This window comes from Trachurus japonicus, chromosome 9, assembly GCF_045865225.1.
Source record: "Trachurus japonicus isolate A0001 chromosome 9, Traja_1.0".
Classification (NCBI taxonomy): domain Eukaryota; kingdom Metazoa; phylum Chordata; class Actinopteri; order Carangiformes; family Carangidae; genus Trachurus; species Trachurus japonicus.
The window spans coordinates 391,642-535,820 of NC_140915.1; the positions used below are offsets into that span (position 1 = coordinate 391,642).

Sequence of the window (144,179 nt, forward strand, 5' to 3'; positions counted from 1 at the left end):
TGCAGTACAAGCAGGAAGTAGCTCAACAAGGAAATACTCAAGGAAAGTACAAATACCTCACAACTGTACTGCACTAAATGTACTCAGTTACTGTGAAGAACCTGTTGCTGAACATTGATCAACACTGGAAAATCAATAATCAGTAAAGTCTCAGGAAAACCCTGATAACAACATAAGGTGTTCAGTATTGATCTGTGATAGGCAGTATTGGTATTGATTAGTGATACGCAGTATTGATCGATGATCAATCAATCAATCAGGCTTTATTTGTATGGCACTTTTCATGGCCACGACAGCTCAAAGTGCTTTACATGATAAAAACAAGGAACACAGGGGACACATATTGGGAGACACAGCCTACTACATACGCATTCACACAAGAACTTTAAAACACTGGAAGTTATGGAGAAAACGCCATCTAACAGTCTGTAATTAGTGATAGGCAGTTACAGCCCATATTGATCAGCGATCAAACATTTTAACTTTTACCTTACCTTAACAGCTGAAAAAGAACTGCCACGAAAGACGCTGGCTCAAAAGTGAAAGTAAACTTTGAACAGGCAGTGGGGGGAGGGGAGGAGGTCACATGATCTGTGTAAAGGTCAGTGTATTACTGCCATCTAGTGGTCAGTTTTCTTGTCAAGGGAGCGGGGTATAAAAGGGAGGAGGCCTCTGTCACCTGTCAGCTCTTCCTGTGGGTGTGTGCGCTCACCTGTGTGCATCTCCACCATCCTCCCTTTGTTCTCCCCTGGCTGGCGCAGTGTTTGTGCTGCTGGCTTTGTTTGGACCATGTTCATGGCTTTTTGAGTGAGTTTTCTTTGTAGAATTATTTGTAATCTTTGTGTTGGTGCAGTTTTCCTTATAGTTTGGTCTTGTTTTGTTATTTGGAGACAGACGTTAGAGTTGGCACCTTCCATTCTATTAGCTCCCTTGGTTTGTGGAACAAGGTATGTGTATCAGAATTTTGGGCTATTTCTTTATTTTTGATGTCTTGTTTTATTTGTTGTTTTGGGGTGATGCCGTTCACATTATATTTTAATTCTTTAAATAAGGTTTTAGTAATATTGTAATGGGTTAATAAAATGTAGTTTTGTTTGTTTGCTTTTTTCTAGTGATAAGTTGGGTGCTTCTTGAATCTGTGTTGGGGAAATTCTATGTGAAGTGTAATGTGTTTAACTTTTTCTTCTTAATAATAATAATAAACAATAAACTCATGCACCCGTATGGAACTCTCCGCCTCCTTTCTCGGGGAACCAAGGGCCGCTACAATCTGAGTGGAGAGACTGGTGTTTTTACTGCTGTTTATTTCTCCCACTTTAAAATATTACACAGTAGAAGAACTGTGAAGTACAGACTCATTGTTCACTGCTGTTTTTTGTGCCCTGTTTTTGTCTGAAAGCATGTTGTGGGCAAAATCAAATCATTTTCATTGCATTAAAAAAAGTTCCTGTTAAACCATCCACGGGGAAAACACGGAAAAGAGTGGAGGGACTGCAGGTGTTCACATACGAGGCAACTTACCTGCGTGAAACACTTTGAATATGAATTTGAAAGTTTGTCTCTGTGTAGGTAGTAAATGGTTTTGGTTATTTATTCTTTTATTATTATTATTATTTATTTTTATTTCATGTAGCATGTAGCAAATACACATTTAAATGTAAGTAACGAGTTTTTGCTTAACGCCAGAAGTTCAAGGGGCCTTATAACATATTTGACTGTTAAAATACGTGAAGTTAATAATGCTAATACGTAGCCACCGGAATGTAGGACCAGCTACGTGTTGTAGCTTAAGGCTAACCTGTTGATATGAGGAGCTCAGTTAACGTTATTAAAAGTAGGCTAACGTTAAAGCCTAAAGCTCGGATGGTAACTTCTATCCCATTGTAACTGTGGAGGTGTTGTAGGTATACCTCACATCAGGTGAATTAGTTCTTGTTGTAAGTTGTGTAGGCTGCAGTTCACTCCTCTCCTGTGCTCAAAGCTGAATGCAGCTGATATATAGCGTTAACGCTGGGTTGTGAGTCCCGCTGTATTTCTAGGCTGTAAAACTGTAAACGTTTGCATTGAATACAGAGCTAACCTTAGGATCATTATTAATGTTAATATCATACAATCATTTCACCTGTTGACATGACAGGAAATGTGCTTTACGTGTCGTTTTGTTGTAGGGAGCAAGGAGCAGACAGAGGAATTTATAAAACTTATAAAACTCTTCACCGGGGCCAAAAACACGGCCACACTAGGATGGAGGTAACTGTTAAAGCATAAATAAATAGCCAGTTTGTGTCAGTCCTGATGTCACTGTTCTTTAAACAGAGATGGTTGCCTAGGACACAATCTATCTGCCACATACAATGCTGTCTTGGGAGCTCTCCCCAGGAAGTTTAAACCCCATACAGACCCCTAGCTGCTGTCAGTAAACATCTTGAGTCACTGTCTTTAGAAACTAAAGACCAAGTCCGAAACCTTGGCGTGCTGATAGACTCAGATCTGACCTTCAACAGCCATATCAAATCAGTCACCAAATCAGCCTTTTATCAACTGAAGAACATATCCAGAATGAAGGGTTTTATGTCCCAAACTGATCAGGAGAAGCTGGTTCATGCTTTTATCTCCAGTAGACTAGACTACTGTAACGGTCTTCTGACTGGTCAAACAGCTGCAGCTCATTCAGAACGCTGCAGCTCGAGTTTTAACCAGAACAAAGAGATCAGATCACATCACCCCGGTTCTTAAGACCTTACACTGGCTCCCAGTCAGCTACAGAATAGATTTTAAAGTTCTGCTACTGGTTTACAAATCACTGAATGGTTTAGGTCCAGAATACATGAATGACATGTTAGTAGAGTCTAAACCCAGTAGAGCTCTGAGATCTACTGCCTCAGGTCAGATAGTGGAGCTCAGAGTTCAGACCAGACATGGTGAAGCAGCATTTAGCTGTGATGCTGCTCACAAGTGGAACAAACTACCAGCAGAACTGAGATCAGCTCCAACTGTCAGCACTTTTAAATCCAGGTTAAAAACATTTCTCTTTTCACGTGCTTATAGCTGAGAACTTAAAACTTTATCTATTTTCCTTTATTTGCTCTTGCTTTTAACTCTGTTTTTAGTGTTTTGTTTGTTTTTATTCTGTCGTATGCTTCTTTTTTTAATGTTTTGTCTTAATGTAAAGCACATTGAGTTGCCTTGGTATGAAATGCGCTATAGAAATAAAGATGCCTTGCCTTGCTAACCGTAGCTCGTCTCAGACATTTACCGGACTGGGATCAAATTAATAAGGTTTAACATCTAATGACCACAGTTTCATGTTAGCAGAACTGGTTTGTGAACTGGGTGATGATGTGTTAAAGGGATAGTTCAACATTTGGCAAATTCTCCTATTGCCGTATTCCCTATAGTCATAGCAGCAGGTTCATCACCTTTAATTATCGGTGCATGTTGTTTTGAGATGGGCGGGGCAGAGACGTGAGCTGCCCAGTGAACACAATGGAGGTGGACGAGTTGTGACCTGCACATTCACCACGCTCTGAAATAATCATGTACAATGATGTAACATTACGACACATGAAGCAAATACTTGGAACTACTTGTGCTTTTGAAATCACTCCGCCCAGCAGCCAAAACGACTCGTACCTGCTGTCACCTGCTATAGTCAGACTTGCCAAATAAAAAACATGGTCTTCAACATGAGTTCATGTTTATTTTATATTTTATTGTGTCAGCTTGAAACCATACAACCATGTGTCGTCGAACAGGAATGTGCACGGCCAATCAAATCCCAAACAATCCATGAACCAATCAATGATCACTAATAAACGAAAATGAAGTCATGAGTGTTAAAGTCCCACTCCCGCGACCCTTTTCGGCCATTTTAAAACCAGCTCATTAGCCATGCACATTAGCAATGCACCTCTGGGGGGTGGGCGGAGACTGCGCTGCTCTGCACCCGCCCAGCCACCTCCTCACACCCCACCCCCCCGCTTGCTGACAGCTGGACATTGTACAATTACAGATTTAGCGCGTTTAACGTAAAACTCCACACTGGGATTCGATCCCAGACTGGTGCATAGTCCTTGCTCACAGTGCAAGCTGCTCTACCAGGTGAGCTATACCTATTATAACTTGACAGCTACACCGAGCTGTGAAGCCTTTCACCTCTGAGCCAGATGCAGAGCGGGGCGGGAGCTTGTAGCACTAGTGCCCTCCCCTGGAGCTGTGACACCCTCAACTCCAGTCTTCCTGAAACTGCCAGTTTGAGTCTGCCATTGGTTCACAGCAGTTTGAAGGCAGAAAAACTCTGAAATGCAATTTTGCACTTCCTTCTCTGCTGATAAGTGCTCTAACACAAGAAAAATGCCACAGGAACATGTGAAAAGCTCAAAAAACACGATTTTCACGGGAGTGGGTCTTTAATTGGCTCCAGTTTCCAAGAAACAGCAGTTAGGTAATAATTATAGAAATATATAATAAAAAACAATCAGTCTCAAAGTCAAGATAAATTTAAATCTACAAACTTCATGAACTCAGCGTCATGGTAACAGAAAAAATCATTGTCTGGTAGGATTAGTAGCTGATGGTTTTTGTGCTGCTCTACATCAGCAGGAAATGTCCATCACATATAAAACTGATTCACATTGTTTTATTTGATTCAGTGAAACCACAAAGAAAAATAAATCACATGTAATTCATTCTATTCAGTGTCTCTACAACATGATGTTTGTTTCCAGTTGTGTTTCTTGTTGTGTGTGTTTAGCTGTGAGCAGCTCACAAACAGCCTGTAAAGTTGAACATGAACAGTGAATGTGTTTAAAATGTGTTTTTCTCCTCAGTGACGCTGGCGGCTCAGAGACTTTTAGCTTGGTGATATTAGGCCTCGTCCTTCATCAGCAGCTGAGTAAAAGTCACCGTGGTTTTTGTCCTGTAATAATCGACGCTTCCATCTTTAAAGGAAGAGGAAGAAGTTTACAAGAATCACTGAGAAGAGTTTAAAACATCAACTGGTTTAATCCATGAATGTGAAAACGTGAGTGAGAGACAGAGACAGAGACAGACATGTAGAGACTGAACTGTCTGTTCAACAGTGAGAAGGTTTCTGTGACAGGAGGAGACTCTGATTCACTCAACACAGACTCACTGAGGAACCAGGACCGATCCAGAACCCAGGATAGAGAGGTTGAGTGAAGGTGGTGTTGAAGGTGTAGAGGTGGATCAGTGAGTCAGAGGAGACTCTGTAGAAGGACAGAGAGCCAGCAGGACAGTCCACATACACTGCTACTCTGTTAGAGACAGAGGAGGAGGAGGAGGAGGAGGAGGAGGAGGAGGAGGAGGAGGAGGAGGAGGAGGTGATAGATGTCACTCTGTTATTGTGCCAGACGTAGTAACCACCATCATAGCAGATCAGACTCCAGGACTGTGTTGGGACCTCACCCACATGTTCTCAAACAAAGGACCATAAAACCAGCAGGGGACAAGGAATGCGCGACAGCAGACAACGGCCGTTAAATCACATCTAGGTGTGATTCCAGCCAGACGTTCAAACTCTGGCCTCCCATTGGTCAGTACCTGGCGGAAGCCCCGGAAACCCCTGTGACGTCACCGAAGGCTTAAGTGCTGCGGCGACGCGCCGCTCCAGGCTTTTTCCCGTGTAACGAAGTACCGCAAGGAGCTCCAGCTTCGCGCAACTAGTTACTCTAAAGGGAGCACATCAAACGTTTGAACTCAAGACCTGGGCCGCCGTTAGCTTGCTGGACGAGCATACCGCCCCAAGTTCTTTTTTCTGAACCACCTGGATCCTGGGGAAGACCTCCGAGCAATCGCCGCTCCCTCTTCCCCACCTCTGCCGCAGTCGTGAGAGCCGCCTTTCTTCACAAGACGACGTCGGACTCCGCCGTCCAGAGTTAACTCCACCGGTCCTCCTCTCTGCCACCCTTCCAGAGGACGACTCGTTTGTTCCGCTGTAGGACGCTACAGCCGCGCCGCACGCCATCAGATCGACGGATCTATCGCGTCGGCAAGCACGCTTCTATCCAAAGTAAGAGAGCTTTTGTCTGGGCAGAGACTAGAACTAGCGTGAATTTGTGTTGCATATCTTTGAGGACCGCCGCGTCCGGTTATGTTGATTATGTTGATTTTGCTGTATGCTTATTTGTTATTGTAACTAGACAGTTAGTCACGTATGAACACAACTCTCCATATCAGCGCCAGAGAATCAGTGAGGACACCTGGGCGTTAGTTCTGTTGCCTTCACTGTAGTGCTGCATGTGGGATTGAGTTCATCTTAGACTAACGTGACCAATCGGTCTACTTTTGCCGTCGTTATCCTTTCTCTCTCTCTCTCTCCTTTCTCTCTCCCTACTAACTTACACACGCGCGCACGTACGCAGATACACCACACACATACGCACACACACACACCCACACACAGATACCCACCTACCTAACACAGCGGGCCTCCTTTAGGGACCCCGCCATAAACACGAGCGTTTCGACACGAGGGTTCGTATTAGAGTGATTTGTGTGGGCGGCGTGGCTGCAGCCATTGTGTATATACCTGAGAAACACGTGGGGACAGCCACACCGTGTCCATTGTCTCACTCAAACGAGCGCGCCACTCGCGACGCCATCCGACGTCACTCGACGCCTCCCCCTCTTCCTCTTAGGCCACACACACACACACACACACACACGCCCACATACATATACACACACACACACACCTAGACCGCACTCACACACACACACACCTAGCCTACACACACGCATAGCCTACACACACACATCCATACACCTACCATATGCGCCTCCTAAGCCATTGAAAGTGTATATCTGCTGGATTGTGTATTCCCCTGAATTCCTATAACTTGAGTGTGTCCCTCTTAGGCTATACCACACATACATACACACACACACACACACACACGCCCATAGCCTACACATACGCATAAGCCTATACATACGCATAGCCTACACACACACACACACACCCACACACACACACACACACACACACACATACACATACACGCACATACACCCACCATATGCTCATTCTAAGTTATTTAGAGTGTATGTCTGGACTGTTTATTGATCTGAATTCCTGTGACTTTGGTGTGTACTATCTATGATTTTCTTTTAATAAATACCCTTGAACTAAAGTAGTTGTTCTGTGGTTGTTTGTGTGCATTCTATTGTGACGCTAAAGCTGGTTATCAGGGTTTGTGCTCGACTTCACGCCTTCATATTTGATTGATTTTTCTACTCCATAAGAGAATTCTATAATCGAGACTAATTGTTTGGTCATTGATCCCTGATTTCAGGGTGGTGCCCCGCAGTTATATTGTTAATTAATTCACTTTGATTAATAACATAACTATTCTTCCTTCTAGTAATTATTAGCTAATACCGTTAATCCTAATGTTATTAGTTTCTCTATTGAATTTAATAATTAATACTTAGTTAACCTGCTTATTAGTTATTAATATTTAATAATTATTGTCAATTACCAAACCCTTATGTAAATCCCCTACATAAATGGTGCCCCGTGTGAGGCCCTGATAAACCAGCAAAGCTTCTTTTGTCACAAATTTTGTACACAAACAACACTGAACTGTACAGTTGAATCTGCTTTGAACAGCATTCTCCAGAGCCCACCTATTAGAGTGGAGGTGTTATAGTACTGCCAAGTAAAGCCAGAGGTAATTGGTAAACAGTTACAGTGTGTGATAAGTAGTAGCATGTTGTCTTTGTGACTACCGCTTGCTAACAGTAGAAGTTATCCAAGTGTGAGGGAAATTAACACGGTAACACGACTAGTGCTCACTGAGGTGCTCAACCCACCTCACTAACATTTAAGGGTTGTAATTGTGAGCGATTAGTAGAAACCCATAGGTTTGTAAGTCACAGGTTTACTCTCACCTGTGCATCAGCAGCAGCCCACAACATAATTCGCCAACACAGTCGACCCACAGGTGTAAATTCTCAGTGCGCAATGAGTAACCAGGGTCCCAGTGCACAAGGAGCAGAAGCTCCCCAAAGTCCATGCGACGCAGCCCTGCAGGATGCGGTCGCAGGACTCATCCGTCTCTCCTTAAATGACAGAGAGACACTGAGTGCCTACCGCCTCGACACGTGCGAGGCAAAGCTCGAGGAGCTGGTCAGCTATGTTAATGACCCCACTGGGAAGCCATCGCGCTCCATCCCAGACATTCTGGGGCAAATTGCCCTGCTCTATCAGCGCAAGGCTGAAATTCAGGCACGAAGAGCCCAAGATGAACTCACTCGGTTGCGAAGTGAGAAAGAGCGCCAGGCACAAGGAGCCCAAGATGAACTCACTCGGCTGCGAAGTGAGAAAGAGCGCCAGGCACAAGAAGCCCAAGATGAACTCACTCGGTTGCAGAGTGAGACAGCCCGCCAGGCAAAAGAAGCCCGAGAAGAACTCACTTACTGGCAAAGTGAGAAATCCCGCCTGGAACAGGAGCTCCAGGATAAGGAGGACGAGATTACACAGGTAAGTCGTGTGCCAGAACCAGCCCTGAGACCTCCAATAAGCTCACAAGCTTACGCCCCCGAGAGATCTGCTGCGGGGCTGGCAGAGTACTCACTTGGGTACGACTCAGATACTCCGGCTTATGGTCAAAGATCCAATTGGACCCGCACTCAGGAATATGACCTTGAACCATATAAGCCAGCCCGAGCAAGTAAGCAAAACGCGCCGGACACACGGCGGTTGGAGGATCCCCAGCCATATAGGCCAACCCGAGCAGGTAAGCAAACCGCGCTAGACACACGACGGTGGGAGGATTCCCAGCAATGGGAACCATTCACTCCAAACTACACCACTGCCGCAGATCGGAGGAAATTTGGGCCCACTGCGTTGCCTGAGCCGCACCCTGGGGACTACCAATACAGTAGCACCCAGGGATACGCAGCTCCGGTCAACGCAGGAGCTGTGGTGAGCAGCTACCAACAGCCACCAACACTTTTCTATGAGGACTCAGGAGTCCCCCAATACAGCGGTGCCCCCCCCTCTGCACGCATTCGTACTGCTCAGCGCTTTGACGACCCAGTCTCGTCATCACAATGGAGAGAATATTATACTCCGACCCATCGAAATACTCGTGCTTTTGATCCTCGCGATTCCAGCCGTCCTCAGGCCGTTTCTTTCCGACGGTATAGAGATGACCGAGACGTCACCTCAGAAGACTCAGACGACGGCGTCTCAAAAGAACGAGGCCTGAGGACCCGTCAACTTGAATCCCTTGCTAGAGATGTCGAGCGTTTTGACCCGGGAAACCCAGAGGCTAGTGTTGATGACTACCTCCGGGAGGTCGAACGCTGCTTGCTAGATCTCCCTCGCCCCTCCACGCGGGAGAAGCTTAAGCTCATCTGGAAAACCTCATCCAGGAGCGTCCATGTGTTCATGGAATCTCTTCCCCCTGACACCAGGGATACTTACTCGGCTCTTTGCCAAGCTCTGAGGGAAGAATACTCCCTCTACAATGATCCTACCGCCGCCGCCATGGGCGCCTACGCAGTCACCCAGAAGAAGACAGAACCACCGAGGGAATACTATCGGCGCCTGCAGGTAGCCTTCTTCCAGGGCCGCCACGCACCTGGGTTAGAGGAAGACCAAGCTTTCAAGTCCCTATTTGTCCGTAATCTCCACGAACTGGTAAGGTACGACGTCTCACTGATGTACCGGACCCACAATCCCCCTATGAAAGAAATCCGCAAACATGCGCAAATGGTGTGGGAGTTGCGCCAGGAGACAGGTAAGAAACCCGGGGGTGAAGCCAGAGTCCTGGGAATCCAGGCGTCAGAGGATACAGACTTAACCCTTGAGGGCAGTGAAACCCCTCGGGATAGAGCCACCAACCAAGCAGCATCAGATGGCCGCCAGCACCCGAACCAAGGGGGCGGCCGGCAGAACTATAGGAACGATAGGTCAGGTAAGCCAAACCCACGCAACTTCCCCCAGCAAAGGGGGGGGTTCAACAGAAACAACAAACGAGGAGGTAAGTATAACGGTAGGCACCAAGGTCACCAAGGTCACCAAGGTCACCAAGGTCACCAAGGTCACCAAGGTCACCAAGGTCACCAAGGTCACCAAGGTCACCAAGGTTACCAAGGTCACCAAGGTCACCAAGGTTACCAAGGTCACCACGGTCACCAAGGTTACCAACGTAATGAGCATCCAGGGTCGGAGATAGCCGAACTCATACAGGCCGTCACTGAAGTAGTGAAGAAGTTCCCCAGCCAAGTGGTAGCTGACCCTCCGCAGGGACCAGCCACAGAACCCTCATCAGCATGACTAAGCCGGGAAAACCCCCCCGCCGCTCAAGAAGTCTACTTCGTGAGCTGGGGGAGGGGACCGGGGGAATCACAGGGATTCCCCAAGATGACCTCCTCCCAACACGCTAACACACCATTCTTGACCTTCTTGGGTGATTTAGTGCGTAAGGGCAACGCCCGGCGCATCTACACCTCAGTTACAGTGGGAGGATGTGTCAAGGCCCTTGCCCTGCTTGACTCCGGGTCAGAGATCAGTCTGATGAACACCCGCATGTTTTCAGAGGTCACCGGAGCTATGCTTTCCCTTGGTAAGTCGCTTCAAATAGAGGCTTGCAACATCAGCATCACGAGCTACACACAGGACCAATCACCGATCACCCAACGTGCCTGGGTTAACATCACCTTTCAGGGGATGTCCCTCATACACCCTGTCTATGTCACCACCATAGATACAGAACCACTGCTTCTTGGTCAGGACCTGCTGGATAGGCTGGCCCCTCTCATCGACTGTCATCGCGGGCACATTTGGGCTCAGATAAGCAGCCCAAAGGCGCATAGCCAAGGAGATGGTCCGTCCACTCCTGGCCCCACGGTCTCTACCATTGAGTCCAAGGCTCCCTTGCCAGCTTTCACATCTCCTCCTGAGCCCGGATTAGGCTCCGACGGTCCCACGCTCCCCGGTGACCCACAGCTACCAACCACTGGGAATACGAACTTGTTTGAGGGACATGAGTCATTCCTCTGCTCGCTGGAAAACGCGAACCCCTCACTATACAGTCCACACGTCGTCGGAGACGTGTACCTCAATGAAACTCTAGTCCCACAGGCGTTGGTAGCCCTTTGGTCAGAAAAGACCGCAATCCACCAAGATTTGTTTAGAACCTTGTGCCAACAAGACCCAGCCCCAACTTTCATACAACGCAGCCATCGCTTGTTATCTGCGGAGTCCCCGCAGACCCTAATCAAAGCTACCGGTGTATGTGCTCTTTCAATACAGATTAGAAAGAAAAAGGTGGTACACTACTTGAGTGTGGTCCCCGAACTCCAAGTCCCCTGCATCATAGGGGCGGATCTTCTTGTCAGGCTGGGTGTCCAGCTGGATACCATCAACCAGGTCCTGTGGTCCAGGGCAAGTGTTGAGAGTCTCCCCCTCATACCAGATGCGGCACACATGGCATCTGGCCAAACCATTCCCCAAGCATGTCAAGTTGCCAGCGAAGTAAGCATAACCATACCAGAACGAACAACGGGCTTCCCCGTCCGTCTGGCACTCCTTAAAGGCCAAAAGATCTCGGCCCAACAAGCTTTCTTCCAACCCTTGTCTTACTTCCAGGAACTCAACTTGACAGTCTGCGGTAACCCCCTCCTTGAACTACAGAATCGGTCGGCATATCTCCTGGTCCAAAACTTGACCCAGGTCCCCATCTCCATCAAAGCAGGACAGCGCCTGGGTATCTTGATAGACAGCTCGTTTCACGACTTTGAGCTGACAGTGCCTGTCATAGGTAACCTCCCCCCATCTTTGATCAAGGACGGTGGATTGGACGACGTCCTGTTCTCCTTCCCACACAAAATGATCGCTACCGCTTGTCATGATATCCTTGGACAGAAATCCATCTGTGGTGCTACTCTGAACAACGAGGGAGACATGCTAGTACATGCTCTCACTGCCCAACCAGTCAACACAGACACGGCGGTTGACACGGCCGTACCCACACCAGGGGAACCCTATCCCGGCTTTGAAGCCGAGATTGATAAGCAGCTTGCAAAAGCAGATGCTCTCACAACCCAAGAGCAGCAAGACGCCCTTAGGGAACTCTTCCGCGAATTCCAATCAATCTTTTCAAGGGACTCACTTGATTGTGGGGTTACCAACCTCCACACGGTACGCATTCCCACTGACCCAAAGGCACCACCTACCTTTGTGCGTCAGTATCGAATCCCACTGGCTGCCTACGAGTCCATACAGGAAATCCTGGACCAACTGCTTGAGAAGAAAATTATCAGGGAGTGCAACTCAACCTACAACTCACCTATCTGGCCAGTCTTGAAACCAACAGGTAAGTGGCGTCTCACCATCGATTACCGACCGTTAAACAAGCAGGTCCCACTTTCACGCTGGCCCATGATCCACTTGGATCAGGAACTGGCTAAAGTGAAAGGAGCTCACTTCTTCTCCACAGTGGATGTGTCCAATGGGTTCTGGACCATGAAAGTAGATCCGGCCGACCAGTACAAGCTAGCCTTCTCCTTTTGTAACCGCCAATACACCTGGAACCGATGCCCATTCGGTTACTCGAACTCACCAGCAGAGTTCAATATCTTCCTCCACAAGGCCATGAGCGACGCGGCAGCTCGTGGAAACCTTATCTACGTGGACGACATCCTCATGAGGAGTCGCACTTTCGAAGAACACTTGGCCGAAGTTCGGCATGTGCTCCAGCAACTGTCGGCCGCAGGAGCCAAGCTGGCGCTCGCGAAAGGCCAGTGGTGTCGTACCAAAGTTGAGTACGTCGGACTCACGGTCGGCACTGATGGCATTGAGCCTCAAGCAGCACGTATCCGTGCTATTCAAGACATCACCGCACCGACTAATGTGTCGGAGCTTAGAAGCTTCCTAGGGGTCTGCAACTACTCACGACAGTTCATTGAAGACTATGCTGAGATGGCAAGACCCCTCACAGAGCTGCTCCGCAAGGAGGAGCCCTTTCGATGGGATTCCTGCCAAGAACAATCCTTTCGCCTCATGAAAGAGAAGCTTTGCACAGCACCTTGTCTGGCCTACCCAGACAAAGACAAAGAGTTCTACCTTGAGGCAAGCTTCTCCCCCCAGTCTCTCAGCGCCGCCCTAGCACAGAAATATGACGCAAACAGGCGAGTTGTCGCCTACGCCAGTCGTCCCCTAAGCAGCGTCGAGGTAAAGTTCTCTGACTGTGAAAAAGCTCTCCTTGCCACAGTGTGGGCAGTGGAGCATTTCCGTAGCTACATCGGAGGCCAGAAGGTAATAATCGAAACTTGTCACCAACCAGTCACTTTCCTTAATAGTCAACGACTTAGAGAAGGACGCGTGTCAAACAGCCGCATTGCCTCTTGGATGATGGCCCTACAGGGGTACGACGTAGAGGTAAAGTATGCGCAGAGTTTCAAAATGCCCCTGGGACGGGGTATCGCTGAATGTCAGCATTGTGACTGTGAAAGCCAGCCAAGTTTCCAGTCCCTCCTGACCACTACACAGACGCTCCCTTCCAACCATCACTACTACGATGAGAATGTCTGCCAAGGCATGATAGAAGTTTTCATTGATGGATGTTCCTTCCACCACGAAAGCCAGCTCAGAGCTGGGGTGGGCGTTGTCTGGCCCGAATCAACAGTTGACTCACCAAATCATCTCCAGCTCGGCGCCAAAACCAGCCAATATGCCGAGGTGGCAGCAGTACTCATTGTGCTCCAGCAAGCTGTCGAAGGCTCGATACTGCAACTTGTGATCTGCTCCGACTCAAATTACGCCCGCCATAGTTTCGTCTCCCACTTCCCTTTGTGGAAGGCAAAGGGGATGAAAAACGCTCGTAACAAAGACGTCAAACACTCAGAACTATTTTTGGCGACCGATCAACTGGTAACAGAGAAGGGAATGGTGGTGTATTGGAGAAAGGTCAAAGGTCACTCTCAAATAGCGGGCCCCGACAAAAATGGTAACGATGAAGCAGACCGCCTAGCGAAGCTAGGAGCAGAACAGGGTACACCTTGGGAGTTCCAGGACAACTGGCTACCCCCTTCAAAGCCTTATGTGGTGAACGCTATCACCCGTCAACAAGCAAAAACACAGCAGAAGGAACCTTGTCAGGAGAGCCAGACTGTGTTCCTGAGCCAAAAGCTAGAGGACTCAGACCTGGTCACCATGCAAGAACAGGATTCCACCTTGAAAGTCATCAGAAAACTTGTGGCCAGCCCTCCTCCAGATGGGGTGCCGAAAGCACCAAAGGGGGAGTCAAAGGAACTACAAGGTTTTTACCGAGAACTGCCAAACTTGAGGCTTGAAAAGGGTTTGTTGGTCTACACCAGTAAAGGTCAGGGACCCGTCCGTTGGGTAGTCCCGACGGACCACAGGGGGGTCATGCTGGCCCATGCCCATGACTGCCCTGTGGGCGGTCATCGTGGCTCAAAGGCCACTCTTCAAACCCTCCGAGAGGTGGTATATTGGCCTGCAATGGCCCAAGATACCACACTTTATGTCCAGAGCTGCCTGATCTGCTGTCAATTCCAACCTTCTCGGCCCATAAACCGAGCCCCCCTCCAAAAGAAAGGGGTCACTTTCCCATGGTCCCACCTTCAAGTGGATTGGATTGGGCCTGTCCCGAAATCCTCACGGGGTAATAAATACCTTCTCACCGTTACTTGTTCGTTCACCAAATGGGTTGAGTGCCTTCCCGCTCCCAACGACACAGCCGTCACGACCGCAGTTCTTCTGCTGAACCATGTGTTCAGCCGCTGGGGTCTCCCTCTTTCAGTCGATTCAGACAGAGGTACCCATTTCACGTCTAGTGTCATGACTGCCCTGTACGATATGCTGGGAGTTGAGGTAAAATTCCATGTGGCCTACCACCCCCAATCATCCGGACAGGTGGAAAGGGCCAACCGCACCATCACTCACATGCTCAGGAAGTATGTTGGTAGTGGTGGCAAGGACTGGGACATAAAACTCCCTCTAGTGCTCATGGCCATTAGGTCCACCCCTCATCGTTCCACAGGGGTCACCCCCTTTGAGATGATGACTGGGCGAGAGATGACCTTGCCACTTCACCTCCTATACCATCCTGAGGATGTCAGTGTCGCTACCGCCTACACAGCTCACCAGTATGTGACTGACTTGAAGGAACACCTTCAAACTACTTTCTCCTGGGCCCAAAAGAATTTGGAATCCAGTGCAAAGGGGGCCAAAGCCTATTACGACCGAACCGCGTCCCACCGAGAGTACGAGGTCGGTAATAAGGTATTCTATTTCAAGTTTGCACAGCCGACCGGCGTCTCCAAAAAGTTTCTTCCACACTGGTCGGGCCCGTACGAGATTGTGCACAAGCTATCCCCGGTGGCCTATCAGATCAAGGTCCCGAAGCCTAGGCAGCCCCCCACTTACAAGTGGGTCCACGCGAATCAGATCAAGCCATCTCGACCAGCCACTGACCTAAAACAAAAGACTCCTCCTGAACCTGACGAGGGGGAGGAGCCCTAGTTTCAGAAACGGGATTCCCGCTAGGGTAGAATAATTGCATGCAGCTCACCCCCACGCATGCACTAACCCTACCAACACGCCCCTCCCGTATAGTAACCATAACTCTAATCTGTTTTCAGGATGAACCTTCTTTGGGTCTTGAGTGGACTCGTCAGCATGCAAGTTCTGCTTGCAATTGAGATGGTTGACCCCGGGCCCCCAACCGGCATCGTACTGCAGGGGTCACCAGGACTCCTTCTCACCCACTGTAGTCTCATCACCCATCGTATCTATGTGCGCTTAGATCCTTGGGACGCGTACCGTAACCACATACGCCTCCCCCTGAAGATAACAGAGGGTAGACTCAGCAGGACTCAGATCCACAACACCATAGAACATGCAGAACAAGCAACGGCCCATATTCTGGAACAGTTGGACAAATTCTTGGTAACGGAAAAAGATCTGAGTGAAAAGAAGCGACCAAAACGATTTCTTGGAGCTCTGCTCTCTGCAGCGGCAGGAATCGGCTCTCTGTTTTCCATTGGTCTCTCAGCCGCCAACTCAGTCAGTCTGGGAACACTCCGAAGACATGTGAGTGAACTCGAGGAAGAAATGCCTGAGATTCAAGAGAAGCTCGGCCGCCAACAGGGACAACTGCAAGGTATGGGGAAAACCCTTCAGGGGACTATAGTGAAAGTCAACCTGCACTCAGCTCTACTTAACAACACTTGGCATGCGTTAGATGCACTAACAACCATCGTCCAGGATGATATAACCCATGTACGCATAGTCAGAGATTTTATGCAAGACCTCCTCAGAGAGATTAGCTCCTCCATAAATAGCCTTAGTGCAGGCAGAATCCCGCCCTACTTGGTCCCGCTGACCACGGTAGAGCAAATCCTTAAGGCTGCCAGTACCACAACCGTGCAGCCCTCCCAAGTACACCTGGCGTATAACCTTGGCAGTGCTATCCCAATCTCAGTCAACCCACAGAGCTTAGAGTTGGGGTTCATTTTAAACTTACCGGTCATTGAGCAGCAGAACATCTACAGATTAAAATCAGTTTTGAATGTTGGGTTCTGGGAAAGAGATACACATGTACACCTTAACACACCACCAATTATTGCCTATCACGATGACAATCCATCACTGTACCTTGTCCCCAATCTAAACATGTGCACAAAAATGAAGGACATCCACTGGGTTTGCCCTAGCAACCCTTTTATCAGAGATGTCACCAACTACCTGTGTGGGCTCAGACCCGACGCCCCGGAGCAAAAGTGTCAAGGCAGCATGTCTACCAGAGACAATGGTGCCGAAACTAGAGTAGAGAGAGCCGGTAATAAATGGCTCATCAGTACACCTGCCTCCCAGGTGGTAGTCTCTTATGACCGTCACAATACGGCCACTAAGTTAACGTTGCCAAACCAAACAGTATTCCTAACTGTCCCAGAGGGAGCCACAGTACACATTGACGATATAATTCTCCATCATCTCAGTCCAGACAGATACGACACTGAAATTGAAATCATGGATGCATTTGTCGGACACAATTTGACCATCGGTGACATCCTCCAACATGAGCTACTGACCGAAGGCACCAAACTGATAAAATTCAACTTAAAACCTGAAGGGCTCACGGCCATGTTGCCTAAGCATTTGCCTGGGCGATCTTACCAAGATCACCCAATCAGTATGGTGGCTTTGGTGCTTCTGCTTAGTGGGTGGATTATCACCGCGGTGATCGCACACATCATGTACAAATACATCCAGAAGCTACAGGCCAGATTAGACTCTATTCTAGTGGTGTCACCTCGCTTTGCCAACCACACCCTAAATACACCACTGGCCAACCCAACCCCAAGGGGTGAAGGAGAAGCCTACTAACCCTTTCATTAACAAACATTCTCTATTCTCCTCTTTTCAATTCTTAGATGTGTTTGTTTTGTGTTCTTTCATTTTCATTTTTTTTTTCTTACTGTTATTACATGATAGAAGTGATGATGTGTTGTAGCATGTGATAGCATAGTGTTATTAGTGAAGACGTCCTGCCCAGACGAGCCTCTGCATAAATGCCCAGACACTAGCCTCTTGACCGGTGCTATATGAACTGTTTGAACTGTTGGACTGTTGAGGACTTTCTCCACGCAGGAAACATGCGGATTATTCAGCCCTTCTGTTGTTCCAAAGACTGGACTCTAACCCACTCTTCGGACCAAAGGGGGGATGTTGGGACCTCACCCACATGTTCTCAAACAAAGGACCATAAAACCAGCAGGGGACAAGGAATGCGCGACAGCAGACAACGGCCGTTAAATCACATCTAGGTGTGATTCCAGCCAGACGTTCAAACTCTGGCCTCCCATTGGTCAGTACCTGGCGGAAGCCCCGGAAACCCCTGTGACGTCACCGAAGGCTTAAGTGCTGCGGCGACGCGCCGCTCCAGGCTTTTTCCCGTGTAACGAAGTACCGCAAGGAGCTCCAGCTTCGCGCAACTAGTTACTCTAAAGGGAGCACATCAAACGTTTGAACTCAAGACCTGGGCCGCCGTTAGCTTGCTGGACGAGCATACCGCCCCAAGTTCTTTTTTCTGAACCACCTGGATCCTGGGGAAGACCTCCGAGCAATCGCCGCTCCCTCTTCCCCACCTCTGCCGCAGTCGTGAGAGCCGCCTTTCTTCACAAGACGACGTCGGACTCCGCCGTCCAGAGTTAACTCCACCGGTCCTCCTCTCTGCCACCCTTCCAGAGGACGACTCGTTTGTTCCGCTGTAGGACGCTACAGCCGCGCCGCACGCCATCAGATCGACGGATCTATCGCGTCGGCAAGCACGCTTCTATCCAAAGTAAGAGAGCTTTTGTCTGGGCAGAGACTAGAACTAGCGTGAATTTGTGTTGCATATCTTTGAGGACCGCCGCGTCCGGTTATGTTGATTATGTTGATTTTGCTGTATGCTTATTTGTTATTGTAACTAGACAGTTAGTCACGTATGAACACAACTCTCCATATCAGCGCCAGAGAATCAGTGAGGACACCTGGGCGTTAGTTCTGTTGCCTTCACTGTAGTGCTGCATGTGGGATTGAGTTCATCTTAGACTAACGTGACCAATCGGTCTACTTTTGCCGTCGTTATCCTTTCTCTCTCTCTCTCTCCTTTCTCTCTCCCTACTAACTTACACACGCGCGCACGTACGCAGATACACCACACACATACGCACACACACACACCCACACACAGATACCCACCTACCTAACACAGCGGGCCTCCTTTAGGGACCCCGCCATAAACACGAGCGTTTCGACACGAGGGTTCGTATTAGAGTGATTTGTGTGGGCGGCGTGGCTGCAGCCATTGTGTATATACCTGAGAAACACGTGGGGACAGCCACACCGTGTCCATTGTCTCACTCAAACGAGCGCGCCACTCGCGACGCCATCCGACGTCACTCGACGCCTCCCCCTCTTCCTCTTAGGCCACACACACACACACACACACACACGCCCACATACATATACACACACACACACACCTAGACCGCACTCACACACACACACACCTAGCCTACACACACGCATAGCCTACACACACACATCCATACACCTACCATATGCGCCTCCTAAGCCATTGAAAGTGTATATCTGCTGGATTGTGTATTCCCCTGAATTCCTATAACTTGAGTGTGTCCCTCTTAGGCTATACCACACATACATACACACACACACACACACACACGCCCATAGCCTACACATACGCATAAGCCTATACATACGCATAGCCTACACACACACACACACACCCACACACACACACACACACACACACACATACACATACACGCACATACACCCACCATATGCTCATTCTAAGTTATTTAGAGTGTATGTCTGGACTGTTTATTGATCTGAATTCCTGTGACTTTGGTGTGTACTATCTATGATTTTCTTTTAATAAATACCCTTGAACTAAAGTAGTTGTTCTGTGGTTGTTTGTGTGCATTCTATTGTGACGCTAAAGCTGGTTATCAGGGTTTGTGCTCGACTTCACGCCTTCATATTTGATTGATTTTTCTACTCCATAAGAGAATTCTATAATCGAGACTAATTGTTTGGTCATTGATCCCTGATTTCAGGGTGGTGCCCCGCAGTTATATTGTTAATTAATTCACTTTGATTAATAACATAACTATTCTTCCTTCTAGTAATTATTAGCTAATACCGTTAATCCTAATGTTATTAGTTTCTCTATTGAATTTAATAATTAATACTTAGTTAACCTGCTTATTAGTTATTAATATTTAATAATTATTGTCAATTACCAAACCCTTATGTAAATCCCCTACAACTGATTGTTATGTCCAAACCAACAGTCATCACTGTCTCCTTTCCTTCTGATTCCTCTGTAACTCACTGATATATAAACGTTTCCTCTCCACTCGACCTCCCAGTAGCAGCGACCAGTCAGACCAGTTGAACACAGCAGCTGATGCAACAGGTCAAATCTGTCTGGATGATCAGGATATGACTGATCCTCCTCCACACGTGTTGCCTTCCTGTTGTTGTCAGACAGTTTGATGTTTGTGTTCACTGTGTTTGTGTCGATTGTGAGTGGACAGGAATCTGATGGAGAGAACAAGACACAGCTGCAGTTATTGATCATGTGATCAGTTATTGACAGTTTGATGAAGACTCATGAGGTCAGTGATGTGACAGTGTGAAGATGGTTGAATGTGCTGCTCAAAGTAAAAACAGACTTACATCTCCATGGACCTGGTGTCAAATATCGGACTCCAGCAGGCTGCACCCTGAAAGGAGGAGGGGGGTCAGAGCAGCACCTTCTCTGTCAGCATGCACACATGGACATTACATGGCTCTCACACACACACTGTTTTATCACTGTGTTCACATGGAGGCTGGTATGTCTGGATGAACACTGAGCACAGAGAAGAAGGAGCTGGAGTCTTTATCTAGTGATGATACAGAGCAGGAGGAGACCAGGAGGAAACACTTCATCATGTCTTTTCTCCATGTCATGTCACTGCAGTGTGAGACACACACTTTCACTCTCTGACTCTCAAGCTGCACAAACACACGTCACAGCAAAGAAGATGAAGACACAACAGGTGGAGCTGACCAGCCCAGATATCCCACAATGCACCAGGAAAGGCACAGGTGAAGACACGTTTGTTAGAGCTCAGTGAAACAGAGAGTTTAGTGAGAAACACTGAGTGTGAACACAACTTGTGTTTGTCTGAAGAAAACTCCCCAGGAAGCTGAAGAATGAGGCTGTGAGCAGGTTTCCACAGGAGCCACAGCCAAGGGCGTCACTTTACTTTGAAAAGTGGTGGGGACAATGACCATATGCAACCCCCCCCCCCTTGGAAGCCTGGACCGTGGACCCGATGGGGCTGGACTCACGGCCATTTTGTTTTGTTTTTTTTAATTCTCCGCCGGACGGTTATAGAGAGGAAAAACACAGAATATACAATATATGTCCAAAAGACTTTGTCCCGTCGTCACGACGTGAGTGAGGATCGGATGGTGGCTCAGGTTTAGTGATGAGGAAACTGTCACTGTCAGCAGCTGCTCCAAACAGACACGTTACTAACTTTATTGTGAAGGGACAAATTAGATGTTGATTTCATTAACAGTGACTTTGCACCCGAACAGGGGCGGGGTTATGGGATGGCTACTTGGGCTCAAGCCCCGGATGTTTTACAGTAGGGGCAAAAAAAATCTCAACACAGTTTATGTCAGTCTCCCTCTGCTGACCGCACCAGTCTGAAGTGCAGCCTCATGGACGTCGGGACTGTTTATTGAGGGGGGGGGGGGAACGCACACTTAGCAGTGATTATGTGATCTGAAGTTACTTTATAATAGCATACCGCATCATTACATCAAATAATGGCCCCGGTATTCAATCATTACACAAACAAAAAAAAGGCCGGCCCTAAATACAAGAAAGACAAACAAACAAACAAAAAAAACTCATGTGTGGACGTCTGTGAAGACTGACGGGAGTGAAGCTGCCTCGTCCTCTGCTTCAGAGAGGGACAGCTTTCCACTGTCGGACCTGGGTCTCTGCTCTGTGTCCGGAGCCCCAATGGATGTATTATAATTAGGGCCGGGACTTTAACACGTTAATTACGATTAATTAATTACACAAAAATTAATGCGTTAAAAAAATTAACGCATTTTAATCGAACTTATTAAAAATATATATATATATTTTTTTTTTTCAATTTTTTTTTTTCTCACGTGTGTCTACGTGCGGTGCGCCCGCACGTGAGAGAGGCGGCAGTTTGAGAGGCTGACTGACAGAGATGAGAGCTGGTGAAACGCTAGCATGGTTATTTAAAACACCATCTCTGATCTCTGCCTGCACATAGATACACAGACAAGGCGCACGCTAAATGCGCTATATAGCGCTAACTGCTCAGCTGCAGCGCTATATCTATGACCTGTCACTGTCACAGGTGCAGCTCATCTCATTATGACAGGACTTCACCCTCAGAGCTCTGTCTTCAGACTGTCCTGACCTGTCCCTGAACATCACACAGGGACAACATGGAGCTGCTGTGTGATTGGTTACTGAGTTTTATTAATGTTTACATCAGGCTGAGTTCAACAAATCAGTTTATGCTACTGTGATTTAAGTAGCCTAGTTAAATACTACAGTAATCATCATAGTGTATTGGAAGGAAAGACCATTTCATCTGTATCAAATATCCATTAATGAATTAATGGATAATTTGCATCCCTAGTCTGTTGGTCTTGGTTAAGTACCTTGAATGCTTAAGCTTATGTATTCAGTCATTCAATGGTACTAAAATCCATGTGAAAAAAAAATGCTTCTCACTGTTCTCAGGTCAAATATTTATATGCGATTAAAATGCGATTAATTGCGATTAATTACTTACAAAGCCTCTAATTAATTCGATTAATTTTTTTAATCGAGTCCCGGCCCTAATTATAATAGATTCATGGACTGAAGACGGACCGCAGCGCGCTGCACGCTGTAAAAATACGACTTGAATGGGATTGAAGCGATACAGCGTAACGGAGACAGAGACTCAGGTCTGACAGCGCAGCGAGGAGAAAAGCATGTGAAGAAGATGAAGATGAGCTAATGAACGATGAGCTTGGTCGCTATGTGTAAAAATAAAAGGAGGGATTTAGAAATAAAGGCTTCCCTCAGATAAAAGCCTGCCTCCCATAAAGGCCGTTGGTCATAGTCTACATCACACTGAGCTGTCAGATGAGGCCTGACTCCACTATGACAGGAGCCAGGCTGCTGCATGGAGCCGGGCCGCTGCACGGAGCCGGGCCGCTGCACGGAGCCGGGCCGCTGCACGGAGCCAGGCCGCTGCACGGAGCCAGGCCGCTGCATGGAGCCGGGCTGCTGCATATCACATAGATCTGTGCATTATATGAGATACAGTAGTACTCACAAAAAGTTAGGGATGTTTGGCTTTTGGGTTAAATTTCAGAATGCACCTAAAATGCACTATAACCTTTACAGGTGAACTTCATTTAACCTTCTCTAAACTTTTGAATGCACATGTCCAGTTGTTCAATGTTTCAGTCCTTATTGAATAACATGCTGTTCTCTAACAAGCTGATTAACTACAGTACAAAAATCACAAGCACCATCTGATTTAGTGGTTCAGTTGTAATGTTCTGCTTCAATGGCAATTTGTATCTTCTTCTCTCTCCCTCTCCTCTCCACCATGTTACCATGGTGACATCATGAGACCAAGAAAACACAAAGTTATTGAGACATTGAGATTTTTGTTGAGCTATCGCCACCACTGTTGTTAGCTTTTGTTTGAGATAAAGAAATGACCATTGCATCCTTCTACTTAAAAGGCCTCATGATAGAATATCACTGTAGCATGAACTTTTTATAGGGATATTCTTATCAAATATCCCTAACTTTTTGTGAGTTGTAAATGTAAGTCAGACTAATTGAGTTTAAATTCTTTTCTAAATTCTAAATTCTTTAGATTCTTTCCTTTTTTTTTTTTTAAAGCGTAATGCTGTGGGTAGGGAGGCTGATGTCAATCAGGATTACATGCACTCATTTTTATTTGAGTAGCTTATGATCATGTTTTATATTTTATTCTTTTTATGATGTAACACCAGTTTGTGGACCCTTCAGGACAATGCTTTTGTCTACCTAACGTTGATATGTTGAAATTTCCAGTCGGCCTATCACAGTCAAAGACAAAAAAAAAGGCAGATCTTTGTCTTTCCTTCCTCTGGGCTAGGCCTCGGATCTCCCATGAACCTAGATCCGCCCCTGCACCCAAACATATTAAGCATATATCGGATGTTGTCTCATCCTGTAGGCTACAATCCGCTGTCGCGCTTCAGTTCGGCGTCTGTTCTATTTTTCACGCGAGCCGCGAGCGCCGTTGTCAAGCTGGATAGAACAGCTCGTAACAGACAGGAAGTCGGACACAGAAAAGGCGAGAGAATCCGGTCAATTTTCAAAATAAAATGATGATTACCGGTAATGAAGTTGTTGCTTGTCCGTCTATAAATATTTGTCAGTTGCGTCTGCACACGAGACACACACACACATCCATACATACAGAGCTAGAGACAGACCTGTGTGTGTGTGTGGAAAACCGAGTACAGACGAGTGGAGTTGATGTTTTACCGGTGCAGAGAGAGCATGAAGCACGCTCCCTTTGCTACCTGCCTCCTTGTGGTGGGGACAAAATTGTTCTTGACAAAAAGTGGTGGGGACATGTCCCCAGCGTTCCCAGTGTAAATGACGCCTATGGCCACAGCAGCAGTGAGTGGATGAAGGAGCTCTAATAGAAACCATCTGATCACAGTGACAGGACGGATCAGGATCTCATGATCAATGACTCTGTTCTTCTCTGCTCTTCACACAGATCAGCTGCAACACACTGACTCACTGAGATCAGTCACATCATGTGGAACAAAGCAGCCGTCCTCAGGACCAGTCCTGGGGCCTCATTTATCAAAGAGGGTGTAAAACTGCTACTAAATATTTGCGTACGGCAAAAAGACGAAAATGGCGTACACCCTAAATATTTACACCTTTTTCAGATCTATGAAACTGTGCGTACGCACAACTCTCCGCAATAAATCACACCGGACCCAAGAATGGTGTACCGGGGGACAGCTCTCCATTCCGACACACCTCCACTTCGACACCCCGCTGTTCCGAAACACCCCCACTTCGAAACACCGCTACTCCGACACCCCCTCCTCCCCCCCGCAGCTGTCCAAGGTGCTGAACCACGTGACGTTGTTTACATTCTGCTTTGCGGCTTGTCTGTGAAACGTGCGCTGCTCAGAGACTGGGCAGATCTGTCCCACTCGTTGTTGGAGATCTCCACACAATAATAGAAATAGCCTACACTTTTTTTCTCCCCCCCTGCTCCGCTCGAGTGCGGCTGAACCCGGCTTGAGCTCACAGGGGCGCGAGGCTGCTGCAGCCGCCGCTCATGCTGACAGCTGACTGAGGGAGATGCTTTGGTTGGGTTTAGGCAATGAAGAAAGGAGTTGGTTAAGTTTAGTAAAAAGACCAGGTAGAGGCTAGACAGGCCAGAAGCATAATGAACATTATGTGTCATTAATATGAAGTATTTGCTTGTTTTGCAGTTAATTATGCACATGATCTGTTTGACCCCAAAAAGGAAAAAAGGATCAATGCGCACTGCGCGCTGGGGGTTTCCCCCAATAGCTTTTTCGGAATAGCGGGGTCTTTAGAAAAAATAGAAAACCCCGCTATTACGATGAATGGAAGTCTATTGTTGGAAAGGCGGGGCTTCGGAAAGGCGGGGTGTAACCATCACACCGGACCCAAGAATGGTGCACACGTGAACACACCTCTTACCCCGCCCCCGGAACGCCTATATACAACTATATATGGTCAGCACGTGCATATTTAATTAGCCATGTGCGCTCTGTGGCGCAGCAACAAGTGACAACGGAGACAACGGAGACAACGGAGACAACGGGCGGAGGACGGGGGAAAGAAGCGGAACTTCTCCGCTTCTCCGAAAGCAGATACATGGGCAATAAATCAGTCAGAAAAATGATCTTGCATTTTAATAAGCTACAATAAAAACAAAAACCTCCCAAATCTCAACAAAAGGGAGCAGAAAGAAGAAGAATCTTATGTAATCTGCCCGTTTATCCCAGAAAATCTTTAGGCTATTTATTTATTTATTTTTTACCTAGATGTTAAAACAATGTAAAGCAGGACGATAGCTACTTTGCACGCCTTTCCACTACACAGTTACAGCTCTACTGGACTCGGTTTGGGTCATTTTCCAAGCTGAGTCCTTCACAGTTCCTCCTCAGGGCCGCGTTGTCTCACTCTTTATTTTCTCGTCAGCTCCAAACACACGTGCACCTTGTTAACTCAGGTGACAGAATAATAACAGTCTAGGCTGCAGATCAGTTTGCGCTGCTGCCGGTGTGTTTTTAAACTTGGATGGTTTGATCCTTGTCGGACGTCACACAGCCTAATCAAAAAAGCAAAATCCTCAATCCGCTCTGTTTATCAATTAACATAGAGCCTAGTGTTATTATAGAGCGGGTTGGATTGCCAGCATCAACGGTCCACCACTACCACAATTCCTTCAAAGAAATCCTACTGTCTCTTCTAAATGTACTCCGCTCCTCTCTCCCTCTCACACTGCAGTTCTCTGACTCAGCAACGGTGTCGCCAATTCCTCCTGTTCCTCAAAAAAGGCGTAAATCACGGTACGCCAGGGTCAAAATGGGTGTAAATGTCCGCACTTTTCCCCGTCAGGTTTTGGCTTGATAGATCCCAAATTTGGCGGAGAAAAGTGCGTACGCACAAAACGAGGGGAAATGGTGTAAAAAAAAGGTGTATCCACAATGATAAATGAGGCCCCTGGGCTCCATCAAACCTGTCCACACATTTTGACTGGACTTGAAGTCAGAGTCCAGAGGAAGCAGAGAAACTGTAGAGCAGAGAGAAGCAGGCTCAGCTCAGAGCACATGGACTCAGACAGGAAGTGAAGCTCCAGCTGCTGGAGACTTTCATTAAGGAGCCACTTTGTGGCTTCATCTGATCTGGAGTCAGCACACACACAGTCTGAAAACAGCTGTTTGACCACACACACATTCAGCCATAAACACTGATTATTACACTGTTCACTACACTACACTTTCTTCTGATTGACAGCTCCAGGCCTCTGGACAGTGAGGACATCTGGATGTCACACTGTGATTGACTGTCTCCTCAACACAACAACACATCTCATCAGGACAAGACCAGGATCTCAGAGAGACTGAGCTGATTATTGATCATCAATATCTGACCAGACAGAGAGGGTTGGAGACTCTGGAAAAACGGTTCTATCTGGCCACATTTTGAAAATACAAAGTCAAAAGTCCCAGCCCCTTTCCTCAGATTTCTCTCTGAAGCCACGCCTTCACCTTTACGTGGACCTGGGTGAAGACTGTGATCACGCACGCGAGAGAGTGAGATGGCAGCTTGATTGGGCATAGGCAGAACCAGACATGAAGCCATCTGATCGGTTTTTCCTTCTCGGAGCGAAAAGCATGTATTGGTCAGAGTTTTGTCTATCCTGCAGCTGCCACAGAGGTCCGATTGTTTTTGTTCCTTTTTCTGAATAGATAATGTATTGACTACTCTCAGGATAGAAGGACCATTTCACCCAGTATAACAAAAAGTGTTTCTGAACATGATTACCAACCATAACTTTAAACCAGCAGCAGCTGAAATGTTTCCTCATCAACTCTGAAATAAAGTCTGATCAAAACATCTTGAGAGACTCAGAGCACAGCTGCCAACATCTGGTTTCATCATTGAGATCTCTTCTACTGAATATGAAACAGTGAGTTATGATGAGACACTGAAGTCATCAGGAGGAGAAACTCCTGATCCCAGTAGTTCATCACTGTGACTGATGAAAGCTGCACAGCTCATGTTTGAAACACTCTGAGATTTTGTCTTCAGTATAAACTGTGTTGGGACGAGTCAGACTGAGACAGAGGACGTCAGTGGAGTGGGCGGAGCTTCACTGTGGCCTACACCACCTCTGGATATGGTCTCAGTGATCAGATCTGATGTTATCAATGCATCAATCACCTGAGACAGATGTTAATACCAGGTGTGATAGAAAATGTTCCAGCTCCTCCTCCTCTATCAGACGTTAGGGACTTTAAGCAACGGCGGATTTTGCCACGGCTACGGCAGCCGGAAATAAATCTCTCCTGACTCTGGTGCTGTAGCAGTCAAATCCGTAGTAGTCATTAAGCAAGATGCTGCGGCTACAGTAGCTGTCAGTTCAAACAGCTGATCGCTCACGTGACAGGGTGAGGGTATAAACACAGCTGATGTGAGCGCAGACCTGTCAAAATCCCCTGTCCTGCGTCAGGTGTGCTGCACAGCGTCAGGTGTAGCATATGAACGCAGCTAAAAGCGACCGGTGCCTCTCACGGTGACCAAGCTCAGATAAATACTACATTGGATCAGCTGTAGTTTATCGCGTGTCCTCCCGCATCAAGCCGCAATATACCGGAGCTCCTAAAAAAAACCAAAAAAAAAACGCTATGTGCGGCAGAGCTGAAAACAGCTGAGTTCTCCTCTACTACAGCTGAACACCTGTCACAGTGTCACCTAAACTTCAACCTCAGACTGTCTGCTTCCCAGATGATCACACAGGGAGAGCATGAATGTGTGATGAGTTGTGTTACAGAGTCCTGTATCAATGTTTAGGCTTATTCGTCAGTGCTTTATGTTGTCATGATAATTAATAGGCCTATATGCTGAGAAAGAAGATTGTAAATCAAACAAATCCTACAGGGAAGACCAATTTATGTTTAACGAATCAAATATTGTTTTGGTCCGAGTAACTGATAATAAATGGGCTATGTTTAATTCTCTCTTTTTTGGGGGATTGGGGGGTGGCGCACAGCTGTTTATTTTTCATTAAGGGGGGCTCACTCTTTGAAAAACCCTGGGTTAGTGTGTCACTATCAACCGTAGAACACGTTTCATTTCAGAAATACAACGAAAACCATTTAATTGACTCGCCTGAGACACGCGTTGTAGCGACAACGTGAGAACGCTTGATTTGCCGTGGTAGATCAGCCGGCGACGGCAGGCAACGCCGGCACAACGGCTTCAGTCTCGATCAGCGGAGCAAAGATCTATTTCCGGCTGCCGTACCCGTGGCAAAATCCGCCGTTGCTTAAAGTCCCTAGTGTGTGTGGCTGCAGCAGCCTCTCCATACCTGAGAGAGTCCAGTCTCCAGTCTGGATCTTTCAGTCTGTCTGACAGCAGCTTCTCTCCTGAGGCCCCTGGATGGTTGTAGCTCAGGTCCAGCTCTCTCAGATGGGAGGAGTTGGAGCTCAGAGCTGAGGCCAGAGAAGCACAGCCTTCCTCTGTGACCAGACATCCTGACAGACTGAACACACACAACAACACACAGGAACCCTCTGTCAACACCTGCTGCTGTGTTCAAGTGGCATCAGATAAACAGCTGGATGGATCCTCACCTGAGAGTCTCCAGTCTACAGTGTGGACTCTCCAGTCCACCAGACAGCAGCTTCACTCCTGAGTCCTGCAGGTTGTTGTTACTCAGGTCCAGGTGTTTCAGACTAGAGGAGTGGGAGCTGAGGACTGAGGACAGAGCTTCACAGCTTCTCTCTGAGAGGTTACAGCCGCTCAGTCTGAAGAGATGATCATGAGGAATTAAAAAAGAAAGGGATTTATTTTCTGTCCTGTTGAAAAGTGTTTTTATACAATGATGAATAAATCCAACTATCTCTACACTTACAGAGCTTTGTTAGAGGCTTTGACCACTGGCAGCAGCCTCAGAAGAACCTCCTCTGAAGCAGAGTATTTCTTCAGGTCAAACTCGTCCAGATCTTCTCCTGATGACAGTAAGATGAAGCCCAGAGCCGACCATTGACCAGGAGACAGTTTATCTGTGGAGAGACGTCCTGATCTCAGGAACTGTTGGATCTCCTCCACTAGAGAACGATCATTCAGTTCATTCAGACAGTGGAACAGGTTGATGCTTTTCTCTGCAGAGGGAGTCTCTTCAATCTTCTTCTTGATGTACTGGACTGTTTTCTTATTGGACCCTGAGTGACTTCCTGTCTGTGTCATCAGACCTCGTAGGAGAGTCTGATTGGTCTTCAGTGAAAGACCCAAGAGGAAGCGGAGGAACAAGTCCAGGTGTCCATTTGGACTCTTTAAGGCCTCGTCCACAGCACTCTGGTAGAAATGTGTTGATTTGTCTCCCAACACTTGAGACCACCTGGATGTTGTTTGTTGTTGTGACATCAGGTTGCATCCAGACTTGATGAAGGTCAGATGGACATGAAGAGCAGCCAGAAGCTCCTGAACACTCAGATGGACGAAGCAGAACACCTTGTCCTGGTACAGGCCGCTCTCCTCTTTAAAGATCTGTGTGAACACTCCTGAGTACACTGAGGCTGCTGTGATATCGATGCCACACTCTGTCAGGTCTGAGTCATAGAAGATCAGGTTTCCTTTCTGCAGCTGCTCAAAAGCCAGTTTTCCCAGAGACTCAATCATCTTCCTGCTCTCTGGACTCCAGTGTGGATCTGTCTCAGCTCCTCCATCATACTTGACCTTCTTCAGTTTTAGATGAACCACCAGGAAGTGGATGTACATCTCAGTCAGGGTCTTGGGCAGCTCTCCTCTCCTTCTGGTCTTCAACACCTCCTCCAGAACTGTAGCAGTGATCCAGCAGAAGACTGGGATGTGGCACATGATGTGGAGGCTTCGTGAGGTCTTGATGTGGGAGATGATCTCTCTGACCTGCTCCTCATCTCTGAACCTCTTCCTGAAGTACTCCTCCTTCTGTGGGTCAGTGAACCCTCTGACCTCTGTCACCATGTGAACACACTGAGGAGGGATCTGATTGGCTGCTGCAGGTCTTGTGGTTATCCAGAGGCGAGCAGAGGGAAGCAGGTTCCCCCTGATGAGGTTGGTCAGCAGCACGTTGACGGAGGTGGACTCCGTCACATCAGTCAGGATCTCAGTGTTGTGGAAGTCCAGAGGAAGTCGACACTCGTCCAGACCGTCAAAGATGAAGACGACCTGGAACTGATCAAACCTGCAGATTCCTGCTTCTTTGGTTTCAGAGAAGAAGTGATGAACAAGTTCCACCAAGCTGAACCTTTTCTCTTTCAGCACATTCAGCTCTCTGAAGGTGAAGGGAAATGTGAAGTGTATGTCCTGGTTGTCTTTGTCTTCAGCCCAGTCCAGAGTGAACTTCTGTGTTAAGACTGTTTTCCCAATGCCAGCCACTCCCTTTGTCATCACTCTTCTGATTGGTCGGTCTCTTCCAGGTGGGGTTTTAAAGATGTCTTCTTGTCTGATGGTTGTTTCTGGTCTGTCTGGTTTCCTTGAAGCTGTTTCAATCTGTCTGACCTCATGTTCATCATTGACCCCTCCAGCCCCTCCCTCTGTGATGTAGAGCTCTGTGTAGATCTGGTTCAGAAGGGTCTGGTTTCCTGCTTTAGAGATCCCCTCAAACACACACTGGAACTTCTTCTTCAGGGCAGATTTGAGTTTACGTCGACAAACTGGAGCAAAATATCCTGAATGAAAACACAAGAAATCAGACCAATAAGAAAATATAACATGATAATTCCTCTAAATAACAACTTTATGAACACGTTTCCCTCCATGTGTTAATGTCAGTGAACGTCTCATTTGTCCATCATGTTGAATCTTTAGAGAAATCCTCTTACTGCTCTGCAGACGCTCAGCCAGCTCCTCCTGCTTCATCCTCCTCAGGAAGTTCACTGTGATCTTCACTAATGCCTCTCTGCTGCTCCTCCTCTGCTCTTCATCCTCACCATCCAACACCTCCTCACCCTCCCTCTGACTCCCTGAGCATTCTGGGTAATCTGGACTCAGAAGCTTGTGGATCTTCTTCAGCTCATTCTTAACAAAAGTGACCATGTTCTCCTCCAGCAGCTGGAACAGAAACTCTATGAGTGACAGCATCAAACTAAAACCTGACAGACTGACAATCCACTGGTGTCAAAGTGCAGCATGGAGATGATGGTGAACACAACAGATGTAACAGCAGCTGTTGGACATGTCCTCACCATAAATATGGAGTCCAGGTGTGTTTGATGCTGCTGGGCAGACTGACCACTGGGGACCTCTGAGCTCTCCTGGTCCACTCTGTGGAGGAATCAGTGTCAAGTCAACATCAGCACAGAGAGATAATACGAGATGGACTTTATATGTCCCCTGAGGACGTTCACAACAGACACAGACACTTTGGTTTCAGACCTGGTCCAACAACACATCATACAAACTGGTTCATTTCTACAATAACCTGAGTCTGACTGTCAGTTACAGCTTACATCTGATCAACAGATCCACGTCCTCCTTTAAAGTCAATGCCCCAGTCTCTTGACTGGTTGCTCTTTAAAGACAGACAGCTGGATCCAGGAGAGTCTGGTCTCTGCTGCTGGATCCTGAAACAACAACACAACTGATGTTAAATAGTTTAGATACTGTGAGGAGGACAAGGCGATTGGTTTGTTTTGATTAACACCCGCCCCAACAGTCCGTATCAACCACACAGACAGTGTGCGGAGGAAGGGGTGTGTCTGTGGTGTGTCTGGTACTTGCTGTAGCTGCGGTGTGTGTGTAGCGAGCGCCGAGCAGAGAGGGAGAGTCGAGGCTTCGACTATTAAACCATGGACCCCAACCCGGGTAAAAAAGAAAAAAGAAAAGGCGGTGCCGAGAGGGAGAGAGAGAGAAAAAGAAAGGCGCTGGAGGAGGATGCGGCCAAATGCCTTAAGTTGACAAATTTATTCACCCCCCCCCACCCCCAGCCAAGATACCTCTGCAAGTAATTTATCTAAAAAAAACAAGAAAACAACAACAACAACAAAAAAAAAACACTGGTTCTTGTCAGAAGGCTTTGAGGTCCAGGGACATGGGTCCTTGAGGCTGTAGCTACACTTTTACACAGTAGGCTATAGGCCCTGGCCATGAAATTAAACGAGCCACTTTTTTATTGTTATCATTCCATTATTATGTATATGAATACAAGGGCAAATTAAGTGAGACATAGGCTACACTATCTTACTGTATTAACTATAGTGTATGGAAAAACACTGTATGTTTGCTATTCAAAGGTGGTGATGGTGATGACATGAGTCCTGCTGGTACTTCAGGAGAAGCCAGTGCAGACCAGTTGGCAGAAGGTACAGAATCAATTCTAGAGCAACAACATGCAAGTTGCAGACATAACACCAACAGGCATTGCCATTTGACATAAATGGCTCTCATTTGTAATACGGTAATTGCTGCCATTCTATTAAGCACTAGTGGTGTTGAATTTTGCTGTCTGTTGCTGACTTGCTGTTATGTATCCCAGCCCTATTAGAATATGAGTCAATATTATGTGATTGCTTAGGAACTATACTCTCGGACTGTATTATACATTGCGTCTATCAGTGCGTGCATGTTCTGTGAACATGTATTCAAAGGGTTAGGGTTAGGGTTAGGGTTAACCCTCATAGCTGATTTATTGTTTGATTTGGACTTTGTTGTCTTTGTTTATTAGGTTATATTGTAGGCTATAAAAATATATGCCAAAGAGGCCGTTGACATTCCACGTGATATGACTTTTATGTAACCTTGGCACTGCGTTAAACCTTTATTCTCTTCTAGTAAGTGTGTTAGTGGATTTTGCTGAGGATTGTGGTGTTACTGTATTTACCAGCCCGGCCCCAAACACAAAAGTTACTGTATATTCCTAACTTAGTTTGTACATAGGTCCCATATTTGAACTTCTATTTGGAATGCGCTGTGTGTGTGTTCGTGCGTGCATGTGCGTGTACATGCGTGCCAATGCATGTAGGTGTGGGCGTGAACGTGCGCGTGTGGGCAAGGCCAGGGTGGCCTGGTTACATGACTGACTCCTGGCCTGAAAAAGTCTCCCAGTCCGGCCCTGAACATGTGGATGTTCAGGTAGGGACAATGTGTATCCGAGTTATAACTCTGATTTTATGGAGAATCATTGAAATTTGACTCCACAGGAAGAACGTTCAACAGAGACTCGAAAGCTTTGAAATCTAGTTTTGTCTTACATCTGATCAGCTGATCCACGTCCTCCTTTAAACTCAATGCCCTCATCCTTTGACATGTTGCTCTTTAAAGACAGACAGCTGGGTTCAGGAGAGTCTGGTCTCTGCTGCTGCATCCTGAAACAACAACACAACTGATAAATGTGCATGTTGGAGAAAAACTGATGAAAAATATCTTCAATTTTTTAAGAAACACAACAACTGACTTTTAGAGAGAAAAGTCTTTCTGACTGTTTTAAACTCTGACCTTTGACCTGTGGTCTGGCTCTTGGTTTTAGAGGGAGGGGCTCCCTCCTCTCTGTCCTCACACTGATCCATGCTGCTGAGCTCACATCCACATCAGCTCACACACACTTTGTAGCTTCACCTGCAGAGGAAACACACATCATTCATGTGCACAGCAGCTCACATGTCCATCATGTCTCCAGCTGCTCCTCCACTGATTGGCTCTTCTCCTCTGCTTCATATCAGTGTCAGCTGAATGCAGTCACACAGCAGTGAGGAAGAGGAAGCTGCCATCAGCTGCTGTACTTCTACTATCAGTCCACTAGATGGTGTCATGAAGCTGCAGATCTGAGTGGAGAGACTGGTGTTTTTGCTGCAGTTTATTTCTCCCACTGAACCCTAAATATTTAAAACATTACACAGTAGAAGAACTGTGACTCATGTTTCTACGTTGGACCAGACGGCTGCATTGTAGAGGGTAGGCACTAAGCAGCAGTAATGAGCTGCCTCATGTTTTTAGTATGATTATATTGCACAAGGTCACTGCTGTTTTGTTTTGTGCCCTGTTTTTGTCTAAAAGCATGTTGTGGCCAAAATAAAATACATTTCATTGCATTAAAAAAAAAAGAGTTCCTATTAAACCATCCACGGAGAAAACAGGAAAAAGAGTAAGGGGCTGTAGGTGTTCACACGTTAGGCACCTTAGCTACGTGAAGCACTTTGAATGCAAAGTTTGTCCCGGTGTAGGTAGTAAACTTATTTCACCTCACAGCTTCATTATCACAACATTCAGTCATTTCACTCACTGGAAATTCAGAGAGAGAACAAGACTCTTCACTTATTGTCTCTGTCAATCCATTCATCGTCTGCTCCATCAAATTTCAGGAAACAAAGTTCGTCTCAGTCTGAGGCCACGTCTTGTTTTGTCCACAGCAACAATCAAAGAGACAAAAACATTCAGTTTACAGTCAAAGAAAACAAGGAATTCTTCAGTGTTTGAGGCTAAAAACTGAACATTTCTGCTTGAAAAATGTAAAACTGTTGCAGCTCTAAAAAAAATTCTTCAGAACAATATTGATGATTTGTGTCCAATAATCAATAACCCAGAGTGTTTGCTGTGTGTAATCACAGACATGAATGGTGGGGACACAAAGACAGTGTTTTTAATCTACAACCTGCAGCTGGAAAGTGACCAGTAGCTTCACCTGTCAGGTACATGAGCTGCAGTACAAGCAGGAAGTAGCTCAACAAGGAAATACTCAAGGAAAGTACAAATACCTCACAACTGTACTGCACTAAGGTCGCTTTCACACCTGAAAGTCCGGACCACGGTCCGGACCAGATGGAAGAAATGATACATTGTTGCAATTAAGTTTTGGTCCGGTCTGTGTTCACACTGTCCTTTGTCAAAACGTACCTTTTTTTGTAAACAAATGACATGCGGTCTACAGGTCGTTCAGCTATTGGTCAGAAGATTTGCCAGGGAAAATCACTTTCGGTCAACAACAACAATGGAGCAGCAGCAGCGTATAGCATTGGCTTTGATAGCTATATTGATATGCTGCTGCAACCAGGATAGATGGAGATATGTGGGCCATGACATGATCCTGAGGACACGTTACCGAAGGAGGAGGCGGGCCCTTATGGGTGCCTATGATATGTTTTCTGCGTATTTATTACACAGAAGACGAGTGAGGTATGTTTTCAACATTAGCCTACGTCATTTCTAACCAGGAGTAGGCCTAGGGATGGGATATGAATCATTAAAGACTGTATTGATTTCCGACGTAACGAGTCCTTTTGCCGGTAGTTTCCGAGGTTTCCGACGCTTTGGTTAACGCGTCAGCTTCCTCCTCCTCTCTGTCGGGCTGCGAGCGCTCACAGACGCTCTGCCTCCTAGCTGGTAGCGGCACCTACCGGCAGTGAATCAAATCAGTAACAGCAGGGGAACAGAGGACAGACTGATGTCAGTGTTCCTCATTTTTTCTAAACTTCACCCAATATTTTGATGTCAGGATATTTTATTGACATTTTTAATGTTTCCAGTGAGGGATTGAGTTTATATAATGCCTTTGCTGTAATATTACTGTTGCTGCTCTATAAACATTTATTCCAAATTTAAAAAATCTCATCCTCTTGTTCTCTTGAAAAAACATTTTTAAAAGCAATTATATAGTAATGAAAAACAAATGATGAGAATATTGATTGACAAATAAACCAGCAAAGAGTGGGCTATATAGATAAGTAATATTGATAAAATCCTAATGATACCCATCCCTATGAGCCAGTTACTTACAGATGTCCACCATTAATCAATAAATAAATTAGAAACAAATTATATGAAAGCTCTGTGTCTCTACAGGAGCATGTGGATCATACCACGCCCCTGTAGCTGGTGGCGACACATCAGTGAGACCTGGACTGACACTGATTGGGTAGCCAATTTCCGCATGAAGAGAAGCACCTTTCTGCACCTGTGTGACATCCTGCGGCCCAGCCTGACATGCCAGACCACCCCATACAGACATCCTGTCCCTGTGGAGCTACGAGTTGCAATATGTCTGTGGAGGTTGGCAACCAACTTGGAATTTCGATCCATCTCACACTTGTTTGGTGTCGGCCTGTCCACTGCCTGCAGGATCACACAAGAAGTTGTGACAGCAATAAACACAATCATGAAACCTCAGTACATCAAGACCCCATCTACTGCAGAGTTTCGGAGGATAGTGCAGGGCTATCGTGATAGATGGGGGTTTCCGCAGGTGGCAGGGGCAATAGATGGGACACACATTGGAATCCTGGCTCCAGCTGATGACCCTGCTGACTATTATAACCGCAAGGGTTTCCATTCACTGATCCTGCAAGGTGTGGTGGACCATAAACTCAAATTCTGGGACATCAATGTAGGCTGGCCAGGAAAGGTGCACGATGCCCGAGTTTTGGCCAACTCATCTCTGTACACACGGGGCCAAAATGGCACATTGTTGCCAGAATGGACTGAGGTGTTTGAGGGAGTGGATGTGCCTCTGGTCATTCTTGGAGATGCTGCTTATCCCCTGTTGCCGTGGCTTATGAAGCCATTTCCCGAGGGCAGAGGAATAACACCTGAGCAAACAAGCTTCAACTATCGGCTCAGTCAAGCAAGAATGACGGTGGAGAGGGCCTTTGGGCGGCTAAAAGGCAGATGGAGATGTGTCCTAAAGAGATGTGATGCACACATTTCCCTTGTCCCATACATCATCTCAGCATGCTGTGTTTTACACAATTTTTGTGAAATCCACAGCGAAGAATTTATTGATGAGGGACAAGAAGAACCAGGAGATGATGAAGAGGATCAGGAGGATGGAGAAGCTGAGCCAGAGAATCCCAACCAAGCTAACCAGGGTCGCCACATTAGAAATGCACTGTGTGCATATTTTGAAATGTAGATTTTCAAGGCCACCATTTATGCAGCAACAACTACTGTCACATCCCCACAAATGGAGAGAGAGAGAGAGAGAGAGAGAGAGGGGAGACAGACAGGTGAGACAGAGACAGAGACAGACAGGTGAGAGAGAGAGAGAGAGAGAGAGAGAGAGAGAGAGGGGAGACAGACAGGTGAGACAGAGACAGAGACAGACAGGTGAGAGAGAGAGAGAGAGAGAGAGAGAGAGAGGGGAGACAGACAGGTGAGACAGAGACAGAGACAGACAGGTGAGAGAGAGAGAGAGAGAGAGAGAGAGAGAGGGGAGACAGACAGGTGAGACAGAGACAGAGACAGACAGGTGAGAGAGAGAGAGAGAGAGAGAGAGAGAGAGGGGAGACAGACAGGTGAGACAGAGACAGACAGGTGAGAGAGAGAGAGAGAGAGGGGAGACAGACAGGTGAGACAGAGACAGAGACAGACAGGTGAGAGAGAGAGAGAGAGAGAGAGAGAGAGAGAGAGGGGAGACAGACAGGTGAGACAGAGACAGAGACAGACAGGTGAGAGAGAGAGAGAGAGAGAGAGGGGAGACAGACAGGTGAGACAGAGACAGAGACAGACAGGTGAGAGAGAGAGAGAGAGAGAGAGGGGAGACAGACAGGTGAGACAGAGACAGAGACAGACAGGTGAGAGAGAGAGAGAGAGAGAGAGGGGAGACAGACAGGTGAGACAGAGACAGAGACAGACAGGTGAGAGAGAGAGAGAGAGAGAGAGAGGGGAGACAGACAGGTGAGACAGAGACAGAGACAGACAGGTGAGAGAGAGAGAGAGAGAGAGAGAGAGAGAGAGAGAGAGGGGAGACAGACAGGTGAGACAGAGACAGACAGGTGAGAGAGAGAGAGAGAGAGAGAGAGAGAGAGGGGAGACAGACAGGTGAGACAGAGACAGACAGGTGAGAGAGAGAGAGAGAGAGGGGAGACAGACAGGTGAGACAGAGACAGAGACAGACAGGTGAGAGAGAGAGAGAGAGAGAGAGAGAGAGAGAGAGGGGAGACAGACAGGTGAGACAGAGACAGACAGGTGAGACAGAGACAGAGACAGACAGGTGAGAGAGAGAGAGAGAGAGAGAGAGAGAGAGGGGAGACAGACAGGTGAGACAGAGACAGACAGGTGAGAGAGAGAGAGAGAGAGGGGAGACAGACAGGTGAGACAGAGACAGAGACAGACAGGTGAGAGAGAGAGAGAGAGAGAGAGAGAGAGAGAGAGAGAGGGGAGACAGACAGGTGAGACAGAGACAGACAGGTGAGACAGAGACAGAGACAGACAGGTGAGAGAGAGAGAGAGAGAGAGAGAGAGAGAGGGGAGACAGACAGGTGAGAGAGAGAGAGAGAGAGGGGAGACAGACAGGTGAGAGAGAGAGAGAGAGAGGGGAGACAGACAGGTGAGAGAGAGAGAGAGAGGGGGGGGGGGGGGCAGGTTGATATTACATCATATTGAGAGATGTTATTACATCGTTAGTTTTTGGATAACATAATACTGTGTATGGTTTTAAAGGTTGTATGCGTTGTAGTGTTGTAATTGTTTTGTTTGAACTTACCATACTGTTCTACCTGTGTTGATCCACTAGTCATTATATCCACATTACTGATGACTGTTAATCAAAATTTGTACTGTATTCATTCGTACTGTGTAAATATTTTTCAGAAAGCAACCAGAGTCATCCCACAATATTGTCAGAATATTTATATTGAGTTATTTGGTTGAAAATGGTATGTGATATTTGATTTTGTCTAAGGACATCCTAACTGGACACTGGGAACTCTGAAGTAAAAATTTGTCATCCATAAGATTAGGCCAAGGGAGAACAATTCCATAGAAAACGTTTATTGTTACAATGTTATATCAAACAATGTAGTATGCATTACAAATATATGCTTATTATGAGGTAACAAAGTTCAAACTGTTAAGCAAGGGATCAATCACCTCTCATGAGGGGTGTAAAATAAAGTCTGAAATGTTCAGAAACTCCTGTCATCTTTTATAAAACACTTATGACAATAATAATATATAAAACTGAAATGTTCAGAAACTCCTGTCATCTTTTATAAAACACTTATGACAATAATAATATATAAAACTGAAATGTTCAGAATCTCCTGTCATCTTTTAGCAAACACAACAGTAATAATATATCTTTGAACAACTTTAAATTCTGGATTAATCAAACAGCTTTACAGACAAGTGTCAGATAAAGAAAGCAAAATATAAATAAAAAGCCTGGTTCACAGGAACACTTGTTTTTGCATAACAGGAACACTAGTGACAGATCCAGTGCAAGTGCAATAAGCTTACAAGTCATGATAGTGTTGGCTCTGGTTAACATCATGGAGAACTGAAGAGGTACTGGGCATACTGTTGCCGTGTGAGCCAGTTGAAGCTTCACCCTCAGTGAACATGGGATGACCCATTGGCTGCTGGGTCATGGATCGCGGTGGGACGAATGAGCTGGCCATGGGTGGGTGGGTGATGGATGGTGGTGCGTTGGGTGGCTGGGTCATGGGCCAGGTACTCGGGGGCATCATTGGACCTGGAGGAATCCAATTGGGGGTAGGAGGCCGTGGTTGTTGCGCAGGAAACAATGCACTCATAAAAGTCCCCATCAGTTGCATTACCATTTGAGTGTTGGCCTGCTGCTGTTCTTGCATTGCCTTGAACCGACGGTCTTCAGCTTCCTGTTGCATTTTGACGAGATTTTCCATGTTAGCACTCTCCTGCTGATACATCTCTTCCCGCTGCCTCTGTAGTTCAGCCATATATCGTTGTATCCCACCATCACCCTGATCTGACTTTGCTTTTCTTTTTCGCGATTGGGCACCCGGAACAGCCCACTTTGAACTCCTCATTCCACGTCTTGCGCTCTGCTCAACCTCAGCAGACCTGCTGGAATTGGTGTCACTGGATGTAGAGCAGTTTGCAGTATCCCCTGTTAATGAAGACAAAATGTTTCAGTACACTATAACATGTGAGTACTAGAGTAATCAACTAATGTAATGCTATACAGTAACCTATTCATCTCTGTCCATACCACATAGTCTACAGCCTAAATAGACACACTCCCCTCCCTTATCACTGGACTGAATAGAAGGGCAATTACAATGTTTGAAATGCATTTAAAATGTTTTTTTTTTTTCTAATCACCTTATACATTGTGAGACTCTACAACTACAACACTGGGCACTTTATTGTAGGCCTATATTTTTTAATAGCCTACTGTGCCTTCTAGTTTTATCTTTTCTTATGATTCTAGACATTGTCTATTAATCGTTTGCACTGTTTTATGAATGCAAATAGAGGAAACACGCACACACTCTCTCGCGCACGCGCACACACACACACACACACACACACACACACACACACGCGCACACGCACACGCACACACACACACACACACACACACACACACACACACACAGGAGCGGGAAGAAAAAAATAATACCTTTATCTGACTCCATAACATGCTCGGTAGTATCACTAGAGCCGGCGTCTTCCTCCTCTGCCGGCTCGTAGGACTCCACCACATTGCTGGGGCTGCTAGTGGGTTTTGTTCCCAAAAAAGAGTCCATGAAGTCATACCACGGGAATTTTTCTTTCTCATCACTGGTGCCACCGCTCTTCCTGAGTGCATCGCGCACTTTAATGTAATTTTGCCGTAATTTCTTTACTTTCAGCCGACACTGCTCCACTGTGCGCTCAATCCCCCTTTCTCTCATCTTATCGCTGAACAGCTTGAAGACCTCGCTGTTTCTGTGCGTCTCCATAAGCATCCGTGAAACCGTGTCGTCAGCCCATATCTCGAGAAGCGCCCTCACCTCCTCGTTCCCCCACGTTTGGCCTCGACTCATGGTGTTTTTTTAACTACGTTGTCAACACACATGCGTCTTCATCCCATGATGCACTGCTGTTTTGGTTTGCTTCCTGTATTTGGTCCTATTGAAAGTCCGATTACGTTCTCACCTGAAGCGAACCGGACCATGGTTCACTTCGAACCGGACCGAGTCCTGACTTTTTTGGGGGACCATGGTCCGCTTGTTTGGTCCGACAAAAGTCCGGACCATGGTCCGGGGGAGTGTTCACACCTGAAATTTTGGTTCGGACCAAACTGAAAAGTCCTAAAGTCCGGACCAAACGAGGCTAGTGTGAAAGCGACCTAAATGTACTCAGTTACTGTGAAGAACCTGTTGCTGAACATTGATCAACACTGGAAAATCAATAATCAGTAAAGTCTCAGGAAAACCCTGATAACAACATAAGGTGTTCAGTATTGATCTGTGATAGGCAGTATTGGTATTGATTAGTGATACGCAGTATTGATCGATGATCCATCAATCAATCAGGCTTTATTTGTATGGCACTTTTCATGCCCACGACAGCTCAAAGTGCTTTACATGATAAAAACAAGGAACACAGGGGACACATATTGGGAGACACAGCCTACTACATACGCATTCACACAAGAACTTTAAAACACTGGAAGTTATGGAGAAAACGCCATCTAACAGTCTGTAATTAGTGATAGGCAGTTACAGCCCATATTGATCAGCGATCAAACATTTTAACTTTTACCTTACCTTAACAGGTGAAAAAGAACTGCCACGAAAGACGCTGGCTCAAACGTGAAAGTAAACTTTGAACAGGCAGTGGGGGGAGGGGAGGAGGTCACATGATCTGTGTAAAGGTCAGTGTATTACTGCCATCTAGTGGTCAGTTTTCTTGTCAAGGGAGCGGGGTATAAAAGGGAGGAGGCCTCTGTCACCTGTCAGCTCTTCCTGTGGGTGTGTGCGCTCACCTGTGTGCATCTCCACCATCCTCCCTTTGTTCTCCCCTGGCTGGCTCAGTGTTTGTGCTGCTGGCTTTGTTTGGACCATGTTCGTGGCTTTTTGAGTGAGTTTTCTTTGTAGAATTATTTGTAATCTTTGTGTTGGTGCAGTTTTCCTTATAGTTTGGTCTTGTTTTGTTATTTGGAGACAGACGTTAGAGTCGGCACCTTCCATTCTATTAGCTCCCTTGGTTTGTGGAACAAGGTGTGTATCAGAATTTTGGGCTATTACTTTATTTTTGATGTCTTGTTTTATTTTTTGTTTTGGGGTGATGCCGTTCACATTATATTTTAATTCTTTAAATAAGGTTTTAGTAATATTGTAATGGGTTAATAAAATGTAGTTTTGTTTGTTTACTTTTTTTATAGTGATAAGTTGGGTGCTTCTTGAATCTGTGTTGGGGAAATTCTATGTGAAGTGTAATGTGTTTAACTTTTTCTTCTTAATAATAATAATAAACAATAAACTTATGCACCCGTATGGAACTCTCCGCCTCCTTTCTCGGGGAACCAAGGGCCGCTACAATCTGAGTGGAGAGACTGGTGTTTTTACTGCTGTTTATTTCTCCCACTTTAAAATATTACACAGTAGAAGAACTGTGAAGTACAGACTCATTGTTCACTGCTGTTTTTTGTGCCCTGCTTTTGTCTGAAAGCATGTTGTGGGCAAAATCAAATCATTTTCATTGCATTAAAAAAAGTTCCTATTAAACCATCCACGGGGAAAACACGGAAAAGAGTGGAGGGACTGCAGGTGTTCACATACGAGGCAACTTAGCTGCGTGAAACACTTTGAATATGAATTTGAAAGTTTGTCTCGGTGTAGGTAGTAAATGGTTTTGGTTATTTATTCTTTTATTATTATTATTATTTATTTTTATTTCATGTAGCATGTAGCAAATACACATTTAAATGTAAGTAACGAGTTTTTGCTTAACGCCAGAAGTTCAAGGGGCCTTATAACATATTTGACTGTTAAATACGTGAAGTTAATAATGCTAATACATAGCCACCGGAATGTAGGACCAGCTACGTGTTGTAGCTTAAGGCTAACCTGTTGATATGAGGAGCTCAGTTAACGTTATTAAAAGTAGGCTAACGTTAAAGCCTAAAGCTCGGATGGTAACTTCTATCCCATTGTAACTGTGGAGGTGTTGTAGGTATACCTCACATCAGGTTAATTAGTTCTTGTTGTAAGTTGTGTAGGCTGCAGTTCACTCCTCTCCTGTGCTCAAAGCTGAATGCAGCTGATATATAACGTTAACGATGGGTTGTGAGTCCCGCTGTATTTCTAGGCTGTAAAACTGTAAACGTTTGCATTGAATACAGAGCTAACCTTAGGATCATTATTAATGTTAATATCATACAATCATTTCACCTGTTGACATAACAGGAAATGTGCTTTACATGTCGTTTTGTTGTAGGGAGCAAGGAGCAGACAGAGGAATTTATAAAACTCCGTGGTCTGAACGACAACCTCTTCACCGGGGCCAAAAACACGGCCACACTAGGATGGAGGTAACTGTTAAAGCAGAAATAAATAGCCACAACTCGGAACTGGAAATCTTTCCCAACCTCCTACTTGAAAACCATAGCGATGCCGCATTCCTAGGCAACTCTATTGAGTGGAATACGTTAACGCGGCCGCCATCTTGGTCAGGGGGAAGCCGTGTCTACTTCCTGCACTAGAGGTCTATCAACCATTAACATCACCACAACTCACTGAATATTCAACCCATTCTCAACTGTTTGGTTTATTATAAATGTCAGACACATATTTATGATACAACAACAACAACAAAAATTTTATTTTTTTTAAATAATTTTTGTTTTTATGTATTAAACATACTCAGACACCCACATAAATACACTGAAATGTGTTCTACAGGGTCTGACTGGTCTGACTGCTGGTCAGACGTTTATGTGTCTATGGTCATGTGACAGTTGAGGTTCCTGTCACTATGCCTCCAGTTGATCATGCGCCCTGGCTACTTGGCCAAAGGGATGTCCCTTTGGGTGACTGGCAAGCGCGCGTGACTCTTACCCGGGAGGTGTGGGTTCAATCCCCGCTCGGGCCCTCTTCACCTTGCCACAGTCAGAAACCCCTGACCAAGATGGCCGCCGTGTTGACGTGTTAGCAGAAGGCGGCATCTCGTCAGTATCTATGCTTGAAAACGTGAAATTGAATGCCACGCCACCTCATGTCGGAGCTTCATCCAACCACTCGGGAAAAGTCGGAGGGAAAAAAAATCTGGTCCGTTTTCTCCGAGAATCAGTTGTCTTCTTTACAAATATAAACAGTTGGAGATATTTTGGACATTAGAGAATCATCACAACAAGAAAAAAAGTGTTTGTTTCTGTGGCGGGGAGAGCTAGGCGCTCTGCGATCGGATTGTAACGTCTTTCCAGGATGTTCCACAGTTAGACTATCTGAGGTGAGTGACTACATGCAAAAACACAAAGTTTCTACTGTTTATAACCTATTGTACACACTGAATATGAGTTCAGTGTCTTTTAAGGATTCCAGTCATTTGCCATAGAGATTTGATTGTTTTTTGAGTGTTTGTTGTGGTTGAAAGAATTGCCCCCATGGGTTAGCATTGTTGCTAACGTTATCCCTAGCGCCAGGTAGCCATGGTAACTCCAGTTTGCCTGCATCAATTGTAGTCGCGTTTTTTGCTCCCCCAACACTGGGTGACCATCAGGAAAACGATTTAGGGGTCAAAAAATGACTTTCTGTCAACATTCTGTTTCCATTCGTACCTGCACGTAGCCGACATGTGGCTCAGTTCTCCGCTGTTTTCCTGCCTCCTCTCAGTCGTATGCGTCTGTTTCCAACTAAGCCTTTTTAATAATCAATGGGTGGATCAATGGATTATCATATACATGTTAGGATGGGTGTATTCGTGTAGTCTTATCTGTCATAAACACGTTACTTGAGGAGAGCAGTGACAGCAGAGGCTCTGAGGCTCTGAGGCTCTGAGCAGCAGCAGAGAGCCTCCACTCTCCCTGTAACAAGCTACAAGTCATTTATTCTGCTGTTAATGACGGTAAAAATGAAACATAAGGTAAATATCCTGCATAGTGATCAGAGCAGAGTCCCTAGCAACGGCCCGTTTTACCTAGCAACGGTCTGGAAATCGACTGCTGGAATTCTTTTTCTGTTGTTGTTCTGGTAATTCTACATAGTCAACCTAGTCAGTTTTCATTTCACCGCATCTATGACTCGTCCAACGGTGCTAACAGACCAGAGGGAGCTGATATCACCATTCGGTAATTTTTTTTTTTTTTCCTGAATGAGTCTAAATCTTATTGAACTTCTTGTATATTCCACAAGAGCACTGGTGACTCCCCTGTGTGCCCTCCTGTGTGTTTTGACCGAAGAACATGAGACCGTCAACGACCAAGTTAGTATTAGAGTTCATGTGAAAAAACGATTCTCTTTGCTGAAGCGGCTAGCTGCCCGTTAGCTCCGTGTTAGCCATGCTAACGTAGCTCGTCTCAGACATTTACCGGACTGGGATCAAATTAATACGGTTTAACATCTAATGACCACAGTTTCATGTTAGCAGAACTGGTTTGTGAACTGGCTGATGATGTGTTAAAGGGATAGTTCAACATTTTGGCAAATTCTCCTATTGCCGTATTCCCTATAGTCATAGCAGCAGGTTCATCACCTTTAATTATCGGTGCATGTTGTTTTGAGATCGGCGGGGCAGAGACGTGAGCTGCCCAGTGAACACAATGGAGGTGGACAAGTTGTGACCTGCACATTCACCACGCTCTGAAATAATCATGTACAATGATGTAACATTACGACACATGAAGCAAATACTTGGAACTACTTGTGCTTTTGAAATCACTCGGCCCAGCAGCCAAAACGACTCGTAGCTGCTGTCACCTGCTATAGTCAGACTTGCCAAATAAAAAACATGGTCTTCAACATGAGTTCATGTTTATTTTATATTTTATTGTGTCAGCTTGAAACCATACAACCATGTGTCGTCGAACAGGAATGTGCACGGCCAATCAAATCCCAAACAATCCATGAACCAATCAATGATCACTAATAAACGAAAATGAAGTCATGAGTGTTAATTGGCTCCAGTTTCCAAGAAACAGCAGTTAGGTAATAATTATAGAAATATATAATAAAAAACAATCAGTCTCAAAGTAAAGATACATTTGAATCTACAAACTTCATGAACTCAGCGTCATGGTAACAGATAAAATCATTGTCTGGTAGGATCAGTAGCTGATGGTTTTTGTGCTGCTCTACATCAGCAGGAAATGTCCATCACATATAAAACTGATTCACATTGTTTTATTTGATTCAGTAAAACCACAAAGAAAAATAAATCACATGTAATTCATTCTATTCAGTGTCTCTACAACATGATGTTTGTTTCCAGTTGTGTTTCTTGTTGTGTGTGTTTAGCTGTGAGCAGCTCACAAACAGCCTGTAAAGTTGAACATGAACAGTGAATGTGTTTAAAATGTGTTTTTCTCCTCAGTGACGCTGGCGGCTCAGAGACTTTTAGCTTGGTGATATTAGGCCTCGTCCTTCATCAGCAGCTGAGTAAAAGTCACCGTGGTTTTTGTCCTGTAATAATCGACGCTTCCATCTTTAAAGGAAGAGGAAGAAGTTTACAAGAATCACTGAGAAGAGTTTAAAACATCAACTGATTTAATCCATGAATGTGAAAACGTGAGTGAGAGACAGAGACAGAGACAGAGACAGAGACAGACATGTAGAGACTGAACTGTCTGTTCAACAGTGAGAAGGTTTCTGTGACAGGAGGAGACTCTGATGCACTCAACACAGACTCAACCAGGAACCAGAATAGAGCCAGAACCCAGGATAGAGAGGTTGAGTGAAGGTGGTGTTGAAGGTGTAGAGGTGGATCAGTGAGTCAGAGGAGACTCTGTAGAAGGACAGAGAGCCAGCAGGACAGTCCACATACACTGCTACTCTGTTAGGGACAGAGGAGGAGGAGGAGGAGGAGGAGGAGGAGGAGGAGGAGGAGGAGGTGATAGGTGTCCGTTTGTCATTGTGCCTGACGTAGTAACCACCATCATCATAGCAGAGCAGACTCCAGGACTGATCGTTCCTTCCAAACACACAGTCTCTACTGTCTCCTTTCCTTCTGATTCCTCTGTAACTCACTGATATATAAACGGTTCCGCTCCACTCGACCTCCCAGTAGCAGCGACCAGTCAGACCAGTTGAACACAGCAGCTGATGATACCAGTCAAATCTGTCTGGATGATCAGGATATGACTGATCCTCCTTCACACGTGTTGCCTTCCTGTTGTTGTCAGACAGTTTGATGGTTGTGTTCACTGTGTTTGTGTCGATTGTGAGTGGACAGGAATCTGATGGAGAGAACAAGACACAGCTGCAGTTATTGATCATGTGATCAGTTATTGACAGTTTGATGAAGACTCATGAGGTCAGTGATGTGACAGTGTGAAGATGGTTGAATGTGCTGCTCAAAGTAAAAACACACTTACACTTCCTCAGACCTGGTGTCAACCATGGGACTCCAGCAGGCTGCACCCTGAAAGGAGGAGGGGGGTCAGAGCAGCACCTTCTCTGTCAGCATGCACACATGGACATTACATGGCTCTCACACACACACTGTTTTATCACTGTGTTCACATGGAGGCTGGTATGTCTGGATGAACACTGAGCACAGAGAAGAAGGAGCTGGAGTCTTTATCTAGTGATGATACAGAGCAGGAGGAGACCAGGAGGAAACACTTCATCATGTCTTTTCTCCATGTCATGTCACTGCAGTGTGAGACACACACTTTCACTCTCTGACTCTCAAGCTGCACAAACACACGTCACAGCAAAGAAGATGAAGACACAACAGGTGGAGCTCACCAGCCCAGATATCCCACAATGCACCAGGAAAGGCACAGGTGAAGACACGTTTGTTAGAGCTCAGTGAAACAGAGAGTTTAGTGAGAAACACTGAGTGTGAACACAACTTGTGTTTGTCTGAAGAAAACTCCTCAGGAAGCTGAAGAATGAGGCTGTGAGCAGGTTTCCACAGGAGCCACAGCCAAGGGCGTCACTTTACTTTGAAAAGTGGTGGGGACAATGACCATATGCAACCCCCCCCCCTTGGAAGCCTGGACCGTGGACCCGACGTGAGTGAGGATCGGATGGTGGCTCAGGTTTAGTGATGAGGAAACTGTCACTGTCAGCAGCTGCTCCAAACAGACACGTTACAAACTTTATTGTGAAGGGACAGATTAGATGTTGATTTCGTTAACAGTGACTTTGCACCCGAACAGGGGCGGGGTTATGGGATGGCTACTTGGGCTCAAGCCCCGGATGTTTTACAGTAGGGGCAAAAAACATCTCAACGCAGTTTATGTCAGTCTCCCTCCGCTGACCGCACCAGTCTGAAGTGCAGCCTCACGGACGTCGGAACTGTTTATTGAGGGGAGGGGGACGCACACTTATCAGTGATTATGTGATCTGAAGTTACTTTATAATAGCATACCGCATCATTACATCAAATAATGGCCGGTATTCAATCATTACACAAACAAAAAAAAGGCCGGCCCTAAATACAAGAAAAACAAACAAACAAACAAAAAAAACTCATGTGTGGACTGTCTGTGAAGACTGACGGGAGTGAAGCTGCCTCGTCCTCTGCTTCAGAGAGGTACAGCTTTCCACTGTCGGGCCTGGGTCTCTGCTCTGTGTCCGGAGCATGGATATATTATAGATTCATGGACTGAAGACGGACCGCAGCGCGCCACACGCTGTAAAAATACGACTTGAATGGGATTGAAGTGATACAGCGTAACGGAGACAGAGACTCAGGTCTGACAGCGCAGCGAGGAGAAAAGCACGTGAAGAAGATGAAGATGAGCTAATGAACGATGAGCTTGGTCGCTATGTGTAAAAATAAAAGGAGGGATTTAGAAATAAAGGCTTCCCTCAGATAAAAGCCTGCCTCCCATAAAGGCCGTTGGTCATAGCCTACATCACACTGAGCTGTCAGATGCAGCCTGACTCCACTATGACAGATGCCAGGCTGCTGCATGGAGCCAGGCTGCTGCATGGAGCCAGGCCGCTGCATGGAGCCAGGCCGCTGCATGGAGCCAGGCCGCTGCATATCACATAGATCTGTGCATTATATGAGATACAGTAGTACTCACAAAAAGTTAGGGATGTTTGGCTTTTGGGTTAAATTTCAGAATGCACCTAAAATGCACTATAACCTTTACAGGTGAACTTAATTTAACCTTCTCTAAACTTTTGAATGCACATGTCCAATTGTTCAATGTTTCAGTCCTTATTGAATAACATGCTGTTCTCTAACAAGCTGATTAACTACAGTACAAAAATCACAAGCGCCATCTGATTTAGTGGTTCGGTTGACGGTCCTCTTCTCTCTCCCTCTCCTCTCCACCATGTTACCATGGTGACATCATGAGACCAAGACAACACAAAGTTATTGAGACATTGAGATTTTTGTTGGGCTTTAACCACCACTGTTGTTAGCTTTTGTTTGAGATAAAGAAATGACCATTGCATCCTTCTACTTAAAAGGCCTCATGATAGAATATCACTGTAGCAGAACTTTTTTATAGGGACATTCTTATCAAATATCCCTAACTTTTGGTGAGTTGTAAATGTAAGTCAGACAAATAGAGTTTAAATTCAGATTCTTTCCTTTTTTTTTTAAAGCATAATGCTGTGGGTAGGGAGGCTGATGTCAATCAGGATTACATGCACTCATTTTTATTTGAGTAGCTTATGATCATGTTTTATATTTTATTCTTTTTATGATGTAACACCTGTTTGTGGACCCTTCAGGACAACGCTTTTGTCTACCTAACGTTGATATGTTGAAATTTCCAGTAGGCCTATCACAGTCAAAGACAAAAAAAAAGGCAGATCTTTGTCTTTCCTTCCTCTGGGCTGGGCCTCGGATCTCCCATGAACCTAGATCCGCCCCTGCACCCAAACATATTAAGCATATATCGGATGCTGTCTCATCCGGTAGGCTACAATCCGCTGTCGCGCTTCAGTTCGGCGTCTGTTATATTTTTCACGCGAGCCGCGAGCGCCGTTGTCAAGCTGGATAGACGGATCGTACCAGACAGGAAGTCGGGCACAGAAAAGGCGAGAGAATCTGGTCAATTTTCAAAATAAAATGATGATTACCGGTAATGAAGTTGTTGCTTGTCCGTCTATAAATATTTGTCAGTTGCGTCTGCACACGAGACACACACACACATCCATACATACAGAGCTAGAGACAGACCTGTGTGTGTGTGTGGAAAACCGAGTACAGACGAGTGGAGTTGATGTTTTACCGGCGCGGAGAGAGCATGAAGCACGCTCCCTTTGCTACCTGCCTCCTTGTGGTGGGGACAAAATTGTTCTTGACAAAAAGTGGTGGGGACATGTCCCCAGCGTTCCCAGCGTAAATGGCGCCTATGGCCACAGCAGCAGTGAGTGGATGAAGGAGCTCTAATAGAAACCATCTGATCACAGTGACGGATCAGGATCATGATCAATGACTCTGTTCTTCTCTGCTCTTCACACAGATCAGCTGCAACACACTGACTCACTGGGATCAGTCACATCATGTGGAATAAAGCAGCCGTCCTCAGGACCAGTCCTGAGCTCCATCAAACCTGTCCACACATTTTGACTGGACTTGAAGTCAGAGTCCAGAGGAAGCAGAGGAACTGTAGAGCAGAGAGAAGCAGGCTCAGCTCAGAGCACATGGACTCAGAAAAGGAAGTGAAGCTCCAGCTGCTGGAGACTTTCATTAAGGAGCCACTTTGTGGCTTCATCTGATCTGGAGTCAGCACACACACAGTCTGAAAACAGCTGTTTGACCACACACACATTCAGCCACAAACACTGATTATTACACTGTTCACTACACTCACTGTCTTCTGATTGACAGCTCCAGGCCTCTGGACAGTGAGGACATCTGGATGTCACACTGTGATTGACTGTCTCCTCAACACAACAACACATCTCATCAGGACAAGACCAGGATCTCAGAGAGACTGAGCTGATTATTGATCATCAATATCTGACCAGACAGAGAGGGTTGGAGACTCTGGAAAAACGGTTCTATCTGGCCACATTTTGAAAATACAAAGTCAAAAGTCCCAGCCCCTTTCCTCAGACTTCTCTCTGAAGCCACGCCTTCACCTTTACGTGGACCTGGGTGAAGACTGTGATCACGCACGCGAGAGAGTGAGATGGCAGCTTGATTGGGCATAGGCAGAACCAGACATGAAGGCATCTGATCGGTTTTTCCTTTTCGGAGCAAAAAGCATGTATTGGTCAGAGTTTTGTCTATCCTGCAGCTGCCACAGAGGTCCGATTGTTTTTGTTCCTTTTTCTGAATAGATAATGTATTGACTACTCTCAGGATGGAAGGACCATTTCACCCAGTATAACAAAAAGTGTTTCTGAACATGATTACCAACCATAACTTTAAACCAGCAGCAGCTGAAATGTTTCCTCATCAACTCTGAAATAAAGTCTGATCCAAACATCTGGAGAGACTCAGAGCACAGCTGCCAACATCTGGTTTCATCATTGAGATCTCTTCTACTGAATATGAAACAGTGAGTTATGATGAGACACTGAAGTCATCAGGAGGAGAAACTCCTGATCCCAGTAGTTCATCACTGTGACTGATGAAAGCTGCACAGCTCATGTTTGAAACACTCAGAGATTTGGGCTTCAGTATAAACTGTGTTGGGACGAGTCAGACTGAGACAGAGGACGTCAGTGGAGTGGGCGGAGCTTCACTGTGGCCTACACCACCTCTGGATATGGTCTGAGTGATCAGATCTGATGTTATCAATGCATCAATCACCTGAGACTGATGTTAATACCAGGTGTGACCAGGTGTAAACGGGGCCATAGAAAATGTTCCAGCTCCCCCTCCTCTATCAGACAGTGTGTGTGTGGCTGCAGCAACCTCTCCATACCTGAGAGAGTCCAGTCTCCAGCCTGGATCCTCCAGTCCAGCAGACAGTAGCTTCACTCCTGAGGCTCCTGGATGGTTGTAGCTCAGGTCCAGCTCTCTCAGATGGGAGGGGTTGGAGCTCAGAGCTGAGGCTAGAGAAGCACAGCCTTCCTCTGTGACCAGACATCCTGACAGACTGAACACACACAACAACCCTCTGTCAACACCTGCTGCTGTGTTCAAGTGTCATCAGATAAACAGCTGGATGGATCCTCACCTGAGAGTCTCCAGTCTACAGTGTGGACTCTCCAGTCCACCAGACAACAGCTTCACTCCTGAGTCCTGCAGGTTGTTGCTACTCAGGTCCAGGTGTCTCAGACTAGAGGACTGGGAGCTGAGGACTGAGGACAGAGCTTCACAGCTTCTCTCTGAGAGGTTACAGCCGCTCAGTCTGAAGAGATGATCATGAGGAATTAAAGAAGAAAGGGATTTATTTTCTGTCCTGTTGAAAAGACAGAAGTGTTTTTATACAATGATGAATAAATCCAACTATCTCTACACTTACAGGGCTTTGTTGGAGGCTTTGACCACTGGCAGCAGCCTCAGAAGAGCCTCCTCTGAAGCAGAGTATTTCTTCAGGTCAAACTCGTCCAGATCTTCTTCTGATGACAGTAAGATGAAGACCAGAGCCGACCATTGACCAGGAGACAGTTTATCTGTGGAGAGACGTCCTGATCTCAGGGACTGTTGGATCTCCTCCACTAGAGAACGATCATTCAGTTCATTCAGACAGTGGAACAGGTTGATGCTTTTCTCTGCAGAGGGAGTCTCTTCAATCTTCTTCTTGATGTACTGAACTGTTTTCTGATTGGACCGTGAGTCACTTCTTGTCTTTGTCATCAGACCTCGTAGGAGATTCTGATTGGTCTCCAGTGAAAGACCCAGGAGGAAGCGGAGGAACAAGTCCAGGTGTCCATTTGGACTCTGTAAGGCCTCATCTACAGCACTCTGGTAGAAATGTGTTGATTTGTCTCCAAACACTTGAGACCACCTGGATGTTGTTTGTTGTTGTGACATCAGGTTGAGTCCAGAGTTGATGAAGGTCAGATGGACATGAAGAGCAGCCAGAAACTCCTGAACACTCAGATGGACGAAGCAGAACACCTTGTCCTGGTACAGGCCGCTCTCCTCTTTAAAGATCTGTGTGAACACTCCTGAGTACACTGAGGCTGCTGTGATATCGATGCCACACTCTGTCAGGTCTGATTCATAGAAGATCAGGTTTCCTTTCTGCAGCTGCTCAAAAGCCAGTTTTCCCAGAGTCTCAATCATCTTCCTGCTCTCTGGACTCCAGTGTGGATCTGTCTCAGCTCCTCCATCATACTTGACCTTCTTCAGTTTCAAATGAACCACCAGGAAGTGGATGTACATCTCAGTCAGGGTCTTGGGCAGCTCTCCTCCCTCTCTGGTCTTCAACAGCTTCTCCAGAACTGTAGCAGTGATCCAGCAGAAGACTGGGATGTGGCACATGATGTGGAGGCTTCGTGAGGTCTTGATGTGGGAGATGATCTTTCTGGCCTGCTTCTTATCTCTGAACCTCTTCTTGAAGTACTCCTCCTTCTGTGGGTCAGTGAACCCTCTGACCTCTGTCACCATGTCAACACACTGAGGAGGGATCTGATTGGCCGCTGCAGGTCGTGTGGTTATCCAGAGGCGAGCAGAGGGAAGCAGCTTCCCCCTGATGAGGTTGGTCAGCAGCACGTTGACTGAGGTGGACTCTGTCACATCAGTCAGGATCTCAGTGTTGATGAAGTCCAGAGGAAGTCGACACTCGTCCAGACCGTCAAAGATGAAGACCACCTGGAACTGATCAAACCTGCAGATTCCTGCTTCTTTGGTTTCAGAGAAGAAGTGATGAACAAGTTCCACCAAGCTGAACTTTTTCTCTTTCAGCACATTCAGCTCTCTGAAGGTGAAGGGAAATATGAACTGTATGTCTCGGTTGTCTTTGTCTTCAACCCAGTCCAGAGTGAACTTCTGTGTTAAGACTGTTTTCCCAATGCCAGCCACTCCCTTTGTCATCACTCTTCTGATTGGTCGGTCTCTTCCAGGTAGGGCTTTAAAGATGTCTTCTTGTCTGATGGTTGTTTCTGGTCTGTCTGGTTTCCTGGACGCTGTTTCAATCTGTCTGACCTCATGTTCATCATTGACCCCTCCAGCCCCTCCCTCTGTGATGTAGAGCTCTGTGTACATCTGGTTCAGAAGGGTTGGGTTTCCTGCTTTAGAGATCCCCTCAAACACACACTGGAACTTCTTCTTCAGGGCAGATTTGAGTTTACAACGACAAACTGCAGCAAAATGTTCTGAATGAAAACACAAGAAATCAGACCAATAAGAAAATATAACATGATAATTCCTCTAAATAACGACTTTATGAACACGTTTCCCTCCATGTGCTGATGTAAGTGAACGTCTCATTTGTCCATCATGTTGAATCTTTAGAGAAATCCTCTTACTGCTCTGCAGACGCTCAGCCAGCTCCTCCTGCTTCATCCTCCTCAGGAAGTTCACTGTGATCTTCACTAATGCCTCTCTGCTGCTCCACCTCTGCTCTTCATCCTCACCATCCAAAACCTCCTCATCCTCCCTCTGACTCCCTGAGCATTCTGGGTAATCTGGACTCAGCAGCTTGTGGATCTTCTTCAGCTCGTTCTTCACAAAAGTGACCATGTTCTCCTCCAGCAGCTGGAACAGAAACTCTATGAGTGACAGCATCAAACTAAAACCTGACAGACTGACAATCCACTGGTGTCAAAGTGCAGCATGGAGATGATGGTGAACACAACAGATGTAACAGCAGCTGTTGGACATGTCCTCACCATAAATATGGAGTCCAGGTGTGTTTGATGCTGCTGGGCAGACTGACCACTGGGAACCTCTGAGCTCTCCTGGTCCACTCTGTGGAGGAATCAGTGTCAAGTCAACATCAGCACAGAGAGATAATACAAGATGGACTTTATATGTCCCCTGAGGACGTTCACAACAGACACAGACACTTTGGTTTCAGACCTGGTCCAACAACACATCATACAAACTGGTTCATTTCTACAATAACCTGAGTCTGATCGGATCAGCTGATCCACGTCCTCCTTTAAAGTCAATGCCCCAGTCTCTTGACTGGTTGCTCTTCAAAGACAGACAGCTGGGTTCAGGAGAGTCTGGTCTCTGCTGCTGGATCCTGAAACAACAACACAACTGATGTTAAATAGTTTAGATACATGGAACATGAATACAGAAAAGTTTTGCAGTTTTATGCAACCTGGCTGAATATTTGTCAGCTTTCTGCAGACCCTGGATGACGATAACAGATAATGTGTTATTTGCATTTCAGTGCCCCAATCACTCCCACTATATGGCTATATTCATAAACTCTTGAATGGACCTAAATATTGTCCAAAGTTACACCAAAGTTACATGGGTGAGTAAATGACCTTATTTTATGCCAGAAATAAGGTCCAGGTTGTAAAAGACGTCACTTGTCCTTTAACATGTGGATGTTCAGGTAGGGACAATGGCCCTCATTTATCAAACTTGCGCAGGATCTGGTGTAGATTCTGGTGTAAATATCAGTGTACGCCAAGTGTCACGTGTGATTTACTAAAAGTGTGTACGCTGCTGATTTCGGCGTAGAACCGGCGTGGTGGTGATAAATCAGGCGGCTGAAAACGAGCGTCATTTAAATGTCACGCCCCGATATATTCCTGCTTTAGAGGCGTCGCCCTGCCCCTTTTACGACATGGAGACACGGAAGACGGCCAAGAAGAGGGACTTTACTGGCGTTACCGCGTTGAACAGGGAGAGGGCGGCAACATTAAATATCTGGACATTGATAGACTGATAGTTTTTGTGATTGATAAGTGTCATCCCGGTGGATGGAGGCTGCAGACGCACGTGTCACCGACCACGTCAGGAAACCCAGCGACCTCATGAAATGCTGCTGCAGTTTACTAAACACAAGTGACTGAGGAGAAATCATTTGGCATATTACTGCTGCGAACATGACTTTATGACCATCAGCACCACTGGCATGGTTCGGCTGATGGAGGGATGTGAAACACCGGCCCGATGTCCCGCTGACAGGTCCCGGTGGCGGGGAAGAAAAAAAAAAACACTCCGCCGTGGAGATCAGCTGCACCTGGGCAGGTAGCGGAGCCCCCCACCCCCTGGTGCCCGGCAGAGAGAGAGACTGAGGGCTACTTTTTATCTTTTTATTAGGGCTGTCAGAGTTAACGCGTTAATCGCGATGAGATTAATTAAAAAAATTAACGCGATTATTTTTTTTAATCGCGGTTAATCGCGGCCCATTTTGTCCTCTGTCTGCTGGACTGGAGGACTGGAGTGTGGGACCTCCAGTCCAGTAGGTGGCGGTAAGGCACCTTCAAGTTGGTTGCTACACAAATATACACAGTCTAACATATATCCACAGCTCCATCCATTGATTTTTTGACGGCTTTGTTGTCAACAAATGCACATGGCCATGTATTGATTTTTTGACGGCTTCGTTGTCAACAAATGCACGTGGCGATGTATTGATTTTTTGACGGCTTCTGTTGTCAACAAATGCACATGGCCAGGCAGAGGCGTAGCAAAGTAAAGGGCAATTTCCACTGGATGCAATTCGTTTCAATTCTGTGTGAGTTTCATGCATCATGTGTTATGATTAGGTACTAGGCCTACTAGGTCTGGTCTAAAAGTTATTTGTCTAGAGATTATAACACTTGGAGTGTTGAAAGTCCAAAGCCCATATATAATATTTTTAATAGAGATTAATCGCGAGTTAACTATGGAAAAAATGTGATTAATCGCGATTAGAAAAATTAATCGTTTGACAGCCCTACTTTTTATCAATATAAACAACAACAACATGTGATCCACATCACTGCGTTATTAGACTATGGTTTAATAATCATTTTGACACAGCAGCACTCCTTCCTGCATGTTCTACGCTGGTTCCAAATGTGCGTACACCTGGTCAGAGCTGGCGTGAGATTTGTGCGTACCGTACACTCACGCTCAGATTAATAAATGCCGATCCTTGCGGTGAATTTGGTGTACACCCATTTTTTTGGTGTACGCAAGTTTCATAAATGAGGGCCAATGTGTATCCGAGTTATAACTCTGATTTTATGGAGAATCATTGAAATTTGACTCCACAGGAAGAACGTTCAACAGAGACTCGAAAGCTTTGAAATCTAGTTTTGTCTTACATCTGATCAGCTGAACCTAGTCCTCCTTTAAAGTCAATGAACCTTCCCTTTGACCGGTCGCTCTTTAAAGACAGACAGCTGGGTTCAGGAGAGTCTGGTTTCTGCTGCTGCATCCTGAAACAACAACACAACTGATAAATCTGCATGTTGGAGAAAAACTGATGGAAAATATCTTCAATTTTTTAATAAACACAACAACTGACTTTTAGAGAGAAAAGTCTGACTGTTTTAAACTCTGACCTTTGACCTCTGGTCCTGCATTTCTTAGAGGGAGGGGCTCCCTCCTCTCTGTCCTCACACTGATCCATGCTGCTGAGCTCACATCCACATCAGCTCACACACACTTTGTAGCTTCACCTGCAGAGGAAACACACATCATTCATGTGCACAGCAGCTCACATGTCCATCATGTCTCCAGCTGCTCCTCCACTGATTGGCTCTTCTCCTCTGCTTCATATCAGTGTCAGCTACTATCAGTTACTCAGCTACTATCAGTCCACTAGATGGCGTCATGAAGCTGCAGATCTGAGTGGAGAGACTGGTGTTTTTGCTGCAGTTTATTTCTCCCACTGAACCCTAAATATTTAAAACATTACACAGTAGAAGAACTGTGACTCATGTTTCTACGTTGGACCAGACGGCTGCATTGTAGAGGGTAGGCACTAAGCAGCAGTAATGAGCTGCCTCATGGTTTTAGTATGATTATATTGCACAAGGTCACTGCTGTTTTGTTTTGTGCCCTGTTTTTGTCTAAAAGCATGTTGTGGCCAAAATAAAATACATTTCATTGCATTTTAAAAAAAGAGTTCCTATTAAACCATCCACGGAGAAAACAGGAAAAAGAGTAAGGGGCTGTAGGTGTTCACACGTTAGGCACCTTAGCTACGTGAAGCACTTTGAATGCAAAGTTTGTCCCGGTGTAGGTAGTAAACTTATTTCACCTCACAGCTTCATTATCACAACATTCAGTCATTTCACTCACTGGAAATTCAGAGAGAGAACAAGACTCTTCACTTATTGTCTCTGTCAATCCATTCATCGTCTGCTCCATCAAATTTCAGGAAACAAAGTTCGTCTCAGTCTGAGGCCACGTCTTGTTTTGTCCACAGCAACAATCAAAGAGACAAAAACATTCAGTTTACAGTCAAAGAAAACAAGGAATTCTTCAGTGTTTGAGGCTAAAAACTGAACATTTCTGCTTGAAAAATGTAAAACTGTTGCAGCTCTAAAAAAATTCTTCAGAACAATATTGATGATTTGTGTCCAATAATCAATAACCCAGAGTGTTTGCTGTGTGTAATCACAGACATGAATGGTGGGGACACAAAGACAGTGTTTTTAATCTACAACCTGCAGCTGGAAAGTGGCCAGTAGCTTCACCTGTCAGGTACATGAGCTGCAGTACAAGCAGGAAGTAGCTCAACAAGGAAATACTCAAGGAAAGTACAAATACCTCACAACTGTACTGCACTAAATGTACTCAGTTACTGTGAAGAACCTGTTGCTGAACATTGATCAACACTGGAAAATCAATCATCAGTAAAGTCTCAGGAAAACCCTGATAACAACATAAGGTGTTCAGTATTGATCTGTGATAGGCAGTATTGGTATTGATTAGTGATACGCAGTATTGATCGATGATCAATCAATCAATCAGGCTTTATTTGTATGGCACTTTTCATGGCCACGACAGCTCAAAGTGCTTTACATGATAAAAACAAGGAACACAGGGGACACATATTGGGAGACACAGCCTACTACATACGCATTCACACAAGAACTTTAAAACACTGGAAGTTATGGAGAAAACGCCATCTAACAGTCTGTAATTAGTGATAGGCAGTTACAGCCCATATTGATCAGCGATCAAACATTTTAACTTTTACCTTACCTTAACAGCTGAAAAAGAACTGCCACGAAAGACGCTGGCTCAAAAGTGAAAGTAAACTTTGAACAGGCAGTGGGGGGAGGGGAGGAAGTCACATGATCTGTGGAGGAATGTAGTATCCTGACTTTGCTTAGTCTTGACCTAGAGGGAGCTCTAGGCTTTGCCAGCTTTACCCTGCATCCAGGAAGTCTATATGAGGAAGAGCTTTTGTCTTGTACCCCTCCCCCTGTGTGTGTCTATGTCTGATGGCCCGAGGCCTAGTAAAAGAAAGCCTAAAGAACTTTGGTTGTCCTGCATCATCTTTTGCTTTTCCACAATGTTATAATCTGAGTGGAGAGACTGGTGTTTTTACTGCTGTTTATTTCTCCCACTTTAAAATATTACACAGTAGAAGAACTGTGAAGTACAGACTCATTGTTCACTGCCCTGGTGAAAAATTAATGTACTAAGTGTACTAAAATTTAGCATACTTTTGTGTACTTCAAGCCGCACTAATCATCATTATATTTCAAGTGTGTTTAAGATTAGTTAACTTGAAGAGTGCTAAATTGGAACAACTAATTTTGTGTTAAGTATATTTAAATTGTAATTAAGTTGTAGAAAAGCTCAACTTAAAGTGTATTTAGTGTACTTTTGTGTACTAAAGTGGAACAACTTAAAGTATATTTAGTGCACTTTAAGTACATGACATTTCATGTACTAATACATGCCTAATTAGTTAAATTAAAGTGTACTTTGTTTGTATTATAAGTACATTAAAATTAGATGTTAGTGTATTAAAATATATACTTAATTATACTTTTGGTATACTACTTTCTACCTTCATGCAAATGTGTTACAAGTATACTAAAGGCTGAAAGACTTGTGGGACTACTTCCAGGTAAAAAAACATACTTTAATGTATTTAAACCACATCCAAATTATAATAATACATTGCAAATAATACAGAAACTTGTACTATCTCTAAATGTATAAACATTTACATATGGCTTTTAAACATTTTCAAAGGAAAACTTTAATAACACATTTTCAAATATTGCTTCTTTTGTACATAGGAAATAGAAAATAGAAATAGGTTTATTTCGGGCAGCAGACCTAAACATTACAAATAAACCTTTAAGGACAATTCCAGGTGAATTCAACTTGGGGGTGTATGTTCCTATCATTTTGGGTCTAAAAGAAGGAATGTGAAGATTTTCAGTTTAATCGCTCCTGTTTTGCGGTAGCTTGGTCTGTCCCCGCATCGCTACGGCAGCAATGAATGGGAGTGGATGCAAGTTCCGCTGGTTAGCCTGTTTACAGCCCTCAAAGCCGCATTTTTTTCAGATTTTTTTCCACAGACAGCGTCAGATGGAGACTCAAACATGCACCGAGAAGTTTATTTACTTCAAGCAAGCCGACATGTTTGTAAAACTAGATCTAATTCAAAGTCTTGTGCGAGACCCTGCTGCCGTGCTCGGTGCATTCAGGTGCAGTAGGAGCTACCTTTTGTGTCATAAACACAGGAATATCGACTCTTTACTTGCTTCAAGTGTACATTTTTTTCAACAGACAGCGTCAGGTGGCGACTCAAACATGCGCCGATACGTATTTTTTACTTGAAGCAAGTCAAGAGTCGATATTCCTGTGTTTATGACACAAACGGTAGCTTTCTGACTACCCCTGAATGCACCGAGCACGGCAACAGGGTCTCGCGTGAGACTTTGAATTTAGATCTAGTTTTACAAGCATGTCGGCTTGCTTGAAGTAAAGAAACTTCTCGGTGCATGTTTGAGTAGCCATCTGACGCTGTCTGTGGAAAAAAATTGTGGCTTTGAGGGCTGTAAACAGCCTAACCAGCGGAACTTGCATCCACTCCCATTCATTGCTGCCGTAGCGATGCGGGGACAGACGCAGCTACCGCAAAACAGGAGCGATTCAACTGAAAATCTTCACATTCCTTCTTTTAGACTTAAAATGATAAGAACATACACCCTCAAGTTGAATTTGCCTGGAATTGTCCTTTAAAGAAGGATAAGCAAAACACATGTACATACACAGTGTAACACAATTCTTACCCAGGTAAGTAGGAACATAAAAAAAAAAAAAATTGCAGCTATGTTTTAAAGTTTAAGTCACCTCTTTTTTCAGTCACTCCCAGTATGAAATGTTCAGTCCACTGAGGAAGTGAAGAGGATCTATCCTACCGCATGGTTGAATGTGTTGGATATGTGTATGTGTGTGTGTGTGTAATGAAGTGATGAAAGGATCCAGGTTCTTGATTCTTTGCGGGCACCATATCTCTAGTTGTCCTCCAGGCTGTGGTTCGCCATCAAACGTCTCGATCCAGGCTCCAACATCCGGGTAGGTCCAAGGTTCAAAGGATCCAACAGGAAAACCTGACCTATGATGAGTAATGTCAGAACATTCTCTTAATTCTCTCAACTCTCAATCATGAAATACAATATATAAATCATGTTAAATCCACTCAATTCACAGAGAATATTTCTAACTGAATAAACATTGTAATATGACACCACACCCAATAATATCATAGCAACATTCTCAAAATATCAGAGATTGAGTTATTAAAATAACTTCTCCACATCAATAATATAAAAATAACGTCTTCACATAGTAATAAGCATGCAAATATAACATTAATACCAGTAAGAAGACGTACAGTGTGCACCTTCTGCCATGTCTTAGCATAAAATAGTGACTCGGCGTGCTAAAAACGCAGATACTGTGCTAATCATCAGATTTTACAGTTCAGTGTGCAACAAATTCTCAAAACGTCTCATATTGCACCTTCAAAATGAAGCTAGTGCTAGCTTTAACGCTAGTGATTCACACGAGTGGGTAAGGTCTCTGGTATTAGCACTGATTAGCACTGGCGGTTAGCATTTAGCATGGAAAAAACGATTTCTCACCGATGCGTTTTCTTCTTGGTGGAGATGTCGGGTCCCTCTAGCTTCACTCTCACAGGTCCAGGGCGTCACCGGAGTTATCCCGTAGTTTTTAATCACTTCTATCAACTTTTACTAGTGTCTCCTCTTCACAAGCTAAGTGTCGTGCTCGATGCGGGGCTGCTCGCTCTCCTGACAACGGCTCCGGAGGAAGTGAACCTTGTTCTGAGCAGGTCAAGGGGCGGGAGCTTCTTCCCGATTGGCTGACAGCTCATCTCCAGCCAATCTCTTTCAAAATAAACGTATAAAAAAATATTTTATCACCGTTCAATTTCTTTTTATAGGTAAGTATCTGTTTTTAATTATTAACATAACTTAGTATTTATTAATTAACTTTTTAAATATGAATTCAGCTGTTTTAATATGCAATCAACTAATTTTTAATACAGACTTTTAACCTTGGTTACAACAGACATTATAACATTAAAACAATGTGCTTAAAGGGATATTTCAACATTTTGGCAGATTTGCCCGTTAATCCCTAGTCTTAGGGATAGGGTTCGTTACTTTTACTGTAATTGACGGTAACCTACAAGCTGTTTTTAGATCGGCGGGGCAGAGACATGAGCTGCTCAGCTACCGCTACGGAGACTATCAAACACACAATCCAACAACTCTACAACGCTCTTGTGGATGATTGTTAAGTGTCAATTAAGTGTATTGTTTCATGTGATTTCATGCGTGTAAGGTTGTAGCCTATCTTTTTTTTTTTTTTGCCAAACACACAGCACAAAATTTAATAAACGGGTTTAGGTGCATAGGCTAATACCACTTTCCAAAATGTCCTGAAGTAGGCTACAAGCATAAATAACTTCACTTTATAATTAAACTCAAATGTAACTTAAAATACACTCAAACTTAATATTACAGTGTTGATATTAAAATGTATACTTTCAAAATATGTTATCATTGTATTTTACAATGACAATTTTAGCATACATTTTAAAATATATCAAAAGTATGTGTGAAAACAAATTTCAAATAAGTACACTTTAGAAATTACACATAAATTTCACTTTAAGTATATTTTAGTTTAATATATTTCTATAAAGTGTAATATAGTATAATTATTTTCAAGTGTGTTAAAAGTGTTAGCGTGAAAGTGTGATGTTAGTGTAATTTTTATATATTTATATAAAGTACAATTTGTATAATTACATTTTCAATATACTATTCAAAATACGAATATACTTGAAATACAATAAAGTACACTTTTTTTTCACCAGGGTGCTGTTTTTTGTGCCCTGTTTTTGTCTGAAAGCATGTTGTGGGCAAAATCAAATCATTTTCATTGCATTATAAAAAGTTCCTATTAAACCATCCACGGGGGAAACACGGAAAAGAGTGGAGGGACTGCAGGTGTTCACATACGAGGCAACTTAGCTGCGTGAAACACTTTGAATATGAATTTGAAAGTTTGTCTCGGTGTAGGTAGTAAATGGTTTTGGTTATCTATTCTTTTATTATTATTATTTATTTTTATTTCATGTAGCCTACTTTAACGTCTTTTTTTTTGTTATTCTGGCGTGGTGCGTCTCTTTGAACGCTTTGAAGTCGGATATCGGAGTTTTGGGACTTTCTGAATTCCGAGTCATCTCGAACGCAGCATGAGAACGCGACGTCATTGCGTCACATCCTCGTTCGGGGCTACGTGCCGTGCGTCGCTGTCTCCGCCCCCCGCTGGTGATTATTGTAGCTGTTAGGGATGAGCGAGTACAGCATTATCTGCATCTGTACTCGGAGTGGGCGGGGCCTAAACCGGAAGTGGGCGGGGTTTAACCCAGAAGTGGGTCAGGTTGTCTTGAAATGGGCGGGGCTTTAACCAGTATGTTATTTTAAGCATGCAATTGATATGGGTTGATCAGAAATTGTTATAGTTATTGCTGATTAGAAAACTGTTTCCAGGACAGCATCAGCATTGAGCTTCAGATCAACGGTTTTGATCACGATAGCAAACAAACTATTTACACAACAAGTTTTGCAACAATGAATACAACACATGTGGTTGCAATTATGAAGTAAAATGTAATGAACAAGAGTTTTCATACTCAACATAACTTTCTTTTTTTTTAACTTAAATTTTTTTTAATGATCAGTGTGATTTTTTATTTTTTATTTTATTTCCACACCGTGTGTGTGTGTGTGTGTGTGTGTGTGTGAGTGAGTAAGAGAGAGACAGAGACAGCTGAGTGTCAGCTACTCTCTGTGTATCACTCATTATTCTGTATCACTGATCATGAGAGAGAGAGAGAGAGAGAGTGTGTGTGTAGCTTAATTTGTTATTTATACCACTACTATTTTTTATGAAATACAGCAAAAAAGTATCAAACACAAAAAAAAAAAACTGGTTAGAGCCAGCTGACGGTTAAACTCCGACCAACGGCGGAGAGAGAGAGAGAGAGAGAGAGGGAGAGAGAGAGAGAGAGAGTGTGAAAAAAAAAAAAAATCTCCGACAGGCAGAGACGCAACGCGAGTCGGCACCACGTCTGAATGAACCCAGTTACTTACTTATTAACTCTGGTTAATAAGTAACTGAAGTGATAACAAAGCTGAAGCTGAAGAAAGCTAAACGTTAAAGGAAAAGACCGGCCAACCTGAGAGACTGAGGGAGAGACAGACAGATGTCAGCTGTTCTGACACAGCAACACACCTGCATGTGTGTAGGGGAGGGGCTGTAGCCTATCACAGAACGCTGACACGGTCAACTATCCAATGAGGATTTTCATTCAATCTTCTTCTTTTTTTTTTTTTACGAGCACAGATATTGACTCGTATTACTCGTATATTATCCGTACTCGGCAAAAGTGCTCTATCCGTACCGGATACTCGTTTTAGCCGAGTATCCGGCTCAACTCTAGTAGCTGTGTCCCAATTCAGGGGCTGCATCCTTGGAAGGCTGCATTTGAAGGCCGATTACGTCACAGCGCTGCGCGAAGGCTGTCTTGTCCCAATTCGTCTAAATTCGAAGGCTCCTCCAGATGCAGCCTGCAGCGTCCTCCTTTCCCCTGCATTCGGAGGATGCACCGCTAGTATCCTTCGTGGCCTCCCGTATCCCAAGATGCTTTGCGGCCCACTGTTCACAACAACAATGGCGGCGACTAACGGCAGCAGCTCAGGTAGCGGCGGCAGCGGCAGCAGTGCCGAATACACATTTAAATGTAAGTAACGAGTTTTTGCTTAACGCCAGAAGTTCAAGGGGCCTTATAACATATTTGACTGTTAAAATACGTGAAGTTAATAATGCTAATACGTAGCCACCGGAATGTAGGACCAGCTACGTGTTGTAGCTTAAGGCTAACCTGTTGATATGAGGAGCTCAGTTAACGTTATTAAAAGTAGGCTAACGTTAAAGCCTAAAGCTCGGATGGTAACTTCTATCCCATTGTAACTGTGGAGGTGTTGTAGGTATACCTCACATCAGGTGAATTAGTTCTTGTTGTAAGTTGTGTAGGCTGCAGTTCACTCCTCTCCTGTGCTCAAAGCTGAATGCAGCTGATATATAACGTTAACGATGGGTTGTGAGTCCCGCTGTATTTCTAGGCTGTAAAACTGTAAACGTTTGCATTGAATACAGAGCTAACCTTAGGATCATTATTAATGTTAATATCATACAATCATTTCACCTGTTGACATAACAGGAAATGTGCTGCTTTACATGTCGTTTTGTTGTAGGGAGCAAGGAGCAGACAGAGGAGTTTATAAAACTTATAAAACTCTTCAGCGGGGCCAAAAACACGGCCACACTAGGATGGAGGTAACTGTTAAAGCATAAATAAATAGCCAGTTTGTGTCAGTCCTGATGTCACTGTTCTTTAAACAGAGATGGTTGCCTAGGACACAATCTATCTGCCACATACAATGCTGTCTTGGGAGCTCTCCCCAGGAAGTTTAAACCCCATACAGACCCCTAGTCACATGACCACCCCCCCAGTTTCGGGGGTGTGGTCATGTGACTCTGGTTTCACTAGAAACCAATCACAGGACCACCCACTCTGGGTTTAAATCCCTGGGTTTCTGGCATTAGTCTCAGAACTGAAGAAGCCTCTTGGATGAGGGGTGAAACATCTTCAAGCAAGAGAAGAAGTCCAGTTGCTTTTTAGTAAAACTCCACAAGAAGTCACTGATGAATCTTTACATATTTTTTATATGATCTTGTGTGTTTACCTTTTGTCAATACTTCTCTCTTGTTTAGAACAATCCTGGAAAAAATGGGCCTGGAGGGGAAGGTGGAGCACCAGCAAGCAAAAAAGAAATGGGACAACTTGAAAAAAAATATATAAAGTAGCCTATGTGCAGGTTTGGATAATGATATGAAAACTACATTTGTTTTACCAAAGTTAATAAATACTTTGATAAAGGAATGTAGGCACCTCATGGCATGGTCATATAAACTTAAAAACACAGTCCTTCAATGCGTTTTGGTATCAAGCCTTCATCAGGAAGTTAAACATTCGTTTTCCTTGTTTCTTTATCACTACATAAATCCCATTCCAAAGAGCACCGCAAACAGGTTTTTTTTTTGAGTCCGTGAAGCACTCCTTTTTCAAGACTTTTTAAATAAACACTTTGCTGTTATTCATGTGATTGATTTCCTCTGTCTTAGGATTGCAAAGACCCAGGGACAGGGCAGGGAGTCGGCGGGAGGCCCACTGCTGCCACCTGGCCCTGGTTTGTCCTCATGGACGAGGTGTTAGGACAGCGGCCGTCCATTGAGCCGCCTGTCCTAATCGCCTCCATCCCTGAGGACACACCAGGGCCAGGTGCTGCAGTGGGTGAGCAGCAGGAGGAGGATGAGGAGGAGGAGGAGGAGGAGGAGGAGGAGGAGGAGGAGGAGGAGAGGCAGCCAGGGCAGAAAGAAGGAAGAAGAAAGAGGAAAAGGGAGAGAGATGAGCTGATGGATTTGATCAAGGAGGATATGCAGTTTCAGAGGGAGAGAGAGGAAAGGAGAGAAAGAGAGAGCAGAGAGAGGATGGACAGACTTTTTAATTTATTTGAAAGAATGATTGAGAGGCGTTGATTTTTTTGGGGGGTGAATGTTTTTTTTTCTGTTCTATTAAGTTTTGTGTTCATTGAGATTTAAATTGTTGTTGTTATTGTTAAAAATATTATATTGTTACTTTTTCTGTTGTGTATATAGTTAAATAAAAACCTTAGAACCTTGTAACATTATCTGTTCCATTTCTTATTTACAACTAGAGTAAACTTTTGAACTGCTTTTCATTGTGACAATAACATTTTCTTTTAACGTAATTTACAGTACTATAATATAATAACAATATTTACTTAATTAACTATTAACTATTTACAAAAAATGTACAACTATTTACAAAAAATCAGCATAAACTATATAGAGAGAACATTGATTGGCTGAGCAGGAGTCCCTGGTGGTGCTGCTGGACCGGATGGGATGCCACAATAAAGACCCTGGACTCTTCTGGCTGAGAGTGGGACATCATCTGGGAGGTGAGGGGTGTGGGATGCCTGTCTCCACTGTCCACCGCATCCTCCATCATCGGGGTTTGCAGGGCTGGTGCAATCCACAGCTGCCATGTCACTAAAAATGTTTAAAACAGAGGCAAGAACAATACTAATACTAATAAATACTACTGCACAACCTTTGAAACATCCCACCACAAACTACTTACAGTTTTTCTCAATCGCTTTGGTGCTTTTCTCACATCACTCTTAACATTGCACAACAGTTAGTGCATTTCTCAAAACAATTATTACAAACTGCAAAACCTAGTGGATGACCTGCAAAAGCGCGTCACTTGCTCAAAATGGATAGTCCATCCCTCAAAAGCAAGTACTCATGTCAATGAAACTGTCAGTGGAAAAAAAAAAAGTCTGCACTCTGTATTACGCTCCTCTATTGTTTATTGTGGAAAGATCAAGGTTTCGATCCCCGTGGATCTTCGTCAGGAGCGTAATACAGAGTGCGGACTCCACTTCCTTTTTTTTCCCTCTGAGTTTACTTTGTTGGTCCTGCACCTGTAGTATTTTGGATGTGCGTGCTCCACTCCACTTTTAATGAAACTGTCAGTGTCGTCAAAATGAGAAATCTTGACACCATCGTTTATGAACAAGAACAAGTCAAATGGCTTTGTCATGTTTTCATTAGGACACTTTATTCTCTAGGTGTTTTCCAATGCAAAAAAGTCATGACACTACCTGAAAATGCTCCAGACAGCACTATACACTACTTGTACGGCCATGTGATAAATACACTAAAGTTACACATTACTGTATTTAGTGAAGTAACTGATACTGAATATGTATGTTTCACATTTTTTACTGCATATGCTCTTTGCAATTCTGATTTGTTCACAGTGTTGTGCAAAATAAAAATACACTACAGCCATCCAAGCTGTAAATGTAAAAAGTTCTTGTCCCACTGTATCTTACAGTAATGCCTGACACAATGACAGCAGTGCAGATTGTTTAGTGCTGAATTACTGTCCAATACCATACATACCTGTTCTCCCTGAAATGTTTGAATCATTGAATTCACAGCTTCTCCCAACATTTAAAATTTGTTTTAACAGATTTTGACAACTAGTTCAACAATTTTGTATGTAATGACTCAAGCAATGAAATGAGGACTATTAGTTTTATAGGGAAAGACTATTCAGCATTGATAAGTATAGTTTATTTTGACTGACATGACATAAACAAATGATAATGTTATAAAACAGCAGAGAAAGTAATTGATACATGTCCAAAAGCATTTGCACTTTGTTCAGAGGAAGGAGAAACTGCTACTATGATGTGGACAAATGACTACATGTTGTGGAGGTTGAACTAAAAGTTATGAGAACTTTCATTCTGATCTGAGAACAGCACCAAAGCGATTGAGAAAAACTGTAAACAAACAAAACTGTTTCATGTTAGCAGAACTGGTTTGTGAACTGGCTGATGATGTGTTAAAGGGATAGTTCAACATTTTGGCAAATTCTCCTATTGCCGTATTCCCTATAGTCATAGCAGCAGGTTCATCACCTTTAATTATTGGTGCATGTTGTTTTGAGATGGGCGGGGCAGAGACGTGAGCTGCCCAGTGAACACAATGGAGGTGGACGAGTTGTGACCTGCACATTCACCACGCTCTGAAATAATCATGTACAATGATGTAACATTACGACACATGAAGCAAATACTTGGAACTACTTGTGCTTTTGAAATCACTCGGCCCAGCAGCCAAAACGACTCGTACCTGCTGTCACCTGCTATAGTCAGACTTGCCAAATAAAAAACATGGTCTTCAACATGAGTTCATGTTTATTTTATATTTTATTGTGTCAGCTTGAAACCATACAACCATGTGTCGTCGAACAGGAATGTGCACGGCCAATCAAATCCCAAACAATCCATGAACCAATCAATGATCACTAATAAACGAAAATGAAGTCATGAGTGTTAATTGGCTCCAGTTTCCAAGAAACAGCAGTTAGGTAATAATTATAGAAATATATAATAAAAAACAATCAGTCTCAAAGTCAAGATAAATTTAAATCTACAAACTTCATGAACTCAGCGTCATGTTAACAGATAAAATCATTGTCTGGTAGGATTAGTAGCTGATGGTTTTTGTGCTGCTCTACATCAGCAGGAAATGTCCATCACATATAAAACTGATTCACATTGTTTTATTTGATTCAGTAAAACCACAAAGAAAAATAAATCACATGTAATTCATTCTATTCAGTGTCTCTACAACATGATGTTTGTTTCCAGTTGTGTTTCTTGTTGTGTGTGTTTAGCTGTGAGCAGCTCACAAACAGCCTGTAAAGTTGAACATGAACAGTGAATGTGTTTTTCTCCTCAGTGACGCTGGCGGCTCAGAGACTTTTAGCTTGGTGATATTAGGCCTCGTCCTTCATCAGCAGCTGAGTAAAAGTCACCGTGGTTTTTGTCCTGTAATAATCGACGCTTCCATCTTTAAAGGAAGAGGAAGAAGTTTACAAGAATCACTGAGAAGAGTTTAAAACATCAACTGGTTTAATCCATGAATGTGAAAACGTGAGTGAGAGACAGAGACAGAGACAGACATGTAGAGACTGAACTGTCTGTTCAACAGTGAGAAGGTTTCTGTGACAGGAGGAGACTCTGATGCACTCAACACAGAGACACTGAGGAAACAGACCTGGACCAGAGTCCAAACCCAGGATAGAGAGGTTGAGTGAAGGTGGTGTTGAAGGTGTAGAGGTGGATCAGTGAGTCAGAGGAGACTCTGTAGAAGGACAGAGAGCCAGCAGGACAGTCCACATACACTGCTACTCTGTTAGAGACAGAGGAGGAGGAGGAGGAGGAGGAGGAGGAGGTGGGGATGTCTGTCCGTTTGTTATTGTGCCTGACGTAGTAACGATCATCATAGCACTCCAGACTCCAGGACTGATCGTTTGCTCCAAACCTACAGTCTTCACTGTTTCCTTTCCTTCTGATTCCTCTGTAACTCACTGATATAACAACGTCTCCTCTCCTCTCGACCTCCCAGTAGCAGCGACCAGTCAGACCAGTTGAACACAGCAGCTGAGGACAGAAGTCAAATCTGTCTGGATGATCAGGATATGACTGACGCTCCTCCACACGTGTTGCCTTCCTGTTGTTGTCAGACAGTTTGATGTTTGTGTGCACTGTGTTTGTGTCGATTGTGAGTGGACAGGAATCTGATGGAGAGAACAAGACACAGCTGCAGTTATTGATCATTGATCAGTTATTGACAGTTTGATGAAGACTCATGAGGTCAGTGATGTGACAGTGTGAAGATGGTTGAATGTGCTGCTCAAAGTAAAAACAGACTTACATCTCCATGGACCTGGTGTCAAATATGGGACTCCAGCAGGCTGCACCCTGAAAGGAGGAGGGGGGTCAGAGCAGCACCTTCTCTGTCAGCATGCACACATGGACATTACATGGCTCTCACACACACACTGTTTTATCACTGTGTTCACATGGAGGCTGGTATGTCTGGATGAACACTGAGCACAGAGAAGAAGGAGCTGGAGTCTTTATCTAGTGATGATACAGAGCAGGAGGAGACCAGGAGGAAACACTTCATCATGTCTTTTCTCCATGTCATGTCACTGCAGTGTGAGACACACACTTTCACTCTCTGACTCTCAAGCTGCACAAACACACGTCACAGCAAAGAAGATGAAGACACAACAGGTGGAGCTGACCAGCCCAGATATCCCACAATGCACCAGGAAAGGCACAGGTGAAGACACGTTTGTTAGAGCTCAGTGAAACAGAGAGTTTAGTGAGAAACACTGAGTGTGAACACAACTTGTGTTTGTCTGAAGAAAACTCCCCAGGAAGCTGAAGAATGAGGCTGTGAGCAGGTTTCCACAGGAGCCACAGCCAAGGGCGTCAGTTTACTTTGAAAAGTGGTGGGGACAATGACCATATGCAACCCCCCCCCCCCTTGGAAGCCTGGACCGTGGACCCGATGGGGCTGGACTCACGGCCATTTTGTTTTGTTTTTTTAAATTCTCCGCCGGACGGTTATAGAGAGGAAAAACACAGAATATACAATATATGTCCAAAAGACTTTGTCCCGTCGTCACGACGTGAGTGAGGATCGGATGGTGGCTCAGGTTTAGTGATGAGGAAACTGTCACTGTCAGCAGCTGCTCCAAACAGACACGTTACTAACTTTATTGTGAAGGGACAAATTAGATGTTGATTTCGTTAACAGTGACTTTGCACCCGAACAGGGGCGGGGTTATGGGATGGCTACTTGGGCTCAAGCCCCGGATGTTTTACAGTAGGGGCAAAAAAAATCTCAACGCGGTTTATGTCAGTCTCCCTCCGCTGACCGCACCAGTCTGAAGTGCAGCCTCATGGACGTCAGAACTGTTTATTGAGAGGGGGGGTGGGGGGGGGGGGACGCACACTTATCAGTGATTATGTGATTTGAAGTTACTTTATAGTAATAAATAGCATACCGCATTTAATCAAATATGGCCTGTCAATCATTACACAAACAAAAAAAGGCCGGCCCTAAATACAAGCTGGGTCAAAAAAAAAAAACTCATGTGTGGACTGTCTGTGAAGACTGAGGGGAGTGAAGCTGCCTTGTCCTCTGCTTCAGAGAGGGACAGCTTTCCACTGTCGGACCTGGGTCTCTGCTCTGTGTCCGGAGCATGGATATATTATAGATTCATGGACGAAGACGGACCGCAGCGCACCACACGCTGTAAAAATGCGACTTGAATGGGATTGAAGCGATACAGCGTAACGGAGACAGAGTGTTAGGATATGTAGGCTCTCCCTCTGTTCCCCCCTCCCCTCTGTGTCTGTGTTTGTCTGTGTGGGCTTGGCATGGGTGTGTCTCCTCCAGCGACTACACCTGCACTGCATCAGGCTCATCACCCCTCCTCCCCTGTCTGCAGGATATGAGCCGGTTCCTTCATGGTGTTCCTCGCCAGTTCGTCGTTGACCGTGCATGTGTACCTGTACCTCTGCCCTGCTTCCCTGCTGCCGTGCCCAGCCCTGCCTGCCCTCGGACCACACCGCTCCAGGCCACACGGAGCCTGGCCTCCCTCACTAACCCCCCCACATTTGTGTTACTAATAAACATCCCTCGACGGGTCTGTCTAAATCACGAGTCCAACTTTCCTTTTTGGAGCGCAAGCTTAACACAGAGACTCAGGTCTGACAGCGCAGCGAGGAGAAAAGCACGTGAAGAAGATGAAGATGAGCTAATGAACGATGAGCTTGGTCGCTATGTGTAAAAATAAAAGGAGGGATTTAGAAATAAAGGCTTCCCTCAGATAAAAGCCTGCCTCCCATAAAGGCCGTTGGTCATAGCCTACGTCACACTGAGCTGTCAGATGCAGCCTGACTCCACTATGACAGGAGCCAGGCTGCTGCATGGAGCCGGGCTGCTGCACGGAGCCGGGCTGCTGCACGGAGCCGGGCTGCTGCACGGAGCCGGGCTGCTGCACGGAGCCGGGCTGCTGCACGGAGCCGGGCTGCTGCACGGAGCCGGGCTGCTGCACGGAGCCGGGCTGCTGCACGGAGCCGGGCTGCTGCATATCACATAGATCTATGCATTATATGAGATACAGTAGTACTCACAAAAAGTTAGGGATGTTTGGCTTTTGGGTTAAATTTCAGAATGCACCTAAAATGCACTATAACCTTTACAGGTGAACTTAATTTAACCTTCTCTAAACTTTTGAATGCACATGTCCAATTGTTCAATGTTTCAGTCCTTATTGAATAACATGCTGTTCTCTAACAAGCTGATTAACTACAGTACAAAAATCACAAGCACCATCTGATTTAGTGGTTCAGTTGTAATGTTGTGGTTCAATGACAATTTGTATCTTCTTCTCTCTCCCTCTCCTCTCCACCATGTTACCATGGTGACATCATGAGACCAAGACAACACAAAGTTATTGAGACATTTAGATTTTTGTTGTGCTATAGCCACCACTGTTGTTAGCTTTTGTTTGAGATAAAGAAATGACCATTGCATCCTTCTACTTAAAAGGCCTCATGATAGAATATCACTGTAGCAGAACTTTTTTATAGGGATATTCTTATCAAATATCCCTAACTTTTTGTGAGTTGTAAATGTAAGTCAGACAAATTAAGTTTAAATTCAGATTATTTCCTTTTTTTTAAAAAGCGTAATGCTGTGGGTAGGGAGGCTGATGTCAATCAGGATTACATGCACTCATTTTTATTTGAGTAGCTTATGATCATGTTTTATATTTTATTCTTTTTATGATGTAACACCTGTTTGTGGACCCTTCAGGACAACGCTTTTGTCTACCTAACGTTGATATGTTGAGATTTCCAGTAGGCCTATCACAGTCAAAGACAAAAAAAAGGCAGATCTTTGTCTTTCCTTCCTCTGGGCTAGGCCTCGGATCTCCCATGAACCTAGATCCGCCCCTGCACCCAAACATATTAAGCATATATCGGATGCTGTCTCATCCGGTAGGCTACAATCCGCTGTCGCGCTTCAGTTCGGCGTCTGTTCTATTTTTCACGCGAGCCGTGAGCGCCGTTGTCAAGCTGGATAGAACAGCTCATAACAGACAGGAAGTCGGACACAGAAAAGGCGAGAGAATCCGGTCAATTTTCAAAACAAAATGATGATTACCGGTAATGAAGTTGTTGCTTGTCCGTCTATAAATATTTGTCAGTTGCGTCTGCACACGAGACACACACACACATCCATACAGAGCTAGAGACAGACCTGTGTGTGTGTGGAAAACCGAGTACAGACGAGTGGTGTTTTCTTGTCTGTAACAACATCTATTGCACGTCTGTCCGTCCTGGGTGAGGGATCCCTCCTCTGTTGCTCACCCTGAGGTTTCTCCGATTTTTCCCTGTTAAAAGGGTTTTCCATGGAGTTTTTCCTCAGTGGATGTGAGGGTCTAAGGACAGAGGATGTTGTTACGATGCCATGTAAAGCCCTTTGAGACAAACTGTTTGTAAAAACGGGCTATACAAATAAAATTGCCTTGCCTTGCCTTGCCTGGAGTTGATGTTTTACCGGCGCGGAGAGAGCATGAAGCACGCTCCCTTTGCTACCTCCCTCCTTGTGGTGGGGACAAAATTGTTCCTGACAAAAAGTGGTGGGGACATGTCCCCAGCGTTCCCAGTGTAAATGACGCCTATGGCCACAGCAGCAGTGAGTGGATGAAGGAGCTCTAATAGAAACCATCTGATCACAGTGACAGGACGGATCAGGATCATGATCAATGACTCTGTTCTTCTCTGCTCTTCACACAGATCAGCTGCAACACACTGACTCACTGAGATCAGTCACATCATGTGGAACAAAGCAGCCGTCCTCAGGACCAGTCCTGAGCTCCATCAAACCTGTCCACACATTTTGACTGGACTTGAAGTCAGAGTCCAGAGGAAGCAGAGAAACTGTAGAGCAGAGAGAAGCAGGCTCAGCTCAGAGCACATGGACTCAGACAGGAAGTGAAGCTCCAGCTGCTGGAGACTTTCATTAAGGAGCCACTTTGTGGCTTCATCTGATCTGGAGTCAGCACACACACAGTCTGGAAACAGCTGTTTGACCACACACACATTCAGCCACAAACACTGATTATTACACTGTTCACTACACTCACTGTCTTCTGATTGACAGCTCCAGGCCTCTGGACAGTGAGGACATCTGGATGTCACACTGTGATTGACTGTCTCCTCAACACAACAACACATCTCATCAGGACAAGACCAGGATCTCAGAGAGACTGAGCTGATTATTGATCATCAATATCTGACCAGACAGAGAGGGTTGGAGACTCTGGAAAAACGCTTCTATCTGGCCACATTTTGAAAATACAAAGTCAAAAGTCCCAGCCCCTTTCCTCAGACTTCTCTCTGAAGCCACGCCTTCACCTTTACGTGGACCTGGGTGAAGACTGTGATCACGCACGCGAGAGAGTGAGATGGCAGCTTGATTGGGCAGAGGCAGAACCAGACATGAAGGCATCTGATCGGTTTTTCCTTTTCGGAGCGAAAAGCATGTATTGGTCAGAGTTTTGTCTATCCTGCAGCTGCCACAGAGGTCCGATTGTTTTTGTTCCTTTTTCTGAATAGATAATGTATTGACTACTCTCAGGATGGAAGGACCATTTCACCCAGTATAACAAAAAGTGTTTCTGAACATACCAACCATAACTTTAAACCAGCAGCAGCTGAAATGTTTTCCTCTTAATAAAGTTTTATTCTATTCTATTCTATTCTATTCTATTCTATTCTATTCTATTCATCAACTCTGAAAAAAAGTCTGATCCAAACATCTGGAGAGACTCAGAGCACAGCTGCCAACATCTGGTTTCATCATTGAGATCTCTTCTACTGAATATGAAACAGTAAGTTATGATGAGACACTGAAGTCATCAGGGGCCGGTTGCACCACCTCTCACTAAGTGTTTACTAACCTTAGTAAATGTGTAAGTGTTTACTAAATCAAGATTTAGTCATTACTAAATTAAAATGGGTTGCACCAGTTTTACTAGGAATCACGTAGAGCTAGTAATTACCAAGTGTTTACTAAATATTTACACCTACCCTAGGGGTGGTGTAACTGTTTACTAGTTACAGTTTGTCGACACAGGATCAAAACCAACTGAAAAAAACAACAACAACGACTAGCTTATAACGGCTCGTTTAGAGAGGTTTGCTTTACAAAACAGAGAACCTGCCGTTAGGAAAAGGGTTTTGAGAGACAGATATAGATGTATCCACACCACTTTCCGGAGAACGACGCTGGGTGTCGCCATGACACTCCATTCATTACATTTTAGATTAACGTTAGCTGGGCTAGCTGTTAGCTGTTAGCCGTTAACAGTGTCTTAAATAACTCAATAAACAGCCCAGAAAAAAAAAAATTCCCAGCGGATATCCTAGTTCCAACATGACTGAGCTAACTGGAGTAGTTTCATGTCGTGTCCCACAACGGGAGGGTTTTGACAGCTGACGTCCGGCTGTTAGTTTGCTGCTGCTTTTAGCTGTCAGCAGCAGCGAAGCTAACGGCTACGATAGCCATGACTAGTTGCAGAGGTGTGCACACAGAAGTGGTGATGTTTGTTCGGTAATTCGTTTTGTAGACTTGACAAACATCAGATTAGTCAGGGCGGTTTTGGCAGCCCGGAGCCCCCACATTTGGTGCCTACACCGGTGGCTAGCGCTACCAGTTAGCCGCTAACGCTACCAGTTAGCCGCTCGCTAGAACCGGTGGCTAACGCTACCAGTTAGCCGCTCACTAGAACCGGTGGCTAACGCTACCAGTTAGCCGCTCGCTAGAATGCTACTACGGGGTGAAACGGAAGTTGAAAACCGACTTCCGTTGTGGTGTGACAAAAATAAAGTGGTGGATATGATGACTTTGATATTTACTGTCGGTACCGTACGCGACCACATAATGCGGATCACGGACATGCTAACGTTAGCTGCGGCAATTTAGCATGGGTCCGAACGGGGCTCTACCTCCGTTATACGCTGCGATACTTCACTACGGGGTCGATGCAGAATGTGGTTAGGGACACAATTCAAGTCTACAACGGTACTGTGTGTCGGGTGGCGCCGGCCACCAGTGTGAGCAGCTCAACGAGTACATGCAGCTGCCCGTGCAGGCAGAAATACCACAACATTGCCGGCTTCCCGGATGTGGTGGCATGTGTCGCACACTTCAAAATAAAAGCACAGCTGTTCCTGTGTACATTTTGATGCGCACGCTGATTGGGTAGCCAAGTTGTTGTCGTCACTTAATGCGACTAGTAACCTGCTAGTAACCACTTACGCATACGGGATTGCATACACTGGTCTGGTGCAACCGAAATTAGTAAACAACTAGTTGCAAACTAGCTAGTAATTACTAAGGATTTAGTAGTGGTTTAGTAATTACTAAATCCTGAATTTAGTAAAGAGATACGCCAAACTGGTGCAACCCCACCCAGGAGGAGAAACTCCTGATCCCAGTAGTTCATCACTGTGGCTGATGAAAGCTGCACAGCTCATGTTTGAAACACTCTGAGATTTTGTCTTCAGTATAAACTGTGTTGGGACGAGTCAGACTGAGACAGAGGACGTCAGTGGAGTGGGCGGAGCTTCACTGTGGCCTACACCACCTCTGTATATGGTCTGAGTGATGGGATCTAATGTCATTAATGCATCAATCACCTGAGACTGATGTTAATACCAGGTGTGACCAGGTGTGAACGGGGCCATAGAAAATGTTCCAGCTCCTCCTCCTCTATCAGACAGTGTGTGTGGCTGCAGCAGCCTCTCCATACCTGAGAGAGTCCAGTCTCCAGTCTGGATCCTCCAGTCCAGCAGACAGCAGCTTCACTCCTGAGGCTCCTGGATGGTTGTAGCTCAGGTCCAGCTCTCTCAGATGGGAGGGGTTGGAGCTCAGAGCTGAGGCCAGAGAAGCACAGCCTTCCTCTGTGACCAGACATCCTGACAGACTGAACACACACAACAACACACAGGAACCCTCTGTCAACACCTGCTGCTGTGTTCAAGTGGCATCAGATAAACAGCTGGATGGATCCTCACCTGAGAGTCTCCAGTCTACAGTGTGGACTCTCCAGTCCACCGGAGAGCAGCTTCACTCCTGAGTCCTTCAGGTCGTTGTTACTCAGGTCCAGAGTCTCCAGTCTACAGTGTGGACTCTCCAGTCCAGCAGACAGCAGCTTCACTCCTGAGTCCTGCAGGTTGTTGTTACTCAGGTCCAGGTGTCTCAGACCAGAGGACTGGGCGCTGAGGACTGAGGACAGAGCTTCACAGCTTCTCTCTGAGAGGTTACAGCCACTCAGTCTGAAGAGATGATCATGAGGAATTAAAGAAGAAATTTAGATTTATTTTCTGTCCTGTTGAAAAGACAGAAGTGTTTTTATACAATGATGAATAAATCCAACTATCTCTACACTTACAGAGCTTTGTTGGAGGCATTCACCACTGGCAGCAGCCTCAGAAGAGCCTCCTCTGAGGTAGAGTATTTCTTCAGGTCAAACACGTCCAGATCTTCTCCTGATGACAGTAAGATGAAGACCAGAGCCGACCACTGAGCAGGAGATAGTTTATCTGTGGAGAGACGTCCTGATCTCAGGGACTGTTGGATCTCCTCCACTAGAGAACGATCATTCAGTTCATTCAGACAGTGGAACAGGTTGATGCTTTTCTCTGCAGACACATTCTTACTGATCTTCTTCTTGATGTACTGGACTGTTTTCTGATTGGTCTGTGAGTCACTTCTTGTCTGAGTCATCAGATCTCGTAGGAGATTCTGATTGGTCTCCAATGAAAGACCCAGGAGGAAGCGGAGGAACAAGTCCAGGTGTCCATTTGGACTCTTTAAGGCCTCGTCCACAGCGCTCTGGTAGAAAGGTGTTGATTTGTCTCTGAACAGTTTAAAAAATTTAAAGGTTAATTTCTTTCCCGACATCAAGTTGCGTCCAGAGTTGATGAAGGTCAGATGGACATGAAGAGCAGCCAGAAACTCCTGAACACTCAGATGGACGAAGCAGAACACCTTGGCCGCCTGGTACAGGCGTTTCTCCAATCTAAAGATCTGTGTGAACACTCCTGAGTACACTGAGGCTGCTCTGATATCGATGCCACACTCTGTCAGGTCTGATTCATAGAAGATCAGGTTTCCTTTCTGCAGCTGCTCAAAAGCCAGTTTTCCCAGAGACTCAATCATCTTCCTGCTGTCTGGACTCCAGTGTGAATCTGTCTCAGCTCCTCCATCATACTTGACCTTCTTCAGTTTTAGATAAACCACCAGGAAGTGGATGTACATCTCGGTCAGGGTCTTGGGCAGCTCTCCTCCCTCTCTGGTCTTCAACAGCTCCTCCAGAACTCCAGCAGTGATCCAGCAGAAGACTGGGATGTGGCACATGATGTGGAGGCTTCGTGAGGTCTTGATGTGGGAGATGATCTCTGTGGCCTGCTGCTCATCTCTGAACCTCTTCCTGAAGTACTCCTCCTTCTGTGGGTCAGTGAACCCTCTGACCTCTGTCACCATGCCAACACACTCAGGAGGGATCTGATTGGCTGCTGCAGGTCGTGTGGTTATCCAGAGGTGAGCAGAGGGAAGCAGGTTCCCCCTGATGAGGTTGGTCAGCAGCACGTTGACTGAGGTGGACTCTGTCACATCAGTCAGGATCTCAGTTTTGTGGAAGTCCAGAGGAAGTCGACACTCGTCCAGACCGTCAAAGATGAAGACCACTTGGAACTGATCAAAGCTGCAGATTCCTGCTGCTTTGGTTTCAGAGAAGAAGTGATGAAGAAGTTCCACCAAGCTGAACTTTTCCTCTTTCAGCACATTCAGCTCTCTGAAGGTGAAGGGGAATGTTAAGTCTATGTCCTGGTTGGTTTTGCCTTCAGCCCAGTCCAGAGTGAACTTCTGTGTTAAGACTGTTTTCCCAATGCCAGCCACTCCCTTTGTCATCACTCTTCTGATTGGTCGGTCTCTTCCAGGTTGGGCTTTGAAGATGTCTTCTTGTCTGATGGTTGTTTTTGGTCTGTCTGGTTTCCTGGACGCTGTTTCAATCTGTCTGACCTCGTGTTCATCATTGACCTCTCCAGTCCCTCCCTGTGTGATGTAGAGCTCTGTGTAGATCTGGTTCAGAAGGGTTTGGTGTCCTGCTATAGCGATGCCCTCAAACACATGCTGGAACTTCTCCTTCAGGTTGTCTTTGAGTTTAGGCTGGCATTTGTGAAGAGCTTCTGAATGAATAAACAACAGATAATAGGACAGTAAGGTAAAGGTCCTCGTAACAACAGGTCACAGTAAATGAATCTAAACACAGACATATTTTGATCTAAATTCATGTAGTCATGGTGATGACTACAACAGTGAAATGTGACATCCCCTCACAGAAGGTGTTTAACTTCACCTGCTGCTGCTTCTGCTGACGGGTATTGTCCTGTTGGAGGAAAGGGAATCATTAATCATGAGGAGTAGCAGGACCAACCTAGTTGACTTTGTCCTCTGTGTGGAAATATTTACAAAACCAAGATATTTAACAAAGGTAAAACACTGGCTGCACTTCCCATGACTGACCTTCATTAATTCCCATCTTCTTCAGAATTAACCTCGCCACCTGCAGAACTTTCTCAGTAGTGTGCATGCCGACCATCAAGTCCACCATGTCCACTCTGGTTGCATCCTCCAGCTCACACTTTTTGATGGCAGTGAAACCACCCAGTACGTCAGCATCCTGCAGGTACCACTGGAAGCGTTCCAGCTCTTCTTTCCCCAAATTCTTCAAAATCTGCAGCAGCTGCTCCTTCACAGATGTCGCCATCTTTGTTGTCTGACAGAACCAGATCAGTGACACTGTTTCACCAAGACTGATACCACAATTTATCATGTTAAGGGATGTGACTCTATTTAGTGCCATCACATCCCTGGTTTGTTAATGAATATACAGTATTTAACACTGGTAGGATAAATCTGAAATGTCCTCCATCTGTACACAGGACAAACATCAGTGTGACTCACAGCAGTGATGGCCAACAAAAGACAGAAGGTATTTCAGTGTTCAGTCTGCTCCTCAGACACAGTCTCATAATTTTTGACCCTGGTAGTTTTTGGTTTTTGTGAAATCTGTTTTTGTGTGCAAAGTAAATTAAATCAAGCATCCAAAATAAAACTATGGTATAAAAATTATTTGCTCTGTTTAAAAAGGACAGTCAATCACACAATCAGTATAAAACACATTTAGAACTTCAAGACAATATAGTTTCGATCAGCCTTTCTCAAAGAGGGTGCCGTGGCACACTGGGGTGCCGTCTGACTGCGTCAGGGGTGCCGTTAAAAAAAAATACCTCTTCTGACATAAAGGGGCCGTGTCCACCGGACGCCCTTTTAGCGCTCTGGGCGTCTACTTTTCATTCAGATCCTATAGAGCTCGGCGTGCACACCACTCAGCGCCCTCGCCGGGAAAAAAAAGAAGCTCTCGGCGTTTCCTTTTTTTGTTGTGGCGAAATATGTTCAACTTTTGGAACAGCGCCGCGCTTGTCAAGCGGCTCGTTTTGTAACCTGGTAACGGCAGCGTTCTGAGGGAGAGTGAGGGAGAGAGAGAGAGAGAGAGAGAGCGACAACTCCAAAAGTGTGTTTGGTGGACACGGCCGTTGGTCACGGGCGCTCAGAGCAGTAGGGGCCCTGTCCACCGGACACCAGACGCTAGGAAAAAAATGCGTGGTACCAGGCACACGTCTCCCACTGATGGTGAGTCACACCCCCTCCTCTCTCCAGTGGAGGGCTTTATAAGTGAGTAGCAGCACCTTGAAATAAATTCTGAACGGGACCGGTAACCAGTGCAGAGTGGCAAGAATGGGTGTGATGTGGTAGGGTTTTTTGACTTTGTCAGTAGTCTGTTTTCTTTTTTTTACCTTGTCAGTAGTCTGGCAGTAGCTTCGTAAACCAGCCGCTCCCGGAAATGCAATTCATTTCATTTCTGAAGAGAGTCTGGCCTCATCCCCGTTGTAGCGTTTGGCCTGAAACCCTCAGAAGGCCTAAGAGCCAATCAGCGTCGCCGCTGTGATTGACACAACACGTTGGCCAATCAGGGACCGACTGGTGCAAAGCCCCGTCACTACACCAACTTGCTGATTGGCTGAATGGGGTTGTCTGTCAACGCTACTACTCCCGCCCAGCTCCCGGCAGCTGCATTTTGGACAAGTTGAAGGCGGTCGATGGATGACTGATTAAGGCATGTGAAGAGTGAGTTACAGTAGTCCAGTCTGGATGATATGAAAGCATGTATTGACATTTCTAGTTCTGAGTGGGAAACTATGGAACGGAGCTTGGTAATGTTTCTCAGGTGGAAGAACCAGTTTCGGGAGAGGGTTTTCACATGTTTTTCTAGATGCATAGATTTGTCAAAATGCACTCCAAGGTTCTTGATGTTTGTGTGGATGTGGTTCTTGAGTGATCCGGGATGGTCTTGTACCCTGGCTGTGACACAGTTGGAGGCTATGACTAGAACCACAGTCTTTGCAGTATTTAGCTGCAGGAGGTTGGCTGCCATCCAGCCTTCAATAGCTGCCAGGCAATCCAGGAGGGTGCTGAGGCTCTGTATTTTATCAGGTGTAAATGAAAAATGGAGCTGAATGTCATCTGCATAACAGTGATGGGAGATGCCAGGAAACTTACTGATGATGTGACTGAGTGGGAGCAGTACAGGGCGAACAGGAGAGGGGCCAGAACAGAGCCTTGAGGTACCCCACAATGCAAGGGGGTGGAGTCTGACCTGTAGGGACCGACGGCCACCGAGAAACATCTGTCGCTGAGGTATGATGCAAACCAAGCTAGGAGCCCGTCACGCCCACCCAGGCCCTGAGCCTGCCGAGGAGTAAGCTGTGATCTACAGGATCAAATGCTGCACTTAAATCTAATAGGACCAACAGGGCGCACCATTTCACGTGGCTACGAGCAAAACCTGGAACGAGGTGGTGAGAAATAAAGAGAGAAAAACACAAAGAATAGACATGTAGCCTGTTCAGGAGACGTTGTCCTGTCCTCGTGTCCCACGTGAGGGAGGGAGGACCGGAGGGAGGCTCACATGTTTAGTGATGAGGAAACGTCACGTCAGCTGCATCTGTCAGCAGCTCCGCTCCACGCAGACAAGTCACAAACTTTATTTTGGGAGAACAAACAGTGACATGTGATATAAACGCTAAGCACCCTCATTTATAATGATGATTGGTTTTAACGCAACGTAACGTCATTAATCTCTCATTCAGTCCGGTAGAATAACGGGTCTTTGTGGGCACTGTGTAACCTAGCGACCGGCTCCAGGTAGAACAACAACTGTAAAACACCTGGAGCTGATAAACTAAAGCCAGGAACACACCGGCAGGACCGCCGGGCGTCGGGTCGCGGCGAGGAGAGGCTCGCAAAAATAACAATCCAGTAAACTGGTGGAAAAAGTGTGCCAACTCGCTGCGGCGGCAGGTGTAACCATCACCGAGAATGATATCTCCACGGCGCACCGCGTGGGGGGCGCGAGGAGACAAGGCAAGAATAGACCAACAATTGTACGATTCGTGAGCAGGAGGAAAAAAGCGGAGCTGATGAGGAACAAAGTAAAGCTGAGGGGAAAGGAAGAGCACAAGGATATCTTCATCAGCGACGATCTTACACGCCTGAGGTACAAGCTCTTCTGGTATGCTAAGGAGAAATGTCAACACACTTTCATCAGGGAAGGCAGAATCATCTGTAAGATTGATGGCCGATACATAGCAGTCAACACCCCTGGCGACCTGTTCATGATTGGATATGATGATGTTGACTACAAGGACTTTGGCATTGATGTATAGGACAGATATGGAGTGCAGACAGAGAAGAGGGCGCCTAGACCTGGTGTGAGGAGGATGGACCACACCGGGTTGCGTGTTCTTATGCTGAATGTCTGCGGGATATGAAGTAAGCTACAAATACCTGACTTTGTTGAAAGATGTAAAAACTATGATGTACTGTGTTTCAGTGAAACCAAAACTGATGATACTGACACAGCGGAGCTGCTGGACAAGTTTAAAGCAATGGGTTTCCAAATGTTTGTTAATAACAGACATAAGTTCACAAACTGGCGCTCTGGTGGGGTGATAATTGCTGTGAGTAAAAGAATAACTGACAAGTATCGGCAAAAAATGATTAGCAGTGACCTATGTGTGTGCATAACACTGAATAAACATTTATTTAAATATGATAAAGATCTTGTAATCGTACCTGTATATATTCCCCCATATAAAACCAGATATTCAAATGTAGGTTTGTTTGACGAACTGGCACAAATAATCTTTGATATTGGGGTCGAAAGCAATCATTTTCTGATTTGTGGTGATATGAATGCCCATACACAAGAGAGAGATGATTTAGCTATAGTTGATGGGGATGAACAATCATAAAATCGAGATGGAGTTTTCAATGAAAAGAATTTCTGTGTGGGGACATTAGAAATGTTTAACATCAATCAACTGACGCACACAGTGATGTTGATAACTATGGTAGCGTGCTGCTTGAGATGTGCAGACATTTTATGTTTTGTACGTATATTAAACGGTAGATGGGGTGATGATATACACATTGGGAAAGCAGCCACAGTGGAAGAAAGTGTCATTGATTATATGATAGGCTCACCATTTATTTTGAGTAAGGTTAGATGTTTCCGTGTGCATGAGTTTGATCCTTTATTTTCAGATAAACATTGTATGGTAGAAGCATCATTGGATGTGAATTTTGTCAACAACGATATATGTGCACAGAACCCAACAGATCAGTTAAACCTAATAATTGCAAACAGTGAAAAACAAGTGTTAATTGGTAAATGGGATAAAAACAAAGTTGATGAATTTATAAGAAATATTCAACTTGTTAAACTGAATGAACTGTTATATGATTGTGGTGACTTAGCAGTGGATGAAATTACTAAGGAGCTATGTAATATTATGACTAACAGTGCACTGAATGCACTCGTGGTAGTAATGATTTAAATTCTAGGATCATAGAACAAGAAATAAAAAAGGTTATTTTAAGTTTAAAACCTGGAAAGGCAGCAAGGGATTGACCAAATTTTAAATGAGTATATCAAAAGTACAGCAGGTATTTTTATGCCATTATATGTTTCCCTATTTAAAGCCGCTATCGATAACCTGTACACGAAAGCGTCTTGTGCCATGTATGCCCTCGTTTGTAAATGTAGAAAATTTAATTTGCCCATAGATGTCACACTAGATCTTTTTGATAAATTGGTTTCGCCAGTTATGTTGTATGCATGCGAAGTTTGGGGGTATGGAAAAATCGACTTATTAGAAAAACTGCACCTTAAATTTAAATAAAGTAAAGTAAAGTAAAGTAAACAGTGACATCAACTCTTGACGTGAGAGCAGCCCACGTGTCCACACAACACAGTGTCGGCCGCCCCCCCCCTCCCACCCTTTCCCCTGCTGCGAGACCGGCCTCCCCTCCCTTCCCATGGACCAGTCTTCCACCCAGTCCTCCCATCGAGCTGACCGGCTCTCCCTGCCCCCCCCCCCCCCTCACCAGAGACTGCCTTCATCAACTCCTGCTAACATTTCCATATTTCGCACATTCTGTGACAAACTGTAAACTGTTTTCTTGTCTGTAACAACATCTATTGCACGTCTGTCCGTCCTGGGTGAGGGATCCCTCCTCTGTTGCTCACCCTGAGGTTTCTCCAATTTTTCCCTGTTAAAAGGGTTTTCCATGGAGTTTTTCCTCAGTCGATGTGAGGGTCTAAGGACAGAGGATGTTGCTATGATGCTATGTGAAGCCCTTTGAGACAAACTGGTTGTAAAAACGGGCTATACAAATAAAATTGCCTTGCCTTGCCTTGCCTTGCCTTTAAATCAAACATAATGCACATGTTTTATAAAGTGTAGAATGTGCCACAGTGCGACCGACACAGACAGTTGCTCATCCGTAGCAAAGCTTCCCGTTACAACAAACACCGGTGAAGTGTGCTAGATGAGCTTGGGTTTCTACGCTGTGAAGGACCAGGAGAGACTGGGGCTGCACCTGGTGCAACCCCGCCGAGGCGTCACCTCAGGCGGCTTACTATCCCTGGCTTCCTATGGAAAATTCAGGTTTTGCTGCACAACTGAGCTAAGCATAGTGTCTGTTAACTCTTTCGCGACCATTGACGAGTAAACTCGTCACAGCCTGCCGAACGTTCACGACCATTGACAAGTTAACTCGTCAAAAGCGTTTTTTTACAGATTACAATAATAGACACTCTGAGGTCCCTGTGAGTGAATATGGTTCCTCTGATATGTAAAACTGTTTTAAACTAAAATCAAAACATAATGTTTTTTATAAACTGTGTGATCTTGGTTTTGATTGAGTAATCGTTCTCCTTGAAAGCTGCTCTGGGGACAGCGTGCAGCGCTGTGCGGCTGTCGGCTACAGTGTTGAGACTTTCTCGCTGAATCTGGCGACTTTCCAAACCCTCTTTTGACAAAAGCGACTGACGACAAATGTGGCGACTTTTTCCGGTGCTGTTACAAAAGTTTCTGGTTTGGAGACTCGGATCTGAAAGTCCGTTATCACTGCTGTTTTCACGGTGCAGCGGAGCGGCGATGTGCAGCGGGGGACACACAGCAGTGTCCCGGAGCTGCTGCGCTGCAGCCAGAGACCCACACCGCTGCACCGCTGCTCTCCACGCTGCCACACCCCCCAGATTTACCTACAAATATATTTATTTAGCCGTAGAAATGATTTGGGAGATGCCACACTGCAGAGTAGCGGTAAAATGAGCCGATTGCCACTTGACACAAAAGTTTTTCTCTGAAACTAGAGCGTGAGCTCCATTTTTGGAGAAACCCAGCTCTCTTCTCCTCCTTCGTACTCACGAACGAAACGGCGGAAAAACTCGCCGTTTTTTCGAGGAGCACGTTGTAAAGTCACTCTTCAACCACGTGAAGACCGTTTGTTTCTAGGTGATTTACAGAGTTCGGTTCAACGTGAGAAAAAGGTAAACAAATAGCCAAAAACATGTGGTCCTGAGCGGATGTGCTGAGGAATTAGTGTGGTCGCGAAATAGTTAATAGGCCGCCGTGCCAATCTTTGAATAATAGGAAGATTTGTGTGATTTATTATAAGCTCTTTTTTTGTTTGTTTGTTTGTTTTTACAAGTTTGACCTGAAAATTCTTTAAATTCTGTAAAGACTGTAAAGCACCGCCTGTGGTGATGTGGGCATTTGCCTGTGCTGTGCAGAGTAGGCTATAGCCTAAAATAATTTTAAGTTATCGTCATAACAAGCCTATTATTTGAAATTCAGGCTTGTGTCCCACAGCATGGCATGTCCGCTGTCATGCCCCCCCCCCCCCCCCCCCCCCCCCCCGGCGTGCACCGCATACGTTCCGGGACCACACAACACAATCGTTTACATGACGACTAACAGGACCGGATCGGGAGTGATTTATTCGGGATTTGAATGGGACAGGATTATTTTTTGACTTTGTCATGGGACCGAGATGGGACGGGAATTTTTTTGCAGGAGCGGGACGGGATTGAAAAAACACTCCCGTGTCAGCCTCTAGTTTACACACCTGTCCACCACAGTGTCATTCTGCTTTCAACCAGCAGGTGGTGCTGAAGGAAGGAAAGTTCAAATCCTTCTCACATCAAACTGTTCTTTCAAATCTTGCATAGTTCCCCTTCAATAGCTAAATGTTTAAAACACAACATTCACCACCTTCCTTCATGTACAACAGAACCTTTATCCACTGGAGAACAACAGAACAAAGGAGAGTTCCCCTCTGGACTGAGAACATGAATCAGCTGAGTGGTAGAACAAAGACGACACTCACCAGGTGAATTCAGACCCACATCGCTCTTCCTTCACCTGTAGAGGAAACACAGAGAGAAGCATCAGCATCAGTCTATAATCACTTCACAGTCAAAGAGTAGAGACATTAACATGACGACAGTGAACACAACAGGAAAGACAGGAAGTAGAAAACAGGGAACTGCAAACAGGAAATGAGAGAAAGTGAGAAAGAGAGAAAAGCAACAGAACTTACAGACTTTCCATCAGGACTTTAACATGTGAGGGTCTTCATCAGTTTGTCCATCAGTCAGTGACAGTCGACTGGTCTCTGAGCTGCTGTCACAGCAAAGGGAAGTGGAACAACAAGGAAGACCTTTCTGAGAAATCATGTGACACAACAGAGTGGACTTTGTGGTTGACACGTTGATTGTTCAAGGTTCAAGGTTCAAGGAAAACTTTATTATCCCTGAGGGGCAATTCGTTTTATAGCCAGCAGTGTCACACACAACCATCAAGACATACAATATCACAATATCACAGGCAATGAGTACAACAACATGATCACCTTTTAAAATTAAAGAAGAAAGTATCTGCAGCCAGATGGAAGCTACTTAAAGGGATAATTCAGTTTTTTGTAAGTGGGGTTGTATGTGTTACAAATGGCCCCTGAGTGTAATCTACAGTAGATAATTCTGTTCTCCTCCAGTAAGCCAAAGGGCATAGTGCTAGACAGAGAAACAGGAGATAAACAGACCTGAACTAACAGCGTCTTTTCACTGCAGATAAAAAGATTTTTTGTCTGTAATAAGATGAGGTGCCAACCCTCCTCACCACTTACAAGTGCACTCAAAGCACCTTATTTCATGCAACCTGCCATGTTGTGTCTGTTTTCTTATATTTTTTAATCTACCTGGTTCCTTGTTTTTATGTTGAGTGTTTTTCTGTTTACTGCTTTTACAATGTGTAATGATGAATGATGAATGTCACCATTGTGGTGGGCAGCTGCAATTTCACAGTTTTACTGCAGTGACAATAACGGCTTCAGGATAATAGGGAAGAGTGCCACTTTGGAGGTGGTGATTCATTACCTTTCCCAGTGATTCATGTAGTTGAAACTTTGGCTACCCCCCCATTTTGGGGTACGCTGATTCTAAAAATAGCAATGAATCACCCTTTCCGGGTCACTTTCGGGTAACTTTTGACCGGAATGTCCTAGAGACTTGGGAGTGGTCTTAAATTGTATAGTGGGGGTAGACACCAATTAGAAGTTTGTGGGAGGTACAGTCCAAAAGTCCCCATAGGAATACAGCCTTTAAAGCAAATAAACCAGGGGTACTCAAATACATTTGTCGAAGGGCCAAATTTTTCTTAACAAACACCTTGGGGGCCGAACATTCAAATAGGCCTAGATTGAAATTAAATTCACCTTTTTCGTCTAATAATTTAAATATTTTTATTTTACTTGTAAGCACATAATTTTTATTTATACACTTCACTGTGTTTTATGAATGTCTTGACATTATCATATCATAATTTACATATCATGAGCTTTACACGGCTGACTTGTATCCTCAGACATGCCCTGTGATTTTCAGTTTAAATATGAAAGGAGGCTGACCATCACAGGACGTCTGACTCTGTTCTGAGGATACAAGTCATTGGTCCTGAAATGTGTGTTTCTCTTCTATAATACACATTCTACATCTCGGAGGCGACGTCTTTCCACACACGGGCTTCCTTCACCTTTCAAACGAGGCAGAGCTCAGTGGGAAACAGTAGGAGAGACACAGGCCGAGGGCACCGGGGCACAACAGCGGGGGAGAAGCAGGTCGTGCAGCTGTGCGCCGCGGACGTGCACGAAAAAACAATCGCGTTTCATCAAATGCGCGCGGCTACGGCTTTTGAGTTGTGAGCGTGCATGACGCGCGGCTACATTGAATGGGTTTGAGCTCGCGCAAAAGACGCTTCATCTGAACGGCCCCATGCATGATGCACACACAGTTGAACCAAGACGGCGGTGAAAATCACCCACGGTCTCTGCAGACAGGCAGGGAAAACTCTGCAGTCCAGCCCACTCCCCACTCGCGCATGGTGATCTGGGTTCGTCGGCGTTTCTGTATCCCAGTGCAGCGCCTCACAGGCACACAAACGCTCCGCACGTGTTTCCATGTCCCAGCGCATTGACTTACAGGCGCACGGAGCCCGAGAAATACAGTATACAGTAACATGTAAACTAGTAGAACTCAGTCGCGGGTCTGATTGGAAAGTCCGGCGGGCCGGATGCGGCCCGCGGGCCGCCTATTGAGTACCGCTGAAATAAACCATGTCAGTGCCCCAAATACACCGCACGACCTCTGACATGGTATTAAGTCAAAAAGTCTTGTAAAAAACCATGCCAATGCTGCAGCTAAATAAAGTGAATATTTCGTAGGGTTATCTAAACAAGGGGTTACCCAATTAGGCATGCTCCCCCTAGTGGTTAGGTTTAGAATGAGGAGCAATGCTGCAGCTAATTAGGGTTAGGGTTAGGGGATGGCTACTTGGGCTCAAGCCCCGGATGTTTTTGCCAAAGTCCCGAATGTTTTACAGTAGGGGCAAAAAAAATCTCAACGCGGTTTATGTCAGTCTCCCTCCGCTGACCGCATCAGTCTGAAGTGTAGCCTCACGGACGTCGGAACTGTTTATTGAGAGGGGGGGGGTTTATTGGGAGGGTCGGGGGAGAGACGCACACTTAGCAGTGATTATGTGATTTGAAGTTACTTTATAATAGCATACCGCATCATTACATCAAATAATGGCCGGTATTCAATCATTACACGAACAAAAATAGGCTGGCCCTAAATACAAGCCGGATCAAAAAAACAACAACTCATGTGTGGACGTCTGTGAAGACTGACGGGAGTGAAGCTGCCTCGTCCTCTGCTTCAGAGAGGGACAGCTTTCCACTGTCGGGCCTGGGTCTCTGCTCTGTATCCGGAGCCCCAATGGAACCCCAATGGATGTATTATAATAGATTCATGGACGAAGACGGACCGCAGCGCACGCTGTAAAAATGCGACACAAGCACATATATAACGTTAACGATGGGTTGTGAGTCCCGCTGTATTTCTAGGCTGTAAAACTGTAAACGTTTGCATTGAATACAGAGCTAACCTTAGGATCATTATTAATGTTACAGTTTTTCTCTGTTGGTTTGGCTCATTTCTTGAAACAGAAATTACATTCTTAAAACTATAAGACCATTTGGCCAAACAGTCTTACAGTTCTGCACAACATTACAGCTCACTAGCAAAAGTGCATATCTCTCCCAAAACTGTTCACTCAAAACTAGATTCCTTTACTATGTAAAGTGTCAGTACCATCAAAATGGCAAAGATCTTTCTCAATTGCTTTTGGCTCATTTGCATTCACTTAGTGCTTTTACCAAAAATAAACTGGATGGTTCAGCATAACACCATGGATGAGCTGCAGAACCTCATATCTCTCCCAAAGGCTTGATTACTGTAACAGCCTGCTCATCGGTATACCCAACAAACACCTTCAGAAACTTCAATTCATTCAGAACTGTGCTGCCCGAACTCTGATGAAAACCTGCAAATACGACCACATCACCCCCATTCTTCAGAACCTACACTGGCTTCCCATAACCTCAAGAATCCAATACAAAATCGCCCTCATCACCCACCTTTGCATCTACAGCAACGCCCCGCAATACCTCAAAGACCTCCTCACCCCTCACTCATCCACCCGTAACCTCCGGTCCCAAAGCACCAACCTCCTCCATCAGCCCCGCACATGACTCCGCACCATGGGAGACCGGGCCTTCTGCTCCACTGCCCCCCACATCTGAGACTCCCTCCCTGAACACCTACGACAACCCCAGTCTGTCGTTACCTTTAAAAAAGGGCTTAAAACTTTTCTATTCAGACAGGCTTTCCTAGGTCGTTCCTAGATGTTTTTATTCTCTTTCTGCACTTTCATCTTCTCCTTTTGCTGTTCTTTCTACTGCTGATTTTAATCGTGTCTGATTTTTCTCTTAGTCTTTTGTTTATTTTTGTTTTTGGTTTCTGTAGCACTTTGAGATTACTTTATGAAAAGTGCTTTACAAATAAAATTTATTATTATTATTATTATTATTATTATTAAAACAGTTTACTTATGTGTCAAAACCAAAATTCTTTCTCATGTAAGTAGTCAGTGCCCCCAAAATGCATCATCCCTGTGGCATTCTGTGAGCACTGCAAGTCAAAATGCTTAGATGTTTTGTCACTATGGCAGAGACGTATAAAACCTAAGAAAAGGACTTTACAGTAAGAGCAGCCTCCAAAGTTTGACATCACACACTGCACTCATATTGCCAAGAAAATTGTAACCATTTTTATTCACATATAGCCTACATAAAGTAACTCAAGATTATGTACTGTAAAAACAAAATGTATAGGCCTACAGTTCTCTGTACATGTATGTATGTGTATGTATGTTTATACTGCAAAAGGTACAGGCCCTAGCCAAGCTCTATATATGCGCGTTTGGCAGCATTCACAATCATAGACAGCACCAGTCAGGTAGCTAAACAGCTGATTGATTGGTCATCTGAGATGTTGGAACTCCTCCTTCGTTAGTCAAGTTCTAATTTCACCTGACTGTCAATTACTGTCATGAATTTATGAAATGCTGCAAGAAATTCATATGGTTTTCATGGTATTAGCCTACAGTATGTTGACTAATTTTGACAGTTGAACAGACTATTGTGCATATGATGATTTACACAGTGAAATCATGCTGACATGTTTTGGAGAGAGCAACCATTAGACTGAGAATCAACTAATCAGCTTAGATCAGCAAGATCTATTCATTTGGAAAATGTGCTAAATGTATGCTCATTGTGCTAACTCTAGGGTACTTGTACATAACCATTTGCAAAGATGCACTAAGACACTTGAGACATGTACTAAGACATTTGCAATTTGATGAAATCAATGAGAAATGCCATTCTGTTGTGAACATTTGCAAGGTGGTTTGGAGATTTGTCCATGCTATTTTGAGAATGTAATTTCTGTTTCAAGAATTGAGCCAAACCAATAGAGAAAAACTGTAACATCATACAATCATTTCACCTGTTGACGTAACAGGAAATGTGCTTTACATGTCGTTTTGTTGTAGGGAGCAAGGAGCAGACAGAGGAATTTATAAAACTCTGTGGTCTGAATGACAACCTCTTCACCGGGGCCAAAAACACGGCCACACTAGGATGGAGGTAACTGTTAAAGCATAAATAAATAGCCAGTTTGTGTCAGTCCTGATGTCACTGTTCTTTAAACAGAGACGGTTGCCTAGGACACAATCTATCTGCCACATACAATGATGTCTTGGGAGCTCTCCCCAGGAAGTTTAAACCCCATACAGACCCCTAGTCACATGACCACCCCCCCAGTTTGGGGGGTGTGGTCATGTGACTCTGGTTTCACTAGAAACCAATCACAGGACCACCCACTCTGGGTTTAAATCCCTGGGTTTCTGGCATTAGTCTCAGGACTGAAGAAGCCTCTTGGATGAGGGGTGAAACATCTTCAAGCAAGAGAAGAAGTCCAGTTGCTTTTTTACTAAAACTCCACAAGAAGTCACTGATGAATCTTTACATATTTTTTATATGATCTTGTGTGTTTACCTTTTGTCAATACTTCTCTCTTGTTTAGAACAATCCTGGAAAAAATGGGCCTGGAGGGGAAGGTGGAGCCCCAGCAGGCAAAAAAGAAGTGGGACAACTTGAAAAAAATATATAAAGTAGCCTATGTGCAGGTTTGGATAATGATATGAAAACTACATTTGTTTTACCCAAGTTAATAAATACTTTGATAAAGGAATGTAGGCACCTCATGGCATGGTCATATAAACTTAAAAACACAGTCCTTCAATGCGTTTTGGTATCAAGCCTTCATCAGGAAGTTAAACATTCGTTTTCCTTGTTTCTTTATCACTACATAAATCCCATTCCAAAGAGCACCGCAAACTGGTTTTTTTTATTGAGTCCGTGAAGCACTCCTTTTTCAAGACTTTTTAAATAAACACTTTACAGATAATTGCTGTTATTCATGTGATTGATTTCCTCTGTCTTAGGATTGCAAAGACCCAGGGACAGGGCAGGGAGTCGGCGGGAGGCCCACTGCTGCCACCTGGCCCTGGTTTGTCCTCATGGACGAGGTGTTAGGACAGCGGCCGTCCATTGCGCCGCCTGTCCTAATCGCCTCCATCCCTGAGGACACACCAGGGCCAGGTGCTGCAGTGGGTGAGCAGCAGGAGGAGGAGGATGAGGAGCAGGAGGAGGAGGATGAGGAGGAGGAGGAGGAGGATGAGGAGCAGGAGGAGGAGGATGAGGAGGATGAGGAGCAGGAGGAGGAGGATGAGGAGGAGGAGGAGGATGAGGAGGAGGAGGAGGAGGAGGAGGAGGAGGAGGAGGAGGAGGATGAGGAGGAGGAGGAGGAGGATGATGAGGAGGAGGAGGAGACCGCGTAGGCTGGGTCCTCCGGAGGCTGCAGCCCCTGAATTGGGACACAGCTCGGAACTGGAAATCTTTCCCGACCTCCTACTTGAAAACCATAGCGATGCCGCGTTCCTAGGCAACTCTACTGAGTGGAATACGTCAACGCGGCCGCCATCTTGGTCAGGGGGAAGCCGTGTCTACTTCCTGCACTAGAGGTCTATCAACCATTAACATCACCACAACTCACTGGATATTCAACCCATTCTCAAGCTGTTTGGTTTATTATAAATGTCAGACACATATTTATGATACAACAACAACAACAACAAAATTTTTTTTTTTTTTAAATAATTTTTGTTTTTATGTATTAAACATACTCAGACACACACATAAATACAGTGAAATTTATTCTACAGGGTCTGACTGGTCTGACTGCTGGTCAGACGTTTATATGTCTATGGTCAGAAACCCCTCACCAAGATGGCCGCCGTGTTGACGTACGCTGAGAAGCAGAAGGCGCCATCTAGTCAGTATCTATGCTTGAAAACGTGAAATTGAACGCCACGCCACCTCATGTCGGAGCTTCATCCAACCACTCGGGAAAAGTCGGAGGGAAAACAAAGGCTTTATTGCGTCACTTCACAGAAACACATTATGGTGACATGCGCACCAGAAACACAGATAAAAACAGCCCAGCAAAACATACGATGATGCGCCAAAACAGCCCAGCAACACATGGTGACGGCGCACCATACACATGGTAAAAACACACAAAACACGCTCTATAGGCTGATAATGTTCCTACCTATTTGATATAAATTCTACGCCTCCCTGTCACGTAGAACTCCCGCAGAATGGCCTCAGAATCGATAGGAATATCATGGTGAATGTTCATCAGGGCGAGTCCACTCAGTCTCTTGTCTGTCATGGTGTTCCGGAGGTATGTTTTCAAGCGACGTAAACAGCTGAATGAACGCTCAGCACTGGCCGTGGACACAGGCATTGTTAGGACCTTTATGACAGTATGCACATTAGGATAGAAGTCTGCAGTTAGTCTCAGAACTTGGAGAATGTCACACTCACTGGTGACAGTGTGTCATCCTTCGCCCTGTTATGTTGCCTCCATAGATTCAGCTCCACGTCTGCAGTGTCAACACTGGGCATCAACGCACCATACTCCTCCTTTATCTCCATCCATAAACTGTCTGTCAACAGTGGCAGTTTGTCGGGGAGAAGGTACTGGGCTTTAAGACGTGGCAGTGCAAGGCATACTCTGTCTCTCACTTCTGTGGTCAGGTGGTCAATGAACGGCAAGAAAATTGTCCTTCTCCAGTATTCTTGTGGGTTGGCTGCAGGTGTGTTAGACCTGTGAGCTTGTTTTTTGGCGATGCGAGGCAGTGATGGGATGACTTCAACAAGCTCAGCCAGCGAGCATGCTTTTCCCCATATATTGTCGTATGTGGAGTCATCTCTTTTTTTCTCCAACACTGTCACGAGATCTGTGGCCATTCGCGCAGCCATTGGGAGCTCACATTTTGGGTTTTGTAGCCCATTGCTGAGTGGTGTGAGGCAGTGGAGGAGTTCCTGTGTAACGGTGATGGTTTTTGTGCTGCTCTACATCAGCAGGAAATGTCCATCACATATAAAACTGATTCACATTGTTTTATTTGATTCAGTAAAACCACAAAGAAAAATAAATCACATGTAATTCATTCTATTCAGTGTCTCTACAACATGATGTGTGTTTCCAGTTGTGTTTCTTGTTGTGTGTGTTTAGCTGTGAGCAGCTCACAAACAGCCTGTAAAGTTGAACATGAACAGTGAATGTGTTTAAAATGTGTTTTTCTCCTCAGTGACGCTGGCGGCTCAGAGACTTTTAGCTTGGTGATATTAGGCCTCGTCCTTCATCAGCAGCTGAGTAAAAGTCACCGTGGTTTTTGTCCTGTAATAATCGACGCTTCCATCTTTAAAGGAAGAGGAAGAAGTTTTTTTTTTTTTTTTTTTTTTTTTTGGAGTTTTATGATTTTTTTTTTTTTTAAACTTTTTTTTTTATTGATTTTTTCCAACGAAAAGGAAAAACAGAACAAACATATAAATATACACACAAAACAGGTACATTAGACAGGGTCATCCATAGCAAAACACAATGACAGGTTATTGTTCTAAACAACGGGCTAACAGAAATCAGGCTGATGAATCATGTCTAGGGGCTAAGGCACCCACAGTTCTCCAGTCTCTCTGGGTCCACAATGGCTCATGACCCAGGGGAAAAATACAATAATAATTAAAAAAACAAAACAAACAAAAAAAAAACACACAGATTGTCCCACACAGAATATGCGATCATCTATGTAGTCCCTCCATTTCTTCCAGTATTGGTCACCTTTTTCAGTATTGTATCTCAGGGAAAATGTTAACCTTTCCATGTTATAGATTTCTTCAACTATTCCTGTCCACTCTGAAATTGTTGGACACTCCTTGTTCAGCCATTTCCTGGTTATTGCCTTTTTACTACTAGCCAATAGTATTTGTAATAGGTATCTGTCTTGCTTATTTATCTCAGTTGGTATGTTTCCTAAATATATAACATTGAAACTGAGATCAGGTTGCAAATTGATTATTGAATTGATTGCTGCTATAATGTCTTCCCAATAAGATGAAATTGTGGGACATTCCCAGAATATATGAAAATGGCCAGCTGACACATTACCACACCCTCTCCAACACCGTCCTTGAGCTGGGTTATTAGTCTGTAAACTTTTGATTCTGGGAGTTATAAAGAATCTTAGGGTGTTTTTCCAAGTGAATTCCCTCCACAGATCTGAGCTAGAAGTAGTGGACATTGTCTTACAAATATTTAGCCAATCATCTTCAGATATCTGTACGTTAGCTTCTTTTTCCCACCTTGATTTGATATACATTGTGGAGAAACCCCTGTCCTTCTGTAAAGCCGAATAAATCGTGGAGATCAGTTTTCTGCTCAAGTTTCCTTTATAGGCTTTAACAAATATCTCTATCAGGTTCATTCCTTCTTCTCCAGTTGTTTTGATGTTTTTATTAAAATAATTTCTCAATTGAAAATATCTGAAGAGATCCTGTTTCTCTAAGTTGTGTTTTCTCCTGAGATAGTCAAAAGAAACCAAGACAGTATTAGTGGAAACTGTACAGTAAGAGGTAATACCTAGGTTTGTCCAATATGTAAACCTGCTGTCCAGTTTGGCTGGCGTGAATTCCGTATCGAATGCTACCCAGCGTAATAGTCGTGCATTTCTTTCAATTTTAAGGTCTTTGAGAATTTTGTACCATATGTTTAAAGGGTTTATGATCAAATTAGTTAGTTTATCTGTCAATAAGTACTTTTTCAAGAGAGTTTTGTCTCCCAACACAGATGGGAGAGGTTCACATATAAAGTTTTGTTCTAACTCTTTCCATTTTGCATCACATTCCGGATCACACCAACCAACCAGGAAGCGCAACTGTGCCGCTCTGTAATAATCCTCCAAACAGGGTAGAGCCCTACCGCCTTTATCCTTTGGCAACTGTAGTGTCTGAAATCTAATCCGCGGTCTTTGTTTTGCCCAAATAAAAGTAGATATCATCCTATTCCATTCATTAAATTGCTTTGGTGGTATCTCAATTGGCAACGACTGGAAGAGATACAGGAGGCGGGGCAGCACGTTCATCTTAACAATTTCTATCCGGTTGTACATATTTGTCGGTAATAAGGACCAGCGACTTAAATCTGTCTTGATGTCAGCTGTTATAGAGGTATAGTTGTGGTCATAAATAGTAGTTAAGTCCTTTGGTATTTGTACTCCAAGGTATTTCATAATACTATTTGTCAGTTTAAATTTACATGTTGTATAAATGTTTTCGTGTGGGCTCAGGTTATAAGTTAGAGTTTGGGTTTTTTGTAAATTTAGTTTATAGCCAGAGTATGAGCCAAATTCTTCAAGTAGATGTAACAGTTTGGGGAGACTTACTTTTGGGTTGCTAAGGGTCATGAGAATATCATCCGCATATAAACAAATTCTATATTGTGTGTTTCCAATCAGTATACCAGTTATGTCCTTATCCTCTCTTATCGCCTGAGCCAGTGGCTCAATAAAAAGAGCAAAAAGTGTAGGGCTAAGGGGGCACCCCTGACGACAACCCCTCTCAAGAAGTATTGTATTAGACAAAGACCCGTTAATTTTTATTCTGGCTGTGGGGGAGCAGTATAAGGAATTCAAACATCCAATTACCTGATCATTGAAACCAAAACGTTTAAGAACCAAATACAAATATTTCCAACGAACAGAATCAAAAGCCTTTTCAGCATCGAGGCTAATGGCTATAGATTCCCTATCGCTACTTCTCATCCGATTAATGAGGTGGAGAGCTCGTCGCACGTTGTCTTGGGTTTGCCTGTGCTTCACAAAGCCAGTCAGATCTGGGTCTATCAGATCTGGGACAATGTCCTCCATCCTTTTTGCTAGTATTGATGCATATAATCTGTAATCCATGTTTAGCACTGATATGGGTCTGTACGAGCTACATTGTGTCTTGTCTTTACCTGGTTTGGGGATCACTGAAATTATAGCTTGTCTCCAGGAAAGCGGTGTCTCCCCGCCCCTAAGGACATAATTAAAGCATTTTTTGAGTACCGGTACAAGGATTTTTCGAAAGGTTTTATACCATGCAGCTGGATAGCCATCAGCTCCTGGCATTTTACCTGTTTTCAATCTCGATATGGCTTTATTAATCTCTTCATCCGTAATATCTTGGGTCATTATTTTATTCTGCTCCGTTCCCACCGATGGTAAATCTAAAGATGATAAAAAATCTGATACAACTACCGATTCAGCTGCCTGGGGTTGTGAGTATAAGTTCTTATAATAAGTTTCAAATGTGTATTGAATATCCTCCAGTTCGTGACACATTCTATCAGTCTCTGGGTCTTTAATTTTGTGAATAAATCTCTCTGCCAATTGTTTGCGTATCCTCCACGCGAGCAGTTTTTTAGATTTAGGGCCATTTTCATAGAATGTTTGTTTAATAAATTTTAGTCTTTTTTCCATTTGATTTTCGTATATGTTATTCAGGGTTTGTTTTGTGTCTCTGATTTGATTTAGGACATCATTATCGTTATACTTCATATGTCTGATTTCCAGGGATTTTAATTTTGCAGTCAGATCATTAATTTGTTTCTCTTTTTCTTTCTTCTTACGTGCTGACCACATTATTAGTTTACCTCTGACAACAGACTTAGCCGCATCCCATAGTGTACTGGGAGACACCATCTCATTATCATTAAACAACATATACTCTTCAAATTCTTTCTCTATATATTTTTGGCACTGGGAGTCATTTAAGAGGCTGGTGTTTAGTCTCCACAGGGTCTCTTTAGGTCTGTTATCTAAATGCAGTGTCAAATATACCCCCGCATGGTCGGAAATATCTCTTACCCCTATGTCACACTTTATAATCCTATGCCTGTCAGTTTTAAACATAAAAAAATAATCAATTCTTGAATACATACAATGCGAATGGGAGAAGAAAGTAAAACATTTATCAGTCGGATGTAATTCACGCCATACATCCAACATGCTTATTTCTTTAAGCATTTTTTTGGTGTATAATGCTTCAGGTTTAATATTTTTTGTTCTACTTGTGGAGTCTAGGGTGGGATGTAAATTAATATTCCAGTCGCCGGCGCATATCAGCACACCTGATGCTTCTGTAGTTATCATGTTAAACACCTTTTTAATTAGTCCTTTATTAGTTCCTGGTGGTCTATAAAAGTTAAATAATGTTACTTCTTTATTATCAATAAAACCTTTAACCAATAAGTAACGCCCTTCTTTATCTGTAATTTGTGAAGAAAACTGGAAATTTACTCTGTTTGAAATTAATACTGCTACACCCCTTGCATTTCCTTTCTCAAATGAGGAGTAGAATGAATTCCTAAACCCCATTTTACACAGTTTCCCATGTTCAATATTTGTAAGGTGAGTCTCTTGCCAGAAGATTATATCTTGCTTCTCCCTTTTCATTTTAGCAATGGCCTTACTCCTCTTGATGGGATTATTTAGCCCATTAACATTAAGAGTGATCACTCTGTACTCTTGATGATGCATTGTTGGAAAAAAAATAAGTTTATCTTAATAGTCAAACATTCATAGATGACCAGAACAGCAAAACATCTGCCTGTGTACCCAAGTAAAACGCAACATGTGAACCTAACAGACATAATGAACATTCGTAACTTCCATCCAAGAAGTGTAGTTTCAACTTCTAATTTGGGAGGGGAATCCCTTAACCTAGAAGGTGCCCCTCCCCGTGTCACCCATTCTCTCTGACAGGAAAACATCAGAGCAGTGCACGTAGAAAAGTTAACATTGGCTCCCAGACAAGCAGTCAGTCTACCTGGAAAAGGTTTATAGTAGAAAAATAAACCTGATCATGCTATACAGTCTGGTGTGGTATTGGCTGTAATAGTCTTACCAGTCTCTCTGTAGATTGCTCAGTTATTCACAATACCAAAACCTCTCATTAAGCCTCCTCATTGCGACGAAACCCCTTCAGTTTGTCCTGAATATTTTTGAGGCGGACCTCCTGCTGCCGACGTGGTTTTGGGCCAGCTGTTTCCCACGGAGTTTGTTTTGATCTCGTCGAGGGTGCGCTCTGCGCGGGGGGGTCTGCTCCGTGTCCGTCCGGGATAAGTCCCCTCTTCCTCAGGTCATCAGTCGTCTCCTCCACGCTGTTATAGATAACTGGCCCCGCGTCGAAAAACACTCTGAATTTCGCTGGGTAAAGCATCTGGAAACGAACGCCCTTCTCCTTGAGAGCTTTTCTGATGAAGGTGTATGCCTTTCTTTTCAGGTGTATTTCTGTGGGGTAGTCTTGCTCAAAAAACACTCGTTTTCCGTTGTGGTGGATCTCCTTCTTTCTCCAAGCGGAGCGGAGCACCTGCTCTTTAGTTGTATACTCCAGGAAATAAACAAGCACGGACCTGGGGTTGGCATCTTGCGGCGGTCTGGGTCCCAGTGATCGGTGGCAGCGCTGAATACCGAGGGGGGTCTCGGTGAGAGACAGTTCACGTTTGAAAAACTGCTCCAGAAAGGTTTTCATGTTATCCCCCTCGGCCCCCTCTGCAATACCGTGGATACGGATGTTATTCCTCCGGGAACGCGCCTCTAGGTCCGTTAATTGGGCTTGAATGGATTTTTGGAGTTCAAGTGTGTACGTTAACATCTCCGCGTGCTCGGCGTGACTTTCCTCCACGTCGGCCACTCTCTGCTCCGTCGCCTCAACTCTATCCGTTATTTCTTTTAACTCAGATGAAATGCCATTTAGCTTCGTACACATTTCTCCTCGGAAGTCCACCAGCTCGCTCTTGAGTGTCCCTATTGCCTCGTTCAGGTCGTCTTTCACATCCACAAGAACCGCCTGTATCTCGGCAATTATCTTTGTTTGAATAGCCTCCATATTAGCCTCTTGCTCAGCTAGTATGCTAACGTTAGCTGTATCCTCACTTTCCGTCGGCGAGTTTTCGTCTTTTCCTGGGTTTAGTTGTGAGTTCTGTCTGGTGTGTCTTTTCTTTCCCCCTGTCATGCTACATTGATGTCTTTTCTGCGTGATTATCTAGTGTTTTTTTGGGGGAAATAAGGCCGTCTGGGAGCCGCTGTTTTTTGCTGCCGTTTGCTCCTACGCCATACCGGAAGAAGAGCGAAGAGGAAGAAGTTTACAAGAATCACTGAGAAGAGTTTAAAACATCAACTGATTTAATCCATGAATGTGAAAACGTGAGTGAGAGACAGAGACAGAGACAGACATGTAGAGACTGAACTGTCTGTTCAACAGTGAGAAGGTTTCTGTGACAGGAGGAGACTCTGATGCACTCAACACAGACTCACTGAGGAATCAGAACCGATCCAGAACCCAGGATAGAGAGGTTGAGTGAAGGTGGTGTTGAAGGTGTAGAGGTGGATCAGTGAGTCAGAGGAGACTCTGTAGAAGGACAGAGAGCCAGCAGGACAGTCCACATACACTGCTACTCTGTTAGAGACAGAGGAGGAGGAGGAGGTGGTGGTGATAGGTGTCTGACTGTTATTGTGCCTGACGTAGTAACGACCATCACCATAGCAGCTCAGACTCCAGGACTGATCGTTCCCTCCAAACCAACAGTCATCACTGTTTCCTTTCCTTCTGATTCCTCTGTAACTCACTGATATAAAAACGTCTCCGCTCCTCTCGACCTCCCAGTAGCAGCGACCAGTCAGACCAGTTGAACACAGCAGCTGTTCCCAACAGTCAAATCTGTCTGGATGATCAGGATATGACTGATCCTCCTTCACACGTGTCGCCTTCCTGTTGTTGTCAGACAGTTTGATCCCTCTGTTCACTGTGTTTGTGTCGATTGTGAGTGGACAGGAATCTGATGGAGAGAACAAGACACAGCTGCAGTTATTGATCATGTGATCAGTTATTGACAGTTTGATGAAGACTCATGAGGTCAGTGATGTGACAGTGTGAAGATGGTTGAATGTGCTGCTCAAAGTAAAAACAGACTTACACTTCCCCGGACCGAATTGGGCTCCAGCAGGCTGCACCCTGAAAGGAGGAGGGGGGTCAGAGCAGCACCTTCTCTGTCAGCATGCACACATGGACATTACATGGCTCTCACACACACACTGTTTTATCACTGTGTTCACATGGAGGCTGGTATGTCTGGATGAACACTGAGCACAGAGAAGAAGGAGCTGGAGTCTTTATCTAGTGATGATACAGAGCAGGAGGAGACCAGGAGGAAACACTTCATCATGTCTTTTCTCCATGTCATGTCACTGCAGTGTGAGACACACACTTTCACTCTCTGACTCTCAAGCTGCACAAACACACGTCACAGCAAAGAAGATGAAGACACAACAGGTGGAGCTGACCAGCCCAGATATCCCACAATGCACCAGGAAAGGCACAGGTGAAGACACGTTTGTTAGAGCTCAGTGAAACAGAGAGTTTAGTGAGAAACACTGAGTGTGAACACAACTTGTGTTTGTTTGAAGAAAACTCCCCAGGAAGCTGAAGAATGAGGCTGTGAGCAGGTTTCCACAGGAGCCACAGCCAAGGGCGTCACTTTACTTTGAAAAGTGGTGGGGACAATGACCATATGCCCCCCCCCCCCCCCCTTGGAAGCCTGGACCGTGGACCTGATGGGGCTGGACTCACGGGCATTTTGTTTTGTTTTTTTAATTCTCCGCCGGACGGTTATAGAGAGGAAAAACACAGAATATACAATATATGTCCAAAAGACTTTGTCCCGTCGTCACGACGTGAGTGAGGATCGGATGGAGGCTCAGGTTTAGTGATGAGGAAACTGTCACTGTCAGCAGCTGCTCCAAACAGACACGTTACAAACTTTATTGTGAAGGGACAAATTAGATGTTGATTTCGTTAACAGTGACTTTGCACCCGAACAGGGGCGGGGTTATGGGATGGCTACTTGGGCTCAAGCCCCGGATGTTTTACAGTAGGGGCAAAAAAAATCTCAACGCAGTTTATGTCAGTCTCCCTCCGCTGACCGCACCAGTCTGAAGTGCAGCCTCATGGACGTCAGAACTGTTTATTGAGAGGGGGGGGGGGCACACTTAGCAGTGATTATGTGATCTGAAGTTACTTTATAATAGCATACCGCATCATTACATCAAATAATGGCCGGTATTCAATCATTACACAAACAAAAAAAAGGCCGGCCCTAAATACAAGAAAGACAAACAAACAAACAAAAAAACTCATGTGTGGACGTCTGTGAAGACTGACGGGAGTGAAGCTGCCTCGTCCTCTGCTTCAGAGAGGGACAGCTTTCCACTGTCGGACCTGGGTCTCTGCTCTGTGTCCGGAGCCCCAATGGAACCCCAATGGATGTATTATAATTAGGGCCGGGACTTTAACACGTTAATTACGATTAATTAATTACACAAAAATTAATGCGTTAAAAAAATTAACGCATTTTAATCGAACTTATTAAAAATATATATATATTATTTTTTTACAATTTTTTTTTTTCTCACGTGTGTCTACGTGCGGTGCGCCCGCACGCGAGAGAGGCGGCAGTTTGAGAGGCTGACTGGCGGAGATGAGAGCTGGTGAAACGCTAGCATGGTTATTTAAAACACCATCTCTGATCTCTGCCTGCACATAGACACACAGACACGGTGCACGCTAAATGCGCTATATAGCGCTAACTGCTCAGCTGCAGCGCTATATCTATGACCTGTCACTGTCACAGGTGCAGCTCATCTCATTATGACAGGACTTCACCCTCAGAGCTCTGTCTTCAGACTGTCCTGACCTGTCCCTGAACATCACACAGGGACAACATGGAGCTGCTGTGTGATTGGTTACTGAGTTTTATTAATGTTTACATCAGGCTGAGTTCAACAAATCAGTTTATGCTTCTGTGATTTAAGTAGCCTAGTTAAATACTACAGTAATCATCATAGTGTATTGGAAGGAAAGACCATTTAATCTATCAAATATCCATTAATGAATTAATGGATAATTTGCATCCCTAGTCTGTTGGTCTTGGTTAAGTACCACCTTGAATGCTTAAGCTTATGTATTCAGTCATTCAATGGTACTAAAATCCATGTTCTCACTGTTCTCAGGTCAAATATTTATATGCGATTGGGGCGGTGCGTGGCGCAGTGGTTAAAGCGGCCGCCCCATGTGGAGGCTACAGTCCTCAACGCAGGCGTCCCCGGTTCGAGTCCCGCGTCGGGCAGACATATCCTGCATGTCATTCCCCCTCTCTCTGCCTCCCCCTTTCCTGTCTATCTCTGACTGTCTATCAAATAAAGGCAAAAAAAGCCAAAAAATATATACTTAAAAAAAAAAAAAAAATTTATATGCAATTAAAATGCGATTAATTAATTACAAAGCCTCTAATTAATTCGATAAATTTTTTTAATCGAGTCCCGGCCCTAATTATAATAGATTCATGGACCGAAGACGGACCGCAGCGCACGCTGTAAAAATACGACTTGAATGGGATTGAAGCGATACAGCGTAACAGAGACAGAGACTCAGGTCTGACAGCGCAGCGAGGAGAAAAGCATGTGAAGAAGATGAAGATGAGCTAATGAACGATGAGCTTGGTCGCTATGTGTAAAAATAAAAGGAGGGATTTAGAAATAAAGGCTTCCGAGTCACGTGGGACCGTCGGGGAAGATGGCGGCACACTAAGAGAGCTCCTGACAACCATCAGCTAATTACTCGATTTAAGAAACATACACCCCGTTTTTTAACGTAATATTAGTGGCCTCTACTTCAACAAGTCCATTGCTTGCTGTGAACCGACGGTGTGCAACTATACGGCAAGATGGCAAACAACAACAGAGCAAACCTTTTCCAAGGTGCGTCGACTAGAAGCAAGCAAGCTGCGAAAAGCAACCCGCTACCACCTTGGAACACCTCGCCGGCGACGGCCACTGTTGCACCGGCTGCGCCAGATAACAGAAGCCCGCCGAAAAAAACAAACGACCAGAGCGCTGGAAAAAACATAGATGAAGACATGTTTGAAGAAATACGAAAAATGAGCGCTACTTTGCAAAGAGTGGCGGGGGATGTGGTCGCAATTAAGGAGACAACAAAAGAACTAAAAGACTCGGTGGACAACATTCAGGAACGGCTGGGAGAAGCTGAACAACGTATTTCGGACATGGAGGACATACAAGCAGGGATGGAGAAAAACATTGAGAAATGTGATGGAAGACTGGAAACACTGTGGGCACGTGTGGAAGACCTCGAAAATCGAAGCCGGAGGAACAATGTCAGGATGGTGGGACTGGCAGAAGGTAAAGAGGAGACGGGCAAAGTGGCGGAATATGTGGAAAAGATTCTGTCTGAGGGGCTCGGTCTCGCGGGCCCTGGCTTCGAGATAGAACGCGCGCATCGGTCACTCGCCCCCATGCCTGACCCAGACCGACCACCACGGACCATCATGATGCGCTTCCTACGTTCATCGGCGCGAGACAAAGTGCTACAGGTGGCAAGGGAGAAACGTGGAATCGAATGGGAAAACTGCAAGCTGTCTTTCTTTGAAGACCTGACGAAGGAGCTCGCGGATAAAAGAAAAGCCTTCAGCACGGTGAAGAAACGCCTGCACGAGCTTAATGTGAGACACCGGCTGGTGTACCCTGCAACACTCATCTTTACATGGAAGGGAGAGAAGAAGACGTTCCGAGACAGCAGGGAAGCAGAGAGGTTTATGCGGAATCCAAACTAGAGGACCACGACACTTTAATGAGCATGACGAGGGGTGTGTGTGAATTCATGGAAATAAGGTAACTTTTTTGATGGGTTTGTCGGGGCTGACGGTCGGGTTGCCTAGGAAACCGCGCCCCACGGACCAAGTCAGGTTTTTCTTTTTTTTTGTTTTTGTTTTTTTTGTTTTCCCCCCTTGAGTCCAGTCCATGTTCAATCAGGACGGGAGGGGGCTGCTTAGCAACCGTGAGTTCCGAGTTGCTTTGCGTGAGGGTTTGTTGTTGTTTGTGTTTGTTAAGACAGTGTATTGCCCTAGTAATGCTCAGATCAGTTTAAAGATGTGTTTTGTGAAAACTACAACCAAGATAGATAAATGGCAGTCACAGTCCTACTATTACAAACCTAAAAATGACTACTAACAGGTATATTAATGTCATATCATGGAATATAAATGGCTGTGGGAGTTACATTAAAAGAAAAAAGGTTCTGACATATTTAAAATCCAAAAATACAGATATAGCATTTATTCAAGAGTCGCATATAATGAAGGAGGAAGAAGCAGTGAAATTTAAAAGAGACTGGGTGGGGAAGATTTATCACAGCTCCTACTCAACCAAAAGGAATGGTGTGATGATTCTCATTAATAAAAACCTGAGCTTTGTCATGTTAAAGCAACACAATGACATGGAAGGGCGACTTATCTGTATTGAAGCTTTGATTAATGGGATTAAGACAATATTATGTAATATTTACGCTCCAAACAAGGAGGAACCCGATTTTTTCCATGAAGTCAATACAGTGATAGGACAAATGGAGGGTCAGGTTATAATGGCAGGTGATTTCAATCAGGTAATGGATGGTATGATTGACAGGAGCAGACCAAGTGGTAAATCTACACCAAAAGACAGAGCTGCAATTAAGATGTTGGCAGAAGATCTTAATTTGGTAGATATATGGAGGTTAGTGAACCCACGTGAGAGAGAATACACCTTTTACTCTCATTGCCACAAATCACATTCGAGGATTGATTTTTTTCTGGTATCAAACACGTTAGTAGACTCAATTGTGAATTGTGAGATAGGTGCTATTGCCCTCAGTGATCATAGCGCAGTGGAGTTGCATGTTGACCTAAATACAGATAATATAAGAAGAGGTCGTTGGAGACTCAATACCACGTTATTGAAAGACAAATCTTTCAGTGACACATTAGCAGAGGACCTCAAATTTTTCTTCGAAACAAATATTGGGTCCACGGGAAAAATATCCTCTGTTTGGGAAGCATCTAAAGCATTCATAAGAGGGAAATTAATTGCCCACTCTTCAAAATTGAAAAAAGAAAATAGAAGGAAAGAAGAAAAATTAGACCAAGAGATACGTAATTTGGAGAAGGACCTGGCAAGACATTATTCTGATCAATTATACCAAAACATATGTAATTTGAAATATCAGTTACATGACATATACAATAAAAAAGCTGAATACGCCTTATTCAGACTTAAATCCAATTTTTATGAAGGGGGCGAAAAGAATGGTAAACTGTTAGCACGGCAATTGAAACAACAGGACAACTCTAACAACATCCCGATGATTAAAAAGGGCAATGGGATAGTGACTTCATCCAAAGACATTAATGAGACCTTTGAAAAGTTTTATAAAGATCTCTATACATCCAGCTGCACACCTGATGCAGAAGAAATGGAGGCATTCTTCACAGGCCTCACCATGCCCACCATCTCAAATGAACAAAAAGAACAATTGGATGCTCCCATAACAGAGGAAGAGATTAGAGCTACTATCCGGTCCATGAAAACTGGGAAGTCACCAGGAATGGATGGCTTCCCAGTTGAATACTATAAGAAGTATATTGATATTTTAGCCCCTATTTTACTTGAAGTGTATCGGGAAGCGTTTGAGACAGGCAGTCTACCTAATTCATTTAATGATGCATTAATTACTCTAATACCTAAAAAGGACAGAGATACATCAGAACCATCTAATTTCAGACCCGTAAGCCTTCTAGGTGTAGATTTTAAAATTCTGACAAAGACACTGGCATCACGTGTAGAGAAGATACTACCAGACATTATAAATGGTGATCAAGTGGGATTTATTAAAAATAGGTCCTCCGCTGATAATATGCGAAGACTCATACATCTCATGCATATGAACCGCTCTAGCTCGATACCGGTCGCAGCCCTCTCACTTGACGCCGAGAAGGCGTTCGACCGCGTGGAGTGGAGGTTTCTTATGTTAGCTCTCTCCAAGTTTGGATGCGGGGCTGATTTCTGTAAATGGGTGAAGATACTTTATTCCAACCCGAGAGCAGCTGTCATCACAAATGGGTTGATCTCAAATTTGTTTTGTCTTTCCAGAGGGACCAGACAGGGATGTGCTCTCTCCCCGCTACTTTTCACAATAGTATTGGAACCGTTGGCCTTAGCAATCAGAGCTAATATGAGAATTAAAGGTGTGTATGCGGGGGGAAGAGAACACAAGCTTTTTATGTATGCTGATGATATCTTAGCAGTGATAGCAGACCCTGCTAGTTCTCTACCGGTATTATTGGAATGTATCAACAAATACTCCAAATTATCAGGCTATAAGATAAATTGGCACAAATCAGAGGCTATGCCTCTATCAAACACATGTCATTCTAGTAGTGTTAAATCATTCAATTTCAAATGGATACCTTCAGGTATGAAATACTTGGGCATCCAATTAAATCCAAAGCTGGATGAAATAATGATGTCCAATATGGAACCACTACTTCAAAAGATAAAACTGAACCTGGACAAATGGGAAAAACTGAAACTTAGTTTATGGGGAAAAATAAATGTGATTAAAATGGTGGTTGCACCACAGTTTAATTATGTTTCCATGATGTTACCTGTTTGTATAACACCTCAACTCTATAAGCAATATGACAAAATTATCAAAGACTTTTTATGGGACAAGAAGAGACCAAGGATTAACATAAAGAAGATGTGGTCACCAAGGAGCATAGGAGGAATGGCTCTACCCAATGTCAGACTATATAACCTATCGTTTGAAATGTCCAGACTGGCTAAACATTGGGGGAGAACTGACTCTGAGCTGAGCTGGATCAAAATTGAGCAGGAACTGACAAACCCCTACAAGCCTTTGGACGTTTTCTCACATGGACCAACCTCTGATGGACAGGACTACTTCTCAAACCCGGTGCTAGCACATTCTAAGACTGTTTGGAGAGAAGTGCATAGAATGTGTGGCACATCACATCTAAGACAATCATATGCATCTATATGGCACAACCCTGCAATACGTGTTGGGAAAAAGACTGTTCACTGGAATCAATGGCTTATGAAAGGAATATGTAATGTGGGTGACCTGTACTCTGGTAGAGTGTTTATTTCTTTTTCTGAACTTAAGCAAAAATACAACTTGGAAGATAAAGGGAATTTTTGGAAGTTTTTACAAATCAGAGACAGTATAACTAAGGGTCAATTCTCACAAGACAAGAATCCGGTGGTGGCATTTCTGGACCAACCTGACACAACCCGCAGGGCAGCTGTGTTTTACAGAATCTTTAATGGGTTAAAGGAAAATATCTGTCAAAATCTGAGATGTATCTGGCAGAAAGACATAGGGTGTGAATTGAATGATGAAACTTGGCTGAGAATATTAGCAAACTCAGGAAAACATATAAAGGAGGCCAGAGGGAAATTTACCCAGTACAAATTAATACACAGGTATTATTTCACTCCATCTAAACTCTACAGAATGGGGTTGTTGGCTAATAATTTATGTTGGAAATGTCAAGAAGAGACCGGAACATATCTACATGCTGTTTGGGAGTGTAAACACATTAAACCGTTCTGGGAAAAAGTAACTGAATACATAGGGAAGTGGGTAGGGTCAATAATACCAGTATCACCAAGAGTGTGCCTGCTGGGAGACCAAACAGAGTTGCCTAACATACCAAAATGTCACCTTGTGGTGATAAAGTTAGGGGCTGTTACAGCTGCTCGAATAATTCTCAGAGTGTGGAAAAGCTCATCCTCTCCGGAGGTCAAAAAATGGATCGACGTAATGTTAGAGGTTGTATCATACGAACACATGTTGGCCAGAATCAATGATGATGTTGATAATTTCAAGAGGTCATGGGACCGTTTTCTCACATGTAATGGTGTTACGACAGGGTGATGACTGCACTGATGTGAATGTAATTGAATGTTTAGGTTGGTTGTTTCAAACATGAGCATTTGTTATGGACTGTTATATGATTGAAAGCATACTGTCTGTTTATGTTTACATTTAAAAATAAAAATAAAAACTTGAATGATAAAAAAAAAAAGAAATAAAGGCTTCCCTCAGATAAAAGCCTGCCTCCCATAAAGGCCGTTGGTCATAGCCTACGTCACACTGAGCTGTCAGATGCAGCCTGACTCCACTATGACAGGCGCCAGGCTGCTGCATGGAGCCAGGCTGCTGCATGGAGCCAGGCTGCTGCACGGAGCCAGGCTGCTGCACGGAGCCAGGCTGCTGCACGGAGCCAGGCTGCTGCACGGAGCCAGGCTGCTGCACGGAGCCAGGCTGCTGTATGGAGCCAGGCTGCTGCACGGAGCCAGGCTGCTGCATATCACATAGATCTATGCATTATATGAGATACAGTAGTACTCACAAAAAGTTAGGGATGTTTGGCTTTTGGGTTAAATTTCAGAATGCACCTAAAATGCACTATAAACTTTACAGGTGAACTTCATTTAACCTTCTCTAAATTTTTGAATGCACATGTCCAGTTGTTCAATGTTTCAGTCCTTATTGAATAACATGCTGTTCTCTAACAAGCTGATTAACTACAGTACAAAAATCACAAGCACCATCTGATTTAGTGGTTCAGTTGTAATGTTCTGCTTCAATGGCAATTTGTATCTTCTTCTCTCTCCCTCTCCTCTCCACCATGTTACCATGGTGACATCATGAGACCAAGAAAACACAAAGTTATTGAGACATTGAGATTTTTGTTGTGCTATAGCCACCACTGTTGTTAGCTTTTGTTTGAGATAAAGAAATGACCATTGCATCCTTCTACTTAAAAGGCCTCATGATAGAATATCACTGTAGCATGAACTTTTTTATAGGGATATTCTTATCAAATATCCCTAACTTTTTGTGAGTTGTAAATGTAAGTCAGTCAAATTGAGTTTAAATTCAGATTATTTCCTTTTTTTTAAAAAGCGTAATGCTGTGGGTAGGGAGGCTGATGTCAATCAGGATTACATGCACTCATTTTTACTTGAGTAGCTTATGATCATGTTTTATATTTTATTCTTTTTATGATGTAACACCTGTTTGTGGACCCTTCAGGACAATGCTTTTGTCTACCTAACGTTGATATGTTGAAATTTCCAGCAGGCCTATCACAGTCAGAGGCAGATCTTTGTCTTTCCTTCCTCTGGGCTAGGCCTCGGATCTCCCATGAACCTAGATCCGCCCCTGCACCCAAACATATTAAGCATATATCGGATGCTGTCTCATCCGGTAGGCTACAATCCGCTGTCGCGCTTCAGTTCGGCGTCTGTTCTATTTTTCACGCAAGACGTGAGCGCCATTGTCAAGCTGGATAGAACAGCTCGTAACAGACAGGAAGTCGGGCACAGAAAAGGCGAGAGAATCCGGTCAATTTTCAAAATAAAATGATGATTACCGGTAATGAAGTTGTTGCTTGTCCGTCTATAAATATTTGTCAGTTGCGTCTGCACACGAGACACACACACACATCCATACATACAGAGCTAGAGACAGACCTGTGTGTGTGTGTAAAACCGAGTACAGACGAGTGGAGTTGATGTTTTACCGGCGCAGAGAGAGCATGAAGCAGCTCCCTTTGCTACCTGCCTCCTTGTGGTGGGGACAAAATTGTTCTTGACAAAAAGTGGTGGGGACATGTCCCCAGCGTTCCCAGCGTAAATGACGCCTATGGCCACAGCAGCAGTGAGTGGATGAAGGAGCTCTAATAGAAACCATCTGATCACAGTGACAGGACGGATCAGGATCATGATCAATGACTCTGTTCTTCTCTGCTCTTCACACAGATCAGCTGCAACACACTGACTCACTGAGATCAGTCACATCATGTGGAATAAAGCAGCCGTCCTCAGGACCAGTCCTGAGCTCCATCAAACCTGTCCACACAGTTTGACTGGACTTGAAGTCAGAGTCCAGAGGAAGCAGAGAAACTGTAGAGCAGAGAGAAGCAGGCTCAGCTCAGAGCACATGGACTCAGACAGGAAGTGAAGCTCCAGCTGCTGGAGACTTTCATTAAGGAGCCACTTTGTGGCTTCATCTGATCTGGAGTCAGCACACACAGTCTGGAAACAGCTGTTTGACCACACACACATTCAGCCACAAACACTGATTATTACACTGCTCACTACACTCACTTTCTTCTGATTGACAGCTCCAGGCCTCTGGACAGTGAGGACATCTGGATGTCACACTGTGATTTACTGTCTCCTCAACACAACAACACATCTCATCAGGACAAGACCAGGATCTCAGAGAGACTGAGCTGATTATTGATCATCAATATCTGACCAGACAGAGAGGGTTGGAGACTCTGGAAAAACGGTTCTATGTGGCCACATTTTGAAAATACAAAGTCAAAAGTCCCAGCCCCTTTCCTCAGACTTCTCTCTGAAGCCACGCCTTCACCTTTACGTGGACCTGGGTGAAGACTGTGATCACGCACGCGAGAGAGTGAGATGGCAGCTTGATTGGGCAGAGGCAGAACCAGACATGAAGGCATCTGATCGGTTTTTCCTTTTCGGAGCGAAAAGCATGTATTGGTCAGAGTTTTGTCTATCCTGCAGCTGCCACAGAGGTCCGATTGTTTTTGTTCCTTTTTCTGAATAGATAATGTATTGACTACTCTCAGGATGGAAGGATCATTTCACCCAGTATAACAAAAAGTGTTTCTGAACATGATTACCAACCATAACTTTAAACCAGCAGCAGCTGAAATGTTTCCTCATCAACTCTGAAATAAAGTCTGATCCAAACATCTGGAGAGACTCAGAGCACAGCTGCCAACATCTGGTTTCATCATTGAGATCTCTTCTACTGAATATGAAACAGTGAGTTATGATGAGACACTGAAGTCATCATGAGGAGAAACCCCTGATCCCAGTAGTTCATCACTGTGACTGATGAAAGCTGCACAGCTCATGCTTGAAACACTCAGAGATTTTGTCTTCAGTATAAACTGTGTTGGGACGAGTCAGACTGAGACAGAGGACGTCAGTGGGGTGGGCGGTGCTTCACTGTGGCCTACACCACCTCTGGATATGGTCTCAGTGATCAGATCTGATGTTATCAATGCATCAATCACCTGAGACAGATGTTAATACCAGGTGTGACCAGGTGTGAACGGGGCCATAGAAAATGTTCCAGCTCCTCCTCCTCTATCAGACAGTGTGTGTGGCTGCAGCAGCCTCTCCATACCTGAGAGAGTCCAGTCTCCAGCCTGGATCCTCCAGTCTGTCTGACAGCAGCTTCACTCCTGAGGCTCCTGGATGGTTGTAGCTCAGGTCCAGCTCTCTCAGATGGGAGGGGTTGGAGCTCAGAGCTGAGGCCAGAGAAGCACAGCCTTCCTCTGTGACCAGACATCCTGACAGACTGAACACACACAACAACACACAGGAACCCTCTGTCAACACCTGCTGCTGTGTTCAAGTGGCATCAGATAAACAGCTGGATGGATCCTCACCTGAGAGTCTCCAGTCTACAGTGTGGACTCTCCAGTCCACCAGACAGCAACTTCACTCCTGAGTCCTGCAGGTTGTTGTTGCTCAGGTCCAGGTGTCTCAGACTAGAGGACTGGGAGCTGAGGACTGAGGACAGAGCTTCACAGCTTCTCTCTGAGAGGTTACAGCCGCTCAGTCTGAAGAGATGATCATGAGGAATTAAAGAAGAAAGGGATTTATTTTCTGTCCTGTTGAAAAGACAGAAGTGTTTTTATACAATGATGTATAAATTCAACTATCTCTACACTTACAGAGCTTTGTTAGAGGCTTTGACCACTGGCAGCAGCCTCAGAAGAACCTCCTCTGAAGCAGAGTATTTCCTCAAGTCAAACTCGTCCAGATCTTCTTCTGATGACAGTAAGATGAAGCCCAGAGCCGACCATTGACCAGGAGACAGTTTATCTGTGGAGAGACTTCCTGATGTCAGGGATTGTTGGATCTCCTCCACTAGAGAACGGTCATTCAGTTCATTCAGACAATGGAACAGGTTGATGCTTTTCTCTGCAGAGGGAGTCTCTTCAATCTTCTTCTTGATGTACTGAACTGCTTTCTTACAGGACAGTGAGTCACTTCTTGTCTGAGTCATCAGACCTCGTAGGAGATTCTGATTGGTCTCCAGTGAAAGACCCAGGAGGAAGCGGAGGAACAAGTCCAGGTGTCCATTTGGACTCTGTAAGGCCTCGTCCACAGCACACTGGTAGAAATGTGTTGATTTGTCTCCCAACACTTGAGACCACCAAGATGTTGTTTGTTGTTGTGACATCAGGTTGAGTCCAGACTTGATGAAGGTCAGATGGACATGAAGAGCAGCCAGAAACTCCTGAACACTCAGATGGACGAAGCAGAACACCTGGTCCTGGTACAGGCCGCTCTCCTCTTTAAAGATCTGTGTGAACACTCCTGAGTACACTGAGGCTGCTCTGATATCGATGCCACACTCTGTCAGGTCTGATTCATAGAAGATCAGGTTTCCTTTCTGCAGCTGCTCAAAAGCCAGTTTTCCCAGAGACTCAATCATCTCTCTGCTCTCTGAACTCCAGTGTGGATCTGTCTCAGCTCCTCCATCATACTTGACCTTCTTCAGTTTCAGATGAACCACCAGGAAGTGGATGTACATCTCAGTCAGGGTCTTGGGCAGCTCTCCTCCCTCTCTGGTCTTCAACAGCTTCTCCAGAACTGTAGCAGTGATCCAGCAGAAGACTGGGATGTGGCACATGATGTGGAGGCTTCGTGAAGTCTTGATGTGGGAGATGATCTCTTCTGCCTGCTGCTCATCTCTGAACCTCTTCCTGAAGTAGTCCTCCTTCTGTGGGTCAGTGAACCCTCTGACCTCTGTCACCATGTCAACACACTGAGGAGGGATCTGATTGGCTGCTGCAGGTCGTGTGGTTATCCAGAGGCGAGAAGAGGGAAGCAGCTTCCCCCTGATGAGGTTGGTCAGCAGCACATTGACTGAGGTGGACTCTGTCACATCAGTCAGGATCTTAGTCTTGACGAAGTCCAGAGGAAGTCGACACTCGTCCAGACCGTCAAAGATGAAGACGACCTGGAACTGATCAAAGCTGCAGATTCCTGCTTTTTTGGTTTCAGAGAAGAAGTGATGAACAAGTTCCACCAAGCTGAACTTTTTCTCTTTCAGCACATTCAGCTCTCTGAAGGTGAAGGGAAATGTGAAGTGTATGTCCTGGTTGGCTTTGTCTTCAGCCCAGTCCAGAGTGAACTTCTGTGTTAAGACTGTTTTCCCAATGCCAGCCACTCCCTTTGTCATCACTCTTCTGATTGGTCGGTCTCTTCCAGGTGAGGCTTTAAAGATGTCTTCTTGTCTGATGGTTGTTTCTGGTCTATCTGGTCTCCTGGATGCTGTTTCAATCTGTCTGACCTCATGTTCATCATTGACCCCTCCAGCCCCTCCCTCTGTGATGTAGAGCTCTGTGTAGATCTGGTTCAGAAGGGTTTGGTTTCCTGCTTTAGAGATCCCCTCAAACACACACTGGAACTTCTCCTTCAGGGCAGATTTGAGTTTACGACGACAAACTGCAGCAAAATGTTCTGAATGAAAACACAAGAAATCAGACCAATAAGAAAATATAACATGATAATTCCTCTAAATAACGACTTTATGAACATGTTTCCCTCCATGTGTTGATGTCAGTGAACGTCTCATTTGTCCATCATGTTGAATCTTTAGAGAAATCCTCTTACTGCTCTGCAGACGCTCAGCCAGCTCCTCCTGCTTCATCCTCCTCAGGAAGTTCACTGTGATCTTCACTAACGCCTCTCTGCTGCTCCTCCTCTGCTCTTCATCCTCACCGTCCAACACCTCCTCATCCTCCCTCTGACTCCCTGAGCATTCTGGGTAATCTGGACTCAGAAGCTTGTTGATCTTCTTCAGCTCGTTCTTGACAAAAGTGACCATGTTCTCCTCCAGCAGCTGGAACAGAAACTCTATGAGTGACAGCATCAAACTAAAACCTGACAGACTGACAATCCACTGGTGTCAAAGTGCAGCATGGAGATGATGGTGAACACAACAGATGTAACAGCAGCTGTTGGACATGTCCTCACCATAAATATGGAGTCCAGGTGTGTTTGATGCTGCTGGGCAGACTGACCACTGGGAACCTCTGAGCTCTCCTGGTCCACTCTGTGGAGGAATCAGTGTCAAGTCAACACCAGGACAGAGAGATAAAACAAGATGGACTTTATATGTCCCCTGAGGACGTTCACAACAGACACAGACACTTTGGTTTCAGACCTGGTCCAACAACACGTCGTACAAACTGGTTCTTTTCTACAATAACCTGAGTCTGACTGTCAGTTACAGCTTACATCTGATCATCTGATCCACGTCCTCCTTTAAAGGTAATTTCAAAGTCTTTTGACTGGTTGCTCTTTAAAGACAGACAGCTGGGTCCAGGAGAGTCTGGTCTCTGCTGCTGGATCCTGAAACAACAACACAACTCATGTTAAATAGTTTAGATACATGGAACATGAATACAGAAAAGTTTTGCAGTTTTATGCAACCTGGCTGAATATTTGTCAGCTTTCTGCAGACCCTGGATGACGATAACAGATTACGGGCCGGATTTACTAAGATCCCAGATAGCGGGCGCTATATTGTTTGCGGCCGCTAAAATATTGGCAAAGTTGTATCAGTTAGTACATGGTTTTCAGACGTGGTGAATAAAGACGCAAAACCAGCCACTGCAATCTCTTCCTGGTTTGGTAAATCACATTGCGTGCGCTAAATAAATAAATTTGCATCTACTCCTCCCAGTGTTCTGCACGTTCTGGCAGAAATGGCCATATTTACATATTCATCAAGGCAAATACGCTAAATGGATCACACGTGCTATTTTGCCCGTGTGAGGGACGCAATCGGTGCGTCCGGTTAGTAGATCAGGTTCCACATGTGTTTGCGCGTGCAATCACGTTTGCACACGTTTTAATACACGCAAACCTTTAGTAAATCCGGCCCAATGTGTTATTTGCATTTCAGTGCCCCAATCTCTCCCACTATATGGCTATATTCATAAACTCTTGAATGGACCTAAATATTGTCCAAAGTGACACCAAAGTTACATGGGTGAGTAAATGACCTTATTTTATGCCAGAAATAAGGTCCAGGTTGTAAAAGACGTCACTTGTCCTTTAACATGTGGATGTTCAGGTAGGGACAATGTGTATCCGAGTTATAACACTGATTTTATGGAGAATCATTGAAATTTGACTCCACAGGAAGAACGTTCAACAGAGACTCGAAAGCTTTGAAATTTAGTTTTGTCTTACATCTGATCAGCTGATCCACGTCCTCCTTTAAAGTTAATGACATCTTCCTTTGACATGTTGCTCTTTAAAGACAGACAGCTGGGTTCAGGAGAGTCTGGTCTCTGCTGCTGCATCCTGAAACAACAACACAACTGATAAATGTGCATGTTGGAGAAAAACTGATGAAAAATATCTTCAATTTTTTAATAAACACAACAACTGACTTTTAGAGAGAAAAGTCTGACAGTTTTAATTCTGACCTTTGACCTGTGGTCTGGCTCTTGGTTTTAGAGGGAGGGGCTCCCTCCTCTCTGTCCTCACACTGATCCATGCTGCTGAGCTCACATCCACATCAGCTCACACACACTTTGTAGCTTCACCTGCAGAGGAAACACACATCATTCATGTGCACAGCAGCTCACATGTCCATCATGTCTCCAGCTGCTCCTCCACTGATTGGCTCTTCTCCTCTGCTTCATATCAGTGTCAGCTGAATGCAGTCACACAGCAGTGAGGAAGAGGAAGCTGCCATCAGCTGCTGTACTTCTACTATCAGTCCACTAGATGGCGTCATGAAGCTGCAGATCTGAGTGGAGAGACTGGTGTTTTTGCTGCAGTTTATTTCTCCCACTGAACCCTAAATATTTAAAACATTACACAGTAGAAGAACTGTGACTCATGTTTCTACGTTGGACCAGACGGCTGCATTGTAGAGGGTAGGCACTAAGCAGCAGTAATGAGCTGCCTCATGGTTTTAGTATGATTATATTGCACAAGGTCACTGCTGTTTTGTTTTGTGCCCTGTTTTTGTCTAAAAGCATGTTGTGGCCAAAATAAAATACATTTCATTGCATTTTAAAAAAGAGTTCCTATTAAACCATCCACGGAGAAAACAGGAAAAAGAGTAAGGGGCTGTAGGTGTTCACACGTTAGGCACCTTAGCTACGTGAAGCACTTTGAATGCACAGTTTGTCCCGGTGTAGGTAGTAAACTTATTTCACCTCACAGCTTCATTATCACAACATTCAGTCATTTCACTCACTGGAAATTCAGAGAGAGAACAAGACTCTTCACTTATTGTCTCTGTCAATCCATTCATCATCTGCTCCATCAAATTTCAGGAAACAAAGTTGGTCTCAGTCTGAGGCCACGTCTTGTTTTGTCCACAGCAACAATCAAAGAGACAAAAACATTCAGTTTACAGTCAAAGAAAACAAGGAATTCTTCAGTGTTTGAGGCTAAAAACTGAACATTTCTGCTTGAAAAATGTAAAACTGTTGCAGCTCTAAAAAAAATTCTTCAGAACAATATTGATGATTTGTGTCCAATAATCAATAACCCAGAGTGTTTGCTGTGTGTAATCACAGACATGAATGGTGGGGACACAAAGACAGTGTTTTTAATCTACAACCTGCAGCTGGAAAGTGACCAGTAGCTTCACCTGTCAGGTACATGAGCTGCAGTACAAGCAGGAAGTAGCTCAACAAGGAAATACTCAAGGAAAGTACAAATACCTCACAACTGTACTGCACTAAATGTACTCAGTTACTGTGAAGAACCTGTTGCTGAACATTGATCAACACTGGAAAATCAATCATCAGTAAAGTCTCAGGAAAACCCTGATAACAACATAAGGTGTTCAGTATTGATCTGTGATAGGCAGTATTGGTATTGATTAGTGATACGCAGTATTGATCGATGATCAATCAATCAATCAGGCTTTATTTGTATGGCACTTTTCATGCCCACGACAGCTCAAAGTGCTTTACATGATAAAAACAAGGAACACAGGGGACACATATTGGGAGACACAGCCTACTACATACGCATTCACACAAGAACTTTAAAACACTGGAAGTTATGGAGAAAACACCATCTAACAGTCTGTAATTAGTGATAGGCAGTTACAGCCCATATTGATCAGCGATCAAACATTTTAACTTTTACCTTACCTTAACAGGTGAAAAAGAACTGCCACGAAAGACGCTGGCTCAAACGTGAAAGTCAACTTTGAACAGGCAGTGGGGGGAGGGGAGGAGGTCACATGATCTGAGTGGAGAGACTGGTTCTCCCACTTTAAAATATTACACAGTAGAAGAACTGTGAAGTACAGACTCATTGTTCACTGCTGTTTTTTGTGCCCTGCTTTTGTCTGAAAGCATGTTGTGGGCAAAATCAAATCATTTTCATTGCATTAAAAAAAGTTCCTATTAAACCATCCACGGGGAAAACACGGAAAAGAGTGGAGGGACTGCAGGTGTTCACATACGAGGCAACTTAGCTGCGTGAAACACTTTGAATATGAATTTGAAAGTTTGTCTCGGTGTAGGTAGTAAATGGTTTTGGTTATTTATTCTTCTATTATTATTATTATTTATTTTTATTTCATGTAGCCTACTTTAACGTCTTTTTTTTTGTTATTCTGGCGTGGTGCGTCTCTTTCAACGCTTTGAAGTCGGATATCGGAGTTTTGGGACTTTCTAAATTCCGAGTCATCTCGAACGCAGCATGAGAACGCGACGTCATTGCGTCACATCCTCGTTCGGGGCTACGTGCCGTGCGTCGCTGTCTCCGCCCACCGCTGGTGACGTAGGGACGAGGACCAATAGATCCATGACGAGGGCGGGGGCTGCTATCTCCATCGGCTGACAAGCTGTTATGGTGCGTTCAGGGCAACCTGTAGTGCAGTGGTTCCCAACCTTTTTCTTAAGGGACCCATATTTTTACTATTGTAAATTTTGGTGACCCCCCCCCCCCCCGATGAAAAATAAAATAAGGAACATCATATCTTCTTTTACATTAAATACTTTATTACATTTCAGTAATTTCATAACAGCATGAAACAATGAGGATAACCTGTCTATATTTCTTCAGAACTTAGGCCTAATTTTAAAAACACAATTTTCTTTATTAGGCCCTATATTTCAATATATTACCTGCTTAAATAAAAAAACAGCAAGAGCATGAAACAATGAGGATAACCTGTCTATATTTCTTCAGAACTTAGGCCTAATTTTAAAAACACAATTTTCTTTATTAGGCCCTATATTTCAATATATTACCTGCTTAAATAAAAAAACAGCAACAGCATGGAGCAATGAGGAAAAACATGTGTAAAATGACCACATAAACTTCAGAACTTGTACTAGGAACACATTTTTCGTTGTATTATGATCTTCTTTTCATTTCACTTTCATACATACCAGGCAGCCAAGCTTTTAATGAGAGCTCTGACACTGTATTTCTTGAGCCAGTGATGGGATGTCTGGTGTGACTTTGGTAACAGCCAAACGAAAGTCACTGTGCACATCAAGTCTGTTGCGTGCCTTTGTTTTGATGGTGACCAGAGCGCTGAAAGCAGTCTCTGACAGGTATGTTGTGGCAAATGGCAAGATGAATCTGGTGGTCGCATGATGAGCAAGCCTGGGAGCGACTCCTGGTCCTTTCACAAGCCAAAACCGCTTGTATCCATGCTCATCATAGAATCGCTTGCAGAGAGAGTTGGACTTTATATCCATGAGCTCATCCTCAGCCTGGAGGTGCTCCACATCTTCTTCTTTAGCGAGAAATGGGTCCATCACCCATGCGTCTTTTGAGACATGTTCATTAATATCCGAAAAACGCGAGTGCATATCCTCTTGAAGCTGCTCCATGTGGCGGGTGAATTGTCTGGCCAAAGCATCAGATAACTTCCCCCCTGACTGTTGTTGTAGCAAAGGAAACTGTTGCAGGTCCCCCTTTCCCAATTTATTCTTCCTGTACTCCACTTTGCGCACAAACGCATCCACTGCCTCTTTGCACTCCATTACGTTGGCATCCGCGCCCTGCATGCGTTTGTTTGCCTCGTTGTACAGACTGAATATCTCCGCAAGATATGAAGTCTTAATGAGAAACTCGTCGGTCATTTCGTCGGATAGTTTCTGGTTATGAACGGCTAAGAATTCCCTTATTTGGTTTTTAAGCTCCATGAAACGCACCAACACTCTGCCGCGGGAAAGCCAGCGCACTTCGGTGTGGAGGAGAAGTGTCTGGTGCGCCTCATCCTCACACAGCTGTGCAAAGATCCTTTTGTTGACCGGGCGAGCTTTAATAAAGTTGACTATTTCGACCACAGTCTTTAAGGTTACGTCCAGGTCTTCACAAAGGTGTTTGGCTGCCAGTGCGTGTCTGTGTATCATGCAGTGAAACACTAAACAGTGCGGTGCCTTCTCCTTCAAACGGCTGTTGAAGCCCTTATTTTTCCCCATCATTGCGGCGGCTCCATCTGTGCAGCATGCAACTATATTTTCATAGGGAATATTGTGCCTTGTGAAGTACGTGTCGACTACACCGAAAATATCCTCTCCTCTTGTGGTGGCTGTGAGATTAACAGACATAAGAATGTCTTGTTTAAGCTCAGTTTCCTCAATGTACTGTACATACACAATGAGAATTGCTTCCTCTGCCACAGTGGTAGTTTCATCCAGCTGGATTGAAAACGGGCGCGTCCTGATTTTTTCAACGAGTGTGCTCTCAACGTTCCCTGCCATTCCAACCTGATCTCACAGAAATGCGTGAAATGAGCACGACTTCTTAATAACGCATTGCGTGCTCCTGGCACGCATTGTGTAAGAATTGCGTGTGGGCACCACGCAAACAGGGCTCACAGAAAGTCAATGAGGATCCTTTTCGTGATGGACACACGCATTATCAGCTCTGAAGACGTCATGCTGCTGGTGCTGGAGGTTCCCGGAAGTGCGAATGAAATGGATATTCAGAAGAGAAAAAAAAAAAATCGTTTTTTTAGCTATAACTTTGTAACCATTCAAGGCAGACGAGCTATGGGCTTATACTTTTTTCGTTTTGACGAAGATTTTTTCAGCTTGTAGTTGCTGTCGTGGTTGTTTTAAACGCTATTTTATGAATGTATTTTTTTTTTTCATTATTGTGTAGGCCAACGTTTGGTGCATTATTTTAATCATTAACGTTATATTTATTCAGTTAATGTGTATTTCGTTTGTTAGTTATTACGGAAATTGCTCAGATTTCCAGCGTTGCTATGGTTACAGTGAACGATCAGCTGATTTCATTGTGACTGACGTAGCTTCCGGCAAGTCCGTCATCGTCTCACCGACAGGCAGCCCCCGTTCAGGTAACGTAAACAAACAACATGGAAAATTGTGATTAAATAATTAACAGTTAAAGCTATTTTACCTCCAAAAACAGCCAGTGTCGTCAACCACAAACAAAGTTTGACAGATGTGGTTGATCAAAGTTGTTAAACTGGCTGACTTTACTAGCTGCACTGTTTGATGTAGATTTTAATGATTAGGCTAACGTTAACATAGCTAGGCTAACATTAATGCTACATGCCAGCCCTCACTGTACTTTTCTCACTGTTTTACAGGTAACAGATAATACCTACAATGGCTACAGCTGAAGCTGAGTTCAATGAGATGCTCAGTAAAACGAAGAGCCTGACACAAAGGTAATTTAAATATCTTATTCCATGCATGGGGATCAGATATTATGATGCATTTGTGCAGGAATTCTGTGTGGTTAACTGCATTACTTTGATTATATTGTGTGTTTTTTTTAGGTCAAAAAAGAGGACAAAGGCATCAGACCTGCCACGATGGAGAAAACGTGATGATCATCTCTGTGTCCTTGAGGAGACCGGTGTGGAGATGCTTGATGAACAAGAGCCAGGATTTGGTATGTGATCATGATAATTTGTGCATCATTATTCTTATTTTGGTAGAAAAACATCATGTTAGGATTTCTATGCGGATGTACCAGTCCAAGAAGCTTTCTGAAGTCTGTAGTAGTTGTAGTCGTAGGCCTGCACACCTCAACATCACCATAATACTTCATTTAGAATGTGATTTTCACAGGGCCTGATTTAAGCCACAGTACCACCTTAAATTAGCTCAGTGCAGCATCACACCGGTGCTCTTACCAATCATATTTCCAACACACGCAACATAACACCACCTGAGAACTCTCGCCTAAACTTCATATGGATGCTGGCAGAAAATGGAGTATGCCAGGGTGGGCTGGCTTCTGCAATATTTACAATTGCCACCTTTAATTCTACATATAAGTGTATTTTCAATTATTCTGTCAACAGACTGGCAAAGTGTGTTTGAACACCGTTTTACCAGAGTTTTATGGAGTGGGTGATAAGCTCTTTCAAGGTGGACAAGCTGTGCGCAGAATAGAGGATGACACTTGTTGGAAATTCCCACGGGTCACGTGATTCCCGCGGGATGGGAGTCAAAGTTTTATTAATCCTGTGATTGGGACGGGACGGGAATAAAAATCAACGGGAGCGGGCAGGAGCGGAAACTCCATTAATAGATGATGATTTTCAGCCGTGTTAAACAACCAAAAGGACAGATGCGTCCATTTTTGCCGTCATCTTTCAGTGAGCCAAAACTAATTTGGCTTGCAATAGTTAGTTAAATGGGGAGTGGGCGCAGGAGACACACGATAATGACAAAATGCAACATTTTTGCAACATGTTTGGGTTCATTCAACTGAGATGGACATAAATGGACATGGTGTGACCAATGTACTGTTTTTATTTTTTATTTTCTCCAGCTCTGAGGAAGGGGGCTACTTTGACGGGTGCTTCTCTGCAATGATGATGACTTCCAAATGAGGGCCAAGCATGTACAGTAAGTGCTTTTGTGTATTTTCCACATAGATTCTCATTGAACTTCTTGTACTACTTGAAAGTTTATTTTTAAAATAACATTAGAAACTTTTTGTCTTTGTATGCACCAGGAAAGGGCATCTGTGGTCGGTCTCAGCTGAATGCAGCAAAGGCGAGGACAACGAGGAGGACTAGGGGAATAGCTCCAGCCTTGATGAGCAGGTGTGTATCATATAAGAGTTATGCCATCATGGCATTATTCTTTGTGCTCTAAATATGTATGTATATCCACACATCAGCTGACCCACACTATAGGCCCAGTTCCAATCCGCCCCCTAAAGACTCAAGCCCTGAACACTCACTGACTAAAGTGACGTCAGCTCTAAGTGACAGAGTGTGAGAGTCTGTGAGGGTCCAGATGCTGTAAACATGACTGGAACAGCACTTACCCACTCTCACGATACGTTACCTTGACAGCAAAATGTTGTTGACTCCGGTCATGAAATGATAATTCAATTTGCCTTGATGAACAGGTGTGTATCATATAAGAGTTATGCCATCATGGCATTATTCTTTGTGCTCTAAATATGTACAGGCAAGTACCGTATAATAACATTCTTATTCTTGTTGATAGTCCTCAACTATATTCTCCTAAATCTATGCAACCAACATGTTTCACTGTTTAAGCTGACACACTATACTCTTCTCTACAAGTCATTTTGCACTTCATCTATTCACAACCGTACTACACTTGAATAATTGATTAAGGTTTCACTAACTCACTTTCACAGACTAACAAAAACCCAGCAGTTGAATGAATCTATCTATTGGGCTCTTTTGGTTTTGTTTTGTTTGTTTGTTTTTTGAAAGAAGACAATAAGAGTTTAATTGCAATTTTACTTACTACTTTATGTGTGACTGTTAATATATTTTCACCATCAGTACAACAATTACTGTTATTAATGCTGTATGCAATCCTACAGGGGAGAGATCTTCGCATATCCCATGTTCTCAAGTCCTCCAGTCTTCTGTATGGACGTAGTTGGCAAGTACTGGTCCTAATACAGCCTGAATACAGCCACCTGACCACCATGACGTCCTTGTTGTCTGTGCTTTATGCCAAGCATATGGCATCAAGTGAGAGGTAACTGTAACTGTTTCAGCACTTTCAGCTGACTGACACTATACTCTTCTCTCCAAGTTGTTTAGTACTTTATCTGTTAACAACTGTACTACACTTGAATGAAAATCAGTGTTGATCAAGGGTCAAGATCTTGTATACAGGGATGCACATGTACAGGCAGGTGTATATGCATTCACACACATCCATTATGTAGATAGCATCACTAACATTAAGAATTGCTCAAATTATTTTCTAAGTATTAATATTTGTATTCATGTCATTCATGGATGTCTCTATCAAAACAAGTGTTTTAGTCATTTCAGTAATTTAGCTTTTTGTGCTTTTATGCTAAACTTACAAACTTTCACTCATTTCCAGACTGTGACGTCCACATAAACCTGTAGAGCTTCCCTTATTCCAAAATTGTGGGGCAAAGGATTACCAAAGTAAGTTGTCCTTGTGGTGGTTGTTGTTTCTGTTGTTTTTAGTTGAATACTGTTTACTAGTGTGCAGATATTACAAGGGCTTCTACCAACACTTCTCATCTTTTCAGGGTTTTATGTAGGCTACATGAACCATTTAATATACACATTCACCATGCAGAGGAGGATTGGGCAAGTTGAGTATAGGAGCATCTAAGTTGAGTCCCCCCCGACCCCCACCAGCTCCCACCTCCCCCTCTACTTCATATTCCACCTGTCCAGGTGGCAGGTGAACACAAACTGCAGTGACCTGCTGCTGAGCCACCAACTCACTGAGCTTTGGGGAGTTTTGTGATTACATTGCATCTTGGGAAGAATCCTTCATCTTTCTCTTTTAAAGTAATACATGGCTCACCATTAACAGCAGCTTGTTTTCAGCAGCGTACTTACTGTAATCATAAACATCCAGAATCCTGATTTAGTAATCGGGACAAGTAAAGACAAAATACATTCATTTAGGAGCATCAAGTGAGCATATGTAGAGGCTACAGTCCTCACTGCAGGCGGCCCCGGTTCGAATCCTGCATCGGGCAGTCCTTTCCTGCATGTCATCCCCCCCCCCCCCCCCCCTCTCTCTCTCTCTCTCCCCATTTCCTGTCTCTCTCAACTGAAATAAAAAAAGGAAAAATATAAAAATACATTCATGTAGTGTATGGGGCAGGTGGCACAACGTACCCCACAGTTACCATATTGACTTTAATACTTCCCACAGCTAAAAAGGTTCAACTGATGCATACTACACATTTATAATCATCTCTTTTGGTCTAAACACAATTCTCATGAAACTTGTGATTGACAAAAATTCACTTTCGAGAGTAAAAATGGTTTTTTGGACATAGATGTCTAACCGTTTAACCCATGTGGTTCTTACGTCACAAATTCCATGAAATGATGCCTTCCTCTGTCCTCCTAAATATCTGGTCACATGCTCTATTTTTCTTAATGGTTCCCTAGCAACAAGGGGTGGCTCAGCTTGCCCAATGCTGCGTACCACAGTCTCCCCTACAGATTTACTGCAAACTTTCTATAATCACCATTTCACCACACACAGTTTAAAGTTAAGATCTTATGTTATAATAGCCTGACAAGCCAGACTATATCATTAAAATGTCTAGTCTGGCAACGACCGGTAGACCTCGGCTCAATCCAGGGGGCGGGATGAAGGCTGTCTTTCAAACTGCCTCTGCACGTAATGGGGTAGTGCTTGAGCCTTACGACCAATCAGAGCAAAGAGCAGGATGACGTTAGCCTGACAAGCCAATTAAAATGTATGTCGTCATGGCGTTAAGCCCGCCCAACGACTCTCTAAACAGATAGAGCGCTGTGATTGGTGAACACAATATTTTTGCTGCCGCTAGGGTGCGTCTAGATTTCTAGGCTAATGTTATAATAGATATTATTATAGATTATTATTTCTGCTTATTTTTTGTATTAATTTTCAGTCATTTTGGTTATTGGTTGTTTTTCAGGGGATAAGCGAGGTGAAGGTGAAATGGCTGCCCTGCTCAAAGAGGTACAGTATGTATGTTGTGTCATCATAGATGCATTACCACAAATGCAACATCTCAAATTCTGTGCACAACTTTGCCATGAAGCGTAGCTGTATGAGAGGCTTCTGGGTTACAGGGTGAACATTCATGCTGGAGTAACAGATATAGTTCAGGACACTGTAGTTACCAATCAACATTGAATGCAAGTAACACCATACAGTATTTCTAAAAGAAGTGTGTATGTCATGTTCAACATCATGTTTAATTCATGATTCATTGATACTAAAGCAACTGTTACTAAAAAGAATTTCTCTTTTTTCCATTTCTTCTTTCTCGTAGCAACATGATGGAGAGATTCCTGGGTGCCACACAAACAGCTTAAAACAATGTACAATTATGTGGTTAATGATTATAGTTATATTGTTATGAATGATTGAGTGGTGGATTAGTTGATAGATTGGTTAGTTATGCTTATCCAATTGTACAGTTTTTGTGTGTTTTTGTCCTTTTAATCATTTTTTAAACGGTAGTCCATGAGTTCATCAGTTGTATACTGTATTCATGTTTGAAAATCTCTTCCCACAGATAACAAAATAAAAGTATTGCATTCATCAACCCGAATGGAAAATATGCATGCCTGTTAATTGAAGAAATGTAGTACATTTGAAACACTATGTTCTCCAGAGTACAGTTTACCTTGTAGTATGTGTTAAATAAAGGTTGCCTTAGACTGTCATCTTTCAGATTTCGTTTTTATGAGCATTTGCATATAAGCCCATCTTGACAAGTCCATCAGTGGAAGAAGAGAAGACCAAGAAGGAAGGGCTGATCTCACTCAACCAACACGATTGACTGCTTCATGGCCAGAGGATATTTCAACAGTGATCCAACTTCCCAAACACAGCCACTGCAATACTGACAATAACTATAGACAAAAACAATGGTTTCTGTGTGTGTGTGTGTGTGTGTGTGTGTTTTGTACAAATGAAACAGCAATCACTAATACCTTTCACTAATGCCTTGGAGAAAAGGAAGGTGAGGAGACCATATGGCTTTCAGCCATTATAGAGTAAGGTGTTATAACAGATTTATAACAGAGTTATGTAATAATTTTTTATATACTTGGGGAGGAGGGGTATCCCATCCAACATACAGTGCACTTGTGATTGTAAGACTGTAACATATCCTAAATTTGGGGGAGGGGCTAACACAAATCAAAACTGCAGTATCAATTTGGTGTAGATTTATAAGAGAAATTTAGATTTATAGATAGATTTTTATCAGGGCAAGTGGGAAAATTGTATAGAATGATTGGTTAGGCTATTTAAAGTGTTGTTCTCTGCTGCTGACCTCCTTTCTCAGAGTCAGGGCATCCTAATTAGAGAGAGGACAGCTGGTCTTCCTTGTCTGACCTTTGTGTAGATGTAGATTATGAGGAAAATTAGTCTAAACTGGTCAAAATTTTAAAGTCTAACAGTGTATAAGTCAGACACCAACATCTTGAACAATTTTTGGCCACTCACTACCCCTGAAAACATGTTTGACTGATTTCATCCAGTTAGGCCCATAGATAGGGCTAGGAACGTATATCTCAAAGGGCCATAGTTTTCAAGCAAGATGAAAATTAAACTTTGTCGTAGGACAACAATGAAGACATCGTTGGAAAGGTCTTGACCTAGGGAGTAACATGTGTCAGTATGAAAACTTAGGTCAGCTCTTGCTCCCCACAAGTGACCTTTGAACCTTGATCCTGACACACTTTTAAAGGCTTCTAGAGCAGCAACAAAATGTGCTACAGACAAGTTATACACATTTTTGGAAAGCTCTTGACCTCTACTATCAGGTCCAATGGCAAACCAGCAGGAAGGGGTCAAGAATAGGGTCAAATATGGCACAAAACACATTTTCTCCCTTTTAACAGGAACACACATCAAATCTGACCAAACATATGTGCTCGGCACCCCAGAAAACCTATAAAAAGATTACAATGTTCCTGGTCTTAGATAAACATAATAGGGAAAACACATTAGAACTACAACCAATATGGCTGAGCGCACATACAGTCAACGTGTCACTATGGCAACATGTAGTTCTTGTGTCGTTCTCCTGGGTTGGGGTTGGGGTTGTCACACTAGGGTTCAGAAAGTGTCTATTCGCTCATTCTTTAACAAAAAACGCATAACCATGACATATATGTTTATATCCTGAGAGATTGTATGTTATAAAATATAAAAATAGTAATGTATTAGTGCTAGTTTAGACGTGATTTCTGCCACGCTGTTTCGCGGTCTGAACGGGATGCGTTCAAAGGCAATAGGATTAGGCAACGTTTCAAAACGGAACACCCAAGCATCATTCCTCGACACATTTTTGTTGCTATAAAGTGAGAGTGTTGTTTGAAGACTGTGTTCATAAAATGTGGCTTAAAAAATATGCAACCAGATGGGTTAATAGCCAGTTTAGCTTACATTAGAGCATTGAGCTATTGAACGCAGCCCAAGGTGTCCAAGGCACACAACAGAGAGGTTACAAGAAGTTGTCAGAGAGGAGATTTACTATATCAATTTTATCAATAAAAGATGGCTACATCTATCCAATGCAATATGGTGAAAAACTCAAAAGATTGCAGATTTCAGTGTAGCCTATTGAAATGAAATTATTATAATATATATTAGAATATGGAAGAAAATTGTGTTTTAAATACTAACGTTTCTATTTGCAGGGTCAAGAAGTGAAGGAATCAAGGTCATTTGATTTGAATTCATTTAATTGTCATTTTATAACACAGGGTGGTAAAAACAAAACTTAAAGAGTCATTTTCATACTACAGATAAAGAATACATACACAGATCATTACAACTAGAATAAAACATGGTTAAGTAAGACCTTCTACACATATTTATACACACATACACATTTAGTGGTGGAAAATCTAACCACTTACGGCATTGCAAGTTTATCTGTATAGCCTGTTTTTACAAACACTTTGTCTCCAAGGTCATTACATAGCAACAACATCCTCTGCCCTTAGACCCTCACATCCACTGAGGAAAAACTTCAGAGAGAAAAAAACAGGAGAAACTTCCGGATGAGCAGCAGAGGGATCCCACACCCAGGACGGCCAGATGGGACATAGAAGTTGGACATATAGTATACAGAGAAGAAAACAGTTCACAACAAGCAATAGGAAGTACTAAACTTTACAGTTTTGAGGAAAAACTTTTAATCTACTTTGTCGTTGACTACAACCCAACAATACTGTGGTGATGAAAAATGGTCACGAAATAAACAAAGCCCTATACACCTGGCCTGATCTGTTTCACAAGAATGTATTAATTTATCTCCTCCTTGTGGGTCTCTAGGCTTTGCCTTTGCCTGTGGAGATGCTGGTGTGTCTGGTGCAAAGAGAAGCTAAAGACTTTCATGAGCCCCTGTTGGTCACTTTTTGAGTCGGGTTTTAACTGTTTTAGTATCATGTTGTGCTCACTTACTGTAACTAACAACAATGTAGTCGGACTATTCCACTAAAATACCTGAAATACAATAGTCATGTAATGCTAAAATGTAGTGAAATGTAAATCATAACTCTATAACAATGTGTAACAGCCTAAAACAAACCTCCCTTACTCATGAGCTTAGTGATAATGGCAGTCCTGGAGAGGAAAGAGTTGCCCATTTCCTCCACCAACGTAGATCCAGCTCCATCCTGGTTGTCTGCTCCCCACTTTATCTGTCATTTGTCACTGTAATTGGCTATGAAACAAATAATAAATAAAATGATATTGCAGTTGATGCCATATGCCTTGGGATAAAGCACAGACAACAAGGACTTCATGGCAGTCAGGTGGCTGCATTCCGGGCAGCCTTCACTTAGTATAGTTGCGTACACCCTTAATAGCAGTAATTGTTGTTGTACTGATGGCAAACATATTAACAGTCACACAAAAAAGATGAAGCTAATATTGTAGTTTCAAAAAAAGAGCCCAATAGATAAATTAATTCAACTGGGTTTGTGTTAGTCTGTGAAAGTTACACAGATTTTCATTCAAGTGTAGTACAGTTGTGAATAGATGAAGTGCAAAATAACTTGGAGAGAAGAGTATGGCCCAATTCCAATCCGAGCCCTTACGGACACACTGACTTAGGGTGCACTCACACTAGGCACACTAGACTAAAGTCCTGATTCTATTGCCAGTGTGAGTGCAAGTGAACCGTGCCTGAGCACGGTACACTTCCCTGGCCCGGCACGGTTGGTGAGGTGTGCACGGTACGCTTGGCCAGGAATGCGTACAGTAATGCGTCGCGGGCTCGTTCTCCACCTCGTGTCTGCAACCGCGTGTAAACAACAGTCACGATTGCGTCGCGCCATAAACATAGCTAGTTGACATCGCTTTGATTAAACTTCAAGATGTTACCATGACAACCGGTCAAACAATTAAAAAGCGCTGTTCTTTCTGCAGTCAGAGCGCATCCGCCGTGTTGGTATATCAACGTGATGACGTACGTATGTGTCGGAGGCAACCGTGCTTCAGCACGCTTGGGTTGGAGGTAGTGTGAGTGCGGTCCAGCGGAGGACAGGGGAGGGGGGGCATTCGGGCTTCAGCACGGTACGGATCAACTGGCCCTAGTGTGAGTGTGTCCTTAGAGGCGCATTCACGGGAATTCCGTGAGAGTGTGAGGGCAGTTCCGTTGTCAGATCACCAAGTCAGTGAATGAGCCCTTACTGCCCCCTTACCGTAAGTTAGCACCGATGCTGACTTTGGGTAAGGGAATTACCCACAGTTCATAGCGTTGTGAAGTCAAACACATGGGATGTATTAACGTGTGCAGTTTGCACACGTTAATACTGACGGTAGTAGTACTGCAGAGTATTGATGATGATTTGATCAGATCTGATCCAGGAACATTTTGTTTTGAGTCCGTCCCCCTCACACACTTTGTGCGTGTTGAAATTACAGTAAATTATCATTTCATGACCGGAGTCAACAACATTTTGTTGTCAAGGTAACGTGTCGTGAGAGTGCTGTTCCAGTCATGTTTACAGCATCTGGACCCTCACAGACTCTCACACTCTGTCTTAGATCTGACGTCACTTTAGTCAGTGAGTGTTCAGGGCTTGAGTCTTTAGGGGGCGGATTGGAACTGGGCCTATAGTGTGGGTCAGCTGATGTGTGGATATACATACATATTTAGAGCACAAAGAATAATGCCATGATGGCATAACTCTTATATGATACACACCTGCTCATCAAGGCTGGAGCTATTCCCCTAGTCCTCCTCGTTGTCCTCGCCTTTGCTGCATTCAGCTGAGACCGACCACAGACGCCCTTTCCTGGTGCATACAAAGACAAAAAGTTTCTAATGTTATTTTAAAAATAAACTTTCAAGTAGTACAAGAAGTTCAATGAGAATCTATGTGGAAAATACACAAAAGCACTTACTGTACATGCTTGGCCCTCATTTGGAAGTCATCATCATTGCAGAGAAGCACCCGTCAAAGTAGCCCCCTTCCTCAGAGCTGGAGAAAATAAAAAATAAAAACAGTACATTGGTCACACCATGTCCATTTATGTCCATCTCAGTTGAATGAACCCAAACATGTTGCAAAAATGTTGCATTTTGTCATTATCGTGTGTCTCCTGCGCCCACTCCCCATTTAACTAACTATTGCAAGCCAAATTAGTTTTGGCTCACTGAAAGATGACGGCAAAAATGGACGCATCTGTCCTTTTGGTTGTTTAACACGGCTGAAAATCATCATCTATTAATGGAGTTTCCGCTCCTGCCCGCTCCCGTTGATTTTTATTCCCGTCCCGTCCCAATCACAGGATTAATAAAACTTTGACTCCCATCCCGCGGGAATCACGTGACCCGTGGGAATTTCCAACAAGTGTCATCCTCTATTCTGCGCACAGCTTGTCCACCTTGAAAGAGCTTATCACCCACTCCATAAAACTCTGGTAAAACGGTGTTCAAACACACTTTGCCAGTCTGTTGACAGAATAATTGAAAATACACTTATATGTAGAATTAAAGGTGGCAATTGTAAATATTGCAGAAGCCAGCCCACCCTGGCATACTCCATTTTCTGCCAGCATCCATATGAAGTTTAGGCGAGAGTTCTCAGGTGGTGTTATGTTGCGTGTGTTGGAAATATGATTGGTAAGAGCACCGGTGTGATGCTGCACTGAGCTAATTTAAGGTGGTACTGTGGCTTAAATCAGGCCCTGTGAAAATCACATTCTAAATGAAGTATTATGGTGATGTTGAGGTGTGCAGGCCTACGACTACAACTACTACAGACTTCAGAAAGCTTCTTGGACTGGTACATCCGCATAGAAATCCTAACATGATGTTTTTCTACCAAAATAAGAATAATGATGCACAAATTATCATGATCACATACCAAATCCTGGCTCTTGTTCATCAAGCATCTCCACACCGGTCTCCTCAAGGACACAGAGATAATCATTACGTTTTCTCCATCGTGGCAGGTCTGATGCCTTTGTCCTCTTTTTTGACCTAAAAAAAAACACAATATAATCAAAGTAATGCAGTTAACCACACAGAATTCCTGCACAAATGCATCATAATATCTGATCCCCATGCATGGAATAAGATATTTAAATTACCTTTGTGTCAGGCTCTTCGTTTTACTGAGCATCTCATTGAACTCAGCTTCAGCTGTAGCCATTGTAGGTATTATCTGTTACCTGTAAAACAGTGAGAAAAGTACAGTGAGGGCTGGCATGTAGCATTAATGTTAGCCTAGCTATGTTAACGTTAGCCTAATCATTAAAATCTACATCAAACAGTGCAGCTAGTAAAGTCAGCCAGTTTAACAACTTTGATCAACCACATCTGTCAAACTTTGTTTGTGGTTGACGACACTGGCTGTTTTTGGAGGTAAAATAGCTTTAACTGTTAATTATTTAATCACAATTTTCCATGTTGTTTGTTTACGTTACCTGAACGGGGGCTGCCTGTCGGTGAGACGATGACGGACTTGCCGGAAGCTACGTCAGTCACAATGAAATCAGCTGATCGTTCACTGTAACCATAGCAACGCTGGAAATCTGAGCAATTTCCGTAATAACTAACAAACGAAATACACATTAACTGAATAAATATAACGTTAATGATTAAAATAATGCACCAAACGTTGGCCTACACAATAATGAAAAAAAAAAAATACATTCATAAAATAGCGTTTAAAACAACCACGACAGCAACTACAAGCTGAAAAAATCTTCGTCAAAACGAAAAAAGTATAAGCCCATAGCTCGTCTGCCTTGAATGGTTACAAAGTTATAGCTAAAAAAACGATTTTTTTTTTTTCTCTTCTGAATATCCATTTCATTCGCACTTCCGGGAACCTCCAGCACCAGCAGCATGACGTCTTCAGAGCTGATAATGCGTGTGTCCATCACGAAAAGGATCCTCATTGACTTTCTGTGAGCCCTGTTTGCGTGGTGCCCACACGCAATTCTTACACAATGCGTGCCAGGAGCACGCAATGCGTTATTAAAGGATCATAGGGCAGGATTAATGAGAACGGCCAGTGACGCGACGGCCGCTGCGCGTAACTACAGCAACCAGGGAAGCCACCGGCACGGGAGCGCGCACAGACTTTTCACTGTTTACTTTACTCTTTACAGTCTTTCCTATCTGGGGAGGGAGGGGGGTATTTTACTGTAGGTTCTCGCTCTCACAGACAGACAGACAGACAGACAGACACACACGCACGCACGCACGCACACACACACACACACACACACACACACACACACACACACACACACACACACACACACACACACACCTTCACTGTGCTGCAGCAGGAGGCTGCTTGTCTGTTCCTCTGAGCTCCTCTGCATGGATCTGTATGGGCTCATACAGGCCGGTACCGAGAATTAACGCGCCGGGTCCGGGTGTCGGGCCGCATCTGTCAGGGTCCGCGGTCCCATGAAAACCAATAAACACCGGACATATTCATGATTTCATTAAAAAAAAAAAAACGGACGCGTCGCGGACACGCCGGCCAGGACGTGAAAAGTGGACGTGTCCGGGCAAAAGAGGACGTTTGTCCACCTGCCTGATAACGTTGTTAAAGTTATAACGTCGGCTTTTAACCGCTAGCTGCGGCTAACGGCTAATAATAAGACAGTAGTGATGAGGGAGAGGGTGTGTAAGTTAGTGACCTGCTGCTGCTGTGTGCGTGTGTGAAGGGAGGGGGAGAGAGAGTGGCGACGGCGGCGGCGGCGGCGGCGGCGGCGGGGGGGGTGGGGGGGGGGTTAACAGGGCTTTCAGTTGTGCTGGGTCGTTTGCTGGCAGTAACAGTAGGCCTAATTTGGATCCACCCTGGTTCAGAGCGATTGATATAACAGGGAGTGTCGCCACTCTGATACTGTATCAATGGCTCTGCCGCGGTTGCCCTCTTCATGTCTCCATTCCATTGATCCATTCGAAGGCAGTCGTGGACGCGCTGACGTCAGGTCCGCCGGCCAGCGCGCGAAATTCACCCCCTGAATTGCAGCGCATTTTGCAGCACAGACCCCGTTCAGGGCAATGGAGAGATACGCGGGTGGGCTCGTTCTTTTTGGTTTTGAACGCTTCCTCACCCATTATTATTTAAAAAACGTAAAACGCATGGGTATTTTCCGGTATTTTCTCACAAATCCTGCCCTATGATCCTTTAAGAAGTCGTGCTCATTTCACGCATTTCTGTGAGATCAGGTTGGTTTGTTTCCAACCAATAATAATATAATTATAATAATAATAAAGTATTCTCTACTCTACTCTAACCAAGCCTTTTTAATAACCAATCGGTGGATCAATGGATTATCATATACATGTTAGGATGGGTGTATTTGTGTAGTCTTATCTGTCATAAACACGTTACTTGAGGAGAGCAGTGACAGCGGAGGCTCTGAGCAGCAGCGGTGTGGAAGGCAGAGAGCCTCCACTCTCCCTGTAACAAGCTACAAGTCATTTATTCTGCTGTTAATGACGGTAAAAATAAAACAGAAGGTAAATATCCTGCATAGTTCTCCTCCTGTCCCTAGCAACGGCCCGTTTTACCTAGCAACGGTCTGGCAATCGACTGCTGGAATTCTTTTTCTGTTGTTGTTCTGGTAATTCTACATAGTCAACCTAGTCAGTTTTCATTTCACCGCATCTATGACTCGTCCAACGGTGCTAACAGACCAGAGGGAGCTGATATCACCATTCGGTAATTTATTTTTTTTCCTGAATGTGTCTAAATCTTATTGAACTTTTTGTATATTCCACAAGAGCACTGGTGACTCCCCTGTGTGCCCTCCTGTGTGTTTTGACCGAAGAACATGAGACCGTCAACGACCAAGTTAGTATTAGAGTTAATGTGAAAAAACGATTCTCTTTGCTGAAGCGGCTAGCTGCCCGTTAGCTCCGTGTTAGCCATGCTAACGTAGCTCGTCTCAGACATTTACCGGACTGGGATCAAACTAATACGGTTTAACATCTAATGACCACAGTTTCATGTTAGCAGAACTGGTTTGTGAACTGGGTGATGATGTGTTAAAGGGATAGTACAACATTTTGGCAAATTCTCCTATTGCCGTATTCCCTATAGTCATAGCAGCAGGTTCATCACCTTTAATTATCGGTGCATGTTGTTTTGAGATGGGCGGGGCAGAGACGTGAGCTGCCCAGTGAACACAATGGAGGTGGACGAGTTGTGACCTGCACATTCACCACGCTCTGAAATAATCATGTACAATTATGTAACATTACGACACATGAAGCAAATACTTGGAACTACTTGTGCTTTTGAAATCACTCGGCCCAGCAGCCAAAACGACTCGTACCTGCTGTCACCTGCTATAGTCAGACTTGCCAAATAAAAAACATGGTCTTCAACATGAGGTCATGTTTATTTTATATTTTATTGTGTCAGCTTGAAACCATACAACCATGTGTCGTCGAACAGGAATGTGCACGGCCAATCAAATCCCAAACAATCCATGAACCAATCAATGATCACTAATAAACGAAAATGAAGTCATGAGTGTTAATTGGCTCCAGTTTCCAAGAAACAGCAGTTAGGTAATAATTATAGAAATATATAATAAAAAACAATCAGTCTCAAAGTCAAGATACATTTAAATCTACAAACTTCATGAACTCAGCGTCATGGTAACAGAAAAATCATTGTCTGGTAGGATTAGTAGCTGATGGTTTTTGTGCTGCTCTACATCAGCAGGAAATGTCCATCACATATAAAACTGATTCACATTGTTTTATTTGATTCAGTAAAACCACAAAGAAAAATAAATCACATGTAATTCATTCTATTCAGTGTCTCTACAACATGATGTTTGTTTCCAGTTGTGTTTCTTGTTGTGTGTGTTTAGCTGTGAGCAGCTCACAAACAGCCTGTAAAGTTGAACATGAACAGTGAATGTGTTTAAAATGTGTTTTTCTCCTCAGTGACGCTGGCGGCTCAGAGACTTTTAGCTTGGTGATATTAGGCCTCGTCCTTCATCAGCAGCTGAGTAAAAGTCACCGTGGTTTTTGTCCTGTAATAATCGACGCTTCCATCTTTAAAGGAAGAGGAAGAAGTTTACAAGAATCACTGAGAAGAGTTTAAAACATCAACTGGTTTAATCCATGAATGTGAAAACGTGAGTGAGAGACAGAGACAGAGACAGACATGTAGAGACTGAACTGTCTGTTCAACAGTGAGAAGGTTTCTGTGACAGGAGGAGACTCTGATGCACTCAACACAGACTCACTGAGGAACCAGAACCAGGGGTCTCATTTATAAAACTGTGCGTGGGATCGTTACTAAAAGGGTACGTACGCCCAAAAGCCAAGTTTTGCGTGCGCCAGTAAATATTCAGACTTATAAAACCCTGCGTACGCACACTTCTAAGCAAACTTCCCTTTATAAATCACAGAGTTCCTACAAGTGTGCGCAGCTGAATCCGCTTCACGTTCCGCCCTGTACACGCCCTGTTTTAACCCTAGATGGTCAATGCAAACCACCACATGAATGTGATCTGCATGTCAATGAGCCTGACGTGCTCTTGTTCTGTCGGTGTTGTGAATTAGCTGCAGGTGTGAAAGTGACAACGTGACGTGTTGCTGCAGCTGTTAACGGCGTCAGCGGCTCAGAGCGCACACGGTGTTGTTTTGGTGCGCTGCCTCTCACATGCTGGACCCGGTTCAGCACATAGTTACAACAATGACAACAGTTCTAATCTGAAACGAGTTATTAACCATTCATCATGGTCTCCCTCTCCCTCCTTTCTCCTCCAGCGGTGCCGTGGTGCAGAATTACGCACGGGGCTCACCGCTGTATTATTTACAGTAATTAGACTGATCGATAAAACTTTGAATAATTAGCAGAATCAGTTACATTCTGAGGAATGATCAAACATGACACTTCTCTTGATAACAAGAAAACAGAATGTAACAATTGTGTGAAAGATTACTGGATTTTTTTCCCCAGGGTTTGAGATTTAATTGACTCTCGATCATATGTTCACAGAATCATAGGAACATATAGTTATTTACACCATGTATTTATCCCATGCAGCCGCGCCTCCTCTCCTCCTCCTGCGCTCTGGGAGGGACAATATGACGGAGAGACGGTGGTGATTAAATATAGAGAAGGAATTTTGATTTTGAATTTTAAGTTAGATTCTAAGAAGATGTTTCTGAAACACCAGTCCGATGCAAAATAAGGGCGCTGTTGAATTAAATCACCGTGGCAACATGGATCTAACGCATACGTCTTGAAATTAAATGTGTGACGGCCGATAATAAAAACATAATCGTTCTTCTCACTCATCATTTCCTGAGTCTGACTTCAGTTCACCACCACACCGTCTGTGTCGCCAATTCCCCTTTTCCTCCAAACCAGCGTACGCATGGGTCAGAGTTTGCTTAGAGCTGCGCACATTCTCCCGTCAAGTTTGTTTTTTATAGATCACAACCTTGGCGTGGAAAGTCACGTACGCCACTTTCAGCCCCGTTTTGTGCGTACGCAACGGTTATAAATGAGAGCCCTAAACTGGGCCAGAGTGTAAACCCAGGATAGAGAGGTTGAGTGAAGGTGGTGTTGAAGGTGTAGAGGTGGATCAGTGAGTCAGAGGAGACTCTGTAGAAGGACAGAGAGCCAGCAGGACAGTCCACATACACTGCTACTCTGTTAGAGACAGAGGAGGAGGAGGAGGAGGAGGTGATGTCTGTTGATCTGTCATTGTGACTGACTCTGTAACCACCATCAGAGCAGAGCAGACTCCAGGACTGATCGTTCATTCCAAACCAACAGTATCTACTGAGTCCTTTCCTTCTGATTCCTCTGTAACTCACTGATATAGAAACCTTTCCTCTCCACTCGACCTCCCAGTAGCAGCGACCAGTCAGACCAGTTGAACACAGCAGCTGAAAACACACATCAAATCTGTCTGGATGACGAGGATATAACTGCTCCTCCTCCATCCATGTTGCCTTCCTGTTATTGTCAGACAGTGTGATGTTTCTGTTCACTGTGTTTGTGTCGATTGTGAGTGGACAGGAATCTGATGGAGAGAACAAGACACAGCTGCAGTTATTGATCATGTGATCAGTTATTGACAGTTTGATGAAGACTCGTGAGGTCAGTGATGTGACAGTGTGAAGATGGTTGAATGTGCTGCTCAAAGTAAAAACACACTTACACTTCCTCAGAACGAATTGGGCTCCAGCAGGCTGCACCCTGAAAGGAGGAGGGGGGTCAGAGCAGCACCTTCTCTGTCAGCATGCACACATGGACATTACATGGCTCTCACACACACACTGTTTTATCACTGTGTTCACATGGAGGCTGGTATGTCTGGATGAACACTGAGCACAGAGAAGAAGGAGCTGGAGTCTTTATCTAGTGATGATACAGAGCAGGAGGAGACCAGGAGGAAACACTTCATCATGTCTTTTCTCCATGTCATGTCACTGCAGTGTGAGACACACACTTTCACTCTCTGACTCTCAAGCTGCACAAACACACGTCACAGCAAAGAAGATGAAGACACAACAGGTGGAGCTGACCAGCCCAGATATCCCACAATGCACCAGGAAAGGCACAGGTGAAGACACGTTTGTTAGAGCTCAGTGAAACAGAGAGTTTAGTGAGAAACACTGAGTGTGAACACAACTTGTGTTTGTTTGAAGAAAACTCCCCAGGAAGCTGAAGAATGAGGCTGTGAGCAGGTTTCCACAGGAGCCACAGCCAAGGGCGTCAGTTTACTTTGAAAAGTGGTGGGGACAATGACCATATGCAACCCCCCCCCCTTGGAAGCCTGGACCGTGGACCTGATGGGGCTGGACTCACGGGCATTTTGACAGATTAGATGTTGATTTCATTAACAGTGACTTTGCACCCGAACAGGGGCGGGGTTATGGGATGGCTACTTGGGCTCAAGCCCCGGATGTTTTACAGTAGGGGCAAAAAAAACCTCAACGCAGTTTATGTCAGTCTCCCTCCGCTGACCGCACCAGTCTGAAGTGCAGCCTCATGGACGTCAGAACTGTTTATTGAGGGGTGGGGGGGGGTTATTGGGAGGGTCGGGGGAGAGACGCACACTTATCAGTGATTATGTGATCTGAAGTTACTTTATAATAGCATACCGCATCATTACATCAAATAATGGCCGGTATTCAATCATTACACAAACAAAAAAAAGGCCGGCCCTAAATACAAGAAAAACAAACAAACAAACAAAAAAAACTCATGTGTGGACGTCTGTGAAGACTGACGGGAGTGAAGCTGCCTCGTCCTCTGCTTCAGAGAGGGACAGCTTTCCACTGTCGGACCTGGGTCTCTGCTCGGTGTCCGGAGCATGGATATATTATAGATTCATGGACTGAAGACGGACCGCAGCGCGCCACACGCTGTAAAAATGCGACTTGAATGGGATTGAAGCGATACAGCGTAACGGAGACAGAGACTCAGGTCTGACAGCGCAGCGAGGAGAAAAGCACGTGAAGAAGATGAAGATGAGCTAATGAACGATGAGCTTGGTCGCTATGTGTAAAAATAAAAGGAGGGATTTAGAAATAAAGGCTTCCCTCAGATAAAAGCCTGCCTCCCATAAAGGCCGTTGGTCATAGTCTACATCACACTGAGCTGTCAGATGAGGCCTGACTCCACTATGACAGGCACCAGGCTGCTGCACGGAGCCGGGCTGCTGCATGGAGCCGGGCTGCTGCACGGAGCCGGGCTGCTGTATGGAGCCAGGCTGCTGCATGGAGCCAGGCTGCTGCACGGAGCCAGGCTGCTGCACGGAGCCAGGCTGCTGCACGGAGCCAGGCTGCTGCACGGAGCCAGGCTGCTGCATGGAGCCAGGCCGCTGCATGGCGCCAGGCTGCTGCATGGAGCCAGGCTGCTGCATGGAGCCAGGCTGCTGCATATCACATAGATCTATGCATTATATGAGATACAGTAGTACTCACAAAAAGTTAGGGATGTTTGGCTTTTGGGTTAAATTTCAGAATGCACCTAAAATGCACTATAACCTTTACAGGTGAACTTCATTTAACCTTCTCTAAACTTTTGAATGCACATGTCCAATTGTTCAATGTTTCAGTCGTTATTGAATAACATGCTGTTCTCTACCAAGGTGATTAACTACAGTACAAAAATCACAAGCACCATCTGATTTAGTGATTCAGTTGTAATGTTCTGCTTTAATGGCAATTTGTATCTTCTTCTCTCTCCCTCTCCTCTCCACCATGTTACCATGGTGACATCATGAGACCAAGAAAACACAAAGTTATTGAGACATTGAGATTTTTGTTGGGCTATAGCCACCACTGTTGTTAGCTTTTGTTTGAGATAAAGAAATGACCATTGCATCCTTCTACTTAAAAGGCCTCATGATAGAATATCACTGTAGCAGAACTTTTTATAGGGATATTCTTATCAAATATCCCTAACTTTTTGTGAGTTGTAAATGTAAGTCAGACAAATTGAGTTTAAATTCAGATTCTTTCCTTTTTTTTTTTTAAAGCGTAATGCTGTGGGTAGGGAGGCTGATGTCAATCAGGATTACATGCACTCATTTTTATTTGAGTAGCTTATGATCATGTTTTATATTTTATTCTTTTTATGATGTAACACCAGTTTGTGGACCCTTCAGGACAATGCTTTTGTCTACCTAACGTTGATATGTTGAAATTTCCAGTAGGCCTATCACAGTCAAAGACAAAAAAAAAAGGCAGATCTTTGTCTTTCCTTCCTCTGGGATGGGCCTCGGATCTCCCATGAACCTAGATCCGCCCCTGCACCCAAACATATTAAGCATATATCGGATGCTGTCTCATCCGGTAGGCTACAATCCGCTGTCGCGCTTCGGCGTCTGTTCTATTTTTCACGCAAGACGTGAGCGCCGTTGTCAAGCTGGATAGAACAGCTCGTAACAGACAGGAAGTCGGACACAGAAAAGGCGAGAGAATCCGGTCAATTTTCAAAATAAAATGATGATTACCGGTAATGAAGTTGTTGCTTGTCTGTCTATAAATGTTTGTCAGTTGCGTCTGCACACGAGACACACACACACACACACACATCCATACAGAGCTAGAGACAGACCTGTGTGTGTGTGTGGAAAACCGAGTACAGACGAGTGGTGTTTTCTTGTCTGTAACAACATCTATTGCACGTCTGTCCGTCCTGGGTGAGGGATCCCTCCTCTCTTGCTCACCCTGAGGTTTCTCCGATTTTTCCCGGTTAAAAGGGTTTTCCATGGAGTTTTTCCTCAGTCGATGTGAGGGTCTAAGGACAGAGGATGTTGTTACGATGCCATGTAAAGCCCTTTGAGACAAACTGTTTGTAAAAACGGGCTATACAAATAAAATTGCCTTGCCTTGCCTTGCCTGGAGTTGATGTTTTACCGGCGCAGAGAGAGCATGAAGCACGCTCCCTTTGCTACCTGCCTCCTTGTGGTGGGGACAAAATTGTTCCTGACAAAAAGTGGTGGGGACATGTCCCCAGCGTTCCCAGCGTAAATGACGCCTATGGCCACAGCAGCAGTGAGTGGATGAAGGAGCTCTAATAGAAACCATCTGATCACAGTGACAGGACGGATCAGGATCATGATCAATGACTCTGTTCTTCTCTGCTCTTCACACAGATCAGCTGCAA

The 144,179-nt window shown here is 44.3% G+C and overlaps 5 protein-coding genes and 1 long non-coding RNA gene across 6 annotated transcripts; 2 read left to right on the forward strand and 4 right to left on the reverse strand.

Annotated features, from left to right (window-relative positions):
• Positions 1-9,418: 9,418 nt before the first annotated feature.
• On the forward strand, positions 9,419-17,386 carry LOC146980432 (protein NYNRIN-like). The gene is made up of 3 exons (XM_085787886.1): positions 9,419-9,547; positions 12,830-14,767; positions 17,156-17,386. The coding sequence occupies exons 1-3, from the start codon at positions 9,419-9,421 to the stop codon at positions 17,384-17,386; spliced, it is 2,298 nt and encodes a 765-aa protein (XP_085644012.1).
• Positions 17,387-26,821: 9,435 nt separating this feature from the next.
• LOC146980433 (protein NLRC3-like) lies at positions 26,822-31,720 on the reverse strand. The gene is made up of 7 exons (XM_085787887.1): positions 31,634-31,720; positions 31,271-31,499; positions 30,516-31,117; positions 29,320-30,419; positions 29,039-29,212; positions 28,819-28,947; positions 26,822-26,828 (listed from the first exon to the last, which is right to left on the reverse strand). The coding sequence occupies exons 1-7, from the start codon at positions 31,634-31,636 to the stop codon at positions 26,822-26,824; spliced, it is 2,244 nt and encodes a 747-aa protein (XP_085644013.1). The 5' UTR covers positions 31,637-31,720.
• A 15,087-nt stretch (positions 31,721-46,807) lies between these two features.
• On the reverse strand, positions 46,808-81,009 carry LOC146980434 (protein NLRC3-like). Its single transcript, XM_085785659.1, has 6 exons — positions 80,741-81,009; positions 78,631-80,472; positions 78,254-78,514; positions 77,989-78,162; positions 47,656-47,702; positions 46,808-47,517 (listed from the first exon to the last, which is right to left on the reverse strand). Exons 1-6 carry the CDS (start codon positions 81,007-81,009, stop codon positions 46,958-46,960), a joined length of 3,153 nt encoding a protein of 1,050 aa, XP_085641785.1. The 3' UTR covers positions 46,808-46,957.
• LOC146980435 (uncharacterized) lies at positions 48,531-59,327 on the reverse strand. Its single transcript, XM_085787888.1, has 7 exons — positions 59,271-59,327; positions 58,362-58,472; positions 57,620-57,736; positions 57,380-57,493; positions 54,992-55,070; positions 54,629-54,857; positions 48,531-48,586 (listed from the first exon to the last, which is right to left on the reverse strand). Exons 3-7 carry the CDS (start codon positions 57,685-57,687, stop codon positions 48,531-48,533), a joined length of 546 nt encoding a protein of 181 aa, XP_085644014.1. The 5' UTR covers positions 57,688-57,736; positions 58,362-58,472; positions 59,271-59,327.
• Positions 81,010-114,118: 33,109 nt separating the features above from the next.
• On the reverse strand, positions 114,119-118,659 carry LOC146980436 (protein NLRC3-like). The gene is made up of 7 exons (XM_085785664.1): positions 118,540-118,659; positions 118,301-118,414; positions 117,077-117,155; positions 116,714-116,942; positions 114,763-116,560; positions 114,475-114,648; positions 114,119-114,383 (listed from the first exon to the last, which is right to left on the reverse strand). Exons 1-7 carry the CDS (start codon positions 118,608-118,610, stop codon positions 114,173-114,175), a joined length of 2,676 nt encoding a protein of 891 aa, XP_085641790.1. The 5' UTR covers positions 118,611-118,659; the 3' UTR covers positions 114,119-114,172.
• Positions 118,660-123,367: 4,708 nt separating this feature from the next.
• LOC146980437 (uncharacterized) lies at positions 123,368-125,024 on the forward strand. Its single transcript, XR_015036623.1, has 4 exons — positions 123,368-123,410; positions 123,666-123,746; positions 123,858-123,973; positions 124,862-125,024. It is a non-coding gene; the product is annotated as an uncharacterized LOC146980437 (long non-coding RNA).
• The last annotated feature ends 19,155 nt before the right edge of the window (positions 125,025-144,179 follow it).

Excerpts from the sequence above, each read along its gene's own strand:
- LOC146980432 (XM_085787886.1), top strand. The coding sequence starts at position 9,419 with ATGGAATCTCTTCCCCCTGACACCAGGGATACTTACTCGGCTCTTTGC. Across the intron at positions 9,548-12,829 it reads ACGCAGTCACCCAGAAGAAG|ATTGAGCCTCAAGCAGCACG; the intron begins ACAGAACCACCG and ends GGCACTGATGGC. Across the intron at positions 14,768-17,155 it reads CAGTTCTTCTGCTGAACCAT|CATTTGCCTGGGCGATCTTA; the intron begins GTGTTCAGCCGC and ends ATGTTGCCTAAG.
- LOC146980433 (XM_085787887.1), bottom strand. Across the intron at positions 31,118-31,270 it reads GGCTGAGCGTCTGCAGAGCA|GATATTTTGCTCCAGTTTGT; the intron begins GTAAGAGGATTT and ends GTTTTCATTCAG. Across the intron at positions 29,213-29,319 it reads AAAGCCTCTAACAAAGCTCT|ACTGAGCGGCTGTAACCTCT; the intron begins GTAAGTGTAGAG and ends TCATCTCTTCAG.
- LOC146980435 (XM_085787888.1), bottom strand. The coding sequence starts at position 57,687 with ATGGATCAGTGTGAGGACAGAGAGGAGGGAGCCCCTCCCTCTAAGAAA. Across the intron at positions 57,494-57,619 it reads TGCAGGACCAGAGGTCAAAG|GATGCAGCAGCAGAAACCAG; the intron begins GTCAGAGTTTAA and ends TTGTTGTTTCAG. Across the intron at positions 54,858-54,991 it reads ACCTGGACTCCATATTTATG|CTGCTGGAGGAGAACATGGT; the intron begins GTGAGGACATGT and ends TTTCTGTTCCAG.
- LOC146980434 (XM_085785659.1), bottom strand. The coding sequence starts at position 81,009 with ATGGCGACATCTGTGAAGGAGCAGCTGCTGCAGATTTTGAAGAATTTG. Across the intron at positions 80,473-80,740 it reads TCATGGGAAGTGCAGCCAGT|GACCTTTACCTTACTGTCCT; the intron begins GTTTTACCTTTG and ends TGTTGTTACGAG. Across the intron at positions 78,163-78,253 it reads TGTAGACTGGAGACTCTCAG|TCTGTCAGGATGTCTGGTCA; the intron begins GTGAGGATCCAT and ends GTGTGTGTTCAG.
- LOC146980436 (XM_085785664.1), bottom strand. The coding sequence starts at position 118,610 with ATGGATCAGTGTGAGGACAGAGAGGAGGGAGCCCCTCCCTCTAAAACC. Across the intron at positions 118,415-118,539 it reads AGCCAGACCACAGGTCAAAG|GATGCAGCAGCAGAGACCAG; the intron begins GTCAGAATTAAA and ends TTGTTGTTTCAG. Across the intron at positions 116,943-117,076 it reads ACCTGGACTCCATATTTATG|CTGCTGGAGGAGAACATGGT; the intron begins GTGAGGACATGT and ends TTTCTGTTCCAG.